At 42.8% G+C, this 141,548-nt stretch overlaps 10 protein-coding genes, 3 long non-coding RNA genes and 1 other non-coding gene across 22 annotated transcripts; 8 read left to right on the top strand and 6 right to left on the bottom strand.

Moving 5' to 3' along the window:
• The first annotated feature begins 7,337 nt into the window (after positions 1-7,337).
• On the top strand, positions 7,338-9,401 carry LOC107280061 (uncharacterized). The gene is made up of 2 exons (XR_001543105.3): positions 7,338-7,458; positions 8,694-9,401. It is a non-coding gene; the product is annotated as an uncharacterized lncRNA (long non-coding RNA).
• Positions 9,402-21,172: 11,771 nt separating this feature from the next.
• LOC9272269 (syntaxin-124) lies at positions 21,173-23,017 on the top strand. Its single transcript, XM_015768551.3, has 2 exons — positions 21,173-21,903; positions 22,374-23,017. Exons 1-2 carry the CDS (start codon positions 21,454-21,456, stop codon positions 22,857-22,859), a joined length of 936 nt encoding a protein of 311 aa, XP_015624037.1. The 5' UTR covers positions 21,173-21,453; the 3' UTR covers positions 22,860-23,017.
• Positions 23,018-25,364: 2,347 nt separating this feature from the next.
• Positions 25,365-25,435, top strand: TRNAG-GCC (transfer RNA glycine (anticodon GCC)). The gene has a single exon. It is a non-coding gene; the product is annotated as a tRNA-Gly (tRNA).
• A 5,642-nt stretch (positions 25,436-31,077) lies between these two features.
• LOC4328696 (uncharacterized) lies at positions 31,078-31,908 on the top strand. The gene has a single exon (XM_015768739.3). It carries the CDS (start codon positions 31,192-31,194, stop codon positions 31,732-31,734), a length of 543 nt encoding a protein of 180 aa, XP_015624225.1. The 5' UTR covers positions 31,078-31,191; the 3' UTR covers positions 31,735-31,908.
• A 7,362-nt stretch (positions 31,909-39,270) lies between these two features.
• LOC4328694 (coatomer subunit beta'-2-like) lies at positions 39,271-49,477 on the top strand. 4 transcript variants are annotated; one of them, NR_183775.1, is made up of 26 exons: positions 39,271-39,494; positions 39,782-39,802; positions 39,890-39,951; positions 40,064-40,118; positions 40,679-40,715; positions 40,791-41,116; positions 41,214-41,345; positions 41,415-41,563; positions 42,650-42,718; positions 43,046-43,196; positions 43,280-43,345; positions 43,687-43,875; positions 44,617-44,757; positions 44,847-44,921; positions 45,010-45,186; positions 45,282-45,373; positions 45,454-45,570; positions 45,646-45,760; positions 45,842-45,913; positions 46,919-47,115; positions 47,215-47,308; positions 47,785-47,891; positions 48,168-48,303; positions 48,540-48,708; positions 49,030-49,095; positions 49,176-49,477. NR_183775.1 is itself a non-coding variant. In NM_001416352.1 (26 exons), the coding sequence occupies exons 1-25, from the start codon at positions 39,492-39,494 to the stop codon at positions 49,047-49,049; spliced, it is 2,724 nt and encodes a 907-aa protein (NP_001403281.1). In that variant the 5' UTR covers positions 39,271-39,491; the 3' UTR covers positions 49,050-49,095; positions 49,176-49,477. The 4 variants fall into 4 exon arrangements, 2 of the variants coding, with proteins under 2 accessions (NP_001403281.1, XP_066163096.1); NM_001416352.1 differs by having other exon boundaries at positions 48,540-48,660; XR_003240814.2 differs by having other exon boundaries at positions 39,308-39,494; positions 49,158-49,405.
• Positions 49,478-52,002: 2,525 nt separating this feature from the next.
• Positions 52,003-62,175, top strand: LOC4328693 (putative coatomer subunit beta'-3). 5 transcript variants are annotated; one of them, NR_176912.1, is made up of 26 exons: positions 52,003-52,184; positions 52,477-52,497; positions 52,587-52,648; positions 52,760-52,814; positions 53,372-53,408; positions 53,481-53,806; positions 53,904-54,035; positions 54,105-54,253; positions 55,206-55,274; positions 55,600-55,750; positions 55,834-55,899; positions 56,289-56,477; positions 57,147-57,287; positions 57,378-57,452; positions 57,541-57,717; positions 57,811-57,902; positions 57,983-58,099; positions 58,175-58,289; positions 58,371-58,442; positions 59,609-59,805; positions 59,905-59,998; positions 60,321-60,427; positions 60,701-60,836; positions 61,078-61,246; positions 61,556-61,621; positions 61,702-62,175. NR_176912.1 is itself a non-coding variant. In NM_001409858.1 (26 exons), the coding sequence occupies exons 1-25, from the start codon at positions 52,182-52,184 to the stop codon at positions 61,573-61,575; spliced, it is 2,724 nt and encodes a 907-aa protein (NP_001396787.1). In that variant the 5' UTR covers positions 52,003-52,181; the 3' UTR covers positions 61,576-61,621; positions 61,702-62,175. The 5 variants fall into 5 exon arrangements, 3 of the variants coding, with proteins under 3 accessions (NP_001396787.1, XP_025879080.2, XP_025879079.2); NM_001409858.1 differs by having other exon boundaries at positions 61,078-61,198; XR_003240813.2 differs by lacking the exon at positions 52,003-52,184 and having other exon boundaries at positions 52,458-52,648; positions 61,702-62,110.
• Positions 62,176-62,503: 328 nt separating this feature from the next.
• Positions 62,504-71,087, bottom strand: LOC4328692 (uncharacterized). 2 transcript variants are annotated; one of them, XM_015771072.3, is made up of 14 exons: positions 70,938-71,087; positions 70,664-70,804; positions 68,316-68,377; positions 68,083-68,170; positions 67,938-67,999; positions 67,758-67,851; positions 67,087-67,641; positions 66,444-66,935; positions 66,177-66,347; positions 64,497-64,601; positions 64,262-64,411; positions 63,816-63,942; positions 63,666-63,729; positions 62,504-63,167 (listed from the first exon to the last, which is right to left on the bottom strand). In XM_015771072.3, exons 2-14 carry the CDS (start codon positions 70,760-70,762, stop codon positions 63,050-63,052), a joined length of 2,187 nt encoding a protein of 728 aa, XP_015626558.1. In that variant the 5' UTR covers positions 70,763-70,804; positions 70,938-71,087; the 3' UTR covers positions 62,504-63,049. The 2 variants fall into 2 exon arrangements, with proteins under 2 accessions (XP_015626558.1, XP_015626559.1); XM_015771073.3 differs by having other exon boundaries at positions 63,816-63,939.
• Positions 71,088-85,457: 14,370 nt separating this feature from the next.
• On the top strand, positions 85,458-86,877 carry LOC9267696 (F-box/kelch-repeat protein At1g80440). The gene has a single exon (XM_015768636.3). It carries the CDS (start codon positions 85,545-85,547, stop codon positions 86,688-86,690), a length of 1,146 nt encoding a protein of 381 aa, XP_015624122.1. The 5' UTR covers positions 85,458-85,544; the 3' UTR covers positions 86,691-86,877.
• Positions 86,878-91,676: 4,799 nt separating this feature from the next.
• Positions 91,677-98,112, bottom strand: LOC4328690 (uncharacterized). Its single transcript, XM_015770516.3, has 5 exons — positions 97,856-98,112; positions 94,774-96,960; positions 93,536-93,656; positions 93,068-93,127; positions 91,677-92,961 (listed from the first exon to the last, which is right to left on the bottom strand). The coding sequence occupies exons 2-5, from the start codon at positions 96,882-96,884 to the stop codon at positions 91,894-91,896; spliced, it is 3,360 nt and encodes a 1,119-aa protein (XP_015626002.1). The 5' UTR covers positions 96,885-96,960; positions 97,856-98,112; the 3' UTR covers positions 91,677-91,893.
• A 5,798-nt stretch (positions 98,113-103,910) lies between these two features.
• Positions 103,911-109,390, top strand: LOC9268335 (uncharacterized). The gene is made up of 4 exons (XR_001543587.3): positions 103,911-104,038; positions 105,585-106,541; positions 106,624-108,356; positions 108,488-109,390. It is a non-coding gene; the product is annotated as an uncharacterized lncRNA (long non-coding RNA).
• LOC4328687 (ABC transporter G family member 39-like) lies at positions 105,411-112,212 on the bottom strand. Its single transcript, NM_001416351.1, has 23 exons — positions 111,724-112,212; positions 111,398-111,518; positions 111,193-111,281; positions 111,024-111,108; positions 110,735-110,894; positions 110,572-110,648; positions 110,417-110,467; positions 110,246-110,336; positions 109,847-110,148; positions 109,485-109,766; positions 108,927-109,404; positions 108,755-108,858; positions 108,506-108,668; positions 108,298-108,420; positions 108,098-108,207; positions 107,679-108,011; positions 107,312-107,602; positions 107,144-107,227; positions 106,922-107,055; positions 106,610-106,837; positions 106,349-106,520; positions 105,999-106,253; positions 105,411-105,907 (listed from the first exon to the last, which is right to left on the bottom strand). Exons 1-23 carry the CDS (start codon positions 112,053-112,055, stop codon positions 105,647-105,649), a joined length of 4,326 nt encoding a protein of 1,441 aa, NP_001403280.1. The 5' UTR covers positions 112,056-112,212; the 3' UTR covers positions 105,411-105,646.
• A 2,295-nt stretch (positions 112,213-114,507) lies between these two features.
• On the bottom strand, positions 114,508-118,940 carry LOC4328686 (uncharacterized). The gene is made up of 9 exons (XM_015771706.3): positions 118,691-118,940; positions 117,749-117,847; positions 117,276-117,679; positions 116,037-116,097; positions 115,849-115,902; positions 115,461-115,529; positions 115,257-115,322; positions 115,085-115,153; positions 114,508-114,867 (listed from the first exon to the last, which is right to left on the bottom strand). The coding sequence occupies exons 1-9, from the start codon at positions 118,805-118,807 to the stop codon at positions 114,778-114,780; spliced, it is 1,029 nt and encodes a 342-aa protein (XP_015627192.1). The 5' UTR covers positions 118,808-118,940; the 3' UTR covers positions 114,508-114,777.
• A 2,022-nt stretch (positions 118,941-120,962) lies between these two features.
• On the bottom strand, positions 120,963-124,115 carry LOC4328685 (plastidic ATP/ADP-transporter). The gene is made up of 5 exons (XM_015771156.3): positions 123,291-124,115; positions 122,776-123,042; positions 122,550-122,693; positions 122,124-122,471; positions 120,963-121,602 (listed from the first exon to the last, which is right to left on the bottom strand). The coding sequence occupies exons 1-5, from the start codon at positions 124,032-124,034 to the stop codon at positions 121,213-121,215; spliced, it is 1,893 nt and encodes a 630-aa protein (XP_015626642.1). The 5' UTR covers positions 124,035-124,115; the 3' UTR covers positions 120,963-121,212.
• Positions 124,116-133,660: 9,545 nt separating this feature from the next.
• LOC136355453 (uncharacterized) lies at positions 133,661-134,449 on the bottom strand. The gene is made up of 4 exons (XR_010739706.1): positions 134,402-134,449; positions 134,246-134,311; positions 134,024-134,155; positions 133,661-133,960 (listed from the first exon to the last, which is right to left on the bottom strand). It is a non-coding gene; the product is annotated as an uncharacterized lncRNA (long non-coding RNA).
• Positions 134,450-141,548: the final 7,099 nt, after the last annotated feature.

The raw sequence follows: 141,548 nt of genomic DNA, 5'->3' as shown, positions 1-141,548 counted from the left end.
AAGGAGCACTGCATGCACCCCGTTGCCGGCACCGCGGTCGAGCTGGAGAAGAGCATGCCACTGCCGTGCCACGCCAGAGCCGAAGAAGAGCACGCGGCCGCTGCGCCATGCCTCACCGGAGCTAGAGACACTATTAGAAAAAGCATTTTTTATGTGAGGATCTTTTTTTCCGCAGGCAGACATAACCCTTGGAGCCAAATGACCGCCTACAAAAATATAAATCAAGGTGAAGTTCGCTGTCCACGCAGGCGGACCACTTAAGCGGTGCCTGCGAAAATCTATTTTCACAGGCGAACCTTATGTTGTCCGCCTGCAAAAATCGCACCTACCAAAAAAAATCTTAAGTCTACCCTTATATATTCTCCTCCCACCCCTCCCCACCACTCATTTCCTCTCAACTCTCTCTATCTCTCTCTCCCTCAACACTCAGTCTCCTCTCATGTCCTCTCCCTCAACACTGTGGCGGTGCGGTGGGGACGGCCACTGCGGCGGCGCGGACAGCGGCGGGGCGCGGCGTCGCGCGCGGGGCGGCCGGCAGCGTCTCCCCTCCCTCCCTCCCTCACAGATCTGGCCGGAGGAGGGAGGGGGAGGCCAGCGGGGGCGGCAGCGACGACGACGGCGCGGGGCGGCGGCGGCGGCGGCGGCTCCCCTCCCCCCTCCCTCCCAGATCTGGCCGGAGGAGGGAGGGGAGAGGCTGGAGGGGGTGGCGGCGACGACGACGCGCGGGACGGTGGCAGCGGCTCCCCTCCCCCCTCCCTTCCAGATCTGGCCGGAGGAGGGAGAGGGGAGGCCGGCGGCGGCGGCGAGGACATCGTGGGGTAGCGGCGATGACGGCGCGGGGCAACGGCGGCTCCTAGCGCGGCTCCTCTCCCCTCCCATCCCAGATCTGGCCAGGGAGGGCGGCGGCGGCGAGGCGCGTCCCGCGATTTTTTTTTGTTCGTTCATTGCATTTTCCCAGGCGGGCCATTGCCCCGACTGCGAAAATCGATTGTGCTGCAGGCGGTCCTCCCTCCCGTCTGGAAAAATTAGTTTTGCCTGCCTGCAAAAATATTTTTTTAGTAGTGAGAAGAGCACACGGCTGCCGCGTCGTGCCACGCCGCCGCTGCATCGTGCCGCTCCGTAGGCGCGGGAGCCACCGGCGGCGAGGGTGGAGACCTTGGCGTTGAGCAAGTCTGCCACCACCTCCACGTCTCCACGACACTACCTTCCTCCTCCCCGTGCGCTAATTTCTCTTCCTGAACTGAGTTCACTAGGCTCAAGCCAACGTGGTGGCACAAAGTCTTAAAACCCGGTCCAAACTTCAAAACAAGTTAATTATACCTTACAAATTTGCTATCAATCTGTCGACAGAATTTTAGTTAGATATTTGTCGATTTATAGACCGTATGATTTGCGTGAAGATTTGTGCTAATACGGTCGATAAAAAACACATGCGTGTGCATAGCGGGGGATCGGTTCGAGGATCACTGGTTGCCCTGTTAGCCGTATACCAAGTAGCAGTTAAGCTAAATTGGTTGAAGTTATGGTGTTAATAAACTAAAATATACGTTATAAATGTAAATACACTGTATTATCGGGAAGGCTAAATGGCTGTCGAATGTTTTTTTGATAGCTAAATCATTCATGTTTCAATATATTTAGAACTGTTGTATGATACGTTGTAGTAAAATGTTTCATGAGGTGATTTGATTGTGTTTCAGCTTTTTTAAAAGATTGAAATATTTTCAATCTACTTGATGAAACAGCGTTCGATTGGCTTCAAAATCTGTATGATGAAAGCCTAAAAAATCATGCGAATCCTATATAGACTTTTTCTCGATGTACTCGGATTTGTTTCATGTTTCAATATATTCAGAATCGTTGTTTTATAAGTTGTAGCAAAATATTTCATGGGGTGATTTGATTGTGTTTTAGTTTTTTTAAAAGATTGAAACATTTTCGATCTACTTGGTAAAACACTGCATGATGGAAGCCTAAAAATCATGCGAATCCCATATAGACAGCCCCAATAAACTATGCAATATATCTACTAGATATCACTATAAAATTACAGTCCTATATAACTAAAATTATATTTGTAAATTCAGTTGATATGATATGTGAGTGCACTGTAATTTTGATAGAAATATTACGTAAGTAAATATGTATTTTTAATTTTCTTTTATAGTTTATTGGATATAAATCTAATAGTAAAAAAAATCTCGCTGATTTTTTTTAGAAATCACCCAACAAATGTACCAGGGCAACAAGAGATCCTCGAATCCATCCCCCGCTATGCACAAGCATGTGTTTTTTATCCGCCGTATTAGTATAAATCTCCACGCAAATCATACTGTCTAAAAATCAACAAATATCTAACTTAAAGATATGTCGCTAGACTGATAGCAAATTCGAAGTGAAAAGGTAGAGTTAGGTTTGGTTCAGGGCGGAACTTTGGTCAATAAATCAGGTCCAAAGTGAAATTTCCTCTAAAACAAATAATCAACCGGTTGACTTCATCGTTGCCTTTAAATATGTGGGTAGGTTAGTTTTGGACTAATTAAGAATCAGGCAAGCAAGCACGTACGTTCGTACGCAGACAATTTAAGGTTCACCGGAAGCGGATTTAAGCAAGAAGTGTAACCGATCGACCGGCCGGCGGTAGATCGCCGTCGATCGACCATAGTCGGAGTTTCTCGATCTTCTTCTTCTCTGCGCGCGAGGCGGACAAGCAGCTTAGTTTGTGCAGGCTGCAGGCAGCCATGGAAGCTGCTCGTCGTGTTCGCTCCTCCGAGCTACGAGCGGCCATAGTCGTGGCGGTCCTCCTCCTCCTGCTGCTGCTGCTCCAGCTGCATGCTATTTCTGCCTCAGCCGCTACTAACACCAGTTCTTCAGGAGGATATGGTTCTGGTGGTGAGTATTTAAGCAGTGTACGATATCAATATATTGGCATTGCCTTTCGCCCATGATTAATTGCTCTGGTATGCTGTACTGTAGGAGTATTATATTGCACGGGCGTGTATATGATATATCTGCTACTGAGTAAATCAAAGGCAAATTAAATATATATTTTGCTAATATTTCAAACGATTTTATTTGTGAAAAATAAAGCATTTTAATTAATTGTGGTATAGTCGGTTAGATGTCATGTTTGTAGGGTTCATTCAGAATACATGATTGAAAATACGTAGAAATATAATTGTAAAACAGATAATTGAAAAAAAAAATGTGGGATAGTTGATTGGATGGAGTAAAGGAAAAAACATAAGAATAAAAAAATGGGTGCCCTGTAACAAATCATGACAGTACATGCTAGTGACGTGAATAACATTAATGAAATCAAAATTGTCCTTTGTGCCTTGATTAGTTGCTTGATAGCCTGATTTTGCCTCTCGTTCCCACGTGAAGAAAGAGAAAAAAGAGGTCAGCGTGCATGGATAGATTTTGTCCTATAGTATTTCCCTTGTATCGCTAATGTAGCAAAATTTTCCAGAGCTTTTCCCGTGACCCGATTCCTACTATCCGAATGAAGCTGTACAGTGACTCAATCCATAGGAATTAGAACCCTTCATTTTTCCCATGTTCTTACTCCATTTCAAATGAGCCCTTAGTAACTTGTTCATTTCTCTTCAGAACAAGACAAGCCAGGTAGACATGACGACGATCTTTCCCTATCATATACTCCTAGCTATACGCACCCATATTAACCCTAATTGTGTAACATAGATTTTTTTAAAAAATTATATTAATCTCTACTATTATAAAAATTGAAGATGTTTTTGCTAAAATTTTGATACGTCATTCATGTTTAAACCGTTTTTTTAAATTCATTGATCATATTTTGTATGGAATCGGACACGGACATTTTGTTGAACGGACGAGGACTTTTTGAAACTGTGAGACACCAATAATGGAAACCATGCAAGGCACCGGTGGGAAACCCAATCATACTCAAACTCATGCATGGCCTGGCAGCCACATCAGTGATCGATTTAGAACGAGTGAAGTTCGTAGTAGTAATTAAGGATATTAAAATAAAAATCAATGTAAAACTGAGCACATGCATGGTTAACTAAAATTTGCAATCTCCATTTCTATCTTTATCTTCTTTACTATTATAAAAATAAATTGAAGATATTTTCATCGATACTACATCGTCTATATTTGATCAGTTTTTAAGTTTATTCGCTTTTAAAAATACACAAAGAGTCGTATAAGAAATTCTTTTAAAAAACTCATATGCCAACTTGAGATGAGAGTCAGAGTCCTAATTGCTTTAGAATTCTTGCCACGTTATAAGAAAGTAACATGCATGATATAGCCATTAAGGATTTTAGATTAAATATGAATACTATCAAAATAAAAATCGCATATACTTTTTAGACAAAACAATCTAGCAATAATACGATTAAAATAGCCTTCACCCGTTGCAACGCACGGGCATTTTTCTAGTTAAGAAAAAATTAAAAAAAATCCTAACTATCAAATATATTTAGCTGGTAGTATATCCTACAAATAGAAATCAATCTCTTTAATCAGTGTATTATACAAAGGTCATTAATTAAGATGTTGAGTTACATTCAAATTCTACATGAAACTTTAGCAGTATACACTACGATATTTTTTTCCAAAGGATAAAACAAACAAACCACCATACAAACATATACATTTAGATATTGTTGCCCAAGTTTGTTACAGAAGCTATTGAAGAAAGCATGAGTACATGCTACTCTTCCATGCATGGTTGGAAAGTAATTTTATTATTACATACTGTATATGCCAAATCATTGATATAATAAACAGATTGAAATCCGAGTATCTTGACAGAATAAACATTCTAAGGAAAATCAAAATCCCAAGATACATATGCCGCCAAAGGTTATTGAAGTCGACGTAGTCTAAATAAAACATGTTACACGCACGAATGGATGGGTTAATTGATAACTAAGTTTGACATAATGATATGCATATGACATTATTTGGTGTTCATAGGACCTGTACTTATCTTACTAATGCTAATTGGTGGCTATTATTATATTCTATAAATTTCCTCGCGTTAATGTCTTACTCCTATTAGAGAGCTAAGAATTCTCATGTTAATTCAAAACTATTGAAATTTGTTATAAAAGAAAATACCTGTCAAGTTTATATAACTTTAATTTGTACGTGTAACTTGTAACTTTTTGCAGGTGGTGGGTGCGGACATCCTGTTCTAGTGTCTCCGATACCAAGATAGGCACAACAGCCTAGCTAGCTGCACACACCGGCTAGTTCAGTCAGTTGTAATAAAAAAAACAATACCTAAATAAGTGATGGAACTATGAACTACCGATCGATATGAATTATGTATGTGCGGATGAGAATAAGGAAAACTGCATAAGGCCGGCGTGCGCATTTCTGGATGATGTAGCACCCATGCATGTGTACTCGATCATGCTTTTAGGCCCCATTTGAATCGTAGGATGAAAAAACAGAGGAATATGAAAAACACAGGATTCTGGCAAGAATACAATTGTAAAACAGAGGATTACAAAACATAGGAAAAACAAAGAAATAACCATTTGATTGGACCACAGGAAAAACGCAGGAATCAGATGAGAGAGATAGACTCAGAGGAAATGTTCCAAGAGGTTTAGACCTCTTGCTAACTTTCCTCCAAAATGTACATAGGATTACCCATTCCATAGGAATTTTAAAGGATTGGATAGGATTCAATCCTTTGTTTCAAAGGCCCTCATAGGATTTTTTTTTCCATAGAATTAAAATCCTCTAAAATTCCTACATTTTTTTTCTACAAATCAAAATCAAAGGGGCCCTTAGTTAATGAAAAATCCTATGGTAGGGAGGGGGCCTTACCCTCCCGTCTATCTAAAAAATAAACATTGTGCATGACTCGAACAACATATATGGGTGTTTTTTTGAGCTGAATAGCTGAGTGGATGAATAAATTAATGATTTGAGATAATTATTTAAGGATACAAATGAACGAATTAACTATAAGGTTGAAAAATAGATTTCAAACAATGTTATAAGAAATTCAGGGTCTGTTTAGATACCACCCCAAAACTTTACACCCTATCACATCGAATGTTTACATTCATGATGTATTAAATATAGACTAAAAAAATAACTAATTGTACAAATTGTGACTACTTTGCAAGACGAATCTTTTAAGCCCAATTGCTCCATAATTTGACAATGTGGTGCTATAGTATATATTTGCTAATGATGGATTAATTAGGCTTAATAAATCTGTCTCGCAGTTTACGGACGGAAATTGTAATTAGTTTTTTATTAGTGCCTAAACACGGGGCTTCTAATGGGCGATTGGGTAGCGATCGATCCCCCTCCCTCCCTCCACCTGGTTTCTTTTTTTTGGCACCGTATTACTTTCCTATTTTAGTAAATTTATGCACCTAAAGTTTATACACCTCAAGTTTACACATCTAAAGTTTAGAGACCAAAAATTTATATGTCAAAAGTTTATATATCCGATTCAAATTTGAATTTGAATTCAAATATTTTTCATATATAGTATTTCTATACATCTAAAGTTTATACACCTAAAGTTTATAGAGCTAAAGTTTATAAGTCAAAAGTTTATATACCCGTTTCAAATTTGAATTTGAATTATATCTGATTCAAATTTGAGTTTGAATTCAAATATTTTCTATATATAGTATTTCTATACATCTAAAGTTTATACACCTAAAGTTTATAGACCTAAAGTTTATAAGTCAAAAGTTTACATACCCGTTTCAAATTTGAATTTGAATTATACCCGCCTGAACACCCTATGTGACAATCTATATAATACCCGGTGTGACATGCCAAAATTTTACACCCCTGAATCTAAACACACCCTCAGATACAGAAATTGTGTAATACCACCATGTTTGGTGGAGCTTCTTGAAAGTAACTGTATAGAAGCGGAATACTTTGTTTAAATTTGTGTTCAAGTGATACTGGTGCACTAAAAACAAAGTAAAGAAAAATCGGGCAATAATATCCTCATCCCCAAGTTATTACCGGTATAGAACAAAATAGGGAGCAGCAAGCCAGCAATGATGCTAAATAGAACTGTTCCGTAACATGCGGGGAGAGAATCCCCATCCGCTAGAAAATCGATTTGGATTGCATTTTGCGCTCGGATCTTACGGACAAAGAGTCCAAAATAAAACGAAGAGAGGGTAGCCCGCAGTCCGCACCACTTCGTCGGGTCTCTGGCTGACTGGGCTCTCTGCGGCGTCCGTGGACTGTGGGCCTTTTCCATTCCGCTTTAGAGCCCAGCTACTTTTGGCCGAGGCCCGATCCAGTCCAGCACGCGCGCCTCCTCGCCCTCGCGTTTCTTCTCGTTCGAGCGCTCGCCACAAGCGGCTCCACTTCTCCGCTGGTGCGGCGACGGCGACGGCGACGGCGACGGAGGCCCTTGCGCCGGAGAAGCCCATGCCGCATCTACGTCCGACAGCCTGCGACCAGGTTTGTTTCGTGCGTTGTTTCTCTGTACGCGTGTTTGCAATGGCGTCGGCGTCGGCGGTTTGGTTGTGGTGGGTGTTCGCCACGCGTGCGCGCGGTGTGTTCGTGGAAATGCCCATAAGAATGCCATGAGCCTGCACTTGCACATGCAATCGGAAAATCGCCGGTGTTAGTTTCAACGATTTAGCTAGGAGAATGATTATGACGCAATTAGCTGGAGCGCATCATCGGATTGCCATACTTTTTTGTGGATTATGGGGATCTGAACTTTGGGTTTTGTTCATGGTTCCATCATGCAAATAGGGGTGTATTATTCTACTACTCTTTGACATGGCATCTGTATGGTCAATTGCACAGGGGGAGTAGGAGTGGATTAGTTTTCATCGAATCATCCGTTGATCGGAAAACCTTGCTCAGCAATGTTTCTTATATATTTTATTTTTTTCTTTCGTTTGGGTTTTTAGGGTCTGGTTAAACAACAGATGCCATACAATATGTATAATATCGTTTAGACCAATAAAGTTTATCATGCATACAAAATTTTATGGAATCTCAATCTAATTAGGAATGATAGTTAAAAACATCAGCAAACAAGCTTAGATAGGAAATTTAATGGCAGGTTATGGCAAAAACAGAATAGTTGGATTTGGACAATTTAATACCAAACGTAATTCATTACAATTATAAAGCATATCCAGGGCTATACAACTCCGATCACCCAAACTTAAGACTTGTTTCTGATTATGACCATAGACTTTTTGATGCAGCCATGTTTCTAGGCGTCCATTAGGCATATATTGCAAGATGATTGCTTTGTATTCTAAACCTTTTGGATCCAAGGTGGAACATAAGGTGATGACTTTAATAAGATTGCGATGTCGGATGTTTTTCAAGGCTTCACACTCTGCAATAAAGCTTGTTGGTCCTCCGTGCCTATTGAGATTGAAGACCTTAATAGCTACTAGATCAACCTCAAACTCCAGGGTGCCCTTGTAAACATCTCCAAAGGATCCTGAACCAACCAAGTTTTCAGAAGAGAACCCTTTTGTTGCTTTGACAATATCTTTGTATGAAATTATCGTCATATCCATGTTATTGTCTGTCGATATTTGATTTCTTCTCTTCTTTTCAGCGGACAGTGAGCAAACATATCAGTGAAATTACTACAACAATTGCAGCAACTGGAACCACTATCATTGAATAATGAACTAATACTTTGTTCTTGTGTCTAAATGCAGGACAATGAGGAAGCCCTAACTCTGGGGTTGGGCCGTCCCTTGGTAGGGCCCCACCCTAACGGCCCAATGAGAGATACCCAAGCCCGCAGCAGCTGCAGCACCGTTCGCTCCGAGAGTGGCTGCGCGGGAGACGGCGCGCTACGAGCGTGAGAAAACGAAGGGTTGGTTTGGTTTGTGGTCTAAATAGGCCTTACCAAATTTTACCAATGCTAAATTTTGGCAAGTTTTAGCATGACTAATTTTGGTAAGGCAAAGTTGTGTTTGGATTGAAGCCAAAATAGCCTAAGTTCACTATTGAAATGGCCTATTTTCTTAGGCATGCCAAAATTTGGCTTCAAACCAAATAGACACACTATTGAAATTGCCAAATATTGATATCCCTAATTTAGGCCTAAGCCAAACCAGCCCGAAGAAGCCGGGCCCACTACTGCCCGAGGTTCGCACGCGGGAGGGAGTGGAGCGATGTGGACGCAAGGAGAATCGAGCACGTCGGCCCGAATTCGCCCGGAGCGCAGCAATTCGCCATCATCTTTAATTTACCCCGATGCTATAATATTATTATGAAGTATTCAAATTACTCCGGATCTTCACTAATAGTTGCATATAATGTTATAATTTATAATATAAACATGTAAGTGTAACTTACGTGCCCTTACCCTTATGATATGTTATTTCCGATGGTTTATTCAACTAATTTCATTTTTTTTATTTTATAGTGTCTCGGTAGAGTACCGATATCATTTTTGTTTCTAGCTCTAATGTTTCAATTGTTTCCGAGAAAAAGATCTACTTGGGAAACGATTTTTAGATCTGGTTTACAACCCCTTTAAATGATTCTTAGATCCGGCTTACAACCTCTTTACTACCGGTTGTAGCAACCCAGTTAGCAAGTGAAAAACATATGTGGGGTGTGAGAATCGAACTCAAGAACTCTCACCTTAGTCCTCACGCGTATAACCATCCCACCTACTACACACAATTGACTTGAATAGATATGCTTTCCTTTTGAACTAACCCTCGAGACATCTTTATTACCGGTTGGTAACACAAATCCGAACTAAAGCGATCTTTAGTCTGGGTTGGTGTTACCAACCGGTACTAAAGATGCATTGTTAGTACTGGTTGGTAATACCAACTGTGACTAAAGATGTTTATAGGGATTTAGATTTTTAGAACCGGTATTAAAGATACTTTAGTACCGGATTTTAATCTAACCGAGATATTTTTGATTTTGGGTATCACGTCGAAAGATCAATTCTCTGGTAGTGAATACGGTAAAAGAAATATAGTTTCAGGGTATGGTACGCCGAGAATTGGTGGTGTACATTGATGATATTGTTATTATCCCTCAGCCCGAGGAACAACATCTCCTGAATCTGAGGAAAGCGTTCGCAGTATAAGTTTCAAATGAATCCTTTGAAATGCGCTTTTGTTGTTTCGGCTGGTAACTTTCTCGTATTCCCGTCAGAAGGGGATCGAGAAAATTAAATATAAACTAATGGTTTGCGGCATATTTTTATGCGGGTCTTAGCAAAAAAAGGATTGAGTTATTTCGAGAAATATATTAAACCAACTCCAATCCTTTTACCAATTAACATATTAGAAGATTTCACAAAACCATTACGCTTAGTTTTCGACTTTTCGGGATGTGGAGAAGATTGGAGTAGAGAAGGCTTCCTTCTGGGCTTTTTGATTTGAGTGTCAGGGCTTTTCAACGACTAGAAAGCTCTCTATGACGGCGGCTAAGTCGAGGAGTAGGCAGGCAAGAGTGCTTTTTTTGGGCTCAACCTGTATAGGTACTGTGTAAGGTTAGCTCTATTGGGCGCCGCACTTACTTATTGTAAAGCATGCGCCAGAATGCCCAGACATAAACTATATATGATAATATGGTTTTTAACAAACTTGTCTCTCTTTATATTCTAAGAATTGTCCGTCCTTGTCATTTTACTTCTTACGTGGGATTTATAGACAAAAGTTAGCCCGGATTACTAAAGAGCTTTGTTGCGGGAAAAGGAGGGATTTGCTGAGTTCAAAAGCAAGAGTACGGGAGTATTTTTCTGGCCATTTTCGTCCCTAAAGACGCATTTGCGCATGGCGGCCGAAACAGCTGTGTATAGTACGTACTGCACACAGTTGCTGCCTCCGATCGAGGGGCCGACGACGTCGTCGTCGTCGATAGCTAGCGCAGCCTGTATTAGCCGCGGCCAATGGGAGGCCGGCCGGCGAGCATGGGGGAGAGAGGAAAGCTTGTATTCACCGCGTGCTCGTGCTACTGGCATCGAGGCGATAAGAACCTATCAGGAAGAAAGAGACAAATAAGGAAAACTACAGGATCGACGTACGACTGTGTCGATCGAGTCTCAGCTTTGCTTCTCTTTATGTACTGTATGTTCTTTTCTGCAAGATCGACTTGGAATGAAACACCTAGCGTCGTAATTACATTACATGAGTATACAGTGTGCCGTTCGTTCATTGGTAAAACATACAGCTCGATTCAAAAACCAGTGACTAAATAAGAAGCTGCAGGATTCGACAGTACAAGCTATAGCTAGAAGAAGCACCAAACTGTCTCATTTCCAATGTGATAGCCTGCATCCATGGTACGTGGTACTCCTTCAGTTATAAAATATAAGCATGTCTAGGATTAAAAATAACATAAACAATTTCTGAAACATTGATTCTGATACATAGAAATACATACATTTTAGAATCTAAGCAGTTCAAATTTCAAAATTTGATCACTATGGTAACTAGAAAGGAGATTCTGTCTCAACTTTAATATTTAATAAATAAACTAGGTAGAAATCTTATATTTTAAAATAGAGTAACCACCAACCGGTCATTTATTTTTTATATTACCACCACTACACAAAACATCAAATAGGTATCGGCACTATATATAGGCCTTTTCCTATTTCCGCGGGTTGAAATCGTAAAAAAAACAGCACCTTTAATCAATTATAAGTACCGGTTCTAAATCAATGAGCCGACCGGCAATCAGATGAGCCAACCGGCAGGCCCCACCACAACAAGGCGATGAGGAGATAAGGTTTGATCTCGCGTCTCTCTCGTCTCGCTCTCTTCTCTCCGTCTCCCTCCCTTCTCTCTCTCTCTATCTATCTATCTATCTATCTATCTCTCTCGCTGCTGGCGGCTGGCCGATGGAGGCGGCAGCGGCGACCATCCCCTCCGCCAGATCCGGCGGGAGGGGAAGCGACAGTGGGGTCGGCGGTAGGCGGGGCGGTGTCAGCGGTGGGCGGGGGCAGCAGGCTCATCGGGGGTAGGTGGCAGTAGGCGGAGGGCTCGCCAGCGGGAGGCGGTGATCTACCGCAGGGAGGAGCCCTCCCCTCCGCCAGATCTGGCGGGAAGGGTGGCGGCGGTCGGCGGGCTCGCCGACGGGAGACGGCGCGACGGGAGGTGGCGCGACAGCTCGAAGATGACCAACCATGCGACGGCGATGATGGTGGATCTAAAGAGGTGTGTGTCGACGTTTGATGTCTCGACTACGGTATTTGGACAGTACGAGGATCGTTGGTGCTAGGATATACGCGAGACTGAGATAAAAAAGATGGAGACAGGGATTTTTATACAGGTTCGGGCCCCTGAGTTGTCAGGTAATAACCCTACATCTTGTTGGCCGAAGCCGGTATTGCTCTTATTCACCATAATCACACCAGTACAATATGTGGGTAGCCTATCTAACTGTTGTCGACATGGCGGTCTGAAGGTCTGACTCGTAGTCGACAACAGGGTAGCCTTCCTCCTCGAATCCATGTCCAGCGAGATCAGAGATAGCGCTTTCGTATCTCCTGACGGTATCCGGAGACACCGTAGGGGAATAGCCATGCCTATCCCTGAAGTCGATATCCGGCGGCGTGTCTTGGCGTATGTAGACTTCTATGTTGTGGCTTCTATGTCGATTGTGTTGGGTGTTGATCCTGTCGATTGTCTCGTTGTGGGTGTCCCCCTGTCCTCCTAGGGGGGCTTGTATTTATACCCATAGGTGTCCCCTTATCAAAGTAGAACTAGGGAAACCAATATGGATACAATCCGAGTAGTCCTTGTCGTTTTCATGTAGAACTCTAGTTGTCTTTCCTTATCCGGAACTCCCTCCATATCTGAAGTCGATTTCCGTATAGGACATGGCATGTGGTGGGTCCTGCCGAGATGTAATCAACTACTATTAGGTATGTGGTATCCATAACCATGACAGTAGCCCCCGACTTCGATGCAAATGAACGAATTCCTATTCTCAACCGCGCACAGGCATTGGAGTAACTGTTATCAAGCTCATGTGACTGTTCTCGGTGAGTTTAGAGATAACGTTAGACTTCCTTTGTCAGCCCCGTGCAGGCACCGAAAGGGTTTGTCTAAGTCAATCTCTGATGTCAACCGAAAAAGTACAGAGCGTACGACTAAGTCTCCCGTCTTGCTGTAGTCGAGAATTTGGATTGAAGTCAAGAAATTTTATCTCGGCGGGTACACCATCTCTTCATTCCGTATTCCTTGTCGAGATCCAGCAACCGTTCCCGAGCGATCGAGAAGGCGTAGAGTCTGCGACGGAGCCTTGTCGACATTGGTCGTACTTGCCTTAGTCGATCTTGGTGTAGAACCATAGAGACATGGAGTCTTCATCAATGTCGAATAGGATTTTCCTGAAATCAATACTCAGAAAAGAATATCAAATAGAAATAGCCCCCGAGCGAATGCTCAAAGCGTGACATGTTATAATATGTATGGTAAATTGAAAATGAATTAAATTTACCGACCAATGTTTTGTGTAAGAGTGTCTTCTCAGTTCACGACTTTGGTCAGTCGTTTGAGTTGTACACTCTCTCTAGCCCCCAGCCTTGTCGTCGGAGAATCGTTCTCGGAGGAGAAGGCTCTTGGACCCTTGACCTGCCTTGGTTGAATAAGCATTGATCCTAGCCCCCAGCCGTGAAGTTGGAAAAGTCAATTTTCCGATTACACGGCTTGGTTAATACGCACGGCGAAAACTCTTACACAACCAGATCTTACATGGTCTTTCGTCTCTGAAGGATCCGACAAGGCCTTATCGGCTCTGGGCGTCCCCAGTCGAAGATCCCTTAGGTTCCTCGGAGGCCTTGTCAAGACGGCGTAAAGGGACAGCAGGATAGGTTTCAACGCTAGGTGTCGTCGTGGTAAGGGATCTCTGGGTAAAACACTTGGCGATATTGTGTACCTGCTACCAACTTTATTGAAGTAGAGGTAGTGGGAGAAATCGGTACATCGCTGGTCGAGGAACAGGCAGTAGCCGCAACTTGACCACTGAAAGTGGAAGTAGTCGGAGAAACGCTACATCGCTGGTCGAGGACCAGGCAATAGCCGTAACTCGACCACTGAAAGTGGAAGTAGTCGGAGAAACGCTACATCGCTGGTCGAGGACCAGGCAGTAGCCGTAACTCGACCACTGAAAGTGGAAGTAGTCGGAGGAGTAACCGTAACTCGACCACTGAAAGTGGAAGTAGTCGGAGGAACACTGCATCGCTGGTCGAGGACCAGGCAGTAGCCGTAACTCGACCACTTGAAGCAAATGTACGAGAGATCACTACGATCAACTGGTTGAGAACCGGTGAGTAGGTGTCCCTCGATCACTTGGAGTCGTGGTAAGAGGACCGCTACGCTGCTGTAGTCGTACCTTGACCATCTGAAGTAAAGGTGCGAGAGATTGCTACGTACTAGTGCGAGAACCAGTGAGCGAGCAGAATTATCTCTCGAACACCGATGGAAGGTGCGGTGCGAGAGATTGCTGCGTACTGGTGCGAGAACCAGTGAGCGAGCAGAATTATCTCTCGAACACCAATGGAAGTTGCGGTGTGAGAGATTGCTGCGTACTGGTGTGAGAACCAGTGAGGGAGCGGAATTATCTCTCGAACACCGATGGAAGTTGCAGTGTGAGAGATTGCTGCATACTGGAGCGAGAACCAGCGTGCGAGTAGAGTTATCTCTCGGACACCGATGGAAGTTCTATCTCAACCTTAATATTTAATAAATAAACTAGGTAGAAATCTTATATTTTAAAATAGAGTAATCATCAACCGGTCATTCATTTTTGATATTACCACCACTACACAAAACATCAAATAGGTATCGGCACTATATATAGGCCTTTTCCTATTTCCGCGGGTTGAAATCGAAAAAAAAACAGCACCTTTAATCAATTATAAGTACCGGTTCTAAATAATAACTGACACCTATTCTATAGGTGTTGGTTTGACACCCACAGAAATCGAGCCGAGCCGGCAATCAGATGAGCCGACCGGCGGGCCCCACCACAACAAGGCGATGAGGAGATAAGGTTTGATCTCGCGTCTCTCTCGTCTCGCTCTCTTCTCTCCGTCTCCCTCCCTTCTCTCTCTCTATCTATCTATCTATCTATCTATCTATCTATCTCTCTATCTCTCTCGCTGCTGGCGGCTGGCCGATGGAGGCGGCAGCGGCGACCGCGCCCTCCGATCCCCTCCGCCAGATCCGGCGGGAGGGGAAGCGGCAGTGGGGTCGGCGGTAGGCGGGGCGGTGTCAGCGGTGGGCGGGGGCAGCAGGCTCATCGGTGGTAGGTGGCAGTAGGCAGAGGGCTCGCCAGCGGGAGGCGGTGATCTACCGCAGGGAGGAGCCCTCCCCTCCGCCAGATCTGGCGGGAAGGGTGGCGGCAGTCAGCGGGCTCGCCGACGGGAGACGGCGCGACGGGAGGTGGCGCGACAGCTCAAAGATGACCAACCATGTGACGGCGATGATGGTGGATCTAAAGAGGTGTGTGTCGACGTTTGATGTCTCGACTACGGTATTTGGACAGTATTGGGATCGTTGGTGCTAGAATATACGCGAGACTGAGGTAAAAAAAGATGGAGACAGGGATTTTTATACAGGTTCGGGCCCCTGAGTTGTCAGGTAATAACCCTACATCTTGTTGGCCGAAGCCGGTATTGCTCTTATTCACCATAATCACACCAATACAATATGTGGGTAGCCTATCTAACTGTTGTCGACATGGCGGTCTGAAGGTCTGACTCGTAGTCGACAACAGGGTAGCCTTCCTCCTCGAATCCGTGTCCGGCGAGATCAGAGATAGCGCTTTCGTATCTCCTGACGGTATCCGGAGATACCGTAGGGGAATAGCCATGCCTATCCCTGAAATCGATATCCGGCGGCGTGTCTTGGCGTATGTAGACTTCTATGTTGTGGCTTCTATGTCGATTGTGTTGGGTGTTGATCCTGTTGATTGTCTCGTTGTGGATGTCCCCCTGTCCTCCTAGGGGGCCTTGTATTTATACCCATAGGTGTCCCCTTATCCAAGTAGAACTAGGGAAACCAATATGGATACAATCCGAGTAGTTCTTGTCGTTTCCATGTAGAACTCTAGTTGTCTTTCCTTATCCGGAACTCCCTCCATATCTGAAGTCGGTTTCCGTATAGGACATGGTATGTGGTGGGTCCTGCCGAGATTTAATCAACTACTATTAGGTATGTGGTATCCATAACCATGACAGTGTGATTCTTTTTTTATTGCATAAATTTGAGTGCCAAAATTTGTGTTGTGGGATGAATGGACAGTGATATGTGGATGAATCCATCTGTGGATGGATGATGATATTCTTTTTGTTTTGTTCATTCTTGTTCTTGTTGTGGTGTGGATGGATGCGGATGTGTGAGGAGGAACTGCTCGGCTCAATCGAGCCGACGCATCGAGCCGTTTTTTTTTTATTCGTCGAACCTAAAAGGTGTCGGACCGGCACCTATTTAATTTTCAAATCAGTACCGTCTCTCTTGTGCCGGTTGAGAAAACTGGCACCTAAAAGGGTTTTCTAACCGGCACCAATTTATGTTTTTTAAGTAGTGCACTCGCCGGCGAGCTAGCTAGCCTGGCAAGTGGTGTACCAGCTGAAGCTCTCCGGCCAAAGCGCAACCTCGCCGTAATCCGAATCTACAGCTTAATTAATTTGCTTGTCTCTATGTTCCACATTATAAGTTATTTTGAATTTAAATAAATTCATATATAGATTCATATATGTGTTTATATATTATCCAAATTCATATGTATGTTAGCGAATCTAGATAAGTACTAGAGAAACCAAAATGTCTTATAACATAGAAATGAGAGAGACCTATATACTATCTCTAGTTTCTAAGCTAGCTGGCCAGCTACCTAATCTCTTCATATCAAAATATTATTTTCTAGTATTTAAAATTTATTATAAAATATAGTAAATTTTGTACATGCATTCTCTTTTTAACTAATCATAACAGTCCTCACATAATTTTTTAGTTTTTTTTGTCTTTTCAACTAATCATATTTTATTATTTTATTATTTCTATTTTTTAATAAACGTGTCTAATTTTAAAAGGTTTTATATTTTAGGATGGAAGCTCTAGCTGCCTACGAGGCTACGACGACTGAACTGACTTCATCGCTGGTTTTAAATACGGCCAAAGTTTTGGACATGATCAAGCCACGGCCAAGCTCTCACCGATCACCAGATCGATCGATTCAGTTCTCACCTTCTCAGAAGAGAGAGGAGCTAGCACGAGGCCTGGTCGATCGACCATGGCTGCTGCTGCTGCTCGTTGGCCTCGCTTCTTCGTGCTACGACCTGCTGTAGCGCTCCTGCTGTTGCTGCTTCTTCTGCCGCTGCATGCTACCGCTGCTTCCCCCACCACTGAAAGCAGCGCCGGCAACGACACTGTTGCTCGACCTGATCCTTGTGAGTAGTAACGATCGATATAATTTATTTTCTTATACTTCTATATATATAAAAGATTCGCGAGTACAAGATAGATTTTCATCCCTCAAGGAACATCTACTTGTTTAATTTCTTGTATTTCACCTAAATAATTACCAAAAGATTGAAAATAAAATGACAAGGTCGATAGATTACTCCATGATTAAACATGTAGATTAAGTTCTTTTTTGAATTGTGAAAAAAAATCAAACTGAAACTTTTTTTGAAAAGCACAAACTGAAACTATTATGTGTACTTTTACAGGTATATTTTTTTATGAATATTCAATTTATAGAAGTCAAATTTAAACTTATATGTTTTGTGAAGCGATATATCTAATATAAAACTATCTTATTAATATTTTTAAAAGATAATAAAGAAACGAAGGGATTTCCTGTCGAGAGATGAACAAATTTCTCCCCACAAATACGCACCTACACCACCAGCAGACAACACGCATAGCATTTACACACATGCAAATACATGCATAATTTAATGAACATATAGATATCTCAACTATGTATTCGTAGACCTCACTAAATTCCTAATAAAATTATACACATTTACCTATAGAAACATTGTCAATATTTATCGATGAATATGTCTACTAATTGAGACATGCAAGAAATTAATAGTTTGTGTTTTTCTAATGTTGTAACTATGTACAAGGGAAAGCCTGAAAGTTTTCTTGATAATCACCCCCAACAAAAAAAAACAACACTTCCAACTTATGAAAACTTCAAGAAATATAACAAACCGACAATAATACATGTTACCTTGTATTCTAATAAACCACCAAGCTAGGGGATTCTCAAGGAAATAAATTTTTCTTGGCTGCTACAACCGCCAAGGAAAATCTTCGAAAAACTTGATATATATTAATCCGTACATGGTCTTTGTTTTAATTTTTTATTTAAAAATAATCAATGGATGCACCTCTGCTCAGTGCTCACCCTGTATCGTGGACGTAGGTTGTCCTGACGGCGAAAGACGACGTGCACCAAGATTTGACGGAACTCATCCTACTCCTCCCCCCTCCCCGTTGCCACACATGCCAAGTAATAAGCTCCTTACTGATCTTAATTATATATCTTGACTGTCAGATTATACAGATGACCACATTATCTTGAATTTTTAGGAGCTGCAGCATGTACTGTACATGGAACTAAATTTGTTTAACTTTTGTTGCTTCATAGGACCTGGAGTACGTGGACGCCAATATTGGAGCAGACCCAAGAACCTGACAAGAGGGAGCCGGCTATAGTTACTTCGATCGGTTTTACTTAACAATAAAATGGAAAACGTACCTGCAGCCCTGCAGGAGCATGGAGTATTTCCATACCACGAAGCAGATCTATACGTGTCATAATGGGTGTTGCAAAAATCTTTTTCTTCAGTTTGTATGTGTGTGTATCTTACGAGGAATTAATGGATTCTAATCTTTAAGGATGTTCACTCATGCATTTTTTTAAAAAATCCACTACAAATAGTCCTGAAAAATTATGATAATGTAAAATATAGTGACATCTATCGGTACAAAAGAAGTCAATTTTAAATTCGATCTATACATTGAGAAGAAAAAAAAAAGATAAATTCAGATGTGAACAATACGCTAATATTCAATCATACATTGAATTTGTCTTTATATATATGTATATATATATCTTCACATGTAGTTTGGACCTAAGATTTTGTGAAAGTGGTATATTTATATATGTTGTATGACTGTTATCCAGTTTTTCAAGAATTTTTGTAACTGTCTAGATGGGTTTTAAACAAACGATGGGACATCCTTTGAGATATCAAAATAATGTCCCCACCCTGCACCCTTGCTCACTCCTTTCTCAATTGTAGCACCTAAGCTTGTTTTCTCTTCTTTTACTTCACATATATCACTACTGAAAAATAGGGGAAAAACAACACTATATGAGTCGCCAAGTCCACAACCGATACCTATCGACGTTTGATATCACGACTACGGTATTTGGACAGTATGGAGATAGTCGGTACCATGGTATATGCGAGATTGAGGTAAAAGAGATGGAGACATGAATTTTTATACAGGTTCGGGCCCCTTATCTGACAGGTAATAGCCCTACATCATGTTGGCCGAAGCCGATATGCTCTTTATTAATCTGGACCACACAAGTACAATATTTGGGATAACCTATCTGACTGTCGTCGACTTGGCGGCATGGATAATCAGCTCATAGTCAATGACAGAGTAGTCTTCCTCCTCAAATATAAACCCGTCGAGATCAGAAATGGCGCTAGATTCCTCTTGCCAACCTTCACAGGCACCGGATGGGGTATATCTAGGCTAATCTCTAATATCGAGATCTGGCGGCGTGTGTTGGCTTGTGTATATGTTGTGTCTTGTTGATCTTGTGGCTTGTCCCCTCTCCTCCTAGGGGGGCTTGTATTTATACCCATAGGTGCCCCCTTGTCCAAGTAAAACTAGGGAGACCAATATGGATACAATCCGATTAGTCCTTATCTTTTCCATATAGAACTCTACTCATCATTCCTTATCTGGAACTCCTATACACGAGGTTTGTTTCCGTATAAGACATGGTATATGGTGGGCCCTGCCGAGTTTAGTCAACTACTATTAGGTATGTGGTATCCATAACCACGACAGATACATATAGTGTTTTTTTTTGTCCGAGCGCAATCTCACGGGACTAATATTTTGAGACAAGCGGCACCTATGTATTGTTATAGGTTCCAGTTGTGTAACCGGCACCGATGACCCTAGTCATTGGTACCATATATATTTCGTGGAGTGGATCATGCTCCTGCATGCATACATTAGTATTGTAGACTCCCCTTCACGTATAAAAGGATGATCCATTCCGTAGAGAGAAGGGTTCCGAAAAATTTATTCCAAGCTCTAGAAGTAGACTAGGTTAGATCTAGCCTTAAAAACTCGTTGAAGAAGTGTTCACCACCTTCCATTTCACCACATCATCCATTGAACAACTCGATCATCTTCCCATATAGTAAGAACATAGGATTATTGTATTACGCTTATCAACAGCCTGAACCTATATAAATCCCCTATTTTGTTCTTTTGTTTCGCACGCTATACTCATGGGCTCTGAACTCGCACCCTACCCGAACTCTCAAGAGAGGGTATCTTGCCTTCTCGCTAGAGGAGTTTTGTACTCCCACATGCACATATACATTTCTAATAGGATTTGAGTGAGAACATGAAATTGCCGTTGACCTTCGTCTTTTTAAGTATGCGTTAAAGGGCGCACGCGTTGGTATACGAGAATGGTGCGCGTACATAGCCGTGTGTGTTACTGTCTTTGATGTAGTCAGAAAAAAGATATATGAAAAAAAATGTGTACCTTAGCACCTTATATTGTTTTCCTCTCCAATGATCGTAAACTTCTTAATCATTCAGAGGATGTTCAGAAAAGATTAGTGCCTTTTAAACCATTGACAAAAAAATAATGTCTTTAAACCACTGATTGTCTCCCATGATGCATCCATGTAAAAGCATATGGCAAAGCCCAAAAATAGCGCGGGGGAGAGGGCCGTGCGTGCTGGCCACAACACACACATATATTCTGCATATCTATGTACACTAGTCAACCCCAACACACAAATGGAGACAGAGATCGAGAAGCACGAACCCCTTCAACCACTGCACGTCCATATTCCGTTCGTTGGATGCCAGCTTTTCTAATATGCCTCTTCTTCTTCTCGCCTTGCCAATTGGCACCCTTCCTCCCTCTCAATCTTCTTCCTAAGCCATTCTTCCCAACATCTGTCAAATCCCCGTAATCTATCTTAGTCGCTGCATTGATCGATCACAATCTCAACAAAAAAGAAATTATGATCTGCGATCAAAGCTAGCTAGCCACTTTCAGATCATCACCCGCCATTAAAATTGCTCCAAGCTCGCTCTCTCACCATCGCCGGCCAACCCAGCTGATCGATCAGACCATTGTCTAGTTCGTAATCGATCCTGCTCGGCATCATCCTGCTCGATCAAGGATTGGTTATCCAAGATGAACGACCTCTTCTCGTCGGGGTCGTTCAAGAAGTACGCCGACCTGAAGAACCAGGCGGCGCTCGACGACATGGAGTCCGGCGGCGGCGGCGGCGGCGGCGGCGAGGGCGCGAACCTGGAGCAGTTCTTCGAGGAGGTGGAGGGCGTGAAGGGGGAGATGCGGGGGCTGGAGGCGCTGCACGGGCGGCTGCAGGCGTCGCACGAGGGGAGCAAGACGGCGCACGACGCCCGCGCCGTGAGGTCGCTCCGCGCCCGCATGGACGCCGACGTCGAGCAGGTGCTCCGCCGCGCCAGGGCCGTGAAGGGGAGGCTCCAGGCGCTCGACCGCGCCAACGCCGCCAGCCGCAAGCTCCCCGGCCGCGGCCCTGGCTCCTCCACCGACCGCACCCGCTCCTCCATCGTCTCCGGCCTCGGCACCAAGCTCAAGGACCTCATGGACGACTTCCAGGTGAGGAAAAAAAACAGCAGCTAAAAATTATGGCTAAAACTTTTATATCTTTGAGTGTATTGTTAGTGGTTTAAAAGTTAATGCTGGAAAATAGACTACAATGTAAAAAACTAAAATCAACTTCAAATTTCAGTTTTAATATTGGTTTCGATCAGTTTTAATAGTGGCTGTTGCGATCAGGTTTCCACCATATTGGTTTGCACATTTCTTTTCACAAGGGGGACGATCGAAAAGATTTTAGAAATTGAGGAAATTTCGGAATCAAACAAGTTAAAGCTTTAACAAATTTATGTTGAACTTCAAAAATGCTTGATTAAAAAAATAAATATTTCAGAGATCATAATGTCCTATCGCGGACTATAGGACAATAATCTCTAAAATTATTGAAATTAATATCCGAAACATTAAACCTGACCGTGATAACTGATAAACCAATAAGAAAACGATGAAAAACAATGCAATACGTGCAGGGGCTGAGGAGTCGGATGGCGGAGGAGTACAAGGAGACGGTGGCGCGGCGATACTACACGGTGACGGGGGAGAAAGCCGAGGAGAGCACGGTGGAAGCCCTCATCTCGTCGGGGGAGAGCGAGACGTTCCTGCAGAAGGCGATCCAGGAACAAGGGCGCGGCCAGGTGCTCGACACCATCTCCGAGATCCAGGAGCGGCACGACGCCGTGAAGGAGATCGAGCGCGGCCTGCTCGACCTCCACCAGGTGTTCCTCGACATGGCGGCGCTCGTCGAGGCCCAGGGCCACCAGCTCAACGACATCGAGAGCCACGTCGCGCGCGCCAACTCCTTCGTCCGCCGCGGCGCCGTCGAGCTCGAGACGGCGCGGGAGTACCAGCGGAGCAGCCGCAAGTGGGCATGCATCGCCATCCTCGCCGGTGTTGTGCTCGTCGTCATCATCGTCCTTCCCATCATCGTCAACCTCCACCTCTTGACCATTAGATAGACTCCCTTTCTTTCAGGAAACTATTCTAATCCCTCTCGAGTGATGTCCTCTCATTACATCAAATAGTTGTAAAAGATTTGATGAAATAGATTAGTATGTGATATATTATCCACAAACATACACATTTAAATTTAATTTCTACAAGTTAAAAACATAATGACTGTATTTCTAGTAAGATATCATACATTGTCTGCTTGCCCCCGCATCGTCCTCCCTCACGGGCGACATGGGAGGCGGAAACCGCCGGCATCGCCGCTCCCCCCTTCCTCTCTCTGCCGCCTCGCCGCCGCTGGCAAAGCCGCGCGGCCACAAGAACGGCGGCGGCGGGGCTTCGTCGCCTTCGTCTGCCTCTCCCGTCGGCGGTGGGGGCCCGCGCGAGACAGCGAAGGCTACCCAGATCCGGGCTGCCGCGGCCGGATCTGGCGGGGAGGCCGCCGGCGGAGGGTCGGCCTGAGGTGGCGGCGGCAGTTGGTGGTGGTGGCGGCGGGGATTGAAGATGGCGGGCTGGCGACGGCAGTTGGTGGCGGCTGGTGGCGGGGGTGACGGCGTTGGGAATGGTGAGGGGGCGCCAGCGGCGGGGATGGAGGTGGCGGCGAGGCTGATGACGGCGGGTGGATCTGGCGGCGAGGCTAGCGACGGCGGCCGGATCCAGGCGTGCTGCAGGCCGATCTGCCCCCCCCCCCCCCCTCCCCGCATGGCGACGGCATCGGGGCGGCTGCGTTGGAGGTGGCGGCGGTTTTGCGACGGCGGCTGCTGACGTCGGTGGCTGGTGACAGCAGCAGCGGCGACGGCGGCCGGCTTGCGGCGGCCGTGACTGAGGAGGCGGCGGCGACGTTGGCAGTGGAGGCGGGGAAGGAGTCAGGTGTGAGGTGACGGCGGCGACGGTGAGGTGGTGGTGACCGTGACGGTGGTGGGAGGAGGCATGGCGGCCTCGGACGGCTTGCCGAGGACATGGCAGACGGCTACATCGGACCGGCGCAGCATCGTTTGGAGGAGGGGTCGGAGACCAGCTTGACGCAGAGTGGTGCAGCCGATGGCAGCAGAGGCCGGCTCGGCGCGAGAGGCGCGAGCGGCGGAGATGGAGTCCGGCTTGGCGTGAGAGGCGTGGCCGATGGAGGGAGGCCGGATTGGCGCGAGAGGCGCGTCCGGTAGAGGAGGCCGGCTTGGCGCGAGAGGCGCGGCCGGCGGTGGAAGAGGCGACCTCGGTGCGTGGTGGAGCTGCCGGTGGGTGTGGCGCGGTCTTCGGCGCACGAAGGTTGGCCGGCGGGGGGCGTCGGTGCAGGGGCCCCACATGTCGGCAGAGTTTGAGTGGTGGTGGAGCATCGGTACATCATCCGTGGATTCGCAGGTGGCGAGCGACGGGTGAAAACCTAGCCCGGCCTTGGCCAGACCGACAACGATGGTTATTTCCCCCTCCTGAGGGCGTTGTCGTGCTGTCTCACCCCTCAAGGGCAGTTGCCGGGCGAAAGTCCAGTCTTGGCTCCTTTGAGCTCTAACGGACGGTGGCGTCGCTTCTTGAAGACGTCGTTTTGGCACCCCCTTGCTGTAGGGCGATCTCGTCTGTGTTCCTTTGTTGGTCTAGCGGCGGCCGGTCACGCTTAGCGACGGCCGGTCCGGTGCTAACCTTCTCCTGTCATGTGTGTTGGCGCTGCTGGTGTGTGGGTGGTGGTATATTTTTTCTTTTTCCTGGTTATGACCCTCCAGGATTGTAATCTTGTAATTTTTTCCTACTCTGTCAATAGAACTCGTTCAAAAAAAAACATAATGACTGTGAATACATGCATACTAGCCATGTTTAATTTGTTTTTTTTTACAACTTGTACAAGTTAAAAACATAATTTCTATTTTTGTGAGGTGATATATCACATATTAATTTTATCTTCACGGTTTTTTATATATCTATTTAAATTATATGGAAAAAACGAAGTGACATCCATACGAGAGTTTAGTGATCATTCCCCTTTCTCTCCACGAAGAGTTTAGTGATCATTCCCCTTTCTCTCCACGTTCTTCGTGTATTGTTCAATTAGTGCGTTATAAATGCTTGGGAGTTTGTTAATATCTTTGTGTGGTGATGGGAGGGGTGTGGAATTGATTGACGAACTGTTTGCACGATCGCATCGCCTTGCTCAAGTTCAGGTCATGCTGGAGATTGCTGGTGAGCTGTCGCCTGCAATTTTCTGCAGGAATTGCATCATTAAACTGAACAGCGTTCAGACTTTTGTAAAACATTACAACCGCGCACGTCGCCTGCATAGATTACATGCAGAGATCATACCATTTTATGAATCGTGAGGAAGACTAGTGATGTTGAGTGATTAAGCATTTCGTGGCAGAATGTCACAAATTTCAGCCTGCGGGCACACCGGGCTATTCTGCAAGACTGCAACCAAGTTTATGGGCCTTATGTCCTGGACCCCGTGCTCGAGTACGAATGGTCTGTGTATTTAAAGGAAATATGAAAATACATATAATACATTATTTCCATTTATTTGCAACAATAAGGCACCAGTGGTCTAGTGGTAGAATAGTACCCTGCCACGGTACAGACCCGGGTTCGATTCCCGGCTGGTGCATTTTGTTCCTCCCTTCATTTTTATCACTGGCTTAATCGTTTTCTGAAGATGTTCACCTAGTCAGCCATATTTCTGTGCTCATTTCTGAAGATGATCACCTATTCACCTCTGTCCCGCTGTGACTATCTTTTTTTTTCTCTCACTGGCTTAATCGTTTTCTGAAGATGTTGAGATGTTCACCCTCTCAACCCTTTTTGTGCTCATTTATGTCCCTGTGACTATCCACTGCCAATCAAAAGTCAAGACAAAAAAGACTCGCCGAGGAACGCCTCAACTTAGTACCACTCCATAACACTATCATATCCTATGTTTTATGATAGAATACAGCCTCCAATATCAGACCTTCAAAACATGTAGAAGCAGGACCGTTTGAACTGATCAAAACAGGCAGCAATAAACAACCCAAATCAGAAATCACCCCCCTACTGTTCTTGCATCCGTTTAACTATAAATTCTGACGAGATTTCTTACACTGGTATCAGCAACAGCTTATAGCTCAGCTCGGTTCAGTTCAGTTCATTCTTGCAAAGTTACATAGAACAAGAAGAAATTGAGCAGCAAATATATATATCTTCTCTTCACCGTCCGTTCTTGGACAGATTGAGCTAGCTAGCCAGCCAGCCATGGCCATGGGTTCCATCAAGGTGCAGGCCGTGATCCTCACCTACGTCCTCCTCGCCGTCCTCCTCCACCCGCTGCTCTGCCAGGGCTCGCCGGCGGCGTCTCTCCTCGAGGCCCAGACCAGCGACGGTAACAAGAGAGCTAGCTATAGCCAGCTAGCTGCTCGATTTCTTCTTCTCCATTGTTTTTCTGAACTTGGTGAACCTGAATGTGCTCTGTTTTTTCTTTTTTGTTGTTGTTGTTGTTTTTTTCAGGTAAAACGATCGACCAGGGCATCGCGTACATTCTGATGATCGTGGCTCTCGTCGTCACCTACCTTGTCGGATGAGTGATTCAGTGGCCCGATGATGCAATGCTGCCTGCTGCTTTTTTTTTTGTTTCTTTTGTACACGTTTAATTGTAATGTTCTTTAAGTTGTACAAATTCATTTTGATCTGTCAATGAGACACGGCAAGACATGAGTAAGCATTAGTACTGAAAGTTTATGCGGTGATGACAAGTTCTTGATTTCGTGTCATACAACTGGAATGACAGAGGATGATCGATCGACTTACTTAACGGGCGATTAGTTGCGCAAAAGTTTTATTCGTGTCATACAATGGAAGGACAGAGCAAATGACGATAGGCTGCATGTCTTCGCCATCTCTTGAGGTTTCCTGCCACCACAACACACAAACACAAACGATCAAAAATCGTGAAATGGTTCTATGGTTGATCTTGAGGAGAATTCGAATGTTTTTGGTAAATTCAAATTTAGACCCATAAATTCGATTAAACTTTGTTGAAATTTCCCGGTTCTTGACATCTGATTGGACCCTGCGACGTCCTAATTATTTGGTTTTATTATCCCATTTTTTAAAATATAGCGATGTGAGCTTTTCGACATTAAGTTCGACGATTAGTCTTAACAAAAAAAGTATAAGTGAAATGAGGATATGGAAGAGGTTTATAGAAATTCAATAAATATGGATATAGATTCATATAGTATGGTGTGGATGTGGTATCCTAAAATCTAGCAGATGCGGATTATACAATATTTTCATCTGAATATCCGGTAGGTTATTTATCGGGTAATCTGAAATCGTCAACCCATGTAACCATTTTATTTGTTCCATATAACATGAGTTGACTCATTCAATGGCCTAATTCATGAGTTAACTCAGGCTCCTCAATCTGATATTCTCACCATCTCATCTCATGACCACTTGTAACCACCGCTACTATAGCCTTTGCTATGTATTGTTGTTTTATATTTGTAACTTATTAGTATATATGGACATCATATTTAGACGTGCTATGTGTCCTAGGATGTGTGTGCTATCCTGTGTTGATTGATTGGGTGCTTGTCTTGAACGTGTTAATGCCAGCTTTGACTTTCAAATCTTACTAATCTATTATGTATAAACATTATGGATTCATATTAAGTACTTAAGAAAATACTACCTCTATCCCAAAATATCAAATTTTTGGCTGTGTCTGGACAAACGTATATCCATATACATAACCAAAAAGTTGTCATATTTAGGACGGAATAAGTCTACATAACCCCCAACCTATTGTCAGGAGATTACTTAACCCCCTCACCTTACAAGCCAGGTATTTAACCCCCAATCTTACTAAAATCATTTAATTAACCCCTTATGGTGGTTTTGCTCCCTAGTTTTGCCTTGCTGGCATGCCACGTTAGACAGATGGATTGACAGGCATGCTGTGACTGTCACCTGATTTTCTCAGGCAAGGCCTTCTACTCTACCCGGTCCTCTATTTACATTGAAAATCTATACCATTTTTATGGTTCATAACATTGCCATTGAAGTCGGAATTGCATACATGTGCAAGAATTCAGTAGCACGAGCAAAACAAGAGTGCAAAACCACCGCAAGGTGTTAATTAAACGGTTTTAGTAAAGGTTAGGGAGTTAAATACCTGGTTTGTTAGGTGAGGGGGTTAAGTAATCACCTGGTAATAGGTCGGGGGTTATATAGACTTATTCATATTTAGGAGAGAGATAATAGTTGTTATGTTGGTCCGTTGATTGATTATTGTTTTTTGTCCATTGTATCGCTAACTTAATGTTGCATCGATTGTATATATACGCAATACCAGCAATTTTGATTCGTTTCTGAGTGGAGTCTGCTTTGACTCTGCAACATTACTGACATAAAAAAACAATCTGTTATGCATTCACATCCGCAACATCCACATTCGCTATGAATTAATGCTCTTAAAAAAATATGGTATATGATATGGTATCATCACTATCCGAATTTGCTTAACTTTCATCCTAAAAAAATTACAAGATTCATATTTTTTATTGTGACTTAATTTATCACTAAAGACAGTTTAAACATGACTTATATTTTTTTTAGTAAAATTTTAAATAAAACACTTTAAGAATATTCAAAAATAGCTCAAAACTTCGTATGTGAGGGTTAACACTTAATACCAAGGTTTCATGTTTAGGAAACTTACCGAACGGTTCCAAAGTAGGATAGTCTTTCGACATAATATATTAGAAATTATTTTATATAGCTGTAATTATAGAGATGGAGAAAAAAATTTGAGCTCTGCCCCCTTCCCGCTATTTGAAGTCATAGTAACCTAGTTTTTTTCCTTGTCTTTTGTTTTCCTCCTTTCTTGACATAACTCGGTATAACTGATTGTGTTGTGTAACAATATTCTTTTCTTTTAATATATTGACGTGTAATTCTTTTACGTGTTCGAGAAAAAAATTATACAGATTAAGCCGAAATTTGTTTGAGTTTCAGTTTCATTTTCTATCATTCCCCTTTTTATTTCCTTAATTAACACTCGACGAGAACCACCCTCAGTTCCATGATTGGACTCCTGAAACGGTTTTGCTATAAATAAATCTTGCGACAGATTTCTTGTTACATATCATTCGATTTTTGGACCGTTTGATTGCGTCAAGATTCGTGCTTACACGGGTGGGAAAATAAAATGTGCGTGTTAAACGTTTAAGCGAGGAGTCGACCGCACGATCTCCTGTTGCCGAACAAAGGACTTTTACCAACTGAGCAGGAACCAATATTGTTTTTGAGTCCAAAGAACAAACTTATATACTACTTACAAATTAATTACAGTGTAATTACTACATAATTACACTATAACTACTGAAATTACAATGTAATTATACTAAAATTACAGTGTAACTTTTTAATGCATATGTTGATGACATTTTTATTTTTTTATTAAACCTCCTTGGACTTATAACTGTTAGATTGAGTCCGTTGTTACGATTAAGCTAGCCCGTTTCCCTCTGCAACGTGACGCACATCCATATGTGGAAAAATCCGAGTGAGATGAATGAAAAAATCATTCGAATGATTGCTAGGCACTCCCATTAGGCCTGACGTTTCTTCTAGAAGAACAAAAGAGGCGTGCGACCCACAGAATCTGAACACGCAGCCAAACAAGTGCCCACTGCTTGACTGGCTGACGGGACATGACGCCCAACGCCGCGCCGCCAGCAAACACTGAAACACACTCCCACCTCTCTCTCTCTCTCTCTCTCCCTCTCTCTCTCTCTCTCCCTCTCGCACCATCTCCACGACCAAACCCACCGCCACGCCGATATAAGGACCCGTTTCGGGTACTTTAAATCAAAGGATTTATATAGAAATTTCATAGAATTTAAGTCCTATAGGAAAATTTTCTATTTGGCCCTTTGATTCAAAGGATTGAAGTTTTTCAAATCCTATAAAATTCCTATGGAATAGCATATTGCATGTGAATTTTGGAGGAAATTTAGCATGAGCTCCAACCTCATGGAAAATTTCCTTTAAGTCTATCTCTCTCATCCGATTTCTGCGTTTTTTTTGCGCTCCAATCAAACGACCATTCCTGTATTTTTCCTATGTTTTGCAATCATCTGTTTTACACTTCAATTCCTGTCAGAATCCTATATTTTTCCTATTCCTCCGTTTTTTCTACCCTGCGATTCAAAGGGGCCCTTAGTTTACAACTTTTTCCCAAAAACATCATATCAAATCTTTAGACACGGAGCATTAAATATAGATAAAAATAAAAACTAATTGCACAGTTAGGGGGAAATCGCGAGACGAATCTTTTGAGCCTAATTAGTCCATGATTAGGCATAAGTGCTACAGTAACCGACATGTGCTAATGACGGATTAATTAGGCTCAAAAGATTCGTCTCGTGGTTTCTAAGCGAGTTATGAAATTAATTTTTTTATTCGTGTCCGAAAACCCCTTCCGACATCTAGTCAAACTAAATAGGCCCTAAAAGGTGATCATAGGCTCATAGCCTTATAGGATACATAATATAAGAGATTTTATACGGATTGAACACTTTCTAGGACTAAGAATCGGGTAAAGAGTTTATTCAGAATCATAGTCTTGGGAAGTATCCCATCCATCCTTAATATCTTAGGTAGTACTCCCTCCGTTTTTTAATAGATTACGCCGTTAACTTTTTCTCACATGTTTGACCATTCGCCTTATTCAAAAATTTTATGCAAATGTATAAGATATAAATCACACTTAAAGTACTATGAGTAATAAAACAACTCATAACAAAATAAATTATAATTACATAATTTTTTTGAATAAGATGAATGGTCAAACATGTGAGAAAAAGTCAACGGCGTCATCTATTAAAAAACGGAGGTAGTATATTTTAGGACAGAGGAAGTATGTGAAAAGAAAAGAAAATAACTTATTTAATCAATTTATACTTCTATATACTACGACCTATTTATATTTTTCTCTAATTATATTTAATAAAATATTTAAAAATATAGTATAAATTGAGTCACCCATGTAAAAATCATACGCCCCCGCCTCTGAGTCTCTGACCTCCCGCACGGCCGCACCCCGCGCTTGACCCGTCGCGCGCCACGCCACGCCACGCCAGCCACCGCAGCAGCAGCAGCGCGAACGACTAAACCCCACCGGCGCCGTACGTACGTCAAACACCAACCATCCATCCCCGTCTCCTCCTCCATATAATCGCAAGCCGCCGCCACCAACGCGAGATCGAGTTAGCCCGGCCGGCTCCTCGTCTCCCTTCCCGTGTCGCCTCGCCGCGCGCCGCCGCCCGTGTGTACGTACGTTACGTTACTTCCTCGTGCCGTGCGTTGCTGAATACTAGTATGACGGTTCGCTCGGAGACGGGCGGCGCGGCCACCACCACCACCGTCGTCGTCGCCGCCGCCGTCGACGCGCCGCCCCCGTGGCGGCTGCGGAGGCAGCGCTCCGTCCCGGCCGCCGTCGTCGCCACCTTCGCCCCCTGCGTCGGCATCGGCGGTCACCACGCGCCAAGAAGAGTCCTTCGCTTGGGAGGGAATAAGGCGGCGGCGGCGGCGGCGGTGCACCACCGCCGCGGCGAGGCGGAGGAGGAGGGGGAGTACTTCGATTCCGGCGGCGGCGTGGGTGTCCTGCGTGCGCTGTGGAGGAGGATCGTGAGGGGGAGGAGGTGGAAGGTGATGAGCCGGAGCGGGTCGTCGACGGCGAGGAGGAGGGAGCAGTACGCGCAGGACGAGTACGAGCAGAACTTCGACGAGGGCGCCGCCGCGGCCGGCGGGGAGCCCGAGCCGGAGTACCTCTCGCGCTCCTTCTCCGCCCGCTACGCCGCCGCCGGCGGCGGCCGGCGATCCGCCGGGCTAGCGCGCTTTGGCGTTTCGCGCGCTAATTAATTATTAATCGATGTCGATGGTTTAAAACTGTCGATGGCGGGTAATTCGAACCTCGTTTTGCTTTGCTCTCGATATGTAAATTAAATTTGTGGAATGAATTATGCTGTCCTAATCCATCGATCGAAATGAAGATGAAGATGAACAGTATGGACACTGATGATACTTTTAATATTACTTTTCTGCTTGAATTATGTTTTGTTTTCTTTTTTGCCTCATTCTTTGATCAAATCTACTTCATCTGTTTGACTGTTTGCTCTGAGCAGCAGATAGTCGAAGATAGCAAGAATAATATCTCTCAATTCAAATATCCAGAAGAAAAAAAAAAGATCATCCATTGCAAGTTCTGTTCAGGCCTGATCATATACACTTTCAGATAACCCATGGCTATGATCAAGAGCCGTTTTTATTTTTCCAGTGCAACCTCTCAATTCAAGCAACGTGTTCAACAGTGAAAGGCATAGCGTAGACAGGTAGACTAATGCCATTTCTGCCTCGATTAATCTTATATTAGTCTCCACCACAACATCAAGAAAATCTGTGATATTAGTATTTTGGATGGACGAAAGTCGTATGTGCTTTTGACTGCTGACAAACAGCCTCATATTATTGGGTGTAGTTGTTCATTCAGCTGAATTTTCGTACGGTCATATCTGGAGTTGTCAAATGCTCGCCAGTACTACTTATCCATAGTTCCCAAAAGTTTTTTGCATTGTGGTGAATATATAATTAGTCCCGGATTTGGAAGAATAACCACCAGTGATTGTAAGATGCTTTGACGTCCTTGCCTTAATTACCTCAGAAGTTGAAAATTTTTTGTTTACCTCAGGGTTCAGGAACACGTGAATCATCCTTCAACCCAAAAAATTCTTGTCACGATAAACAGTACTATCATAGACTTGATTGGTTCTCTTATAGTATGAGTCTACTACCAGTCTACCACCATGTTTAAATCGTGAGACCGGTTTACAATTATTATCAAAATCTTGAGGAAATGAGAGTTTTCCGTTTACTACCCCTAACATGCTAAACCAGCCGTACGTTACCCTACCTGTTTTTTTTTTCGTGTTACACGAAACAGCTCCCATGAAGTCCATGATACAAACCTGAAAAACAAAGGTTCCATGAAGTAGGTAATTTACTTAAGAACACCCCTAAATAAATACTAAAAGAAGTGATCCAGAGAGATAGGAGACTGGGAAGAGAGAGAAACCAAGATTATGAATTACTCCATGCTCTAAAATAAATAAATCAAGTATGTGAGATGACCTGTCTATATCCATAGTAACAGAATATGTCACATGTCATACTAGGTTTGTTTATTTAGTATAGGGTGAGTAATTACAAGGAACAGTATAAAACAAAATCAGAGATCATGAAGAACATCAGCAGTGGCTTAGGAAGAACAGGAGGAACAAAAGGCCCCGGTTTCTGTTCAAGTGTTCAGTTGGATCCCTGGCCTCTGCTGCTGCAGCAGCCTAAAGACGGGAGCATCTATCCATTTATCAGGTGATTTTTAATAAAAAGTCGGGTGATTTTTTAGATTTATTTTACCCTTTATTTACATCCAACGGATTACAAAAGAAAATAACAAATACATATTAACTTACATACTATCTTTACCAAAATTACAATGCACTTGCATGTAATATCAACTGAATATACACATGTAAATTTAGTTATATAGGACCGTAATTTTATATTTTAAAAAAATAATAAATACATATTTACTTACACATTATTTTTGTCAAAATTACAGTGCACTTACATATTAAATCAACTAAATTTACAAATGTAATTTTAGTTATATAGGACTGTAATTTTATATTTTAAGTACATATTTACTTACACATTATTTTTATCAAAATTACAGTGCACTTACATATCAAATCAACTAAATTTACAAATATAATTTTAGTTATATATGACTGTAATTTTATATTTTATAGAAAATAATAAGTATATATTTACTTACACATTATTTTTATCAAAATTATAGTGCATTTACATATCAAATCAACTAAATTTATAAATGTAATTTTAGTTATATAGGACTATAATTTTATATTTCACGACGACGAGAGGGACGGTGTCGCTCACCGATCAGTGTTGGCCGTGCTGTCGACGGTTGGCTCACCGGTCAGAGGCCACTTGTCACCGTGCTTCTCCAATCTCTATCATCGTGCGCGCTTGGGCTAGCTGGACACAACGGCCGATGTGCTTGTGTCCGATGTGCCGGTCGGCAGATGAGCTGAATAAAAGGTGAAATGTTAGCAAAAAAAAAATCACGCGAGTGATCGATAGCAAAATGCTCCCAAAGACAATCCGTACACCACGGCGTGGGCCACCAAACAGCCCGGCCCATACATGGTGTCCGTTGGGCTGCCAGCCCATCTATGACAGCTGGGCCCGGCTGGCCGGCCAACGCGGCGTCACCCCCGGACGGGCCGGCTAGTGGTCAAAGCCGGCAACTAACCGCGCGTCTTCCTCGCATCAGCCGCGTCATTTCTCACGTTTTTCCCACGTCAACCGACCTCGCGTCCGCGTCGCACGCACGGACACGGGCTACGCAAGCTACAGTTTACACTAGTAGCTTTCGCCTCTCTAGAAGGAAAATGACCTCACAGAATTAAATTAACTTATTAACTAATGGCCTCTTCTTCTTCTTCTTCTTCTAGGTTCTCTGACCCCTCCGAATCAAACGTGGCGGCTGACGACCTTCCTTGTGCAAGTCTTCCTCCTCCTCTTCTTCTTTTTCCTTCTCATCGGTCCTTATATATACATCAGCACGAGCTCGCCATGGCATCATCAGCAATTCCCAGTTCATTCCTGCCTCCGTCTCCAGTAGCTTGCTTTGCTCGCAGATTGTTCCTTTTTTCTTTTTCTCCGGCGACTCGAGATCGTGGCTAGCTAGAGCCTAGATGGCCTCTTCCATGGCGGGCGCGGCGGGGGAGGAGAAGGCGGCGGCGGGGGCGGGGCGGCGGGGGATGATCGTGATCGACCGGCAGGCCGTCGACCGGGGGATCGCCTACGCGCTCATGGTCGTCGCGCTCGTCGCCACCTACGCGCTCCACTAGCTCGATCAATCGGCTCAGGGAGGAGGAGGAGGAGAAGAAGAAGTCGTTCCCCTTCCCCTACCAACCTGCACTTCGATCGATCGATGCCAAAAGTCTATAACTATAGAACCTGATTCTTTCTTATTCAATTCTTCTTTTTAGAGAAGGTTAATTAATTGTGTGTGTGTGTGTGTGAGAGAGAGAGAGAGAGAGAGAGATCGATGGATAATTTGGATATGTACACTATACCAAGTGGGTTAATTAACTGGATGTACTCTTCTGCATATTTTGGTGTTCATTGGTAACAGTTTGGCATTGGAATGTCTGGTAAATCGATGATTTACCCCTTTCGCCTCCAAATACAGATTTAAATATTATTTTGTACTAGAGAAGTAGAAATGTAGTGATATTTTCGGGAGCAGTTGATAATCTGAATGCTCTGCCACATCTTCACAGGTTGAACAATCAAATTACGTATTGGCTGGTTATACTTGTATCTTTTCTTGAGTCGTCGTCATTCGTCAACACGCTGAATATTCTTTGGAGTCCTCTATAGATAGTAGAGCCGTAGAGGGGCGATGAGAGATGGAAACTTTCTTTTGAACGGGCAAAAAGTCTGCCATTTCATTTATAGGAGAGAGAAAAACACGGACCGTTCTTACAAGAGGGCCAGAGTAAAAAGCGAAAACATGATACAATAATTATTAGGTAACCGATGGCAACAAGTATTTGCAAACGGTGGAGGATCATCTAATTACCCTCCCAAACTATCGCAGTCATCTGAATTACCCCATAAACCATTAAACCGGACATTCTTCACCCCTAATTATGCAAACCGGACGAATTACCCCCCTCGACCCAATCCACGGTAGTTTTGGTCTACGTGGCGTACACGTGGCAGTCCAGTCAGCGTTTTTTAAATTAAAAAATTATGAGACCCACATGCCATACACTTCTTACTCTCTCCCTATTCTCTCTCTCACTCTTTTCTCTCGCACAGCGAGGACGAGCGCGGGGATGGGCGGTCGGCGAGGTGAGGCGAGCACGGTGGCGTTGACGTCGGCGCGGAGGCAGAGGCGGCGCGGACGGCGGAGGAGCATGGCGGCGGAGCTGTGTGGCGGCGGAGGAGCGAAGGTGGAGGAGGAGCGTGGCGGCGGAGAAGCGGAGGCGGCGGAGGAGCGGAGGCAGCGGAGGAGGTGGAGGCGGAGTCAGTTGTGGCGGAGGCAGAGGCAAGGTTTGTGGTGAGAGCGTGCAGCGGCGTGGTTAGCGCTTTGGCACAGCAACAGGGAGGAAGGCGCGCGCAGGTGCATGCATGAGCAAGAAGAGGAGAGAAGGAGGTGGCGGAGGAAACAGCGGCTGCGACCCGCCGGTGATCGATGCGCTGTCCATGGACGGCGGCCTCCGCGAGGTGTCCCTCTCTGTCGTCTTCTCCGTCTGGTGCCTCCTCCTCCTCCTCCTCCTCCTTTGCTCCCAGTTCCTCCACAGCCAGACCGACCCTTCAGGTACCCACGAACGATCCACCTCCTCTCATGGATCGATCAATGTCATGTCACCCTGGCGTTTGATTGATCGCTTCTTTGTAGATTTCTATGATGACGTCGAGGACGGAATGCGTGAAAACTACTGCAAGGTAATGCCGCTGGAGGCCTACATTTTCCCAACTGAGTATAACGCCTCTGCGGCCGCGCCGACATGCCAGCCATCGTTGCACCCCCCGGAGCCACAGCAGGAAACCGACCACCGGAGCCTGGAGCCGTTCAACAACACAACCGGCGGCAAATCGTCCGCGGAGGCGGCGCTCGATTAGCTCGACGAGTTCCAGAACCGGATCCTGCAGGGCAAGGCCGAGAACGGCTGCGTCCCCGACGGCGCGGCGGCCCACCGGCTCGAGCCAAGCGGCGGGGAGTACAACTACGCGGCGGCGTCCAAGGGCTCCAAGGTGCTCGCCCACAACCGGGAGGCCAAGGGCGCCGCCAACATCCTCGGCGCCACGCTCCTCCGCTACCACACAGCTCCGCTGCCACGCTCCTCCACCACCTCCGCTCCTCGGCCGCCACACAGCTCCGCCACCACGCTCCTCTGCCGTCCGCGCCTCCTCCACCTCCGCGCCGACGTCTGTGCCGCCGCGCTCGCCTCACCTTGCCGACCGCCCGTCCCCGCGCTCGTCCTCGCCGTGCGAGAGAGAAAAGAGTGAGAGACATAATAGGGAGAGAGAGTAAGAAGTGTATGACATACGGTTTCTATAATTTTTTAATTAAAAAAACGCTGACTGGACTGCCACGTGTACGCCACGTAGACCAAAACCACCGTGGATTGGGTCGAGGGGGGTAATTCATCCGGTTTGTATAGTTAGGGGTGAAGAATGTCCGGTTTTGTGGTTCAGGGGGTAATTCAGACGATCAGGCGGTAATTCGCACTTTTTCCTTAAGATAAAGATAAAGATAAAGATTAAGTGTTTCACATAAAACGATGTGTTAATAATGTGTGATTAATTGAGTTTTAATTATTACAAACTTAAAAAATGGATTAATCTGATATTTTAGAACAACTTTCATATATAAAGTTTTCACACGAAACGCACCATTTAGCCGTTTAAAAAGCGTGCCATTTTAATCCAAAGTTTATCCTCCATTTTCATTAGAAACGAACGGGGCCACTGGACCTCCTCCCTGCCTTGCACATTGCCATGATGGAATGGAATCCGCCACCTGATTCGCCGTGCTGTATGCTCCATTGAAAATTTTATCAGTCCGCTGTAACCAAATGCCTCAGGTCGTGTATATGATTATTCCGTCGAAAATCTTTTTTTTTTTCTCCTTTGCCATCTCCTTTCGGCAAGTTCACAACCATGAAGGCTGGAAACATTTATCTGTCTCACATTTTCAAAACCATGAAGGATAATGGACATGAAGTCACTTGATGCATAAACTTAGACAATAATGTTCCTTCATTAGAAGAGTCTCACATTTTTACGCGGATAGATACAATGATGATCTTTAGGCAATGATGAATCCAGAAAATTGATTTGTTGGTGTTATAACGTGTTTATTGGTGTCATAGTATGTTAATTATGCTTAGATCATGGTGGTATAATATATGGATAAACAGTTTTCCTATAAATTTTGCAAAAAGTCATCGGTGCCGTTTGACACTGGTCATTACACTACACTGTAGATCCGCCCTTGTCTTTAGGCCACGTTTGTTTCCCATTAAGATACAAAGTTTGCATTAGTTTCCGTTAACACTTTCGGAATCTTGCTATTTAAGAGTATTAAACATAAATTACTGACAAAATCCATTTCATAACCCCTAGGCTATTTTGCGAGACGAATCTAACGAGATATATTAATCCATGATTTGCTACAGTGATGCTACAGTAATCAGCCGCTAATTATGGATTAATATACATCATTAGATTTATCTCGCAAAATAGCCTAGGGGTTATGGAATCGGTTTTGTCGGTAATCTACGTTTAATAATCCTAAATAGCAAGATTTCAGAGGGCGATTTAATAGCCCGGAGGATCAAACAAGGCCAATGTATTTTGTACAAAATTTTTTTTGTGTAGAAGTTGTTTTAAAATATATTAGATAAACCCACATTTTAGTTTAAAATAATTAAAATTTAATTACATGACTTCTTTCGCTTTACATGCCCGTATTTAATCCTCATCTTCATCACTACCAAAAGAAGCCTCTCCCTTCGTTCTCAAATACTGACACGCTGTTAACAACATATCTGTAACTTTGCGTTGTTTTTTCCAGATTATTTACTGGATTATCGGCACATGTTTATTTGCTCTATACTTTGAAAATATGCTTTTTGAAAAAAAAAACTTTCTTCTACTACATTTTTTAGATCAGCAGTTCTAAGATATTTAAAGTCTTTTCTTTAAAAAAATATTTGATTTAACCATCTAACTAATTAAGTAGATAACATGCAACGATAATTTATTTAATAATCTAAATCAAACATGGCCCTGAAATTTGTACGATTATACTATGACCCTACACATTTCCTTTAAAAAAAGAGCACCCATAATGACTAATCATAGACTAATTAGACTTGAAAGATTCGTCTCATGATTTTTATGCAAACCGCATAATTAGAGCAGGTACAATAGCAGGCTATAAGCCAGCTGCAAACTTATTTTAAGGAGATAAATAAGAAGAGAGAAGAGCAGCGGGCTACAGATTTGTAGCCAGCTGTAGCACGGACTCCAAGATGCAGTGTGTGTATGATAAGTGGTACTAGGTATTAATAATGTAGTATGTACTTATTGTATGAATGAGCTATTAGATTGGTTATAGATGAATTGTAGCTACTAGTTGGCTATACTATTAAACTTGTTGTTATTTTTTTTATCTATATTTAATATTCTATTCCAAAATTTTTCCGGAACCACAGGGCCGAAGTCAACAGACCCCCAAATCCCCAATCCACATGCCATCTTACATCCGGGACCCGTTAACCCGTTTGCCCACCACCGTCCTCCTCCTCCGACCCTTCTCCCCCATCTCGCGCCCTCCTCCTTCCCGGCGCCGCGTCCTACTCCCCCTCCCCGCAGGCGACACCGCGAGAGCCGAGAAAACGAGGCCTCGCGCCGCCGCCTCTCTCCACTCCGGCGCCCCTCCACCCACGACGGCCTCACAGCCCACCTCTACCGCCGCGTCCCCGCCGTAGCCGGCCGTCGCGGGCGCCACAATGGTACGTGCCCCCCCCCAACCCCCCCGCGGCTCTCTCTCGCTCTCGCCTTCCCCCAGGCTCGCGCTGTTTAGGTTTCGCCGCGAATGGGGGATCGGTGTGGCGAGGCGAACCGTTCGACGGCCGCGCCTCGCCGCGCCGTGCCGAGATCCGGTGGCTGGAGCGTCGAATTCCGCGTGGATCTGGGGTTTTTTGTTTGTTGCGTACTGACGTGATTGCATTCTCGCTCGTGTTCTCCTGTGATTTTTTTTCTCTGGCGGCGAACTGGCGATGGCTGTGAATGTTGGCAGCCGCTCAGGTTGGATATCAAGGTAACCACCGCGCGTCTCCCTCGGATCCGCTTAGCTTAGTTTGGTTTGTTTAGCTGATAGTGATCGTCTGTTTGATGGTTGGATCAGAGGAAGCTCGCGCAGAGGTCGGAGAGGGTCAAGTCCGTGGATCTGCATCCGACCGAGCCATGGTGAGTGGGCAAGTTTGTGTGGGTGACATGGTTTTGGGTTTTGGGGGTGCTAGGGATGTAATGATTGTGTTGTTCAAAGTCACATGAATAACTTCCTCCGGTGTAATGCCAGGATTTTGTCGAGTCTGTATTCAGGGAGCGTCTGCATCTGGAACTACCAGACGCAGGTACGTGACTGTTCACAGTAGCTTAATTCGTCATTTTCTGTCTAGTTTCATGAATTTTATGAGATGATGATTATCTACTACCAGCACGATGAGCTTTTGTACTGCAAAATGGATATTCCCATCCATATGTAAAATTCAAGTTACATTTGGATTTAGTGTGCTTGTAGTAGTGAACTTTGATGGTATGCAGTGATAGTAAGTTGTTCCGGAGAAAAAAGGGGGGGGGGGTAAGCATAGTGATGAATGAATGAATTCTTAAAACCTAGCGAGGAATTCTTCAATGCATTGTAGAAAGGATATGGTCAAAACAGAAGTAACAAGGAGTCAATGAACTTCTAGATGATTGTTTCAGATGTTCGAGTGTTAGCTACATAATTGTGACTTCTAAAAAGGTTTGCAAACTGTATAGAGTAATAAAACAGGAGGAGGAGGTAAAACATAAAAGTAAAATCTAGTATTTTCAGTATAGTGAAATCGATAGAAGGAAAAAGAAACATACATATTTTCAGTATAGTTACTCTTACTGTTAAACTGATTATAATATATTCATCTATCCCCAGACGATGGTGAAATCATTTGAAGTCACAGAGTTACCAGGTATGCTTTCCCACGTCATCGCTTACTTCTGTTCCTTGATATACCATCTTGCTAATATAATCATCCCCATTTCAGTTCGGTCATCTAAATTTATCGCACGGAAACAATGGATAGTTGCTGGTGCCGATGATATGTTCATACGTGTGTACAATTACAATACGATGGATAAGGTCAAGGTTTTTGAAGCTCATACGGATTACATCAGGTGTGTGGCTGTTCACCCAACCCAGCCTTTTGTGCTGTCATCATCTGATGACATGCTGATCAAGCTTTGGGATTGGGATAAGGGTTGGATGTGCACTCAAATCTTCGAGGGGCATTCTCACTATGTTATGCAAGTCACATTTAACCCGAAAGATACCAATACTTTTGCTAGTGCTTCCCTTGATCGCACAGTAAAGGTTTGTGATTTTGTTCCTTACATTTGCTTGGCATAGTTTTTGCATTTCTAACATTTCTTGGTCTGGATTTGAATGTGGTGCCCTTATTTAATTTCAGGTATGGAGTCTTGGTTCCCCTGATCCTAATTTCACATTAGATGGCCATTCAAAAGGTGTCAATTGTGTTGATTACTTTACTGGTGGTGATCGCCCATACTTAATTACAGGCTCTGATGATCAAACCGCGAAGGTATGCCATCTGCAGTGAATTATCGTGTGAGTATATTGGACATTGTTACGAGACACTTCGTTGAATCAGGTTTGGGACTATCAAACGAAGAGCTGTGTTCAAACGCTTGAAGGACATGCACATAATGTCTCTGCTGTTTGTTTCCATCCGGAGTTACCTATAACACTTACTGGCTCCGAGGATGGGACAGTTCGCTTGTGGCACTCTACTACCTACAGGTTCTCTTGCTCTCTCCCCCTATAATAGAACTCATAGGATACTTCATGCATAGTTTGAATTTTGAGATAAATTCATGTACTTGTTACTCTCATAGATGTGATGTTCTATTGATGGCAATAAAAACTCTGTTCGGTGGCATAAAATCTGGTTCTTAAATAATCATTGGTGTGTCATATCTATTGATGACCTTACAAGTGTAGTTTCTGGTCTCCATGTCCTTGTTTCTTTTGGAATTAGTTTGTGCATTTAGTAATTTATTATTTAGCCATGTAATTTTGATTGATGCAGCATTACAGTCTTTAATCTAGATATAAGCTTTTGAGTGAAAGTGTTACATTTACGCCTATAGCATAAGTTTGTATTACAACTCAGTCCTATTTTAGTAACAATATAGGTCAATTTACAGCTTGAAGTACGACTAACTAAGAGGAATATTTTCTATTAACCCTGTCCTGACTGGTATCAGACCTGGTAGTGATGGTTGGGGGTTAAACTAAGAGAATTTGGAGTTAATGGAAACATGAAAATATTCAACTATACTACTTCCTAACAATTGGTGATCTCTGAAGTGAAGCACTGTGTCCAGAGAATTTGAAGCTACCATTTTCCTGTGGTGTTGAGAACAAGGAGATTCTCTTGCCATATTATGAAACTACTTCGTCCGTTTCATAATGTAAGACTTTCTAGTATTGTCCACATTCATATACATGCTAATGAATCTATATATATTATAATGTCTAGATTCATTAGCATCTATATGAATATGTGCAATGCTAGAATGACTTACATTGTGAAACGGAGGGAGTAGCATTCTACACCAGGATATAGATAAACATTTTTTGAGGGGTGCGACCAGGATGCACATCACGCCCATGCCACAAACGTTCACTTTCGCGTCGCAGTTTACTATATATGCTTATGCTTAGTTGGCACCTGGCAAGATATTCTTATCTCTGTGCATTGGTTTGTTCTTTTCTTTTTCTTTTTTGGAAGACTGCTTTGGATTGTTCCATTTTTGTCAATCATTGTTTTAGGCCTTTTATTCTTACTGTAGACAGGAATAACACGTTGCTTGTTTCTTACAGGCTTGAGAACACTCTTAACTATGGCCTTGAGCGAGTGTGGGCTTTAGGATACATGAAGGGTTCAAGAAGGTAATGGAAATACTACACTCTTACTATTCGGATGCTATGGACTTACGGTTAATATCAAGTGCCGTGATACTAAATATCACCTATTCATGTGGTATTGAAGTTCCCCACACCCAAAATGAATCAAAGTATAAAGATTTGATTAGTTTAGCGTATATGTTCTCTGCTCCATAGTTCTCTCCCAATGTAGCAATAACATTTATTCCTTGTCTGCTAAACAGTTTATTCCATAGTTTGCTCTTGACAGAAACCCTTTTCTTTTCATGTTTTCATTAACTTATTCCTTCTCAAGTTAATTTAGTGATACGGGAAAAAACTTGACCTTTGCAGGGTTGTGATCGGATATGATGAAGGGACAATAATGATAAAAATTGGTCGTGAAGTTCCTGTTGCTAGCATGGACAGCAGTGGAAAAATCATATGGTCAAAACATAATGAAATCCAAACTGTTAATATCAAGACTATTGGTGCAGACAATGAGGTTTTCTGTTCACCATGCTAATATGTTGAAAACTTGTAATACTTTCTTATACGTCATGTTTCCTAACCTGTTCTATTTTTCAGATTGCAGATGGTGAGCGCTTACCCTTAGCTGTGAAGGAGTTGGGAACCTGTGATCTTTATCCACAAGTATGTTCATATTTTCTATTTAAATGAATGCATCATTCGCATAGTGATCAAGTGATGTTTTCCACCAGAACCAACTTGATGCTTGCAAATGAGTCCCAAATTTCTGCTTGAGTTTCTTTTTCCTATTCATTACATGAGTCACATGTATACACCATTTGACCATGCATGTTGAAATATTTTTAATATGTTAATTTATTTGACATTTGCACTGGTGAGTTGTTTTATTTAAACACACCTTGGAGATTCTGTTGTTGTAGTAAAATTAAATTAATCTCAAATCTAGTATAGTGTAATTATAGTGTATGTTAGTAATTATAGTAATTATAGTGTATTCATTTCAGAGCTTAAGGCACAATCCGAATGGGAGATTTGTTGTTGTATGTGGAGATGGAGAATACATAATCTACACTGCATTAGCATGGAGAAATAGATCATTCGGGTCTGCACTTGAATTTGTTTGGTCAGTTGATGGAGAATATGCTGTCAGAGAAAGCACGTCGAGGATAAAGATATACAGTAAAAATTTCCAGGTTTGTACTACCACTGTCCCTTCTTTTAATTATCTTTGTACATCAGAGTAGGGGTCCTTCAATGCAATGTGTGGGCTAGAAAAATTTATTGGGTGTGCACATTTCATGGACAACCTGGAGTACTGTGCACATTCCAATAGAAATTAGTATAAAATTGCCAAAAAAAATTGCAAATAGTTCAAAAAAATATAGCCTGAATAGGAAACCACAAATTATATAACGAAAAAATGAATATCTCATGAACATTTATAAATCACCACCATCAATCTTCAAAGAACATATCCATTGTTTCAAATCGTTTTTCACATTTGGCTAATCCCAATTAGAAAATCCATTAAAAATCATCTACAATTTATTAATATAACTGAAGGTTTCATAATATAAAGTTAGTTTGTTTCTTGTTTTTCTTTAGAATATATAAAATCAGTAAATGACCAACTCCTTCTGGATAGGGATATGGGAGTGAGCAATATTGCCTATAGTAGTTTGGGTAGACTGATCAATACTCAATATGATCTCCTATATTCCTCTCGTGCCAACATATCATATTTCAAATGGTAATATCCTTTGCACTGTAAAATGTGATTTGAGTAAGGGGCATTATGAACCACTTTATTCTTCTACTGTTTCAGGGTCAACTTGTTACTTATATTTATTAGCCAGCTGCCAAGCTTATCACAACAATCTCCTTTACTGTGGTTTCTGAAAACATAGTATGATGATAAAACCTATCTATTTCAGGAGAGAAAGAGTATAAGACCACCATTTTCTGCAGAACGTATATTTGGTGGAGTATTGCTGGCTATGTGTACAAATGATTTTATTTGCTTCCATGACTGGGCAGAGGGCAGGATGATACGCAGAATTGATGTCAATGTGAAAGTGAGTAATTTTGTTCATGGATTCAAATTTATTTTGCGTGTCATTTGGAATATTATGATGCTAAATAGGATCCGCTTTCTTATTTGTAGAATCTCTATTGGGCCGATAGTGGTGATTTAGTGACAATTGCAAGTGACACCTCATTCTACATTTTGAAGTACAATGTAAGTTTTTCTGCATTTTGTTGGCTCTGTAGTTCAATGATGTAACATCTACTTGATGTAACTATAACACAACAATTATACCTTCCAGAGGGATGTAGTTTCTTCTCATTTGGATGGAGGGGGTTCAGTTGGCGAGGAAGGTGTGGAAGATGCCTTTGAACTACTTCATGAGATCAATGAACGCATCCGAACTGGCCTATGGGTTGGTGATTGTTTTATCTACAACAATTCTTCGTCACGGCTTAATTACTGTGTAGGAGGAGAGGTAAGTATTTTCATTATATCAAAAATACATTGTCACATATGATTTGGTTAGACCCTTAATTTTCAGGGGTAGTATAACTATTCGATGTATTACAGGTCACAACCTTATTTCACTTGGATCGGCAAATGTATTTACTGGGATATCTTGCTAACCAAAGCCGTGTCTATCTTATTGACAAGCAATTTAAGTGAGTCTTGGTTGTCTGGTATTGTATCATATTCTGAAGCCACAATGAACTTCTGAGGTTAACTTGTTTTCTTACTGCAGTGTTGTGGGGTATACTTTACTCCTTACCATGATTGAGTATAAAACACTTGTAATGCGTGGAGACTTCGATCGTGCAAACGCTCTTTTACCATCTATACCAAAAGAACAACATGACAGGTGCCCCCTGTTCTGCTAATTATTGTACTCTGCAACTCAGGCCTCAGAATCTGAAGATAACCCTTTTATTTTCAGTGTGGCACGTTTCTTGGAATCACAGGGCATGTTGGAAGAAGCCCTTGAGATAGCAACAGACTCTAATTACAGATTTGACTTGGCCGTGCAGCTTGGTCGGCTTGAAGTTGCAAAGGCACAGATGATTAATTTATTTATCACATTTCCAAGAATGTTTTTGTCTTTGTTCAAATGTTGTTAACTATTTGCTTTTCAGGCAATTGCCATTGAGGCACAAAGTGAGTCCAAGTGGAGGCAGTTAGGAGAGTTAGCTATGTCAACCGGAAAGGTACAGCTGTTGGATGTATTAGTTACTATCTTCTATGAGTAGTCAATATATATTGTGCTAATGAAGTGGGACTGTTCTGCCATGGCATTTTAGTTTCTTGATTATTAGTACCAGTATACCGTGTAACTTAATAATTATGAGCACACAAATAAATCCCTCCGTCCAACAATATAAGCACTTGAAGCATTTGAATTTTGTCCATGAATATAAGCATTTCTACAATACATATGTAAAATCAATCGCCTCATTTAAATTTCTTCCCATCTTAGGCCCAACCAGCCTTCAACCCCAACCTTCTCATTAAATGAGGGCACTAAAGTACTGTCTCCTCAACTTTAATCTTTGCTAAACAACCTAGAAATGATTATATTCTTGGACGGAAGAAGTATATAATTCAACAATGGCATTTGTGAAGAGATAATATTGCAGTTTTGATGGGAAGGCGCTTTGGTCGTTGCTATGATGCTAGAATTATAGAACCTAAGAAGTTATTTTGCCTTCGCTTTTGCTCTTTCCATCTTTTGTACTACCTCTATTTCATATTATAAGTCATTTTGACTATTTTCTAAGTTAAACTTCTTTAGGTTTGATCAAATCTATACAAAAATATAGCAATATTTCGAACACATAACAAAGAAACTATCCAAATATATTCAATGTTAGATGTAATGAAACTAATTTGGTGCTATAAGTGTTGCTATATTTTTTCTATAAACTTGGTTGAACTTTCAAGAAGTTTGATTTAAAAAAAAAGTCAAAACCACTTATAATATGAAATGGAAGGAGTAGTAGTTTTTCAAAGTAGAATTATGCGTGCATAACAATAATTTTGCTTGATGGCAGAGTTCTGCGTGTAAAAAAATAACTTATCATCTTAGTGTTAAGTAGAATTCCTGCAATTTAATAACTTTGCCATGCTATGTTTCCACGCCTTGGCCTAGATACAAAACTGGCTAAAAGAGTGCACCATATTCTAACCTGTCAAGTGTAAATTACTTTCTGCAGCTTGATATGGCAGAGGAGTGTCTTCTACATGCTATGGACCTCAGTGGTTTATTACTTCTGTATTCATCCCTTGGTGATGCTGAAGGGCTAACAAAATTAACATCTATGGCTAAAGAACAAGGGAAGAACAATGTTGCTTTCCTTTGTTTCTTCATGCTAGGAAAACTTGAAGAATGCCTTCAGTTGTTAATCGAAAGGTATTGCCATTTGCCAAGACTATCCTATTTAATAGTACAATGCTTATTCAGAAAATATATTTTTTATTTTATGGTGATCACGTTATATTCTCTATACAGTAATCGTATACCAGAAGCAGCATTGATGTCGAGATCTTATCTTCCGAGCAAAGTCCCTGAGATTGTAACATTATGGAAAAAGGATCTCCAAAAGGTACCATCTGCCCTATCCCCTATAATATTTCTTTGTTTTTTTCTACCTATTCTCATGCTTAATCTTTTGCACACCTGTATTAGATCGTGCTCAGTTGCTCACATTTTAGCGTGACTTGTCTCTTCAACCTAAGTTACATATTCAAGCATGAAATTTCTGTTCGGCATTACTGATGATTTTTAGTGATGTTTAGTGATGTTTCAGTCCTTTCTGGTGGTAATACTGATGGTTTTTAGTGATGTTTCAGTCCTAACAGGCAGAATGCCCCATCTAATTTTTGTGTACCTGATAAATCAAGGGCATTTTGTCTATTATCTAAGCTAGCATGAAAAAACCAACCAAAAGACATGCTTGTTATCTTGTGCTAGAGTATTGTTCTTATTTTCAGACTTACGCGACACTGTTTAATTTGTAGGAGCTATGTGTTTTATTATCTCACCATGCCTTTTTTCCTTCTCATGCCATTATCTTTATAGGTAAACCCCAAAGCAGCAGAATCATTGGCAGATCCTGACGAGTACCCAAACTTGTTTGAAGACTGGCAAATTGCTCTCAATGTAGAAGCTAATGTCGCGCCCAAAAGGTATGTTCGTAAAAGTAAAAACTATGTTCTTTTGTGAAAGTTTTACCAGTTCTCTCTTCCATGCATGGGACAAGTCGTCAAGGTTTGCTTTCCTCTTCTCTTTAATTGAAAGCATCTGATGAAATAAGAATGATGTCCTCTACCATGTACAGGATGTGGGGTTGGAATATCATATTTAGCTTCAATTGAACACATATAGTGAAATAAATAGAAGTAATGTCGGTGCTCATTTGTATTGTTTTTCTTTATTGTTCTGATGAAATCCTGTTTGAATAGGGGTATTTATCCACCAGCTGAGGAGTACATTATCCATGCTGAGAGGCCCAATGAGACTCTGGTGGAAGCTTTCAAAAGTATGCATATACATCTAGAGGAGGTGCTGCCAGATGAAAATGGAGATGACACTCACGAGGTATCACTCCTACGGAAAGAGTTGTAAAAAATATTGTTAAATAGTGGGTAGCTATTTGAAGATGTTAAATTACTTCTACTAAACTGATCTCTTTTTTTGCATGCGAGGTCCTATATTTATCACCAATCTTTAAAAGTGATCATTATTTCAATAAAATCGCATCTTTTGCTCTTCATTATATTTTCTTTTCTTCATGCTTTAAGTTGTAATATAGTAATATCAATCTGTTCCATCAGGCTATTGAGGAAAATGGAGTAGAAGAGAGCCAAGAAGATGCTGTTGAGGTTGATGTTGAAGCTGATGGTTCGACTGATGGTGCTGTCCTTGTGAACGGAAATGATACCGAGGAACAGTGGGGTACGAACAACGAAGAATCATCAGCATAAAAGCTGTAGTTGAGCAAGTGTACAGTCCTAAAACCCTTTTTTTGGTCCTCGTTTATCCTCCCAGTGCACCAATGATCACAATGAAAACTTGATGCTGGTGTCCTCAAAAAGAAAGAAAGAAAGAAAGAAAGAAAACCTGCTTCTGGATACAAGTGTTTATTCTGGACTATATCCTTTAGTTTAATCTGTTGGGATAATTTCAGTTATAATTTCATTTTGGTATTCGAGTTAATCTGTTGGTCTGACCAGTTTTCTTAGACAGTTTGAACATGAGAGCAAAATTTGTGCTTGCTATACATGAGTTGTTGATGTTTTCTAACGACTATCTTGCCTTTTGCAGTATTGACTCCTGACCAATAGTGAATCAGCGGGACAGCAACCTGATACACTGATTCAGCTTGTAAAGGTGAAGTGTTTTTCCATCTATACAATTAGCGACAGTTGTTAACAACTATTCATTTATTATAGCTAATTATTTTTTGACAGGTTGCTGACTCCTACTGAAACTATGTGAAGGCCGTTTTCCTCCACTTGTATAATCATTGGGCGTGCTTTAAGATCGGCATATCCGACGATAAAACCCACAGAAATTAGTCATCGCTTTGTCCTTGTTTGAGATAGAAAATTTTGTACCTTTTTACACACATAGGTCCTTACTGTGGGTTCTCAGGATGCTTTATATATACGAGGGATGTTCCCTTCTTGTTGAGGTTGAATTTGATTAGCTAAACCGGATCCATATTTTACACAAAGTACATAGGGTAAAATGTTAAACCAGCCGAACATTACCTTTTTTTTTTTCTGTTTCATGTTACACGAACCAGCTCCCATGAAGCCATGATACAGGTAATTCACTAAAGAGCACCCCTAAACAAAAAAAATAGTATACCAGAAAAATGGGGGACTAGGAAGAGAGAGACCGCGAGTAGGAATTAATTACAAGAAACAGTATAAAACAAAAATAGAGATCATGATTCATGAAGAACAGCGACAGTGGCTAGGAGGAAAGAATAGGAGGAACAAGCCCATGCAACTTCATCTGTTAAGTTGGATCCCTGCCTTTGCTGCTACCGCCGCTGCTGCAGCCTGCAGACCAGTGTGTACATAGGAGATGCGACAAGCTCAGGGAACTAGGGAAAAATGAGAGGGAGGTGCGGGGAGCGTTTTTATAGGCTCGGGAGGGTGAAAGGGAGCTGGGGCGAGGCGGATTTGGGCGGCGACGACATGGGCGAAGTGGAGCTCGATTAGGCGCCAGAATTTGGGGAAATGTGGAGAAGAGGTGTAGTAGTGTGCGACGACCGGGCCCGCATGAGAGAGGGCGCGAGGAGGCGCGGAAGAAGCGGCAGCGTGGGGCGGGTGCAGTGACCATGGCGGTTTCGGCCCGAGGAGACCGGAGGTAGGAGGAGGAGCTGACAGGTGGCGTCACCGGTCCCACCTGTCGGCGAGGGAGGGAGAGAGGAGACCGAGAGAGGAACGTGAAATGGACAGCCCAAAGAGGAAGGAGGAGAGGAGGGCGGCCCGATAGGGAAAAGAGGAAGGAGGGGCGGGCGGGCCAAGGGAGGAGATGAAGCCTTTGGGCCGGAAGCGGCCCAAAGTGCAGGAAGAGATTTTAAATGGTTTTCTATTTAATTTAATTGATTAATTGATGTTTGTACTATTATAATTACTTTTTGAGCTCTGAAAATTCACGGGAAATTTCAGAGAGTAAATTAGAACATAGAGAATTTTACAAAAATATTTTCGGCCATGATTTTTAAAGAAAATTTTTAATTCCCTCAATAATTCACTTGATTAAATTGCTTTAACTTTTAATATAATTTCTAGAAATGATTTATTTAATGATTTTTAATCCCGAACGAAAATCAGGGCGCGACACGACAGCTTATCATCGTCTAGAGAAGTTGTTTGCTTGGACTGGGCTTAAAACTGATGTTAACTTTATTAAGCAGTGTCAAGTATGTCAGCATGCCAAGAGTGAACATTGCAAGTTGCCAGGCTTGCTGGTACCTCTTCATGTTCCCAAAGAGGCTTGGATGGATATCTCAATGGACTTTGTGGAGGGTTTGCCTAAATCTGATGGCTATTCAGTAATTCTGGTAGTTGTGAATCGGTTCACTAAATATGCTTATTTCATTCCTTTGAGGTATCCTTTTACAGCCTCTCAAGTGGCTACAACTATGGATCGTTCTGTGTTTAAAACATATGGTATTCCTCACTTGATTGTCTCTGATCGGGATATGATATTTACAAGCAAATTCTGGGGAGATTTGTTCAAAGTTTGGAACACACAGTTGCAAATGAGTACTGCGTATCATCCACAAACCGATGGGCAAACCGAGCGTGTGAATCAATGTTTGGAGATATATCTTCGTTGTGTATGACTCAGGCTTCTCCTCACAAGTGGCATCATTGGCTCCATCTTGCCGAATATTGATATAACACTTCTTCTCACACCTCCATGGGCTGTTCACCATATAAAGCATTCTTTGGTACTAATCCCCACTCCAATCAGATTCCTGTTCTTTGTCTTCAACTCATCATGCTGTGGATGGATTTAGTATTTGAATGTGATCAGCTCTCAGCTTTTCTTCAGGAGCAATTGCAAAGAGCTCAGTTACGTATGAAACACAAAGCTGACAAGGGTCGTTCTGAACGTGCTTTTTCAGTTGGGGAATCTGTCTTTCTGAAACTCTAGCCGTATGTTCAGTCATCGATGGTCAATCGTCCATATCCCAAATTGGCGTTCAAGTTCTTTGGGCCTTCCAAGATTCTAGAGAAGGTTGGCACTGCTGCTTATCGTCTTGGTTTGCCTGATCACAGTTTGGTGCATCCGGTTTTCCATGTGTCTCAGTTGAAGCCCCATGTGCCGGCTCACACACCTGTTTTCGGTAGTCTGCCTACTCTTGTGGTTCTGGATGCAGTTGAAGTTGTACCTGCAGAGATCCTTAATCGTCGGCTTGTTAAGAAGGGGAATGCTGCTCGAATGCTGCTCATGTGCAAGTGTTGATCAAGTGGACCTCGCTGCCAGCCGATCATGCAACTTGGGAAGACTATGACGTACTCCCTATTTGTCAAGATTAATAGCCAAAAGTTGTTATATTTTGGGGTGGAGATAGTACTGAAGAATCCCTTCCCTTGTGCGCCAGCTTGGGGACAAGCTGATACTTTGGCGGGTGGTACTGTTACTGTTACGAGTGTATGAGATATAGACTTTCATGTGTGAGTGGGCCTGCGAGCCCAGGAGGATTTAGGCCTGTGCGCCAACAACTAGTATATAAGCAAACAGAAATGAGAAATACATCTCTCCTCCCCCGACAACTCTGTTCTAACTTCTTCTTCCTCAGTTCCTCTGCTTCTCGATCTTGAGCGATTTCGAAGATACTACTCTCTTCCTCAACTCCGATCAGATCTAGCCTGATTCCGGCGGTGAACGGCGGCGGAGGTTGTGTAACAGCCGCGTCCCCGCCGTAGCCGGCCGTCGCGGGCGTCACAATGGTACGTGACTCCCCTCTCTCTCTCGCTCTCGCCTTCCCCCAGGCTCGCGCTGCTTAGGTTTCGCCGCGAGTGGGGATCGGTACGGCGAGGGCGAACCGTTTGACGGCCGCGCCGCGCCGCGCGGTGCCGTGCCGTGCCGTGCCGAGATCCGGTGGCTGGAGCGTCGAATTCCGCGTGGATCTGGGGTTTTTTTTTGTTTGTTGCGTACTGACGTGATTGCCTTCTCGTTCGTGCTTTCGTGTGATTTTTTTTTTCTCTGGCGGCGAAATGGCGATGGCTGTGATGTTGGCAGCCGCTCAGGTTGGATATCAAGGTAACCACTGCGCCTCTCCCTCGGATCTGCTTAGCTTAGTTTGGTTTGTTTTGGTGTGTTTAGCTGAATGTGTTTGGTGGTTGGATCAGAGGAAGCTCGCGCAGAGGTCGGAGAGGGCCAAGTCCGTGGATCTGCATCCGACCGAGCCATGGTGAGTGGGCAAGTTTGTGTGTGTGACATGATTTTTGGGTTTTGGGGTGCTAGTGATGTAATGATTATGTTGTTCAAAGTCACATGAATAACTTCCTCCGGTGTAATGCAGGATTTTGTCGAGTCTGTATTCAGGGAGCGTTTGCATCTGGAACTACCAGACGCAGGTACATGACTGTTCACAGTAGCTTAATTCGTCATTTTCTGCTGGTTTCATGGATTTTATGAAATGATGATTATCTACTACCAGCACGCTGAGCTTTTGTACTGCAAAATGGATATTCCCATCCATATGTAAAATTCAAGATACATTGGATTTAGTGTGCTTGTAGTAGTAAACTTTGACGATATGCGCTCATAGTAAGTTGTACCAGAGCCCGGAAAGAAAACAAAGAAAAAGAGGGGGGGGGGGGTCAAACATAGCGATGAATGATGAATTCTTAAAACCTAGCGAGGAAGTCTTCGATGCATTGTAGAAAGGAATATGGTCAAAATAGAAGTAACAAGGAGTCAATGAACTTCTAGATGGTTGTTTCAGATGTGTGAGTGTTAGCTACATAATTGGGACTTCTTAATAGGTTTGCAAACTATTTAGAGCAAAACAGGAGGAGGTAAAACATAAAAGTAAAATCTAGAAATCGATGGACGGAAAAAGAAACATACATATTTTCAGCATAGTTACTCTTAAAGTTAAACTGATTATAATATATTCATCTATCCTCAGACGATGGTGAAATCATTTGAAGTCACAGAGTTACCAGGTATGCTTTCCCACCTCATCGCTTACTTCTGTTTGATATACCATCTTGCTAATATAATCATCCCCATTTCAGTTCGGTCATCTAAATTTATCACACGGAAACAATGGGTAGTTGCTGGTGCCGACGATATGTTCATACGTGTGTACAATTACAATACGATGGATAAGGTCAAGGTTTTTGAAGCTCATACGGATTACATCAGGTGTGTGGCTGTTCACCCAACCCAGCCTTTTGTGCTGTCATCATCTGATGACATGCTGATCAAGCTTTGGGATTGGGATAAGGGTTGGATGTGCACTCAAATCTTCGAGGGGCATTCTCACTATGTTATGCAAGTCACATTTAACCCGAAAGATACCAATACTTTTGCTAGTGCTTCACTTGATCGCACAGTAAAGGTTTGCGATTTTGTTCCTTACATTTGCTTGGCATAGTTTTTGCATTTCTAACATTTCTTGGTCTGGATTTGAATGTGGTGCCCTTATTTAATTTCAGGTATGGAGTCTTGGTTCCCCTGATCCTAATTTCACATTAGATGGCCATTCAAAAGGTGTCAATTGTGTTGATTACTTTACTGGTGGTGATCGCCCATACTTAATTACAGGCTCTGATGATCAGACCGCGAAGGTATGCCATCTGCAGTGAATTATCTTGTGAGTATATTGGACATTGTTACGAGACACTTCGTTGAATCAGGTTTGGGACTATCAAACGAAGAGCTGTGTTCAAACGCTTGAAGGACATGCACATAATGTCTCTGCTGTTTGTTTCCATCCGGAGTTACCTATAATACTTACTGGCTCTGAGGATGGGACAGTTCGCTTGTGGCACTCTACTACCTACAGGTTCTCTCGCTCTCTCCCCCTATGATACAACTCATAGGATACTTCATGCATAGTTTGAATTTTGAGATAAATTCATGTACTCGTTACTCTCGTGGGTGTGTTGTTCTATTGATGGCAATAAAAACTCTGTTCGGTGGCATAAAATCTGGTTCTTAAATAATCATTGGTGTGTCATATCTATTGATGACCTTACAAGCATAGTTTCTGGTCTTCATGTCCTTGTTTCTTTACGAATTAGTTTGTGCATTTAGTAATTTATTATTTAGCCATGTAATTTTGATTGATGCAGCATTACATTCTTTAATCTAAATATAAATTTTTGAGTGAAAGTGTTACATTTACTCCTATAGCATAAGTTTGTATTACAACTCAGTCCTATTTTAGTAACAATATAGAGCAATTTATAGCTTGAAGTACGACTAGCTAAGAGGAATATTTTCTATTAAACCTGTCCTGATTGGCATCAGAGCTGGTAGTGATGGTTAGGGTCAAACTAAGAGAAATATGCAACTATACCACTTCCTAACAATTGGTGACCTCTGAAGTGAAGCACTGTGTCCAGAGAATTTGAAGCTACCATTTTCCTGTGGTGTTGAAAATAAGGAGATTCTCTTGCCATATTTTGAAACTAGCATTCTACACCAGGATATAGATAAACAATTTTGGGGGGTGCGACCAGGATGCACATCACGCCCATGCCACAAACATTCACTTACGCGTAGCTACTATGCTTGTTAGTTACATGAATTACACTGTCTTCAATAAGTATTATAGGTTACTATATATGCATATGCTTAGTTGGCACCTGGCAAGATGTTCTTATCTCTGTGCATTGGTTTGTTCTTCTCTTTTTTTTGAAGACTGCTTTGGTTGTTCCATTTTTGTCAATCATTGTTTTGGATCCTTTTAATCTTACTGTAGACTGGAATAACACGTTGCTTGTTTCTTACAGGCTTGAGAACACTCTTAACTATGGCCTTGAGCGAGTGTGGGCTTTAGGATACATGAAGGGTTCAAGAAGGTATTGGAAATATTACACTCTTACTATTCGGATGCTATGGACTTACGGTTAATGTCAAGTACCATGATACTAAATATCACCTATTCATGTGCTATTGAAGTTTCCCACACCCAAAATGAATCACAGTATAAAGATTTGATTAGTTTAGCGTATATGTTCTCTGCTCCATAGTTCTCTCCAATGTAGCTATAAACTTTTTCGTTGTCTGCTAAACAGTTTATTCCACAATTTGCTCTTCACAGAAACCCTTTTCTTTTCATGTTTTCATTAACTTCTTCCTTTTCAAGTTAATTTAGTGATACGGGAAAAAACTTGACTTGTGCAGGGTTGTGATCGGATATGATGAAGGGACAATAATGATAAAAATTGGCCGTGAAGTTCCTGTTGCTAGCATGGACAGCAGTGGAAAAATCATATGGTCAAAACATAATGAAATCCAAACTGTTAATATCAAGACTATTGGTGCAGACAATGAGGTTTTCTTGTTCACCATGCTAATATGTTGAAAACTTGTATACTTTCTTATACGTCTTGTTTACTAACCTGTTCCATTTTTCAGATTGCAGATGGTGAGCGCTTACCCTTGGTTGTGAAGGAGTTGGGAACCTGTGATCTTTATCCACAAGTAAGTTCATATTTGCTATTTAAACGAATGCATCATTCGCATATTGATGTTTTCCAATAGAACCAACTTGATGCTTGCAAATGAGTCCCAAGTTTCTTTTTCCTATTCATTACACGAGTCACATGTATACACCATTTGACCATGCATGTTGAAATATTTTAATATGTTAGTTTATTTGACATTTGCACTGGTGAGTTGTTTTATTTAAACACACCATGGAGATTCTGTTGTTATAGTAAAATTAAATTAATATCAAATCTAGTATAGTGTAATTATGGAGTTGGAGTGCCGGTTTTGAAATTGTACTTGTCGGGTTAAATAAATGTGATGAACTTTTCTACGTTCTGGTTTATGTTTGCATGTTATTAATAATAGTGTATTCATTTCAGAGTTTAAGGCACAATCCAAATGGAAGATTTGTTGTTGTATGTGGAGATGGAGAATACATAATCTACACCGCATTGGCATGGAGAAATAGATCATTCGGGTCTGCACTTGAATTTGTTTGGTCACTTGATGGAGAATACGCTGTCAGAGAAAGCACCTCGAGGATAAAGATATACAGTAAAAATTTCCAGGTTTGTACTGCCCACTGCCCCTTCTTTTAATTATCGTTGTACATCAGAGTAGGGGTCCTTCAATGCAATGTGTGGGGCTAGAAAAATTTAGTAGGTGTGCACATTTCATGGACAAGCTGGAGTACTGTGCACATTCCAATATAAATAAAATTGCCAAAAAAAAATTGCAAGTAGTTCAAAAAAAATATAGCATGAATAGAATACCACAAATTATATAATAAAAAAATGAATATCTCATGAAACATTTATAAATCACCACCGTCGATCTTCAAATAACATATCCATTGTTTCAAATCGTTTTTCACATTTGGCTAATCACAATTAGAAAATCCATTAAAAATCATCTACAATTTATTAATATCACTGAAGGTTTCATAATATAAAGTTAGTTTTATTCTTGTTTTTCTTTAGAATATAAAAAATCAGTAAATGACCAACTCCTTCTGGATAGGGATATGGGAGTGAGCAATATTGCCTATAGTAGTTGGGGTAGACTGATCAATACTAAAATGTGACTTGAGTAAGGGGCATTATGAATCATTTATTCTTCTACTGTGTCAGGGTCAACTTGTTACTTATATTTATTAGGCAGCTGCCAAGCTTATCACAACAATCTCCTTTACTGTGGTTTCTGAAACATAGTATGATGATAAAACCTATCTATTTCAGGAGAGAAAGAGTATAAGACCACCATTTTCTGCAGAGCGTATATTTGGTGGAGTATTGCTGGCTATGTGTACAAATGATTTTATTTGCTTCCATGACTGGGCAGAGGGCAGGATGATACGCAGAATTGATGTCAATGTGAAAGTGAGTAATTTTGTTCCTGGATTTAAATTTTTTTTTGCGTGTCATTTGGAATATTATGATGCTAAATAGGATCTGCTTTCTTATTTGTAGAATCTCTATTGGGCCGATAGTGGTGATTTAGTGACAATTGCAAGTGACACCTCATTCTACATTTTGAAGTACAATGTAAGTTTTTCTGCATTTTGTTGGCTCTGTAGTTCAATGATGTAACATCTACTTGATGTAACTATAACACAACAATTATACCTTCCAGAGGGATGTAGTTTCTTCTCATTTGGATGGAGGGGGTTCAGTTGGCGAGGAAGGTGTGGAAGATGCCTTTGAACTACTTCATGAGATCAATGAACGCATCCGAACTGGCCTATGGGTTGGCGATTGTTTTATCTACAACAATTCTTCGTCACGACTTAATTACTGTGTAGGAGGAGAGGTAAGTATTTTCATTATATCAAAAATGCATTCACATATGATTTGGTTAGACTGTTAATTTTCAGAGGTAGTATAACTATTCGATGTATTACAGGTCACAACCTTATTTCACTTGGATCGGCAAATGTATTTACTGGGATATCTTGCTAACCAAAGCCGTGTCTACCTTATTGACAAGCAATTTAAGTGAGTCTTGGTTGTCTGGTATCGTATCATATTCGGAAGCCACAATGAACTTCTGAGGTTAACTTGTTTTCTTACTGCAGTGTTGTGGGGTATACTTTACTCCTTACTATGATTGAGTATAAAACACTTGTAATGCGTGGAGACTTCGATCGTGCAAACGCTCTTTTACCATCTATACCAAAAGAACAACATGACAGGTGCCCCCTGTTCTGCTAATTATTGTACTCTGCAACTCAGGCCTCAGAATCTGAAGATAACCCTTTTATTTGCAGTGTGGCACGTTTCTTGGAATCACGGGGCATGTTGGAAGAAGCCCTTGAGATAGCAACAGACTCTAATTACAGATTTGACTTGGCCGTGCAGCTTGGTCGGCTTGAAGTTGCAAAGGCACAGATGATTAATTTATTTATCACATTTCCAAGAATGTTTTTGTCTTTGTTCAAATGTTGTTAACTATTTGCTTTTCAGGCAATTGCCATTGAGGCACAAAGTGAGTCCAAGTGGAGGCAGTTAGGAGAGTTAGCTATGTCAACCGGAAAGGTACAGCTGTTGGATGTATTAGTTACTACTCCCTCTGTTTCATATTATAAGACTTTCTAGCATTGCCCACATTCATATAGATGTTAATGAATCTAGACACACACACACACACACACATATATATATATAGATTTATTAACATATATATTAATTTGAGCAATGCTAGAAAGTCTTATAATATGAAACGGAGGAAGTATCTTCTATGAGTGGTCAATATATATATTGTGCTAATTAAGTGGGACTGTTCTGCCATGGCATTTTAGTTTCTTGATTATTAGTACCAGTATACCGTGTAACTTAATAATTATGAGCGCACAGAAATAAATCCCTCCTCCCAACAATATAAGCAAGCATTTGAATTTTGTTCATGAATATAAGCATTTCTACAATGCATATGTAAAATCAATCACCTCATTTAAATTTCTTCCCATCTTACGCCCAACTACTCTTCAACCCCAACCTTCTCATTAAATGAGGGCACTAAAGTACTTTCTCCTCAACTTTAATCTTTGCTCAACAGTCTAGAAATGTTTATATTGTTGGACAGAAGAAGTATATAATTTAACAAAGGCATTTGTGAAGAGATAATATTGCAGTTTTGATGGGAAGTAGCTTTGATTGTTGCTATGATGCTTGAATTAGAACCTAAGAAGTTCTTGTGCCTTTGCTTTTGCTCTGTCCATCTTTTGTACTACCTCCATTTCATTTTATAAGTCGTTTTGACTTTTTTCTAAGTCAGACTTCTTTAGCTTTGACGAAATCTATAGAAAAATATAGCAATATTTTTAACACAAAAGAAAAAAACTATTCAAATATATTCAATGTTAGATGTAATGAAACCAACTTGGTGCTATAAGTGTTGCTATATTTTTTCTATAAACTTGGTTAAACATTCAAGAAGTTTGATTTTTTTAAAGAAAGTCAAAACGACTTATTATATGAAACGGAAGGAGTAGTTGTTTTTAAAAGTAGAATTATGCGTGCAAAACAATAGTTTTGCCTGATGGCAGAGTTCTGTGTGTAAAAAAATAACTTACCATCTTAGTTTTAAGTAGAATTCTTGCAATTTAATAACTTTGCCATGTTATGTTTCAGCACCTTGCCAGATACAAAACTGGCTAAAAGAGTGCACTCATATTCTAACATGTCAAGTGTCAATTCTGCAGCTTGATATGGCAGAGGAGTGTCTTCTACATGCTATGGATCTCAGTGGTTTATTACTTCTGTATTCATCCCTTGGTGATGCTGAAGGGCTAACAAAATTAACATCTATGGCTAAAGAACAAGGGAAGAACAATGTTGCTTTCCTTTGTTTCTTCATGCTTGGAAAACTGGAAGAATGTCTTCAATTGTTAATCGAAAGGTATTGCCATTTGCCAAGACTATCCTATTTAATAGTACAATGCTTATTCAGAAAATGTATTTTTTATTTTATGGTGATCACGTTATATTCTCTATACAGTAATCGTATACCAGAAGCAGCATTGATGTCGAGATCTTATCTTCCGAGCAAAGTCCCTGAGATTGTAACATTATGGAAAAAGGATCTCCAAAAGGTACCATCTGTCTCTTTTTTCCCCCTCCAAAAGGTACCCAGTTTCTGGTGTTAATACTGATGATTTTTAGTGATGTTTCCATCCTAACAGGCAGAATGCCCAATCTATATTTTGTGTACCTGATAAATCATGGGCATTCAAGGGCATTTTGTCTATTATCTGAGCTAGCATGCAAAACTAACCAAAAGACAATCAATCTTGTGCTAGAGTATTGTTCTTATTTTCAGACTTGCGCTACGCGACACTGTTTAATTTGTAGGAGATATGTGTTTTATTATCTTACCATGCCTTTTTTTTCATTCTCGTGCCATTTTCTTTATAGGTAAACCCCAAAGCGGCAGAATCATTGGCAGATCCCAACGAGTACCCAAACTTGTTTGAAGACTGGCAAATTGCTCTCAATGTAGAAGCTAATGTTGCGCCCAAAAGGTCTGTTTGTAAAAGTAAAAACTATGTTCTTTTGTGAAAGTTTTACCTGTTCTCTCTTCCACACATGGGACAAGCCGTCATGGTTTGCTTTCCTCTTCTCTTTAATTGAAAGCATCTGATGAAGTAAGAATGATGCCCTCTACCATGTATGGGATGCTGGTTTGGAATATCACATTTAGCTTCAGTTGAGCACATATAGTGAAATAAATAGAAGTAATGTCAGTGCTCATTTGTACTTTTTCTTTATTGTAATATGAAATCCTATTTGTATAGGGGTATTTATGCACCAGCTAAGGAGTACATTATCCATGCTGAGAGGCCTAACGAGACTCTGGTGGAAGCTTTCAAAAATATGCGTATACATCAAGAGGAGGTGCTGCCAGATGAAAATGGAGATGACACTCACGAGGTATCACTCTTACAGAAAGAGTTGTAAAAAAATATTGTTAAATAGTGGGTAGCTATTTGAAGATGTTAAATTACTTCTACTAAACTGATCTCTTTTTTTTTTGGCATGCGATGTCCTATATTTATCACCAATCTTTTAAAGTGATCATTATTTCAATAAAATCACATTTTTTGCTATTCATTATATTTTCTTTTCTCCTTGCTTTAAGTTGTAATATAGTAATATCAATCTGGTCCACCAGGCTATCGAGGAAAATGGAGTAGAAGAGAGCCAAGAAGATGCTGTTGAGGTTGATGTTGAAGCTGATGGTTCGACTGACGGTACTGTCCTTGTGAACGGAAATGATACCGAGGAACAGTGGGGTACGAACAATGAAGAATCATTAGCATAAAAGCTGTAGTTGAGCAAGTGTACAGTCCTAAAACCTTTTTTTCGTCCTAGTTTCTCCTCCCAGGGCACCAATGATCATAGTGAAAACTTGCTGCTGGTGTCCTCAAAAAGAAAAGAAAGAAAGAAAGAAAACCTACCTGCTTCTGGATACAAGTGTTTATTCTGGGCTATATCCTTTAGTTTAATCTGCCGGGATAATTTAATTTTGGTATTCGAGTTAATCTGTTGGTCTGACCAGTTTTCTTAGACAGTTTGAACATAGGAGCAAATTTTGTGCTTGCTATACATTAGTTGTTGATGTTTTCTAACTACTGTCTTGCCTTTTGCAGTATTGACTCCTGACCAATAGTGAATCAGCGGGACAGCAACCTGATACACTGATTCAGCTTGTAAAGGTGAAGTGTTTTTCCATCTATACAATTAGCGACAGTTGTTAACAACTATTCATTTATTATAGCTAATTATTTTTTGACAGGTTGCTGACTCCTACTGAAACTATGTGAAGGCCGTTTTCCTCCACTTGTATAATCATTGGGCGTGCTTTAAGATCGGCATATCCGACGATAAAACCCACAGAAATTAGTCATCGCTTTGTCCTTGTTTGAGATAGAAAATTTTGTACCTTTTTACACACATAGGTCCTTACTGTGGATTCTCAGGGGGATGTTCCCTTCTCGTTGAGGTTGAATTTGATTAGCTAAAGAGGATCCATATTTTACACAAGAGTACATAGGGTAAAAGTATGCTTGCTGGATCCAGAATGTTTCTTTGATGCAATCTGCAAGACAACACTTTGTGCGAGCTATGTATCATTTCATTTGTGCTATTCCTTGCGAGCGTTATTAGTGAATAATAAAAGTTTAGATACAAGAGTGATTCTTTTATATTGATATAAACGTCATAGCCTTGTAAAATTTCAGCTCTTCTTGTTGGGCCTATCATGAATCATCTTGATAACCAAAGGGAAAGTCTACTTGTGAACGTACTCAACAAAAATTGTTTCGACACTAGTATGGCATGAACAGACTGAAATTCTGCTTTAAAAGAACTTATTTGCCATTCTGCTTGCCGCCATCTTTAGCACCTGACACGCACTGATCACATACCATGCTTGTTTACGTCACTTGCCGTGGAGTAATTTTATCATCATTAAGGTATAAGAAATCATAGTGTAAAATTTGATATCTTCTCGAGGTACTAAAATTTTTAATTTTAAAAAATTTTCTCGAGGACCCAAAAATTTGAGAAAGCACAAGAATCTTCAGGTACATACAATATGGTGAAAACAACTTAGAAGTTTCGTTTTGTCCTGAGTATCATACAACATTCCAAAAATGGACCTTACACAATTATACATATCAACCATAATCCGGTATTACCATCCACATAAATTTTAATAGCCAACTGCACTGGGGGTAAATAAACAACCTGGGCCAATAAGAATACATGATTTGCACATGGTCCATGGAGAATCCGAAAAGAAAGTCAAAAAACCATTCGAGGCCCCGAGGCCTCATCCTTCCCAAATATACATGTTGCAACCGCATCAAACACAAATATACAAACACTATTGGAATGCGCATCAAGAACTCCGAAGGGTGGAGCTTATGCTCAGACGCAGTTACGCTCGACCATTGTCCTTGTGGAAACGAGTTGTACAACCAACTACAGCGGATAAATACACAACCAGTAGTATGAATTAACAAATTCTCTCGAGGGCTAGTATGGTTCCTGATCCCGCTGGGCACTGCAAACCCTTTGTCCGATGATGCACAAGAACTCCAAAAGAGCAGATAATATCGCACGTCGATTGTATAATGACCTTACCCAAAAGGATTTCCCCCAACAGAGCCATAGGAAGGTGGGGTGCTTGGCTGGGGGTACCTGGGAGCAGCTTGTTGATCAAAGCCCATGTTGAGGGAACCCAAACCTCCTTGTTGCCTGTAATGCCACAACTTGGACATAAGCGTCGAAACAACAAAAAATTGCACAATGGAACCAACACCTTGGAAGTATTTTAGGACGGAAATACGTCTTGTAGGAACTAAAACTTAAAATGAAAGAATGATATAACACAACGGAACCAACGCAAAGGCTGGTGCCTTTGGTTGCAGTACCAGATTTTAATGACACAAACAATGGGCATGCCACTAGAAGGTGGATGCTATTGTTTATAGTAGAGCAAAGGTGAGATAATTCTGAAAGCTACGGGTTTCAGTGGTTGATGTCAACCATCCAATCTGGTCGAATGGACTCATTAATAATTAGTCTCTATTTTAAGGTTGCATGCTACTTCCTACTCCTACATCCCAAAAGATACAACAAAAATGGCAGAAAAAAAAAATCAACACGAGCAAAAAGTATCTTTAAAAAAATGCTAAAAAGTTCTTCACTACACTTTCAACTTAGGAGATACACTAAATACAGCAGTCAACTCACATTGGAAGCATGGTATTAGGTAACTGCTCAGACATGTTTGGAACTTGCTGCATCATGTAATGATCTGAAGTTGAACCACAAATTAGCACACAGATAAGAAATACTAATAAAGAGCACAATTTCAGAGATTATGCTGAGATATGGAAATACTTGGAGGTGCAGGTGACTGGTACAGCTGCTGAGGTTGCTGTGGAAGGACTCCAAAACTCGAGGTACCAAGTAAACCTGGGGGAGTCATGCCAGCAGATGCTCCCAGTGGTCCAGGTAGGGGCTGCTGCTGCTCAAGGACACAAAGATTAACCATGTTAATGGAGCAAACAAAGATGGTGAGTCATACCAGCTGATCCAGGTCGGGATTGCTCAAGGGTACAAACAATATGGTCGCACTATCGTAGTGCATCATCAAGTATAAAACTAATGCACTTGACAGTTTTTTAGAGGAAGAGGACCAACATTTACACGAATATCACAATGTTAATGAAACAATCAGGCATAATTAATAGACAAGATACCTCAAGATTTACAAGAATAGTAAGTGAAACGATCTTAGTTTGAGATATTTTGTAAAAGAGGTATTTCATTCTCTTCATTCATACCGTGTGAGCTTGAACTGGAGCTGGCTCATTCCCAAGATCAAAAGGATTTGATGCTTTCGCAGGTTGGGGGTATGCATGTTGCTGTTGCGGATATACAGGTTGTTGATATGCAGGTTGAGCAAATGCCATCTGAGGATATGCTTGCATTCCCTAAAATTGGTAAATAATTTATCTAGTTAGGAAAAACATCAACATCAGATACACAATAAATCGCTAATATGAGAATGATAGATACCATTGCAGTCTGATATGGCATGGCATATCCCATTCCAAATTGGGGTGTTCTCTGCCAACCCCCTATTGTTTGAGGTCCTGGTGGATATAACGAAGTAAAGATATCCTGCAAAAAAATGATCTAAGGGTCAACTATGCTGACACAATGATTTTATGGAGCATATTAGTGGCCCCACCAGGTTTTTTTTTCTTCTCTAATATGACCATTTTTCACAGAAAAGGAAAAGGATCGCACAGTTGTCCTCAATTCAAAGTTAGTTTAAACGATCTTGCAAGTGAAATAGGGGTACAACGAAAAGACAAATGAACTGAGAAGCATTGTTGGTCACAACCAGCATGAATGGGCGACTCAGATCACTACTTATTACTTACTGGAAGTATAGACTCAAACCAATAGCTATATATTTTTTTTCTTTTTTTCCTTTTTTTGCATAATGATGACCTGAATGCCTGTTTAGCTTTTTCACTCGATAACCTGATTTATTTCCATGTATCTGGTTAGTCAACCCAGATATCACATTCAAATGCACCAACAATTATTAACACCATTATTCAACTCTTGCCCTACCATACCATGCATTGTTTTACATGCATATATTATCATCTCTCAATAAAAAAAAGTTAATAACCATGTAACCCCCATTAAAATGCAATTTAATATGTAAACAATCAACAAATCTCACCTAGTTTTAAACCAACATAACTGATCGCATAGGAAATGATATATCCTACCAACGTATTAACAGTTAGCTAATGCTTGCTAAACAGAAATACCACCTCTGACAGATCAAAAGATCATCATTTAACCTTGGGCCACCACACCTTACATTATTTGACAAGATTTCAAGGAAATACTAGCCATAGAAAAACTGTAAGTGTCAGTCTCTTAGCAGTTTTGAGCTCTATACCTTTTATCATGTACTCCTGTTCTTTTTTTATCTGACACTTTTTAACTCCATAAAATTTCAGCACGACACTGCAAATAACTTTTGTAACTTTATGTAAATTATTAAAGGCACCTGAATATCTAGGGACACATCTATAATCCAATACATGTATATGCTCAACAAGAATTTTGGAGCTTGGGTATGAAATGTACCCCATATGCATATGGTAAGTGAAATCCGAACTAAGAACTCATATTGACTAGTACTCAATTTAGTTGGACTGCAGTGATTATATGTCATGAAATTAGTTCATGGGAGGATAACCATATCATAAGTCCTGAACCTCAAAGCATATTGCTGTCCTATATATTATAGGTAATACACCAACAGGTATCGACTTGGAAGCCTAGGCAACAACAAAGTGCCTCATACTGCTATCCTATATATTATAGGTATAAAATAATGCAGTTCCTCTGCAACTTACAACATGGATTCTAAAGCGTCAAAGAGAAAACGGTTGTGCTACTAATCTGGTAAGTAGTTGGTTCTATGCCCTGTCCACAAATTTGGTAATTTCAGCTTTATGATTCACAAAATATGGTTACAATAAGTTTAGAAAATGGCATCGCATATTGCACAAGCTATACTGTAGAACATACAAATTAACGGATTACATATCTAAATGAAGCCAATGAAGCAAAGGGGTGGGGAAGATGAAACAAGTCAGTAGTGCAGGGACTAGAAAATGCTGCAATGCTAGATGTTCAATTCTCTACAAGCAGTTAATCACATACCGCTGGAAGTTCTTTCCGGCCAATGGATCTACTGTCAGTATTAGGTGCTGCTTCTTGAATGCCACTAGTTGCTCGGGAATTCGCAGAGACCTGGAACGGAAGTCCAGCTGCCGGAGCAGCTAGACCAGTTTGTTGAACTGAAGATCCATGGATAGACATTCCTGTTGAGGCCTAAGAAAAGTATCAAGTGAAAACCTATTTCAAGGCAAAAAAAGAAATGGAAGGTACACAGATCGACTTCTGATATTCCTCTGCAAACGGAAGTACCTGGTGACCTGAGACTCCAGGGGGTGCACCAAAAAATGAAGAATGTGACTGCCCCATCATGGATGACCCTCCATCATTTGGAACTGAAGTGGGCATGACCGAAGCTGGAAAAGCTGATGAATTGGGTGCAGAGGGTGTTTCAGAAAATGATAGTTGAGCAAGTGCAGACTCAAGGGGATCTACACTATTGCCAGTTTGTGGTGTTTGTTGCTGGCCGAAAGAATCAAACGATGCCCAGTCACCACCACCACTGCTCACTGATGACACATTTTTCCCTTGTTCCACAGCAGGCTGTTGTGCTGGTGCATTAACAGGTTGCACTGGCTGTGCACTAGCAGGCTGCTGTTGTGATGTAGGTGTAGATTGTGGAGGTGGCACAGATGCAGAAGGCTCAGGATCAGCACTGAAATCAATTAAACTTATCGTACTTGCCACTTTTATCTGTTCGGAGGTCCCCTCTGAAGAACCAATACTGCTGGCAGTTGATGTCCTCTACAATTATGAAGTATGTATTGTAAGCTAATGAATTGAACCTACTGATAAAATTATCAGCTTAACGTGGAAATGGAGACAAGAACATGGTGATATTTCTAAAAGCAATGTCTGCAAAAAAAAAAAGGAAACATCAGAGGAAAATAATAACCTGCATCTGTGGTGGAGGTTCGATGGTTCTGGTTCCATTTGGTCTTGGAGGATCAATTGGCCTTGGAGGATCAATCGGTCTTGGAGGATCAATCGGTCTTGGAGGATCGATTGGTCTCGGAGGATCAATCGTTCTCGCTACATTTGGCTTAGGAGGCTCACCAACCCGTAGTTGAGGTGCATTATCACCCAGTATATCCCTCACTGGCCGTACAACAGGGCTAGATCCATCGGTTTCCTTCTGGTAATTTGGAGACCCATTATCTGGCCTCTGTGGTTCAGAAGGCCTGCGGTCCTCAAACCGTTGAACTGGAGTTGTTTTTCCAGATCTATCCTCACGATTTCTATCATCAACTTCAAAGTAGCGGGGGCTTTTCTTATAATCATTATGTTCATAGCCAGGACTTCGTTCTCCATAGGAATATCTGGAATTTCTGTCATCGCTCCTTCCACTATAACTGCGACGATCAGAATAGCTTTCATTGTATGGCGGACTTCTTGAACCACCCCAATTTCCATCAGATCTCCTGTTTTCACTATACTCATCCTTATCATCCTAGAAGATACAAAGAAATAAGGAAATAACGAATTTAGGATAGTATAATAGCAATTTCCAACAAGCAATGGCAACTGCAAAAAAACAAGGATAGTTATAATTAGCCAACATATCACCTTTCCCCTCGGTGGCCGATCTGCACTTCTTTCTCCTGTGTATCTCCGTTCCACATAAACATGCTTAATAAAGTTCCTCAATTTATCCGCATTACTGAGACCAAAAGAAACAGGTCAGAATTCCAAGATAAAGGAAACAAGTTGTAATCTAAATATGGTATGGCTAAACAGAAAGGTAACCTGCTGTCAGGGAAAGAATTGCGGTGAGCATCCCATTCCTTGAAGAATATTTCTCTAGCACGCTACAGGTTATGCAAAACACATGTCAAATTAGAAAGGCCTAAAATGGTAGAAAACATGAAAAAGAAAAGAGAGGACAAGTCACCTCATTTCCTCCTTCTTGAAGGGCACTAACTTCCTGTGCAGTAAATTTAGCCATAGAAACTGACTTCGCTCGATGCGTGAACTCTCGGCTAGAAGCAAAACAAATTTTGTCATCAATAAAATTAGGATCACTGACTTCACTAAAATGCATCTAATTTGACCAAAGGGACAGTGAAGCTAGAGAGGTTCGACATATTACAAGTGTAACAAAACAGAACTGAATAAGAATCTTACTGTGCTCCACTGCAATTGGTACAAATGAAGGTCCAGAAATTTGTACAGACATATTGTGGTCCCTGTTAATATCAATATATGTGATTCAGTAATATACAAAAAAAATTAGGAAACAAAGTAATGCACATCAGTATTACACAAATACCCACTAATTAAGTCTACTTTCCCAACAAAAACATGTGTGGAGCACCTAAGCAAGGAGTACTCTGCTGAAGCAAAATATGGGCATAAATATAAGCTTGAACTATCTTAGAGTCCACCTAATTGCAAGAGTGGAGTGCAATCCTCCATAATCTTGACATGACATTATTAGGCAAACCTAGCTGCTTCTACTGCCGATTCCCTCCAGTACACATATTGCAAAACTCTTCAAGTTCCAAATGATAGATTTTGACATTATTTTGGGTGCACCATAGAATTAGAAAGCATAATACTCCCTCCGTCCCAAAATATAGCAACTTTTAGCTATGAATCTAGACATTTACTTGTCCGGATTCATAGCTGAAAGTTACTATATTTTGGAATGGAGGGAGTAATTTATTCTACTTGTGGTAGAGAAAATTAGGCAAGGCTCGCTGTGATGACTAGTTGGAGATTTCCAAATAACCTCATTGCGCTGTAGATCGAGTAATAAACGAACTACCAAAAAAGGCTTATGTAGTGAAAATGTCATGTGGACTGCAGATGATTCATGCTTTTCCAACAGTAGAAAACATTTGCAACAACTGATGGCATCTAATTATATAGGACCCCACTGTTGCAATAGCAGTTTAAGAAAAAAAATCATTTATTTTGCATAATAATAGAAGCAATCACTAATTGGCATACTCTAAAAGAGTAAAAAAGGTGAAGTCAACTGCCAGAACAATAGACATCCAAATGGGCCATGATAATATAGTTTCCTTATTGATAGCTGTGGTAAATTATTAATGCCCAAAACAACTAGCAGATCAGTCAAGTCAAGAATGCTATTTGCCTTAAATAGCAGATACTATGCTAGCAGAAAAAGAAAAGGAAAAAATCAAGCTTAAAGAAATGCATAGAGCCTAAAGTGCAGCGTGCAAATGTGCATGTATTAGCACGACAGAGTTTAGGGCATAAACAGAAGGGAAAAAATATTAAACATCCATGAACGCAAGGTCAACTAAGCTATTCAGGTGGTTGAAACAACACGTGAATTTTTAGACATCATCTGGAGAGTTAACAATCTTGGTATATAGTAGAATATTACTCCCTCCTTCCCAAAATGATCATCATATATGTTTATGCACCAAGACCAAGGATAATTTAAATCACATCAATCAAGACACCATGCACGCATTCTCCCACAATGCATGCATCGATCAAAACACCATGCCAATTACACCTTAGCATGCACACATTCTCCCATGCTGCATTAATTGTATTATGATGAAATCCGTGTCCATGCGGTTATATGATGATCAATTTGAGAAATTTTGAATTCCATTACATGATGATCAATTTGGGAAGGAGGGAGTAGCATGTACTGCCTTGCAAGTGCCAGAATGTCACAAAATACACGTTTTGGTCCAAGACGACCATAGTGGTTTCTAATTTTTTTTGCTTATGATCTTCAATTCTTCATCAACTATAATAGCAAAGAGTATATGTCAAAGCTGTTTTTCGACTAGGGATTTATTAAAATTCCACATGTTGTAATTCAATTATAAAGAGGTGTTCTTTTTATTTTATTTTCTGCTTGTGCTGCTTTTTGAAGGGCTGCTTTGTTTTGTCACACCACAGACAATGTAAGCAAGTGTGACATTCACCATTGACTTTGACTGCAAAGATATGAACATGATAACTTTGAGACGCTCATAATCCGTTTTTCCGCAAAGATAAGAATACTTTAGCAGCTCATAAGCGCCATTACTTTCTTGATACTTGTATCTTAGGTACCTCTTGGCCATTGTTCTAGTCCTAAGTCGTAACGCGTGATGTATATCTGGCAGAAAGTAGCAACATTTGTCGTCTACATAATTAATTACATGAAAAAGAATATGCTGTGTGATTACAGGGCATGGCATTACATCCAGCAATAGCTCCACGCATTACTCTCCGTCCCAATTTACTGAATTGTGATCCAGTATCAACCAGCCTAATAAAATACCGCTATCCGATCGGAAACCTACCTATCCAGCCAGCCAATGAGATCTCCTAGTATGCCGCAAACATTCGCGGGTAGCTCTAAAACCCTCGCCATTACTAGCAACGCTGAAGTATAAAGCCAAGCGAGCTCAAAAACCACTTCCCCTAGATCCTAGCCAACCCCGCCGAAATCCTACCACATTTAGCAAGCGAACAGTAGAAAGCCAGCGGGAACTCACCAAATTGTTGCAGTTGATGCACCTCTTGTTGGCGGGCAGCTTGAGCAGCCCGCGTATGATCCGCTCGTTCCTCTCGTCCTCCTTGAGCCTGCTCGCCATCGCCGCCCGGATCCCCGGCCGCCGCTGCCGCCGCCACAAACCCTAAAACCCCACCGCCGCAAAAAAAAAAATCAAACAAAAATATCCCCCACCGAAATGGCTCGAGATCCGACCAACCCAGCCAGATCCGCCCACAATTAGAGCAAAGCCACCGCCAAAATCGGCGAGCACTCACCTGCCGACGCGCCTCCTCCTCCGATGGCGGCGCTCGCGCGAGATCTCGCAGCGGAAGACGAGGTGGCGGCGAGCGGCGACGCGAAGGCTTCGCCTCTTTCGTTCGCTGGCTGCTTCGCTGCGCGTGTAAGTAAGTAATAATAATAAAACTGAAAAAAAAAACTTTTAATTAAACCTTTTTTTCTCTCTTCCCTTTCTCGTGGGGGGTTTGGGAGAAGAAGGCGAAGGTTAGGCAGCCGGTCAACCGAGAGAGCGGTGACCGGCGGCAGCCGGTGGGTTGGTGGGGCCTGGGGTGTGTGGGGCCCACATGGCAGTGGCGGTTGGGTCGGTTGTGGGTGCGTGTGTGAGCTGGACGTGGGCTGTTCCTTCACCGGCGTTTCTGGTCTGGTCTTGGTTTGTTTTTGGGTTTTCGCTGAGTCGCTGACTAATGATGATTCCTGTCTCCGCGCTGTCTCACCGACAGGTGGGGCCTAACAGAAAGAAGGTATTTTTTTTTTATTTTGGGGGGAAGGGAAGATGATGGTTCTAGAACCTTTGTGGTTGAGTTGGTGGCATGTAGTGATAGATGAATTCATCTTTGTTTTTGTTCTCTTTGGATGCATGAGAGGGTAATGAAGGTTTTGAATCAGTTGTTTGATTAGATGTTTTGAGGTTTACTGTGTTTTATTAAGTTATTACTAGGTGATATCCCGCACTTTGCTGCGAGATTTATAGATATATATTAAATATTATCGAAATGATAAAAGTTGAAATGTTAAAAAAATAATGTTAGGAAGATTATTTGACATATACTTGTTGATCTCTATAATATAATATTGTAGATATAATATAATATTGTAGATAATATGTTATGCTTGCATGGGATTTAAAATAGGCTAGAATAGTAATCGCTAGTGAGTGAAGATGTGGTATACTTGCATGGGATTTTAAATAGGCTAGAATAGTAATTGCCAGTCGGTGATGATGTTGCATGCTTGCATATTGAACTTTAGCTTCTATCAATTGTTAGTGGGTACTAATTATATAATTATATAGAAAGTATAGATTAGTATGTGCCTGATTACTATTTGGAAGCATGTTAAGGGAAAATTGGGTCTCCTGTTCGGAGAACATGCTTTACGGTGGTCTTTTTCACCCCAGGCTATAATGTTGACGAAATGAAAACTGAAACTATGACGATGTCCACATCTTCTAATAATCTAAAAGCTAGCTCTTTTGCTAGCTTTCGATTGGTGCATGTGGCGCCTTTTACTTTGAAGAAAAAACATAAGTTTATACTAGAGAAAAAAAAACACCTAACAATCATATGTGAGGAAAAATCTAGAGAAAAATATAATTCCAGAGGCTTCCAAAACTATCTTCTCTTTCCAATCACACAGAATTCTACTTATTTGCCTCCTATAAATATAACACGCCTACTCGATACCGCTCCGGTAACTCTAGAATATATAGTAAACCTAAAAATATTAAGCAAAAAAACATATCTAAAACAACAAATTTACACTCATTTTCTTTCTTTAAATATACTAATCATACTCGGTACTATTAGCTTGCGCTTTTGTTAGCTTTCGATTGATCCACGTGGCGCCTCTTACTTTGAAGAAAAATTATAAATTTATACTAGGGAAAAAACACCTAACAATCATATGTTATGATAAAAATATCACATATGGATTCCAGAGGATTCCAAAACTATCTTCTATTTACAATCACATGTAATTCTACTCCTTTGCCTCCTATAAATATACCACGTCTACTCGGTACTACTCATATAACTCTAGAATTATAGTGTAAAACAAAAATTATTAAGAAAAAACAAATCTGAAACAATGAATTTATATTTATTTTCCCTCTTTTAAATATACTACGCATATTCGGTACTACCCATATAACTCTAGTCTAGAATATATAGTGAACAAATAAATCATTTATATATAAATCCATAAAATGTTTCTTTAATATCATATATGTCCATTTGTCAAAACTAAAATAATGGTTCATAATTTTATTTCTAAAATATTTTATGAAAACTTTAAAATTTCAAATAAGAATGTCACAGTAATTATCCAGCATGTCACAGTAAATCTTCCCAACACTCTGGTTTAAAGTAGAAACTCGTTTATCACCCCCACCATTTGTGTTCATTGTCTTCTCCAGCGCATTGTTCTTCATCTTCGCCAAATGGGTGTTCATTGTCTTCTACAGTGTTTGTTGTTCATCTTCTTCTCTAGCAAGAAGATACGACTTATATAGGTCATCGCTCTCTTCTGCTAGCTGCCAATTATATAATATAAATTATCAACCTTGTCAGTGTTTAAATAAATAAACAAAAATAAAAAGAGTGAAAGTATTGAGCATCAGGTATTTAGGTCAGGTGTAAGTATTTGTTGCTACTGTCGGTTTTCGTAGTAACATGTACTACTCTGAATTTCTCTTTTAAACCACTTATGTGATAAGCATTAATGTTCATCCATACCTCGCTAGAATGAGGCTTCGACCGTGCTGATATCAACACCAACTGGTTCATCCGAGTGAATTCTACTACTTATGTGATAGCACTAATGTTCATCCATACCTCGCTAGAAGGAGGATTCGACCGTGCTGATATCAACACCAACGGGTGAATTCTACTGTGATTACAAGGCAAAAACGAAAACATCAAAAATACTACACCGTAATAATAATTACTTACTTGAAAACATCAAAAGGAGGTCTAAATTATGTTAGTTCTTAAAGCGTCATGATAATCATGGCACATGGCACATGTCAATGCTACTTGAGCACTTCATATCTCGCATTATGTCTGTTTTGAGTTACCAATTGTGGTCATATCTTTGGATTGCTCGTTCGACTATGATAGCGCTTATGAAACAGAGCTGTAATGAAATTATTTTACATCTCATCCTCTGTTGTGAGGCACACATGCAGTCAATAAAGTTATTAACAAAAGAGGATTAAAAAAACAGGGTGAGACACCTAAATCAATAAAAAAATGATTTAAATGGTACTTCGAAACAAGGTTGCAGTTAGTTGCTCCGGTTATATATATATAGTGTAGAAAATCGGTGTGCCGTTGGCATGTTTGCTAGTCAACCTATATAAATTTATCATAAAAAAATAGTAAATGATAAAATTGATGTGCTCACTAATTTGTCGTCACTACAAAGTGGAAAGCCAAACTAAATATGAAAGGTTTGCCGTGGAAATAAGTGCAAGCTGAGGTAAATGAGTTGGAGAGGCGAAAGGTGATGTTGCTGGCCTCATGCAAGGCTAGCGAGAAAGAGTTGAATCTTCGATGAATCAAATCCTTGAGCTACAGCACAGCCTCTACAGCACCCACCTCTTCTTGAAAGACACCCGGTCCAGTTTGATTCGAGAGCAGAATTTAAGAGACAAAAGTTGGAGGAAAAGAAGATCATTAGGAAGGAAAGAAGAAGGGAAGAAAGGATGGCATTGAAAGAAGATAAATCTGATAGGGAAAGGTCATCAACTAAGAAAAAAAAGGAGAGAGGGGCAGTCTGAGAGTGAAAGGAACATGCCATCAGAGAATACAAGAAATGGGAGGTGAAGTCTCAGATATCTTCTGAGAAGAAGAAGTCATATGAGAGCTCCAAGGCTGAGGATCATAAGGGAAAGGGTTATGAGAAGTCCAACACGGAGAAGAAGGGGAAAGGCAAGGAGAACAAGAGTTCTGAGAAGGGGAAGGGGAAGACAATTGACGGTAGAAAGAAATGACGAGGAAGGTTAGAAGAAATTGTTTCAGCCACTAGGACAACTAAATGCCAAGTATGAAATGCGACTAGGAGAGTAATTAAGGAACGATCCCTCCAGATAAAAGAAAACTTGTTGAGTTTTTAAGTCCTATTTCTCTGCAAGTACTTTTTTTCATGAAATAAAGACCATGCACTTATGCTTCTTATGCATTTCTCTCAGATCCATCATCCTTATTAGTATGTGCCTGATTTCTACTTGGATACATGTTAAGGGGAAATTGGGTTTATGTTCGGAGAACATGTTTTACTATGGTCTTTTTCATCCCAGGCCATAATGCTGACCAAATGAAAACCAAAACTAGAAGATGTCTAGATCCATGTATATAACTGGAGCAACTATCTGCAACCTTGTTTTGAAGTACCATTTAAATCATTTTTTTCATTGATTTAGGTGTCTCACTCTGTTTTTTAATCCCTTTTGACTGTGTGCGCGCTTCATAACAGAGGATGGAGATGTAAAATAATTTCATTACAGCTCTATTTCATGAGCGCTACCGCTGGTGATCACAAGTAAACCAAGATATGAACACAATTGGTAGCTCAAGGCAGACCTGATGCGAGATATTAAGTACTCAAGTAACATTGGCATGTGCCATGCGACATGATTAGCTAACAAGAACTAACATAATTTAGACCTTCTCTAGAACACAAATTTGACTGGTTTTCATACAAACTAGTTCTAATTCCGTGAAAAAAATGCCCTATTTCTCCCTTCACAAATAAGGCATTTGATACACAAGACCCAGACGGTGAGCTCTTTGATAGCTAAATAGCAATTTGACAATATACTTTACCTTCGTTTAAAACTCTTTTTTTGTTAAGTATAATATTGTACTCCCTCCGTTTCAGGTTATAAGACGTTTTGACTTTGGTCAAAGTCAAACTACTCTAAGCTTGACTAATTTTGTAGAAAAAAGTAGTAATATTTTTAACCCAAGGCTAGTAGTATTATAAAAAATTATTAAATTATAGATTTAATGAAACTATGTTGGTGTTGTAAATATTACTACCTTTTTCTATAGAGTTAGTTCAACTTAGAGTAGTTTGACTTTGACCAAAGTCAAAATATCTTATAACCTAAAACAAAGAGAGTAGATAACTATTTTGAATCAAAGTAAACAAAGTGAATCCAATTTTATGGATAACATGTTACTACCTATTTTGATAGGTCACACACGTACCGAGTCTGAGTCAGCGTCCGAGCGGCTTTGGCTAGGAGTCCGGATCAGAATTCGAATCCGAATCCGAAATAGAATGAGCGCCCCGCACTATAAATATATCAACCGGCGATCGTATAAGGAATTTGGCATCGTTGAATAGCCTCATCACCGTCGCAGACCACCCATCGCCTGATCTGCGCCTGCTGCTACCCATCTGCTTGCTAGCCGGGGCCGATCGATCGAGAGGCCCAATCAGTGATCAGCTTGCGAGCATGGCGACGGACATGGAGGTGGACGAGATGCGCCGGTGCCGGCGATCGTCGGGAGGAAGAGGTGCGCGGCGGAGGACCGGAGGATGGAGTCGGATTTGCGGCAGGAGGCGGAGCTCCGTGCGAAGGCGCTCAAGGACAACACGTGGGGGGAGATGGTGGCCTGCGACGACCCCTGGCTGAAGGAGATCTTGCGGAGGAGGTGCGTGAACGCAATGCGGACGAGGGCCCTCCACGCCCAGATCACCAGGCTCATCGACGACATGGATCGCCGCCATCGCAAGTTCTTCCTCACGGGGAACGAACAGGTGCTCTGGCCGCCCTCCCATGTGTACTAGTATCATGGATGCATCTCTTCTGTGCAATTGTTCATGGTTGAATCCTTTGTTCCTCTGTTCCAGATTATCCAATAATTCTATGTGTAATCAAGTAGGTAATTATTATTACGGTGTAGTAGCAAACTTTTCAAGGTTTTTTTTGGCCTTAGAATCATAATAGAATTTACTCAGATGAAGCTGTTGGTGTTGAGATCGGCAACTGCTAATACGGCCGAATCATCATTCTAGCAAGTCAAGAGAGATTTAGAGGCATGGATGAACATTACTAATAGTGCTATCACATAAGTGGTTTAAAGAGAAATTCAGAGTAGTACATCACTACATCTCACTATAAAAACCAACCGTAGCAATAGCTACTTACACCTGACCTAAATGAGAGCTCCTAGCGCGGGATTAAGTGACGCACGCGGGATTAACGCTAGCACGTCATGGAAAAAAAAAGGGGCTGCTAGCACGCACGCACGGCAGCCGCTTTCCTTTTTCTCTCTGATCTCCTATTTTGGTGCTTTTTGGATTTTTTTTAAATCTCTTTCTTTTTTTTCTCCACACGCGCGCATAATTTTTTTTCAATATTTTACAAATTCAATCTTTCACCTTTAATATCAGTCGAGAGTTTTAAATTTGAGTTGAATGTTTATTAAATTTAAGTTGAATGTTTTAAATTTTGAGATGGAAGTTTTCAAATTTAAGTCGAAGGTGAAAGTTTTTAAATTTGAGTTAAAAGTTTTCAAATCTTGACTTGATTTTTTAAATTTGAGTTAAAAGTTTTCGAATCCGAGTTGAAAGTTTTCAAGTCTGAATAGAAAGTTTTCAAGTTCGAGTTGAAAGTTTCAAATCAGAGTTGAAAGTTTTCAAGTCTGAATTGAAAGTTTTCAAATCCGAGTTGAAAGTTTTTAAATCTTTAATTGAAAGTTTTCAAATCTGAGTTGAAAAATTCAAAAAATCTTAAGTTGAAAGTTTTAATCTTGACTCCTATACATGTGCGGTAGTCAAAGGCGAAAAAAGAAAAAAAAACGTGACAACGCCATATAGTCCATGGGAAAAAAAAGAAAAAAAGGAATAAAAAAACGTCACAACGCCAATAAAAAAAAAGAAAAAAGAAACATCGCGTCTACACGGGCCTCCGTTTGGCGGCGTCGTAGGCGCGTATGCGCTAGATAGCTTTTCCGGACATGAATACCTACCTGAAGCTCAATCCTCTCACTCTTTTTTTTTCTTTTTTGCTTATTCATCTAAATACTAACAAGTTGAATAAACTAGATATCATGACCATCCAAATGTGAAATGATATTACAATTAGGCAAAAATCAACGACCTCTTCCATTCTTCAATCAAGAAAAAAGAACTGAATTTCATTCTGCCACAAAAATATTGCATTACTGAACTACAGGCCCAATACTGAATGTTGGTGATATGGGCCTGGGGGTATCATGTTTAGAGTGCCCCCCAAGGCCACGTGGCCCTCCCCCGAGGGGAGTGAGGCCAGAGGTGGGGCGGCGGCCACTCCTTCCCAAAGACTAGTCAGAGGAGGCTGCCCCCCAAGGCCACGTGGCCCTCCCACGAGGGGAGTGAGGCCCGAGGTGGGGCGGCGGCTACTCCTTCCCAAAGACTAGTTAGAGGAAGCTGCCCCCCAATGCCACGTGGCTCTCCCCCGAGGGGAGTCAGGCCCGAGGTGGGGTGGCGGCCACTCCTACATAGACTAGTCGAAGGAGGCTGCCCCCCAATGCCACGCGGCCCTCCCCCGAGGGGAGTAGGCCCGAGGTGGGGTGGCGGCCACTCCCTCCCAGAGATTGGACGGAGGAGGCTGCCCCCCAATGCCACGTGGCCCTCCCCCGAGGGGGATCGGGCCTGAGGTAGGGTGGCGGCCACTCCCTGGCCGAGACTAGAGGGAGAAGGCTGCCCCAGGCGCCACGTGGCCCTCCCTCGAGGGGAGATCGGGCCCGAGGTCGGGCGGCGACCGCCCCCTCCCGTGACTAGGGGTCGGACTCCCCCGACCCCCTCTCTAGGTCACCACGTACGGTGGGTTAGGTGTCCGCCTCCAGGTGCCCACCTACCAGCATTAACGGCGACCCGAGCGGTCGCGCCACGCCGCATTTAATGCGGTGTGCAGTGCACTCAACCGGTCTGTGACCGGTCGAATGACTGATGGGACCCAGGATGTCATGCGCACCATCGCGTGTGTCAGGCGACGTGCAGCCCGACATATCCCATCAAATAATGATGGTGAGAGGTTCTCATCCTCTTATCCCAGCCGGAGTCGGTCCTCCCATTCTGGTCAAAGCAAGGCTCCCGTTTCCCGGTGTAATAGGAGCCCAGAAGTCTTCACCCATTAAATGGTGACTGACAGGGGCACCCCCCGTGTCAGGCGGCAAGATTTGATAGGCCCCATCATCAAGACGACGTGCGCATGGCTTCCCAAGCCAAGAGACAAGACATGCATTTAATGCAAAGATTATAATACTTCTCCACCGGAGCTAGCTTAGGTTGTTAGGCTCATGTGGTAACCCCTTGAGGTATAAAAAGAGGTCCAGGCCTAGTGGTGGGGGGGAGGGGACTTCCGAGCGAACTGGCGCTTGAGTCTCGCAACCCCAGGCACTTGTGTTCTACACTTGACCATAATCCCAAACACAGGAGTTGGCCCGAACCTGTATAAACCCCTTTTGTCTCATCGTCTTTGGGGGATTGAACCCCCTCAAGATCACACAGCTTCGCTCACCGAATCCTTGAATCTCACCCGCTGCCCCCAGCCGAACTCACAAAGGGGGGCCTCACAGTTCCCTGGTGGAGGAGTTCATTCTCCGACATCTGGCGCGCCAGGTAGGGTGTGTGTTCGTGATTTTTGAGGTTCTTTCGAGCGCCGGCGCGACGAGCGTCACACCGCCGATGCGGGGGAAGGCGCAGCCTCCTCGGGAGAGCCGCGCCACCCTAGGCAGGGGGCTAGGCCTCCCACTTCCTCACCGGAAAAGGCTAGCGGCCAGGCCTTTGTGGCGAGTCTTCGGAATGTCCGATGGCCCCTAAAGTTCCGACCCAGCCTCACCGAGAAGTACGACGGCGGCGTCAACCCCTCCGAGTCCCTCCAGATCTGCACGACGATCATAGAGGCGGCGGGGGGTGATGACCAGATCATGGGGAGCTTCTTCCCCATGACCCTCAGGGGCCAAGCGCGGGGTTGGCTCATGAACCTGCTGCCTGCCTCGGTCTACTCTTGGGAGGACTCTTGCAGTTGAGCTCCGGGTGCCGTCGAAGCCCGGGACCCCCTGTGCTGGTTCTTCCGTAGCGGCTAGCTTTGGTCCCGCCGGCTGGCTATGGTGCCCGGCCCGGCTCAACTAATCGTCCTTTCAACCTTCAAGTATTTTCAATTTTTCAATTCATCAGCTTAATACAGCTTGAAGTCTTATATTTCTTTTCCCCCATTCTTTTCTCATGGCCCTGTGACGCTCGTGTATTGCGCATTCGTTTGCTTCCTCGGTGGTAAGAGCCCAACCTCTTTCTCATCTACATGAACGTTTCCTCGCCAAGTGTGGGGGCTAAGTTTTCTAGCCCTATTCCAGCCTTAAGTTGAGCTCCGGGTGCCGTCGAAGCCAGGGACCCCCTGTGCTGGCTCTTCCGTAGCGGCTAGCTTTGGCCCCGCCGGCTGGCTATGGCGCTCGGCCCGGCTCAACTGCAGACAGGGATCGCTGGCTCTAGAGTTTTTCGGCTCTCACACTCGTGCAAAAGTAGTCGTCCGTGTAGAAGGGAGAGATATTGGAAGGAGGCCACCGAAAGGAAAGAGCAAACAGAATGTGTAGCGTGGGGACACAGGCTCGTGGGAACTTGACCTCGTTTGCTAAGTGATCACAGGCTTCCCAAGATGGTTCGGAACCCATGGTGGGGGGCTCTCTTCGAGCTAAAGGTTTGAAAGGTCGTGACATGCAAGCAAGGTTTGTGTTTGCTTCATTCATACAAGCAATTCTTTGCTATAAGTCTGGGGCTACGATTCCTAGCTCTATCCTAGCCCTGCGTCGAGCTTTGGGCGCCGTCGACGCCTGGGCCCCCCTGTGCTGGCTCTTCTGTAGCGGCTGGCTTTGGCCCTGACGGCTCGCTACAGCGCCCAACTTGGCTTGATCATGGGTGAAGATTGTTGGCTATGGAAAATTTAGTCCTCGCACTCGCGCGAAGATAATCGTTTGCATAGAATTATTATTGCTTATATTTATCTGTCGCCCATCTCTTCCTCGTAGTCCCGCGGTACCCATGTGTCGCGCGCTGGCTTGCCTCCCTTGATAACAAAAAGTTTGTATTCGCTTCATCTATTCAAATGATTCTTTGCTAAAAGTGTGGGGGCTACGATTCCTAGCTCTATTCTAGCCCTGCGTCGAGCTTTGGTCGCCGTCGACGCCCGGGGCCCCCTGTGCTGGCTCTTCCGTAGCAGCTAGCTTTGGCCCCACCGGCTGGCTACGGCGCCCAGCCTGGCTTGATCACGGGTAAAGATTGCTGGCTATGGGAAGTTCAGTCCTCACACTCATGCGAAAATAATCGTTTGAATAGATAAAGTAGAACACCAACAGAGGTTAACAAAAGGCAGGGGCAAGCGAGGTACGCGGCGTAAGGTCACGGGCCCGAGAGAATCTAAAACCGTTTGCTGAGTATATACATGAAATAAGTTCACGACCTAAGGTACGTGCTAAACTCCCGAGCCCACAGCGCTTCGGAAACCGGGAGGAAAGTGAGAAGTTAAGGCAACGTATGAACGTGACTAAACTCCCACCGCCCAACTCCCAGAATGATAGGATAGAAGATCGGGCCCACATGTCAACTGACTAGAAGATTGGCGTCAACCCTGACCACCTGGGAAAGGGTTTGGTCAGGGCTAACGCCGGGGGCTACTGTCGGTGATATGGGCCCGGGGTATCATGTTTAGAGTGCCCCCCACTAGTCTTTGGGAAGGAGTGGCCGCCGCCCCACCTCCGGCCTCACTCCCCTCGGGGGAGGGCCACGTGGCCTTGAGGGGCAGCCTCCTCCGACTAGTCTTTGGGAAGGAGTGGCCGCCGCCCACCTCGGGCCTCACTCCCCTCGGGGGAGGGCCACGTGGCCTTGGGGGCAGCCTCCTCCGACTAGTCTTTGGGAAGGAGTGGCCGCCTCCCCACCTCGGGCCTCACTCCCCTCGGGGGAGGGCCACGTGGCCTTGGGGGGCAGCCTCCTCCGACTAGTCTTTGGGAAGGAGTGGCCGCCACCCCACCTCGGGCCTCACTCCCCTCGGGGGAGGGCCACGTGGCCTTGGGGGGCAGCCTAATGCCACGTGGCTCTCCCCCGAGGGGAGTCAGGCCCGAGGTGGGGTGGCGGCCACTCCTACATAGACTAGTCGAAGGAGGCTGTCCCCCAATGCCACGCGGCCCTCCCCCAAGGGGAGTTAGGCTCGAGGTGGGGTGGCGGCCACTCCCTCCCAGAGATTGGACGGAGGAGGCTGCCCCCCAATGCCACGTGGCCCTCCCCCGAGGGGGATCGGGCCCGAGGTAGGGTGGCGGCCATTCCCTGGCCGAGACTAGAGGGAGAAGGCTGCCCCAGGCGCCACGTGGCCCTCCCCCGAGGGGAGATCGGGCCCGAGGTCGGGCGGCGACCGCCCCCTCCCGTGACTAGGTGTCGGACTCCCCCGACCCCCTATCTAGGTCACCACGTACGGTGGGTTAGGTGTCCGCCTCCAGGTGCCCACCTACCCGCATTAATGGCGACCCAAGCGGTCGCGCCACGCCGCATTTAATGCGGTATGCAGTGCACTCAACCGGTCTGTGACCGGTCGAATGACTGATGGGACCCAGGATGTCATGCGCACCATCGCTTGTGTCAGGCGACGTGCAGCCCGACATATCCCATCAAATAATGATGGTGAGAGGTTCTCATCCTCTTATCCCAGCCGGAGTCGGTCCTCCCGCTTTGGTCAAAGCAAGGCTCCCGTTTCCCGGTGTAATAGGAGCCCAGAAGTCTTCACCCATTAAATGGTGACTGACAGGGGCACCCCCCGTGTCAGGCGGCAAGATTTGACAGGCCCCATCATCAAGACGACGTGCGCATGGCTTCCCAAGCCAAGAGACAAGACATGCATTTAATGCAAAGATTATAATACTTCTCCACCGGAGCTAGGTTAGGTTGTTGGGCCCATGTGGTAACCCCTTGAGGTATAAAAGGAGGTCCAGGCCTAGTGGTGGGGGGGGACTTCCGAGCGAACTGGCGCTTGAGTCTCGCAACCCCAGGCACTTGTGTTCTACACTTGACCATAATCCCAAACACAGGAGTAGGCCCGAACCTGTATAAACCCCTTTTGTCTCATCGTCTTTGGGGATTGAACCCCCTCAAGATCACACAGCTTCGCTCACCGAATCCTTGAATCTCACCCGCTGCCCTCGGCCGAACTCACAAAGGGGGGCCTCACGGTTCCCTGGTGGAGGAGTTCATTCTCCGACACTGAAATTCTTATCGTCATCATGCGACGGCCCATTACTGGCGAGTAAATAAACCAGATATCATGACCATCCAAATGTGAAATGATATTACAATTAGGCGAAAATCAACGACCTCTTCCATTCTTCAATCAAGAAAAAAGAACTGAATCTTATTCTGCCACAAAAATATTGCATTACTGAACTACAGGCCCAATACTGAAATTCTTATCGCCGTCATGCGACGGCACATTACTGGCGAGTAAATACGACGGAGAGATCTCCCTTTTTTATTTCTTTCTCCGGTCAGTCTCACGAATAAATAACAACAACGTTGCGCTTGGACACACGAGCCAGCCATCATCGATCCAAACCTGATAAAGAACTTGATCTTGCCGTCTTGGCCATCTTGCTGTCCCTGTAAAATTTGTCAATTATGTGTGTGATGAAGTGTGAACAGCGCGTTACATTCGACTGATCCTGAAAATAATCCCCCAAATTAATATCTGAGCTAGTAGCTAGCTGCAATCGATCCTGCAAGCTACACCAGCGGCCAAAAAACGAGCCGGATTAAAGCCGGTGCAATTGCATTGATGCTCCCAACGCCCAATCTGATCGACAATTTGCACTGCACGATCGGCTCAAATCAGCTCGTCAGTCACACTCGATGCGTAACAGTGACAGTGACATGTCACTCCTGTGTCTGTGACTCTGTGTGGCTCTCTGTAAAAACGGGATCGAGAGCGCGCGTGCGAGCATGTGCTCGTCGACGGCGGCGGCGTCGCGAACGAGTGGATAGGGCGGTGCGCCGACGATCTGATCGATCCGCGGCTCCGACCGCGACGGACGTCGATTTGGGAGGAAATGGGTTAATGGAATGGATGCACTTGCAGTTACAGTTAAGTTAACCAGAGCTTTGCTTTATTTGCTCTGCTCTGTTTTGTCTGTTCGGTCACTCCGCTGGTCCACTAAATATCACCCTTTATCCTGATCGATTAGTTGGATGGGCACGAGGAATAACTGGTATGCTTAAAAGGTACCGGTATTTTTTTATTGACCGGTAAACAGAATCAACTCTGTACTCTTCCCATCAAAATAAAGGAATTAACTTCTTACTATAAATTTAAACATAGAAAGAAAATACTAGCACCGTTATAAAAAAAGCTATCTACTACTCCCTCCGCCCTAAAATATAAGTGTTTTTAATTAGATGAGACACATTCTACTATGTGGATAGATTATCATACAAAACATAAGGCAGCAAGATCATTTGAACCAAGGGACTAGGGTAGTACATAGAGAGGAACGGATCATGAAGTTAACCAAGCCATAACAACTTTGTCACACATAAATCGACGTATACATTCAAGACTTCGGGTTGGCCATAGCTTCGTTGAAACAAAAGTAGAAATAACCTAAGTGAGCAATAGTTTAACTGATTAGGTTTCTTGTGATAGAATTTCCCTCTGAATTTCTAAATGTTTAAATTTATAGCTGATTATTTTTTTTATTGCTAGGCAATGTAATTGTTGACAATGAGATGTCCGTGTTGATTTCATCAATATTAAGATATACCAATCCAATCTTTTAATATGGTGTGCATATGTGTATTTATAGAAGTGAGTATATGAACGTTTACGTTTGTACTGTGTTCTAAAAAATCGAAATAAATTTTACTACAGTATTAAAAAAAACTTGTGGTTGTACGCACATATAGCCTAGTCATACCAGCCGGCAGTGGCTCGTCGGCAAAAACTCCATCAAATTTTAATATTGATGTGTAAATTGATGGTGAAATTTATAGAGTAAATACTATGAATCCAGTTACTCTGCAGTAATGTTGAGCAACATTGGTGATGTGAGGAGAACAGTGAACGAATGCATTGAGCATCAGCGCTCTACTGTAGCTACAGTATAGTAGATGTTGCTTTACAGCAGAATTTACTGTAGCAGATCATCCGAACCATCAATCACACAACCAACGATACACAGTATCCCTAATGCCATATATTGTACCTCTCTGCCGTATTACATTTACATGCTACTCCTATAATATATTAATATATTATAGTAACATAATATCGGATGAGACATTTCATATTATAATGTAGACACCCTCTTATCTAGTATATTCGTTGTACTATGAAATATCTCATCCGATACTAGTTTATTATATTATGGGAGAGAGAGAGAGTACTGTAATAGAGGATCCCAATCCAAATACGAAGTTATATTGAAATCTATTCGGGTTAAAAGAAAATCTTAAGCGACGGGCGCCTTCGTGACTCCTCATTTGCATCCAATTTTCCCCCTGACCCAACCGTGTGCCCGCGCCGCCGAATACAATAGAAACACACGCAAATTAAAACACACCTCCAAAACCACGCGACGCGACGCGACCCCCGGTTCCCCTCAAACCAAACGGTTCGCCGCAATTCCCACCCCCCCCCCCCCCCTCCCCCAAAACACTGCCGCACCACGCCTCGTTCCCGCGGACTCCGACCTCTCCCGAATCCCTTTCTCTCCTTTGCCCGCCTATTTAAACCTCTCCCTCTATTCCCAAACCCCAACATCTCCACTTGACTAATCCACAGTTCCACTCTCTGATTCTCAATTTTCAATTTCTTAATAGAGAAGAAGCGATCGGATTAAGCGATGAGTGATGACGAGCTGATTCCGGGGCTACCGGAGGAAGTGGCCCGGGAATGCCTGCTGCGCGTGGGATTCGACCAGCTGCCGTCGGCGAGGAGCACGTCGCGGCGGTGGAAGGCGGAGGTCGAGTCGCCGTTCTACCACCGCCTCCGCAGGGCCCGCGGCATGGCGCGCCCGCTCCTCGCCCTCGCCCAGGCCGAGCCGCCGCTCGCCGCCGCCGGCCCGGCTAACAAGTACGCCGGCCTGTCCACCTCCTACCGCCTCGTCCTCCACGACCCCGTCGCCGGCGGCTGGGCCGCGCTGCCGCCGCTCCCCGGCGCCGGTGGGCTGCCGCTCTTCTGCCAGCTCGCCGCGGTGGCGGCGTGCGGCGGGGAGAGGAGGCGGCTGGTGGTGGTCGGCGGGTGGGATCCCGAGACGTGGGCGCCGACGGACGCGGTGCACGTGTACGACTTCCTGTCCGGGTCGTGGCGGCGCGGCGCGGCGATGCCTGGACCGAGGCGGTCGTTCTTCGCGTGCGCCGCGGTGGGGAGGTGGGTGTTCGTCGCCGGCGGGCACGACGAGGAGAAGAACGCGCTGCGGTCGGCGGTCGCGTACGACGCCGAGGCCGACGCGTGGGTGCCGCTCCCGGACATGGCGGCGGAGCGGGACGAGGCCAGGGGCGTCTGCGTCGGCGGCAGGTTCGTCGCCGTCGGCGGGTACCCGACGGAGGCGCAGGGCCGGTTCGCCGGCTCCGCCGAGGCGTTCGACCCGGCCGCGTGGGCGTGGGGCCCCGTGCAGGAGCGTGTCCTCGACGAGGGGACGTGCCCGAGGACGTGCTGCGCCGCGCCGGCGCCCGCGGCGGGCGCGACGATGTACATGCTCCGCGACGGCCACCTCGCGGCGCGCGACGCCACGAACAACGGCGGCGCCGCGTGGCGGGCGGTGGCGAGCCTGCCCGAGGACGGCCGCGCGGTGACGGCCCTCGCCGCCATCGGGGACGGCCGCGTGGTCGCCATCGGCGCGGGGAGCCACGGCGGCGAGCAGGCGGTGTACCTGCTCACCACCGGGGAGGGCGGCGACAAGAACGGCGCGGCGCAGTCGTGGGCGCGCGCCGCGGCGCCGCCGGAGTTCGCGGGGTACGTGCAGGCCGCGTGCTGCGTCGAAGTATAACGATACGTGCAAGTAATGTACGTACAGAAACGTACACTGTACGTACGTACATATGCGCGCGCGCGCGCGCGATTGTGTATACGTTTTTGTGCGCAATTTTTATAGTGTATATGTTTGTGTTGTACACTTAAAGCTCAGCGTTTCGTATATACGATGATCCGAGATGGAGATGATCAGTTTTGCATAAGCTCTGTTTTGTTTGTTTACTTCACATAAGCAGATAAGCTCATTGGAGTCTTCCGTGCATCCACAAATTGAACGCTATTTTTTTCTTTTCAAATATGCAAACAGCATCAAGCGTGTGTACACTGCACGGAAGAAGCTTCTTTTGATATAGGACGCTGACATGTAGGCCCGTGATATGTAGGCTAATGAACTGTGGGACTATCAGGCATTCAAAATCAGAGAGCAGGAGAGTAAGGGGGTTAGAACATGTTTAAAGAGACAAAAGATTATAATAAATTCATATTCTTGCTGAAATCCTTTTAAAGTGTTGTATATATATACTTCCTCTGCTCTATAAAAAAACTATTTTTAACGGTGAATCTGAACATGTGCATATACATGTTTGGGTTATAACACGTTCTGTAGAAAAATCCCGCATATTACTGCTAAACTTATTTTTTGATAAAAAATATGGCGCCATAAATATAGCTACACCCAAAGAAAAATACCACCACCCCTACCATATGTCACTGATTAAATTTACAAATCCCAAAAATAGAATAATGATGTCAGTAATATCCGAGACAATTGACAGAGCCAGCTTTCGGATGATATTTTGGCAATCATCTGTGACATTTCCCTCTTGAAGACACGGACAGGACAAACCAAAAAAAACCATGAGCCAAATGGATTCAAAGTGGACCCTGTAGACACATCACACATATCCCTGCAGCGGCAAGTGACGATGTGTAAACCAGAAGACGACGAACGGCGACGATCTGATCCGAAAACCCGCCGCCGGTAAATGGCGCGCGAGAGCAACCGCCCGCCGCAGGATACCTTTTTTTTGGGGCGCCCAACGGATAACCGTTGCCGGCACGAGGTCCCACGGAAGGCGACCATGTCGTGTGCCGTTTGACGGCGACGTCCTCCAATCCAACCCGGGCAGCTGCTGAATCCGCCAGCTGAAACTGGCAAGCTGATGAGGATGTTTTTCAGTCAGCGCCATCGGTTACTCCTCAACTCAGTAGCCCCCAGCTCAAATTTAAAATTGAGTAAATTTCATCATGGACTACATTTTTTTTACCAGTGTTTCATATTGGGCTAGGGCTAAGTCAAGATTTTCACTTTACACCATGTTTCTTTGCCAATTGCCAAGAGTTGCACTTTGGGGCAGGGTATGTTCACAACTTGGGCATGTGTGACTGACCTCGCCGTAGATATTATGATTGGATTGTGATGACACTCAATTCAAACAACTTCTTGATGCGCGGTGTGGCACGGTTCAGGTAGAGATGGCTAAACCCACTCATGACATGACGAAAGAACGAGATGTGTGCTATCGTTTCATGCGTGCAGAACTTCCTTCGCATATCTAGGTGTTGTCACATTGCAATAATCTCTATTACAAGCTTGCCGACGTCCACAATCCAATCATCTCCATCACAAGCTTGCCGGCGTCCTCTCTTATCTCCTGATCTACTGACATGTGAGAGCATCCAGTCCAAAGTGAAAGCTTTTGGTAAAAGAAACTGGCCCAAAGTGAAAACTTTGTCTTTAGGATTGTCCATGTTGAAACTTAGGTAAAAATACCTAGACCAATGTGCAATTTACTCTTTAAAATTTAAAAGTTATTTTAAAAATTGATCTTGATTTTTTTTATCATACTTTATTTCAGAATTTATATTAAAAGTTAATTTTATAGTTGATTTTGATTTTTTTTAATCGTACCATTGAATTTTAAGTCGTCCAAAATACATATAAAAAAGTTTTTCATATGAACAACCTTCTCTATCTCATATTATAAAAAAGTCAAACGACTTATAATACGAAACAAAGGGAATATTTTTTAACCGCTAACAAAAGCTACAGCTTGTAATAGCTGTAGGCGAAACGACGGTTTCTAGTGAATGGATACTGCCACAGTGGATGGGAAGAAAGGGCTGCAGGTTTCGATTCCAACGAGAGGCAAAAATGCCTTTTTGGAACGCCGACAAAAAAGCGAAGAAATTTCTTTAAGGACTCCTCTTGAAAAAGAGGGAGGTGAATCAAACTAAAAACTTTAAGAATTGAGATACCTTGGCTGCGTACTCTTTGTTCATGAGCTTCAGAGTCACCGTGCTGCCAATTCTTAAAGCTGACTTAAGAAAGAGCCAACTCTGTCAACGCCAGAAAGTTCACCAGCTTGTATCTGAAGCAAAGATCATTTCTGGCTGCTTCGTGATGAAGTGCCCAAATCTTTCTTTCCTCTGCTTTGCACCTGGTTATTGACTGCATACGGCAAAGCATAATTTAAGGTCAATTCTTGGTGCAAATCCAACTCCAGGCACTTCTACTTCATAATAACTGCGGAGAACAAAGCCACAAAAAATGTCCGGCACATGCAGAATACTAACTATTTTTTTTTTGCGAGGAATCTGACCTAAAAATTGGCAGCATGTTCTGACTATAGGCTAAGACAGAAAATGGATGTTCCCAAGCCAATATCCACCTGATAAGCTGGACCATTGGTAAAGTTGACATCAACAAATATATCCAGAAGTCAAGCCGTTGGCACCGATGAAACCTGAGTTTACTGAGTACGATTTCTGCATGCTGATGACACAATTGCCATTCACTAAATCTCCAATGTTGATCACATAAGGGCAGCATATCTTACCAGATATGGTGGATATATTCATGAGAAGTGCGTTCAGCAATCTAAACCAAACAGACCAAGTAGAACAAATGAGCCCGGTGCTCATTCTGAACTCTGAACTTGGTGATGGAAGCAGTCTATCTATCGACAGGCTGTTGGTTTTCTCTTTCTTCTTTGCACCAGCAAGCTTTGCACTCCTAGCAGCATCCTCCATTTTGCAGCATGCTTTGCAGCCCCATCCACCTCTGCCGGACTTCTTTTTGGCTGAAGCTATCTTCTTCATCTTCTCCTTCATATACACAGCTGTGATTTCCTCTTCAGATTTGTATCCGCCACCTCTCCATGGTCCTTGCTGGAATCCATTTCATTGGGCTGCTCTTTAGAATCCTTGATTGATTTGTCTTCTTTGATTTCTTCTTCCTTGAAGTCTTGCTCTCTGAAGGTACAGGAGCACCATTCTTATCACCACCATTCTGCTTATCTGGCTTTCTTTCAGCTGTAAATTTGGGAAAAATCAAAATACTTGCTTGTTTATTAAAATATATCATATGATCAATAAACAATAGTTAATGAATACTCCCTCCGTCCCTAATATAAGGGATTTTGATATTTTGTTTCCACTGTTTGACCACTCATTTTATTCAAAAAATTTATGCAAATATAAAAAACGAAAAGTTGTGCTTAAAATACTTTGGATAATGAAGTAAGTCACAAATAAAATAAATAATAATTCTTTTTTTTAAATAAGACGTATGGTCAAACAGTGCAAGTAAAATGTTAAAATCCCTTATATTAGAGGACGGAGGGAGTATGAAATAGTGAAGATGTTCTTAATTTGGTACAAGTCACACCATGAGTAAGTTCTATACATTTACTAATTGCATCAAGCTGGGTACCATGTCCAGAAATCCCCAGCTCAGCCAGCACAGTATCTAGTTCTGCAAGCTCTTTCTTCTTCCATTCCTTCTTCGAAAGCTGCCTTTCTGTCTCTTTAGATTGTGCAGGTATTAGACCAGAATTCTTAACCTCAAGCTCAGATGGTACATCACCTATACCAACATCAAGGTCATCATCTTCACTCCCCGATTCCTAGAGAGCAAACGTACAAGTAATTAATTAAACCAGAGTGAGTTGGAGGAAAAATAATTAGGACACATACATCTTAAGGGTGGACAGCTGGACACATGAGCCACATACCAATTTACATACCTAAGATAAAGAGCAGAATTTATTTTATGCCTAATTAGTCTCTGAATCAGAGAAAATCTTGTTCATGCTGTCCCTCATAGAATCGTGCAGGAGAAATAAATTAGAAGAATATAAAGCTTAAATAAACATTTCCCCCTTTCTGTTCTGTTTAGTTAACACTTTCATATACACAAGAAAAACATGTATCGTTCATCTTTGCTTTCAGCAGTGTTCGCTAGGGGATTCCCACAAGCACAAATTTATGTTTATAATGAGTTCAAAATTTTCTTTATTGCGAAATGATCTATCAGACTATCTGGTATGGTGTGGTATCGCAGAATGTTGTGAGCATAGATACTGGCATAGTCTTTAGAGAATACTTTAGCAAATATTGGTACTAAAATATATTTAAAAGTTCTGATAAAATTGAATATAATAAAAATATGCTTGAGATAAATTTGCACGCTTGATATTTATGCGTTCAATCCAAATATTTAACAATGTTGACATTTTTAAAAGTAATTTTTGATTAAATCTCTAACATGATATAATTAAAAATATATATGTAGAGTTTCTAAGTAGAGGAATGAATTTTCTTTTTTTTCTCTTTTTTTTGGTAACACACGAACATTATGGTACTTCAATAAAACAAGAGAATCTCCCCTCAAAGAAAAAAAAGAAAAGAAAAGAATCTACCACTTAATAGGATGGGGAAAAACCAAAGCATTGCCATAGATGGGAAGGTCCAGAAATGGTAGCGCACTGTACTACCGCATGCATTGTCCCAACATCAACATCATTCATGATACGAAAAAGGTGAGACCACAAATTCTTCTGGCAAGTCAATAGTCGCTTTGCAATTTCCACTAGTGCACCGAATGCCACCTGACAATTTGACAATTTAAACCAAGCAGATTCTGCTTTGCATTACATTATTATCGTTTAATCAATTATTCGAAGTGTCTACGAACAGATTGGTTCGAAGAGAGGAGCTATTGTTCGAAACGAAGATTTAAAATTTCTTTTCCTACGATTATGAATACAACCCACAACTATCTCTAGTTTATCCAGATTACATCCCCTGTACGGGTGTACACGACTGACTCATGCTTACATTGAATCGCTGAACTAAAAGAGAGAAAGAGAGAAGCCACCCTACAACGGACGCTCGCAGGTTGTAAAACCAGCATAAATTTCAAGGTTTTACAGGTTCTATCTCGGTCTCCATGCCATTCCACCCACACTCCCAGAACCATAGCTTTGCGCGCTGTTATTACTGTTGGGTATCACACCATACTGCGACTGCTGCACCATGCTCGCCGGCGCAGCGGCGGCGGCGGCGCCGCCCTGCGCCGGCCACCAAGCATTGGTCTGCTGCCAGGCTTGCGCTGGCTGAAGCTGCTGCTGCATCAGAGGAAGTTGCTGCAATGGTTGCTGGGTTCGGAGGTAAGCCTGGGGGATAGAGTTGCTGGGTATCTGAGGTTGCAATGCATTTTGGTGGTGGTAAAGCTGCTGCTGCTGCTGCTGCTGATGCTGGTAGGGATGATGCAATTGCTGAAGCGAGGGCGGTGGTGGTGGTGGAGGCAGCGGTTGCTGTGGTGTGGGTGGAACTGGGAGCTGCCTTGTTGGCTGTTGTTGGGTGACAAGCTGGTTGGGGTTCCATTCTGGTATATCATCGTCGTCATCATCATCCCAAGGACGAGCCTGAACAGATGATCTTTTACCATACTTCTGAACCAGTTCCCTCATTTGCTCTACCGGGCGAGCAGAGGTAAGGGGTACATGCTGCCGGCCCTTGTAGGCCTGGGTGGTTGTTACATTAGCAGCAGGATTGGACGAGTTAACAAAATTAAATTCAGGAAGATCGTCTTCATCCCTAGCAACACCAGGGCCAAAGCCCGGAGGGACATCATCAGTTACATCTTCCTCGTGGCGGTGACGCTGAACTGGAAAACCCGGCGGCGCGCCGTGCGAGCTCATAGGCAGGGAGGGCCTAGGGCCTGGAGTAGAACCAGTAACCTGCGGTTTCTTTAAAATCGACGGCCTCCGGGAACCATCATGCCTAGGGTGTGCCGGCATCCTGGGAACGTTGGGCCTCCGCCAGACGATGACCCCGATGATGGAGGATGCTGACACAGCAAGACTCTCCAAATGCTCCTTTGGCAGGTGCCGAGAGAGAATCTCCACAGTTTTCCCTTGAGAAGGGCACAGGTACAGCTCTATTCCATCTGCAGGTTCAGCTAACCCTACTCTTTCATCTGAAATATACGAGTCAATTGTCTGCAGAAGAATAGACAAATTTAATGATCAAATCCACAAACATTCATTAAGCTAGCTCCTGAAGGAAGGTCTTTCTCTGAAAGAAAAAGGGCTACGATAGAAAAACCTGCAAGAGATGTTGGCGACCACTCTCATGAGAACCTTCCTTCCAACACAACTCAGTTACCTATGAACAAAGTTGGACATATTCAATTACTATCCTATCAACACCAGCATGAACCATAATCTGTGATGACAAAAGCGCACTAACTATAGTTTGAGGCATTTAGTTAAATAAAGGATAGATCGAGTAACAACTCCCAAACAGAGTGATACTTCTAGATGCTAAGCATACAATCATAAGAAGCATTTCAAAAGTTAAGACTTAAAATACATGCAAGAGATCATGTCAAGAGTTGTTTTTTTTGTCTGTAACAATTGTTTTCTTTTCTGGCTGACACATGCTCCAATTCATAGCTTTTTGTTTTCTTGGCAAATTTAGCATATAAGTACCAACATTTTTCAAACATCCTGACCCAGACCTCAGACATTTAAACATATTAGTTAGTTTTCAACAGGAAAAATGCAAGATTACCATTATAGCACGGCTCCTAGATTTGGGAAGCTGTTCAACAAACTCTTGAAAGGCACTAAGTTTGACTCTCCCCTTGATTTCAACAAAGCTCCGCCATTCTTTTACTGGTGGCTTTTCACCACTGCAAAGTGAAATTTTAATACATGTCATCACAAATACAAAAATAAAATACAGAATAAACACATATCAACACTATCTTTCAGGTAGAGTGGATCATGTGTACTTGGACAGTAGCAGGGCATTCTGGGCCACAACAATGAAGAACCAGTTGTAAATTGTTATCAACATTAATTAAATCAGCAAACTTTGCAAAAGGGATGATTTAGATCAGTATTAACTAACAAGACATAAATCGAACAAATACACAAGTATACAAGTTCCCATCAGAAAGAGGTGAAGTAGCCAAGCTGGACCCTCAATGACATACACCTACTTAATGCACTCTCTGCGGAATCAAGAGAAGTACACTGAAGCATGTCACATTTGGCAGTGCTTGCTAATTATAAATTATTACTCTTAGCAGTTCTCACATGAAGATATATTTATATACTTGCATGCCATGAGCTATCAGTTTTTACTTATTACTTAATTTGATGCTAGATGTCTAGCTTCTAAACCTAAAGTAATTTAGGTAGAGCAAGACCTTGAGCCTCTTGAGAAACCAATAGAAACAAGGAATCAAACAACAGCAGCTAGCTTCACCAGATGAGGAAGAAAGACTTCCATAACTCACTTGCCTGAGGCGCGAAAGAACTGAGATCTTCAACGAAAGCCCCCCAATTTCATTGACCCTTACTTAATGACCAGTGATGGCGATTTATGCTTTTATTGCCTCCCAAACTTATCATTCTTACTCAAGCTTAAGACCAGGACAGAATAGTTGGAGTATAAATAAATAAAGTTATCATACGAGTCTTGGACATATGCAAGTTGTGTGTGTGTTTTGCCAAGGAGTGCATATGCCATATAGTTCAACAAGTATCTTTCTGAAGGAACAGACAATCAATTTCCAAAATACGACCAAGCGAATACAATGTAGAAGATGAAATTGCAGAATACAGTTCAGTAAAAGCTTTGTGCAAAAGAAGATGTACGTGTTCTGTAAAGCACTAATCTGCTTTTAATAAATTAAAACTAAGACAAAGGCATCGAAGAGAATGTGTCAAATCATCATGGTATGCTAACAGAAACGATTGTATATTGGTAATTCAAAGGAAAAGGCTGCAGATGAAACAAACCTTTTGAAGATGGCAACGACATTTGTGAGCGAAGACATGGTAAGTTGAATTGCACCCTCCCATATACTTTCACGTATCATAGGAAGAGTAGTTGCCATATTATGCACAGTAGAGTCACGATTCAGCACATTTTCAGTAGTTGTTTGTTTGACTTCAACACTATCTGGGGAGGATTTTATCAGCTTTCCTTCACGCTGCTCAACAGGGCCCAAATTTGAACCCACCTCATCTTTGGGTGACTCTAACTTGGACTCAGATTTATCCTGCGAAGATGGCAGGTCAGCTTCAGATACAATCTTCTCTGCTGCAGAAACTTTAACTTCTTCCTCAGGAAGTTCCGCAGATTCTGCAGTAGTGTCAGCTTCGTCTCGATCATCTGAATCTTCTTCTGGCGTCCCAGCTGAGAGATTTTCAAAAGGTGGTTCAGAATCTAAACCTTGCATGAATTCATCTAGTGAAGGGATCGGTGGAAGGTTTTCAGTGTCTTTCAAGTCATCCACCATAAGTTCTTGCATAAGGTCACTTTTCTCATTATCAACATATTCTAAATCATCTTGTGGATCGTTCTTGCCTGCCCCATTATCTTCATCTTGTGAAGTCCCATCAGGTGCCTTGTCATTGTCTTGTATGCCTGTTTTATCATCTGTACTTTCTTTATCGTCTGATTTGGTCTGATCTTCAGGGGCTTTTGATGGAACTTGAGTAAGAAGATTACCTCCAAGCTCAACCTCCACTGAGATACCATCTGTTTCTTCTACTTCAACTTGAAATTCTCCTTTGTGTGTTTTCCTAACCAAACGTCTAACATCAACCTCGGTACTAGGAAGGACAACCATTTGTGCTAGTTCTTCAGCTTTAGCTAACCGCCACTCCGATAGCTCCTTGGAAGCAAGTTCCTCCGCAGTCATTGAACAGAGGCGATCAGGTGTAATATCTCCAGACAATACCCTCTCTCTTAACTCAGGATTACTTTTATCTTTTAGATTAAATAGAAGAGATCTACCTTTCTCCTTATACTTCTTATTAACTCCACCAAATAGTTTGAACAGCTCCTCTTCAACCCTAACTGCTAAATCATCTGCCTTCTGAATAATGCTATCCTTATCTATCGCTTCCTCATCATTGGCAGACTTCATTCTTTTGGACTCAGATTCTGAGAGAGTGTCTGCAACAACAGGGTCAATGTCAGAAGCCCTGGACCTTTTTAAATTAGGTTGTGTGGCAGGTTCAGGAACCCCAGCATCAAAGTCAGAAACCCAACAAAGTCCATGACCTTGCAAGAGTTCATCAGCAACAACTGTATATTGTCCCAACATTTCATCTTGTAAAGAAGCATTCTCTGGTTGTTGCTGGATGTCCGCGTTTAATGGTGTGGCTATGTTCGAAACTAAATCACTGTTTAACTTCTCATCTTCAGCACGCCTCTCAGCACCAACACTTGTCAATACTTCCGACTTGGCTGCACTCATGCCTTGGGATGTGGTGGCCACTTGATCTGCATCTACATCCATCTCTTTCTTTTGGTCTGCAGACCCATCAGGCTGCACATCAGAAGATTGATTCTTACTCTGATCAGAATCTGTTCTCAGAGCAGCAGAAAGTGACTCCCTGAACTTTGATCTCACAGATTCCAATTGCTGAGTTTGAACCTTTGATGGTGTCTCCTTCTGTGCAGAACGTTTGTTCGATGACTGTGACTGTGTAGATTTCAGTATTTGAACCTTTGGAGAAGCAATTGTCGGTTGCAGTTTCTTGCCAGCAGGAGAGTGTTGTGATCCAACCATTGTTGGCAAAGATGTTCGAATACTTAGCACTTGCTGGGGTGGCCTCAATGATACTCTGCTTAGAGAATGTGCCCCTGAAGAACGCGGAGTCTCTGGCCTAGAAGCACCAATTTGGACCGATTGTTGACTCATAGGAACAATAAAATACGAACTAATTGGAACAGAAGCTCCCATAGAAAACATTGGCTGTGCACCCCAGTCAGCAGGCAAAGATGGATAAAACATAGACGGATACTCAGCCTGATTAGGTTGAATATTTGAAGAAGGCAATGGTTGAGAACCCATGTTAGTTGACATGGGTGTCTGCCCTTGATTTGACAACTCCATTATGCAACTATTTCAAAAACTCCCAAGATCCTTGACGAGAAATAGTTGTGTTGCTTAGAACAGTTAATACATATATCTGAAATAGATATGAAGCAATGGAGGTCTTAGAACCGTAAACGGGAAAGGAGTAAATACAAACTGTGGAGGACATCAAAATAGATGCTCCCTGGGCCAGTATACATAGATTTAAGAATTAAAAAAAATATTGAATTAGAATTTCGTAAAAAAGCAATCCCTATGTAAAAATGATACATCCCACATGAGTATGAATATTATTATGGTGGAAAATTGAATTTATTAGAAAAGTACGCACACAGATTCCATTCATGATAAGTATTCTGAAGAGGTGTCCGCATTAATCAGTTCTAGATTAACACAACAATAGTCTAACAGTAAAAAGAAAAACAATCCAGAATACAATCGTGATACAACAAAATGCCAACATGGCTGTTCATACGCATACAGTAAAACATAATCCTCCACAGCGCATTGACCTAGAGTGAAGAAATGAATTAACGTTTGATTAGCAATTGCTAGGAAATGCACCAGGCGGTGATAGCAGTGAAAATAGGAGGCATGTGAATGAAGTAACACTAACAGATCTCAATACAGCTTAACAAAGCAAACCCTAGAGCTATAACATTCGTCTACATCGAACCAATATCAAGGAACACCCAACCATCATCATCAAATCTAAAAGGGCACAACGCCCAGAGAAGGGACGATAACCTCGCTCCGTAGACGAATCCCCCCCGGCAGCGCAGACCCAACCCAACCAAACCCTAAACGTCTCCCTCCACGTATCCGACGATCCCAATCACTCAAACCCAACGAACAAATCCCTCGCTCACACCGAGCCGCGGCAATCACGAAGCAAACACGCCGACAAAAAAAAAAAAGAACTACACGCATCGATCGCACGAATCATCTGGAGCTCAGAAGCGCCCGGCGGAAGAGGGATCCACTTTTACCTAGGCGCCGGGCGGCGACGGCGACGGCGGCGAGAGGGAAGGGGGGGGGGGGGTTGGGAGATTTGCGGGGAAGGTGGGGGATTCGATTTGGGGGTTTAGGGTTAGCTATGGGCAGGGGCAGAGGTCACGGATTGTGCGCTTCGGGTTTCCATTTGGTTCGTCTCGTCTCGTCGCCGCGCGAGGTGGTGAGGTGAACGGCTGCTGCGTGGTGGATGGATGGATGAGGTGGGTGATGACTGGGTGAGTGGGGTGAGGCCGCCACCAACGTCGCAAGTCGCGACTCATCTCCCGTCATCCGTCTCCTTCCTACCCACGTCGCGTGCGGTGCGGGTGCGGGTGTTTCTCGTGTTGGGCCGTGTCTACATTGGGGCCTTTTGTGGGAACAAGTCTATTGTTGACTCCGTTTCTCTAGCTCCAAATCGAATTGTCTCCCCCCCCCCCCCCACACCGTAAAACTGAGTATAACTATGACATCTCTCCCATCAACGGAAATCGGTATAAATCGACTCCTTTAACGGTACGAGAACTGACGCCTGGAGAAAGAGAGATGGGGGAGGGGAGAGGTGATGGTGATGAGATGAGGATGACATGTGGGTCCCGCTACTTACTCGGTGAATCAACCTCGATCAACGTACCATGTCAGCAGAAACCACTTTGCAAACCGTTGAAGGAGTTGATTTTCACCGGTTTTTCAAGATGGAGGATGTGTTATATCCAGTTTAGCAGTTGCCGGTTAAGGGAGGCGATTTAATCAGGAGCAAGACATGAGAGAGGCACAATAGACTTATTTCCGCTTTATCATGTGTTCGATGGGACGTGATTTTGTGGTTTGGGCCTCTTGTTGTGGTTTGTGGTTTGTGGCTGTGCCCTGAACCTTTGGCACAATAGTAAAGGTCCATTTGATAGGACACTGGCTCTCAGATCCTCTCTGGTGGAGTTGGAGCCTATAGATCTTTACTTTTACAAATTAAAGTGAAGGATTCACCCCACAAAGTACATACTAGGAGGGGTGAAACCACTTTCCTAGCTTCATATAGCTCTACCAAATAGGCCTGTAGTAGCAAATTTGGTAGGATAGAATCTTAGGGGTGCAAGCGGACCGATCCGTGAGTTTAAATAAATAATAATTTATGGTTTTTCGCGTCGCGGTCCGGCTTGCCGCATTTAAATATACAAGTGGATCGATCTATAAACCAATTTATAAGTCAAATTCATAGTTAACCCGCTAGTCAAACCGGCGGGTTACGCACTATTTTTGCCTATAAGTGGTTTCGCGGGTAAACCCACTTACACCCCTAGAATAGATGCTTTTAGAAAGAAGCAAATCTTCATATTGTAGGGGGAAAAAATGGCACCATCCAAACCAGCGCTTAGTCTAATCACTGCTTCCTCTCTAACGCATGATATTTACAAGATCTAGACACTCCTTGGAAGAAACAAATTTTATAGTATTTTCAAGGGTGTTGAATTGATTCACATGAAAAATCCTGTAAAATTTATATGTTCCAGCCCCCATAAAATCATCTTAGGATTTTCGGAGCCCACGGATCATCCAAAAATCCGCCCATACAATGGATCTCCTTTTCTATGTTGGACATGCAATCCTAACAAATTATTTTCTCTCTCCATGTGCTCATAAAAATATATATCTTGTGTTTGTTCTGTTGTTAGATTTTAGGAATCATACTGTTGAAACATCTCTGTATTATAGTTCCAAGAGTAATTTTACGGTCCTTAAGGAGGTACCATGAAGTACCGTTTTTTCTATTGTAAATTTGGTACCTCATGGTACCTAGGTACTGCGAGGTATCATGAGGTACCAAAATTTAAGTGTAAATTTTGATACCTCATGATACCTCCTCAAGGACAGTAGAATTGCTCTAGTTCCAAATTGTGTCCTGCAAACTATTTCCAGGCATCATCACTGTGTAGAAGGATAAGAATACACTGGCCCAATGTAGTAGCTGTTCCTGGTAAGGCCTCCTCTCCACCAATCAACTCCAGAATCCATCCAAACTTACTACATACTGTTAAGTAGCTCAATTGTCTCTCCAAATCAATCAGCTTGGATGATGAGCTTCAAAAGGACAGGACAGGGACACTTGGAATTCTGTTCCCTGATCACCTGATACCCTGATATCCAAAGATGCTAATCTATACATTAGGTTTCCAACCATGGCTGTGCTGTTTAACTCTGTTTATGCTTTCCTGATCAAAAGCTTGACAGTAGAATTCATGTTTGTAACTTGTAAAAAATAACTGGTGTTTACAAAACCACTAACTCTCTAAAAAAAAGAAATTTATATTTAGAATTATCTGCTTAAATCATGTAGTTCAGGAATTCGGTAAGACGATTTCAAGTATTTGCAAGAACAGCTTGATGGGAGTTGCTTAATGCTTTTGTATGGGATGATGCAATTCCTATGAAAATCTTGTAGAAAACTTCCAAGGAAAGACTTAGCTACTATTGCCAGTTCAACGTACTCTGACAAAAAAAATAGTAATATAAAGATAATCTGCAATCAAATATTCTCAGTTGGCGAACGCCTGAACGGGATATGCTGATGCAAAAGATATATATTCTCCGAACTCAGATCATCTTATGGAAAAAAAGAACTGATTTGCCATATGATTGGTTGCTTCAAACCTCTAATTGTGTGACACATTGCCCCATAGTGCTTGATGTGCCATTGAGATGATGTTTACATCCAATATATGGATTATTGGATGCTGGGGCATAAACAATGAGTCACTGAAAACAACATCTTCTGAAAATGTCAAAATAATATTTACAATCGGTATGTAAATTCAACTTCAATTGAGCTATTCTATCTCTAACTTTGAATCATGCACGCCTGGTTTAAAGAGATTAATTGAACTGTGGTTCATTTTGCTTGGATATGATACCAATGAGCTATCACTAATTCGGTGGCAGGTCACCTTAATGAATATTAACCATGGATTGTGATTGATGAATTATTAGAAGTTTAGAACAGTCTAACTAATCTAAAATCTGCACCTGAATGGATCAATGGAAGGATAAGGGCTAGCCACTTTTATGGTCTGAAATTGATATGTTTTCGCACTAACTGCAGATATATATTAGCCTGCATCTTTACATTCCCATAAACCATATATTATTATATTTTGGAGTCAGTATGAATGCAAAATCTGTGATATGATATAGGAGTATATATACTTTTTTCAAAAGTAGTTTTTCTACCTCTGCACATCTTCTTACACATTAATCTTCAGAAGCTGAATCTTAAGCCTGTAAAATATTTGACTACAATTACTACTTTTTTTTACTGTTAAATATTTGATACACCAAACTGAAGCACTACAGTTACTATCTAAGGGCCTATTCGGTTTGGAGGATTTACGCGAGAATTTTGGAGGAATTGAACTGTCCTGTGAAAATTCTGTAAAATTCCTACATTCCGAAGATGGCTAGGTTCCTTGTGGTGGAACCAGTCCACCTGGGTTCAAATCCTAGATTTGACACGGGTGCTCGCATTTACGGTTAATTATTCTTTTAGTAATAGACCATGTACCTATCAACAGCGATGCGTCTGTGGTAACTTTGTTAATCTCAAGATACGTTGACTTAGTCTTCCGGAGGTGCTCATATGGATAGGGTGTGTGTGCGTTTATAGGGATGAGTGTGCGCACGTTATGGGCACCTACATTCATACTATGTTTCTAAAAAGAAGTTGATGGAGAAAAAAAATGGTGCACTGAATGCGGTCGTATTGGCTTTGTATTTTGGTGTTGAGTCCCTTCCATACAAGAACTAATGGACACTTCTTTTGCAGTTTCAAACCAATGTTGCATTGTTCAACATACACTGTTTTAGTCCCATCTGTTGCAAGAACCAATGCAGATCACTGCTGCAGCAACTGAAGCATCCGAAGGGGTTAGCCATATCCATCAAACCATCAGCATCACTATCACAGTAACAGTTCAGAGCATCTTCAGAGGCATCTCCTAATCCTAGCTATATATGCTCCTTTTCTAGCTGAAAATTGGTGGGGAACACGATGACCACGACGCGATCGTATTAGTACACAAATCAAAAGAGAAATAATTAAACAATGGTGCACTATCAGTAGCTGTTAACTGAAACAGTCTGCTCTGAATTCTGAAGATTGCAAGGGGTTAGGTAGAGCTCTAGGCCTCTAGCCTAGCCAGCCTTTCTCTTCCCTTCTCCTTATATACCACACTAGAACACAGGAGCAAGAACAAGCCACACCATTGCTCATCACCTCTCCATCTTTAGTTTGAAGTATCTCAGTTTTGCGATTCTCCTCGCTGTTCACCGCGAATAATCAAGCATCGATTGACGACGACGATGGACGAACCATCGCAGGGCGGTGACCAGAAGCTGTCGGCCATGGAGCATGTCAAGAAACGCCATGAAGAGAAGGGCTTCCTCTATGCCTGGTTTGTACAGAAACACAACACTCTGCATCTGCATGCATGATCATACTGCAAGTTCTTGCTGCATGCAGTAGCTTCAGTTCAGTACCAGTGCTTTAGCTCTGAACTCTGAACTTCTGAATGCATCTCAGCATGTGAACTCTGTATCAGACTGCATCTGCAACGATGTGGCACTGCAAGAACAATCACACATGCATACATGATGATTAATTGGTTGCCGTTAATTTGGGTGTCGGATTTATTTTTTTTTTCCTTTTTTGCAGCTTGTTCATGCTGTGCTGCTGCTTCTGCTGCTACGAAACCTGCGAGCACTGCCTCGAGTGCTTCTGCTGCTGCTGCAAGAAGGACAACTGATAGAGATCAAGATCGATTTCCTGGATTTGTTAGCGAATTGTTCGTCGAAATAATAAAAGGCTAGCTTGGTGTGATTCTTCTCGGTTTTAATTTGTGTGTTAACTATGCGTTAACCGTGGTGAGCTAGCTAATAGTTATGTACTCCATGCTGTGACTATGAGTGAGCGAGTGAATTGCAGGTGGATTGTGGTTGTAAGTTTGTAAGCTGGATTTCTGATTTTTCATGTCAGTTCATTGTTGTAGTACAAATTCTTGTGTAAACATAAGTGTAGGTGATTCATGTTGCAGTTATCCAGTTATTTCTTCTGCTTGCATAAACTGATACACAGAAGTTCAGATTAGACGGGAAGATATGCAGAACTAAATAACTGTAGAGTTCAGTGGATCATGAAGGCATCTTGTTTGTGATGAATTATTTTTGCCTTTCTTTTCTTTCTCCCTATCTTCAGTTTTGCATTGCGAGAATAGAAAGCAAAGGAGAAAATGAAAAAAAATGTTCAAATGTTATAAAAAAAATTCTCCAATTCAAATTTGGAAAAAGCTCTAAAATTTGAAACAAATTTTCAGCAGGTTATTGCAACGATTTACTTTATTGTACAGATAAATTTTAAAAATAGCTTAAAACAATTGGTATAAACAAAAGATTATTTTTTTGGGTGAAATGTATTTTGAGAGATGTGAAACAATTAATCCATCATAGGATAATCGATGGATGTGTAAAGAAATGGACAAGAGCAAAAAGCTCTTATGCTAAGTTGGGGTCGGGGAGACTGGGGAGCTTCTCGTTGTTATAGCTTCTCTCAGAATTAGAAGCTCCCCTATACAGTTTAGTTTTTGGTCCACATTATGAGAAGCCGTAGTTGTATAATCTAGAAAGTGAACTAGAAGTCAGAAGTTGAAAAACCCATCTTTTTCATATTCTCAGAAACTGGCTGCCAACCAGTTGTTTCTCAAAATCTTAAACTCCCCAAACAGGCCTGAGAGTGATCCCACGCCTATTTCTTATCCAACGGTGGTTAGATCATTAAAGATATTTTTTTTTGTCAGAAAGGGGAAAATTGAAAAGTTTATATGTACTCAATTTTGTCTGTTATACTAAAATTCTATCTGTCACACTATGAGTCCAGCTATATTTTTTTATAATTTTATCTAATTAAATTAAACTTTTTTTATACATGCCACACTATATTTTTTTTTTATAATTTTCTCTAATTAAATTAAACTATGAGTACTTAAAAGCCCTGAAATCTGAACCCAACCCAGGCGCGAAATCCGAGGTGCCCCGCGACCGCGCTGACCGGCGGCGATGCCGATCCGGCGGCCGGCCCACGGGCGGATCGTGGCCGCCGCCGCCCGCGTTACTCCGGCGCTTGGTCGGCGTGGCTCTGGGTAACGATCCTGTAACCCTACTTCTCCTCAGAGTCAGATCCATCCCGCGCCTAATCTTCCTGCGGGTGTATGTTGCCATCGCGAATTACCAGTCTATAGTTGCTGTATGAATGTGGGAGGCGATCTTGTTGATCTGTACTTCCATCGATTGTTTAGTGCTGGGTAGTTGGATGATCCCCTGCAAAATGTGCCTGTTTCTGTACCTGAGCTAGTGCGGCTGGAGGGGAATTGTTTGGGGATTTCTGAGTTGCGCTGAATTTGGTGGTGCGATTGCTGTTTATCACCATTTCCACTTGTGCTTTTGTTGTGGAACACTTTGGCAATTTTGACAAAATCTTCCGAGGATTACCAAGAGTCCAATGTCAATTTTGGAGGATTACATTGTTTCGTGAAAACAACGACTAATCTAAATCAACAATTTATTTCTCACAGTCAGTTAACCATCGATATTGCTGCAAAAAAAAAAGTTGACTATCGATTCTATGGATCTGTTTTCGACTTATTGTTAGTTAACAATGCCATACTTTTGTATAGAGAAGTCCCCCCTCCCCCGGTTTTTAAGCAACTAGGCCATGTTGTTTTTTTGCCTAAGAGAAACTATCACATGTTGAAATGTGCAATATAGTTGTTGAACAGTCATCTTTCTTTCCCTTGGTTGGGCCAAATTGATTGACAGACAAAGGCCGCTCAATAAATGGCACAAGTTATTTTGTGAATATGACTGCAATAATCCCTGATGCAGTCCATGCTCTGTACATTCTTGTAAACCAGAGGTTTGCTGGATGTCTGTTCAAAAGTTTGTGTCGAAGTATAGTTGCTTTTGGAATGTTATTTTTATATGACAATCTGGCCTGTCCTTGCTGGATGTCTGTTTAAAACTTTGTCTCAAAGTATAGTTTGCTTTTGGAATGTTATTTTCATATGACAATCAGTCTTGACTATAAAATTCGTTTCTTATGCAAAATTGCAAACCTTTATCGATATTCTTTAAGCCTCCCAAATTATCCAATAGTTAAATATATGGCACACCTTAGAAGCTTCAATAGTTGGATATCTGAATTTGTCTTTGGTTGTCAATACTTTTGCTGTCCTGCTGTCTAGAAATGTGAGTCACGTCTCATTTAAAATTCGCATCAAGGTTATTTTTAATCCAAATGGTAATATGTTATCACAATAATCGTAAATTATTAATTATATGCTGAACACACAACATCATCAGCAATCTTGAATTATTGATTATATCAGTTCCTAATGCTAGTGTTTGTAGTAGATTTCTAAAGTTTCTACTGTTTTCAGCATTATATAGCAGTGCCATCTTTTTTTTTTCACATTAATGTTTCATTTGCTGCTTTTTGAAGGCAGTGAGATTCAATTGAACAAATACTTGACAATATTATGGAAAAAATTACATCATGGAACTATTGCATATTTTTACAGTTTACATACATGCCTCTTATCTGTTTGATAAATGCCAAACTGAACAGATAGAGATGTCAATTGCCTACGAATGAAACAAATACTGAATACATTCTCTCCTCATTTACAGTGCTGTGTGCCAGTACTCAACAGCAAACTTATCCAAACTTGAATCAAGATGAGATGGTGCTCTTATCTTCTTTGGAAATTGAAGACTTTGATGGAGAAGGCAAAGACGAACGCGAAGAGAGCAGCAAACCCAACAACGGCAGTTGCTACATAACCTAAGTAGTCATGCCTAAACCCAAAGTATCGTCTGATGTAATCTTGCACCACTTCCCCGTCCTCCAGTGTAGAGTTTGTGATATCACCATATTGTGAGGCAACAAGTCCGTACAGTGTCCATGCCACTGGGCATGCCCAGGAATACCACCTCCACCATATTGGTATCCTCTGCAAACCAGCCATGTATATTTCAGCATCAACAGTATAGAAAAAAGACTTAAAGGTTGGTATGGACAATGAATGAATATCAGATACTTACTGGTCGGGGGATTAGGAAGCCGGCAAAGATATTCCATATGCAATAGAATGCAGTAGAGACTATGGCAGCAATGTCGCTGTTTGGTGTCATGGCGACTGCCATCATCCCATAGAATGTGAAGTACATGAAGGTGAAGAACATGAAGAACATGTACCAGAAGAATTTTTCAACTGTCCAGTCAAAGCCAATCAGGCTGTAGACGATCAGACCATACACGACAGTCTGGAGGAAGATGTGTGGTATCTCAATAAGAACCTGTTGAAAGGATAAATTGTTAGATTTTTTTCCGTATAATAAAGGAAGCACACTGCAATTGTTTTTTGTTTAAATATGCAGCTATGACCATTTACCTGCGCAAATGCATATGGTAGAGCGGAGTACATTCCAGCGGCCTTTTCTCGGTAGAACACTGTTCGCTCAACGTCTACAATTGGTTGGACAGTCTGGCCGTTTTGAATTCCAATGAAAAGGACTGCTGCATACATGGATCCCAAAGAGTTGAACAGATCCAATCTCTTGTTTCTGTAGGCAAGATAAGCACAGGTAAGTTTCTTTCTCACAACATGCCAACATAGATCAAGTTAATTGGGTTTGTTAGCAAAGATACTTACATTTTCTTCCCTAGGTTCAAGAATATAGTGCCGAAAATGAGGGCTATAACTGTTGTGAAGAAGATTCTAGTTGCTGTATACGACGGATTTCTCCAGTATGATTTGTGCTGCTTCCACAGGCAAGCCATGCATTGTGTGAAGAAGGGCTGTGAAAATTGAGTTGGGAAGTGTAGGTCCGTTGATCCAGGTGGAGGTGTGCTTAATTCACTTATCAATGTTTTATTCCTCCTGCAATGGTGCAATTGAATCAGTGATATAACACAGAAAAAGCAGAAAAAGAACATTTTGGGGGGCTTTTGTCATGAAACATACTGGTATAGATCAGAATTCCTGTATACTTCAGCAAAGTTGATGCCAAGGATATCTTCTTGGGCTAGGGTGGTAACCTCCAACATCCATGTTGCAGGATTGTAACCATCCTTGATTTTCCTCACTCCTTGTATACCCTAAATTTGGAGCAGCGAGCAAGGTTACCATGCATGTCTTAAGTTGGAAATTTGGTGTTCACTTCAGTATTTAAGTATCGAGGCTCACCTCAAAGTAATTGATGAGATGGCATGAGTTGTGTCCCAGGGGGCCCACATATATTTCTTCACCTCCTCGTTTCATCAGAAACAGCTGCAGAAGTTCAAGAATAGCCTGTTAGTGTTCGTATGAGAGGCATCCAAGAATTGTGCAATTTTGGCCCTTGCTTCAACTTACCTCATCAAAAGCTTCAAATATGTCAATGCTGGGCTGGTGAATTGTGCAGACAACAGTTCTTCCTGTGTCTACTGTGTTTCTAACTGTTCTCATCACAATTGCAGCTGCCCTTGCATCTAGTCCTGAAGTTGGTTCATCCATGAATATGATGGATGGGTTGGCAACAAGCTCAACGGCAATAGTGAGCCTCTTCCTCTGTTCGGTGGATAAACCATTCACTCCTGGCAGTCCCACCAGTGCTCCCCTCAGTGATGTCAGCTCAACAAGTTCCATGACTTCTTCCACAAACATCTGCATCCGTGAAGTGAGTCAGCATCACAATGCAAAATGTGTAATGAGCTAGCAGAGTAAAGGCTGTTTGACTAACCTTTCTTGCTTCTGAGTCTACTTCAGAGGGTAACCGGAGCCATGCTGAGTACAGAAGGGACTCGTAAACAGTGACATGTGGAGAGTGGATATCATTTTGCTCACAGTAACCAGCAATCCGAGCAAAGGTCTCTTGCTTCTTTGGGTATCCAGAGATGGAGATGTCTCCTTCAATGTAACCGCCTGTTTTCCTTCCCGCCAGCACATCCATTAGAGTTGTTTTACCAGCTCCGCTAACACCCATCAGTGCTGTAAGGACTCCTGGCCTGAAAGCTCCGCTTACACCTTTCAGCAGCAGTAGCCGATCTTCAGTAACACCTTTATCTTTCATTTCCTGTCAAAAATTGTGCATCGGGATTAGCATAATAGCATTTGGTGGTATATTTGTTACACACAGGGAGGCTTCCAATGCTTGCTTACCTGAGGCATATCCACAGAGTATCTGATATTGTCGAAGGTGATCGACAGAGGAGTAAATGGAAGTACCATTCCTCTCTTCCTGGTGTCAGCTCCTGTAATCTCTCCTCTTCCTGCATTTGCTATACTTGTTAAAAGGACACAACAAAATGGCATATCTTGTTCAATGCCATAATACAGAGGAATGTACTAAAAAGACTGACCATCAGAAGGTGAATTCTGGGAATCTGTTCCAAGAGTCAGCAGCTCAACATTTTCTCCGGTACGGTTTACATGTTTTTCCCTCAATTCCTCTTCAGAAACAACAGCCTGACCTTTTCCAAGTGCTGCAGTCATAATATGGTGTCAATGCCAAATAAATGATGTTTGAATATGCTAATCTATGTGTTTCAGAGCTGAGATGATACTCACGGTCAAGCCATTCAAGGAACAGAATGAAGAGGATGTTGAAGAGCATGATGTATCCAAGTAATGCGCCAACGCCAATCCAGTACCAGTTTGCATCGACAAATATGCCACGTACCTTAAGGACTTGGACACCAAGCGTGTCGTTGCTTTGTGTCGGATCAACAACCTGCGCAAAGATTAGGTTGCTTCTGAGTTATCTAAATCCAAACTTAGATTGTCAGGTTTGAGTTGGTGCAGGAGACACTGCATTACCTTGTTCCAGCTGTGGCCAAGGAACTCATTAACTGCTATGGCATTCTGTGCATACATCAGAGGAGAGGACCAGTAGCCCCAAATCCACCATTTCTTGATGTTTTCTGCAAAAGGAGAACTCAGTACAATGCTCTTGTTACTACTGGAACAATATATGAGTTACTTGGCATACCTCTAGATATCAAGAAACCACCGAGAACCAGAAGAATAAGCTGAGCAAATGACCCAAACGTGTCTGCAACAACCATCTCTCTTCCTAGTGCAGCGAGAAGCCGGAAGAGACCGGACGCCATCTGGCTGATCAGTACCAGCAGCACATAATGGCGGAAGAATCTCTCTATGTTTGGATCGAAGCCCATGACATAGTATGTCATGCAAATCCACACAGCACATTCTAAGAATGATATTGGGATTTTGAGCACCCATGTAGGTAATGCATACGCCCATGATGGATAGAAAAGCAGGTCCCTCTGCTTATAGAATATCGGCAGCTTTGCAATGCTCATGGCGAGCTCCGCAAATCCATTGAACAAATGTGTGACTAATCCAAGGAACATAGCACCCAGGAAGATCGCACCATCTTCTACACTGCGTCGATGCATCTTTGTACGCAGGAAGACCGTCATTCCGATGCTTCCAAGGATTATGAGCTGGTACAGATGTACCTTTCGTCAGATTTTATTTATGGTCCCGAAGTAGAGAGAAAAAATTCAAGATGCGAGATACATACCTGGAGAATTTTGAAGATGTAAACAAATGAATTCCTCTTCATCAGCAGCCACTCCCTCGAGAAGCATGCCTTGGTAAGCTCCATCTTGCTGATGCCATACCTGGAAGTTGTGAGAGCAGCAGGATGGTTCCTGGTTCGGTCAAAGGGCACCCTGAGCTCTGAGCCCAGATTACGCCCAACATGGAATTCCTTGAAGGCCTCCGAAAAGTCGTTCACCGAGATGTACCGGTATGGTTCATCTCTGCGGCACCAGTACTGATGCTGATCCTTCCTCGATGTAACCTGTGCATTCAGAATGAACACTGTCAAATTTGAGTTCCTAGTCCAACATGCAGGGAAGATTACTCTGCTGGATCACTCACTTCTTGCAAGAAGTCTGCAACACCTTTCCTCTCCGGACATTTGAAGCCCATTGCCTCAAAGAACTCGAGGATGTTTTCTCGAGGTCCCTGGTATACGATTTGGCCCTCGGAGAGGAGAACAATGTCATCAAAGAGGTCATACGTCTCAGGTGCAGGCTGAAGCAACGCGATGAGCGCGGTTCCTCCTAAGATGTGGACAGATTGCCTGAGGGAGTTGACGATCTGGTATGTTGTGGAGCTGTCCAAACCGGTGGAGATCTCATCCATGAACAGAGCCTTTGCTGGACCGACAAGCATCTCACCTACGTAAATTCAGTGGATTGAGAGGTCAGATTTTTTTCACTATGATCGAAGAACACTGTCATGCCTAGTTCTTTGTTGACTGCAGATTGCACATACCAGTTGTGACACGTTTCTTTTGTCCTCCTGAGATACCTCTGATCATAGCGTCTCCAACCATTGTATCAGCGCAGATTTCCAGACCCAGAATCTGCAATAGCAACTTAATTAGTTCTAGTCATGTATATTTCTTCTTTTTTTCTCTATTTTCCTGTAGTGTGTTGTACTCACTTTGAGAATGTAATCTGTGACCACGCTTTCCTGACCTTCCACGGAGATGGCCTGTTTGCACAAGGGAACAACAATTTGAGCACTTCTTGTATACTTTTCCAAAAAAAAAAAGAAAAAAAAGGAAGGCTTGTGCTTTGAATAAACTAGCATTTTACCTTCATGTAAACATCAATATCAGGATCTGGTTTAATGCTGGCTTCTTTCTCCCTTCTTGACAGTTCAGTAAGCATGTCTGCGTGATAACAAAACCACCATAAGAATAACTTCACCAAAAGCGAAACAAATTGCTCTGCACTTTCAGTGCAGCATGCTGCGTACCGTAACGAGTTCCAACTCCTTGACATCTTGCAGAGAAGGCCAGTGTCTCCCTCACAGTCATCTCGCCGATGTGAAGATCATGCTGCCCGATGTAAGCCGATGTCCTCTGAGGGACAAATTCGTCCATGTCATGCCCATTGTAAGTCACTCTTCCTGATACCTGAGCATTTCAAAATTCAAATTCAGCCATGTTACAACTTTTGCGACTAATCTTTCCCATGTGATAATTTTTGTCCGAAAACACGGGAATACTCGGAAATTAACAAGAAACATGTGAAGATGTGGTTACCTTCAGTGTTGAGTCCAGTTTCCCTGCCAGAGCTAGGAGCAGGCTGGTTTTCCCAGAACCAGGAGGGCCAAGCAACAGAGACATCCTGAACAAATTTCACATTATTAAGCTCCAACCTTTCATCAAAATATGATAATCCGACACATGAACAGTTCTTGATTTTCCTCACCTGCCGGGTCTGATGATTCCACTGATGTCATGAAGGATGGAGATAGGCCTCTTCCCGCTCGAAACGATCCGCATCGCGCTCAGCACATCCTGATGATCCAAACAGTTCAACAAGAATCAGAAGCTGCAGGACGAGCTTAACAACATCTGAACTTGGAAACTCTTTCAGCTCCTCCATGATGATCATGGATGATCCAAATGCGTACCATGATTTTGTTGGAGAAGAAGTTGGTGAACGTTGGGATTCCCCGGTTGCCGACGTATGCCTCCGCGTCGATGCTAAGGTTCTCAAACCTCACTTCAATCGTCGGGTTGTCAATCCCAACTCTGCAAATCAAATCATCACAAGTTCAAATTTCAAAACCACCCAGAATTAACTCTCAAAAACAAAGACAAACAAAGAAGGAAAAGAAGCCATGACTGATCACTTTTCCCCCACTATCTTTCAGTTGCTACTGATGATGAACACCTTTTGTGTCTGAAATTTGAATTTGATCGAGAAGAAGAGGAAGTGAATGGAATTGAGCCTCACCGCTCCATCCGGTCGCGGAGCTTGAGGAGGAAGCGCTCGTTGTCCTCCTCGGCGGTGCGGACGAGGCGCTCGATGAGGTTCCTCCTCTCCTGCAGCCCGAGCCCCCCGATGTCCACCTCCTCCACGCCGCCGGCGGTGAGGATGCCCTTCCGCATCCGGTCGTACGTCGGGAGCTTCTCGATCGCCGCCCACTTGAGCGCCTCCTCGTCGTCCTCCTCCCTCACCGACCTCCCGAACGCGTCGCTCCTCCCCGACGTCCCCCTCCACGACGACGCCGTCCGCCGCACGCTCCCGCCGCCGCTCGCCACGCTCCCCATCCTCACTATATCCATCTTCTCCGATCACCTCCTCTCAACTCCGATCACCTCCTCTCAACTCCGATCTCTCCTTCGATCGATCCGCCCTTGCTTGCAGCTGCAGCTTTTTGCTGCTGCTCGAGTGGAGAAGATGACGAGAAAGAAGCGAGGGTTTGTGTTGGTTGGAGGAGACGGTGATGGGGGTGGTATATATACCTCGCCACCCACGCGCGCCTCTTAATTACATATTAATCGGAGATTAGCGAGGTGATTGATGATTAGTATAGCTAATTACTAGATTTAGTCGAAATGGCGGGCTCGCTGGTCATGACGCAGCCGCTTGTTTCGAATTTTTTTTAATTTTTTTAATGCGGTCTCGAGCGTGGATAGTTTGACCGGCCGGTCGGTTCGCGCCGAAACGTCTTGACCGGTTCGGGGTCAGGTCCGCCTCGTCTGACCCGGGCACTAGGGGGCATCGGGGTCATCGTGGCCGTTGGTGGGAGGATCTGCGGGTGGGATTGTTCCACGTGTCGCCGGGATTCGCGGTGTTGGGGTACCTCCCGCGTACGGCAAGGGGGTGCGTTTAGTATTAGTGGTGCGAGTGAAGTCAGCTATGCAGGTAAACGTCAATTAGTGGCTGCATGCTGTAGTGTTTATTACTACTAGCTTGGTATGTAGATTATCACGTCCATGAACAGCGACAATGTTGCCAGATATCGTGATGATCAAAACAAAAGGAAAAAGTGTGGGCCTGAGAACTACAGCATGCAATTTGGATGTGTTGGAATTAATACTCTTATGTGCCGAATGGTTGAATGGATGAATAGTTGAATAATTTTTAGCAATTATTCGAGAGTACAAATAAATGAAATAAATTAACAATGGATTTAATATGTTTCTTGGAAATTTATATATAGGAAAATTCATGCATGTTTCTTGCGAAGCGTGCACATCTCTCCTATCATTTCATTAAGTACAAAAGAATACGCAGGTTACAAATCTCAGCATCTATATTTGGAGGGGGTTCATTGATTTTTATTAAATAGAAAAAAGAGAACTGTACATGGCGAAAAGAAAGAGAAAAGGTACAGGCTAAGGACCCTTGGTCCAAGCTAACTAAGGGTGTGTTTAGTTCCACGCCAAAATTGAAAGTTTGATTAAAATTGAAAATTCGAAGAAAAAAGTTGAATGTTTATATGTGTAGAAAAGTTTTAATGTGATGAAAAAGTTGAAAGTTTGAAGGAAAAGTTGGAAACTAAACAAGGGCTAATGTGTAAGCCGGCGAACTGATTTTTCACTCTCTTGTACTCTCCCCTAGCTGCTGTTCCTGCTAGCGAACACCTGTGATCAAAAGGCAAACTGAACACCAAAATAACTGATCGGCGATCGGTTTGTACGGCAAAAACAAAAGGAGAAACAGGGTAGACCATCTACGAAGGGGGAGTAGACAGTAGACTACTTCATCTGCAGGCAACAAGAAATCAACGGCGGCGTGCGCGAGGTCTGGTCAGTCGCCACCCCAGATCGGACGGCCACGGTTCGTCTTCTAGACGACCAGCTGTATGACATAGCCGATCTTCAAGCCTTCGTTGAAAAGGATAACGTTTCTTATATTTAATTTCTTAACGATTCCGTTAATAATACTATATCGCTTGCCAAAGTTAACAAAGTCAGAATCCAGTGGCAATCGAGAGCATCACGAACTCTGGACTCTGAAGTCTGAACCAGTCAGCAGTGGCTTGCGGCCAGTTAATAATAACAACACTTTTCCTCGCAAACAAAATATAATGATAATAATGCTAATCCTTTCTGTCTGGTCAGGTCAGGTCAAAGATGGCCAGCTCTTGCGTTGTACTCGACCATTGTTTTTTCAAGGATTTGTGGGAGAATTTCTCTGGAGAAAACAATGTGATAGTAGTAGCTTTAGATGAGATTTAACTGTTTTGGTCGTGGAAGTCGTGCTTCGACGGGGACGGTGACGGACGGCCACGGGATTCACGGGCGGCCGGCGAGCCGCCGCCGTTCGTTCGTTCGCACTGCCGGCCTCTTAATTCGCTTCCATTAGTTTCTGGTCGCCGAACCGGTGTCGTGCACGTTGCACCAACATTGCGAAGTCTGCTTCCAGCTGCATTGGAGATTCGGAGTCGTCTTCCAAAATAGTTTTCATCACGATAGGAGCATACGGTTTTAGCTTTTGCTGATGTAGTTTTGCTTGGAGAAAACATAGTACAAGAACTGTGCTGCTCCTAGAAACGTGAAAAGGGAATAGCACTACGGCACACATTCGTGGACGTGCAATAGTTGAAAAATATGTGTTGGTGTACTAGCCCAGTTGAACTATGCAGGGAGCTAGTGGCACACAGACTGTTCAAGTGGTTCACAACATTATTCTTAAGAAAAAAAAGAGAGCTTTAGACCGCACGTGATGATACGAAACCCATTCCAAAACCAGTGGCCTATGCAGAGACACCTCTAGAAAACAAAGAGGTTCTGGACAAATTTCAAAGTCAGATAACTGCTCGAGTTGGCATGGTACGGACAGCATACACATTATCACTTGTCAAAGTCAGGCAAGAATTCCTCGGGCTAATAATCTACACCGACAAAAGTTCACACTAAACAATCTGCAGACTAATACATGGTTTCCTAGCCTTCACTTACATGAATCACTTGTTACAGTTCTTCATGGTATATTGTACTTCTAGGAAAGTTAGCACCATGATAAACTAATAATACCGGTTTTGTGATGTGCAGATTTTCATGCTACGCCATTCTCATACATTGAACCATCTTTGGTTGTGGCTTCTTCACCAATGTCAACCTCACCCATTGCATCGTCAATAAGAGACTGTAATACAGAAAGAGACAGCAGTTCAATTATATAGCAGGTCAAACAACTCCCAAGAAATACAAACTAAGCTAACGCATTACTTCATGAAATCATGAGTATCTCCACAGACTCTGGGCACGACTACAAGAGCATGCAGGTACTGCACCCAGGATTACTGAAATTCAATAAAGGGTACTCTAGGGAATCAAAAGAAATCATATGTTGAGCAAATAACCTGGAGCTCCTTTTCAGACATCTTCACCCTGTCATTGTAGTCTTGAAGTTGCAGAAAACATTTGTACAGCTGCATTTAATATTTTCAAAGTACAGAATGTGATTTGTCTTGGTTATCCGTTGCTTATTTTCATAAAGCAGCAGCTAGCATGTGAGCAAAATACCACATGTACCTTTGTAACAACCAATTGTCGTTCTGAAGAAACTTTCCGTGCAGCAGACAATTCATCCTCTAACTTCTGTATTTTTGTATTTAAAAATAGTTTGTCAGAAAAAAATAAACCCGAGTATTGGACAAGGATAAGCACTTGCAAATTTAAAAAATAACAGTGCGAAAGATGCTAAAAAGGATTCCAGTATCAGGATACACAGATCACCTGGGATCTCTTTTGCAAATCTGCAATGTGTTGTTCCTTTGCTGCAACTTTATCTTTGATCTGACTAACCTGTAATAGGACAGCGTTCAAACTATTTTTTCATAATATGAGAAGCAAACAGAACAAAGAACACTATATAACAATTGTAAATGCTAAAGTTAGTAGCCAGATAAATATGTGGTCTAATGCACTAGCACCATGAGTAGTGACAAAATCCTAGCATGCTCCTAGTTGACTATCTGTTGGTGTTCAAGCAATTTAGGCATGTTGCATCAAATGTATCTTATGAGACAATGTTAGCTTTGCTGACTCAGATTTTATGAACTAGCTTTGATTATCCAAATAATGACTAATAAAATAGAGCATAGCTGAAAAAGAAAAAGAGTACCTCATTTTCAAGGTCCTCGCGCATTTGAATTGCTTTGTTCAACTGTCGTTTTGCCTGATAAATGCATGAAAAGAAAGAAAGGAGAAATGAGAAACCCAACAAAAATTAGAAGCAATAGAATAAATGGTTAGAAAAGCTCATAGACAAATTTCCATTTGAAGTAACAGAACAAAGAGAGATGTATTTACATCACTGTGAAGATCATCACTGGAAACTGATAGATCCCTGCTATCATGATCTTTTGGACGGCTGTACAGAAGAAGTCAGGAAAGTAAAGAGATGACTCAATCCTAACTTCTCTACTACTTGGTAGCAAGCAAAAATATTAATCATATACAAATTTTGTTTCAAAGCAGACACAGCAGAAGGTAATAGACTGTAGACATTACATGAAGACTCGAAACTCACCAGTGCTCTTTGTAAATTTTGCACCAGCCAACATAAGTACATAACAGATGTCATACCAGTAAATGAGATTTGGCTGGCAAATTTCAAGTATGACATACGAAAGTACACTCTATTTTATTGCGCAGATAACAGAAAGACAACCCTGGATCCAGGCTCGCTATTTATGGTTTCATATCTCAGTTCAGATCCAGCAGAACACTTGTTTAAAGTGCTAATCACGGCGACAAGGCACATACGATAATTTCAGTTTTAAATCCTCAGCATACTCAATATGTGAAACCCATTCAGTTGGTATGTGTGCTGTTAGTCTTGATCACTGTGGGGTAAACTTAATTGCAATGTGCCAATGTCTATCCCCATCACCCCCTAGGAGATAGCAAAGGTGTCAACCCAATTTAATCTACAATCAGCCACTTGCAGTTGAAATCAAGACTGACAGATGACATATGCAGGTAAAAGCAACTTACAAGACTCAATATATCTGCAAGTCACTACTCACTACAAAGGTGCATTCAGCATTTCAGCTGCACAAATTCTAACAAATTTGGACAAGACTGACCATCAACTTTAAATTCAGGGAGTAGTCAATTAGTAAATTAACAATTGCAAATTTACATTATTGATAAAAATGAATATACAGTATAAATTATTGGGTAAGTTGGCAAAATAATAATAATAATAAGAAGAAGAAGAATAGAACAATTGGTTTTCGTGGTTGAAACTTTACTAAGGACACCAGGATCCTATCCAGATTTATCAAAAAATATGCCACATCAATAGTCCTAAAAACTAAATAACACCACTAAAGAAATTACAACCTTCTGACACAATTACATGCATCAACCAGAAATATATTTTTTGTGGAAATTCAACTCAGATGCCTTGCAACTTCAATTAAGCTTCATGCCTTCATCACAATACAAATATCTTCCCTAGAATATATATATACATGATCTATTTCCACCCAAGTGCATGATTAGCAATATTAACAGAGCTAAAATACAATGAGAAGATAATACCTGAACCTTTTTCTTGATCGCTGCTCCTTTTCTTTCTCTCTTTCACTATCATAGTCTTTAGAGTTTTCTTTTTCTCTGTCATTATCCGAATCAACATTATGCATTTCTGCTGCACGGTCGTAGTCTCTACGCCTTTCATCCCCATGATCTTGATCCATGGGATAGTCAATTTCTTGATCAAAGCCTCTAGGTTCGTAAAATCTGTCTCTATCACGGTCACGAGATCTATCACTATCCCTGTCATGGTAGGGATCTCTGTCACGGTCATAGCTCCTTTCTCTATCCCTTCTGTCCCAATAAGCATCCCTTGCGCTTCCAGGTTCTCGCCGAAAACCTTCACGCCCGAATTCTCGGGCACCTCTAGTACGCACTTCATTCACTCTAACAACACGTCTATTTATTCTCTGTTGCAAACAAAAATGTAATTAATACAAGAGATAATAAAAGGTGTTAAGTTCCAGATAGGAGCATACCTTGCCGTCCATGCCTGAGATAGCATGCTGTGCAGCATCAGCATGAGTGAAAGTAACAAAACCGTAACACTTGCCTCTGACTCTCTGATCATTTATCACCTGCAAAGGTCAGAAAGAGATTCCTCTGTACTCTCACATAATTTGAATCTTATCTGACAGGTAACTACTTTAAGAGGGAAAAAATAGTGCATTGACTGCTTCAAAGCAAAAATCCTTTTCTGTTATTGTATCGGCAAACTCGGGAACTAAAACTTTAAACCCATCTTTGGCATTGCAGTAATGCCATGCCTCCTCCACTTGAACCAGAAACAATATAACCACATCTATCACTTGCATTATTGAACCTCTCATTCTACTAGGTATTAAATCAAGTACCAATAACACAAAAAAAGGAACGCATCCAAACTAATATCCAAAGGGAACCCTGAATCCTTCTAGTGTAAATTTACCCTAAAAACTAATTTGAAATATGAGCTACTTGCCTCCCTATTCATCTTAGCAGCAAAATAAGTGACTGTGTGACTGAACCAAGTAGCATGTCACTACATATTCACCTTCATTTCCCCCCTCCCGCTTTAGATAATACAACTATCTCCCCACCAAATCCCGAGCCCTCACTCCAGAGTCCCAATTACCCAGCCACTCCATGTCTCGCATTAGGACGTAGATCCAAATAAAAACCCTAAAACAAACAACGCCCTTGTTGAACCCAGCTATCTCGACCACCAAAACGAGTCTCGCGACATCTCGCGTGCTTTTACATCACAGCGGGCAGCAGCAAAACAAACCCTAGAAAAAAAAATAAACAAGCCGATTGACCTCGGAGCTCGGACCAAACAACCGTCAACAGCTAAAACTCCTCAACGCCGCAAACCCCTGCGACGGGAGAGCGGGACGGGATAGCGGTGGGGGGCGCGCGGCGTGGGAAGTAGGGAAGGGAACCTTGACGGAGACGATGGTGCCGAATCGGCCGAAGGCGTCGCGGAGCATGTCCTCGTTGGCCTCGTACGGCAGGCCGCCGACGTAGACCGAGGTCTCCTCGTTCACCGCCGCCGACATCTCGCCGCCGGCGACGACGACGACGACGACGCGGGCTAGGGTTTTGGGTTTACCTCCGCTCCCTCCCCTCTCTCTCTTTCTCTCTCTCGCGGAGACGAGGAGTCGACGAGCGAGCGGAATGGGTGGGGAGGCTGTCGGATCTGACGCCGCGCGTGGTGATGGTGGTGGTGGGCTGGCGGCATCCACAATCCAGATCCGTGTGTCCCCTCGTGACCAATCCCCGTCGTCCCCGTTCCGATCGTGGGTTTTTTCTACGTGGGCCGGATCAAAGATCAGGCCCATCTCGTTTGGAAGGATCGCGGCTTTCAATACAGGTTGGAGTAGGTCTATTTTCCATACTTCAACTATTGCCCCTTAGTTGAATCACATTACTCTACCACAAAACCGGGTACATCACATACTACAACTACCAAAACTGAATCCCTCAGCGGTTTGGCCGATGGTTTTCTCCTACATGATGCCAAATAATTAATAAAAAACTTAATGAGACCCACATGTCAATCAGATAAAAGTTAGTAAACGCATAGTGGGCCCACATGTAAGTATTCTCTCCCTTTACCCCTCCATCTTCATCTCTCATATTTTCCACGCCGGTGCCAAGAGTGACGACGTCCTTGATCTCGACCCCAGAACCAGCGCGGGTCGCCGTCGATGAGTCCCGCCGAGCTGGCATGCCTATCCACCATCATCCCCGATGAGCCCCTCTGAGACAGCACACCATCCCCTTTCCTGAATTGTTGTCTCCTTAAGCTGCGCAACACTTAGTGGCACCTTGGCTACCAGGGTTCGCAGCAATGGAGGTGAAGGCAGAGCTCATTGGAAGGAGGCACCAACAAACCTTGGTGGCGAGAATAGAAGCTTGGAAAGGCCACGTCAGCGGCACTCCAGCTTCATCTATGTGCTTAGTGACGAGGGGTGGCCGCAGATGCCCAAACCTAGCCCAAGCTCCTCTACTTCGTTGGCCACGCCCAAACTTCCACGTCTCTCTATCGCTATCCGACGTCCTCTTCCTAAGATGCTCAATGCGGCCGATGGCCCGTGCTTCCTCTGCCTCTTCCTCGACTTTTGCACTCCGCCACCAGCCCACCGACCGCCGCTAACATGCACTGCCTGCCATGTCATTGGGCGCCTCGTGCGTCCTTGCTCTCGTGAAGAGATAAGGGGTGAGAAGAAGTGATGAGAGATAGAGAGAATGACACGTGGGTCTTAATGGGTCTTTTTTTACATTTTTTCAAGAGCGATTTACTTGTGGGCCCTTTTTTTTATTTTGGGTTGACTGTGATGCTATTTAAACGCCGTATAGACGTCACGCCAGATAAAGACCAGTTTAACATGCCATGTAATCGCCACATCATCCAAAACCACCTTGCAAACCACCAAAGTAGTTAATTTACACCGGTTTTAAATAGTTGAGGTAGACTTTATACCCGGTTGTGTGGTTGAGGGATGCCATTTGAAGGAGAACGATAGTCCAAGGAGACTTTATTCCATACTAGCTTGACTCATGTGCGGGCCATCTAAATTGGGCTCGAGAACGGGATCGCAGCTTTCGTGCGGGCCCATATTAGTTGGACTGGAATGGAACTTCGGCTCACGTTTGGCCCATGCTGTTTGGGCCAGAACGGGATCGGATCTGACGTGAGGCCGTAACGGAACTGTCGCTAACGAATGTACGGGCCCAAATGAGAGGCATATCATGCGGTTGTGGGACGACGGCGGCCGACGGCAGGGGAGCGAGCGCCGGCGACGGCGTCGACCGAGAGGTGGAACCGCCGGTGACCATTGGACTGCGCTGACCTCACCGGCTCCGGCAGTTCTTCGCTGGCTGGCAGCCCGAGTCTTCTGAAGTTCTGATACCAACACTTTGTCTTGTAGTAAACATCAGCATAGATGTCACAACTCTAGTATAGCTAAATTTAAAGGTTGCAAGGCCGGAAAAAAAACATGGATAGCTACTATTGTAAAGATTCAAAAACTTCTCCAACGTTTACTTCCAGATCAGACAACGTCCTAGTCTGGAAAATCCGACGAAAAGTTTTGGTCCTTTCCTGAAGGTTGCAGGTTGCAGCACGAAATAAACATTTGCAAATTGCAAGCATCGGCCACTAGTAGATGCAAAATGAGTTGAGGAACCGGAATTTCCACAAAATTGTAATTACCAAAAAGGCAGTTTCATATCTATGGGATGGAACAACAGACAGCTACAGATATTCTCAAGCAAAGAACTAAAGACAATTCTCAAGGTGAAGTCAAAATATACATGCTACAACAACACAAAAAAAATGGCCTGCTTATTTTTCTTACCACTCTGCTGCTTTCCTCAGCAACAACCCAGGGCAGGCCAAACTAAGCAGCTTTTGATTCCACGGAAGACTTATACTAACTAAATTTGCAAGGCAAAGAACTTATTGAGATTGTTGACCAGACTTCTCCGAGGTCGTACTCTCAGGTTCCTGAGACACTTTGATGGCCGAACCATTCGCAGAGTTCTCACTGGCTAGAGTTTCTTGGAGAGAACCATTTCCTGACCCAACAACTTGAGCAGTTGTTTCGACCGTCTTTGCTTTCAGCATTTTCTCCTTCTCAAGCTCTTGCTTTGCCAGTGGGGAGAACTGTGAGTCAAGGGACCTTACAGCACCCAACCAGGCAAGAACAATTACCAATAGAATTCCTCCCAGGTAGGGTGTAGAATTTGCGAGAGATCCAAATGATAAGATCATGAACTGCTGGATCAAGGCGCCTCCAGACTTCCCCAATGGGTTGCAGACCACATCAATTGCTGCCTTACCTTTGACCTGAAATCATGAATAGAAGGCACACATGAGAAGAAAATTTCAGAACCGCGTGAAAATTTTGAATCTTATATCAGCCTTAAAATTTGACAGGCCATACGTTCTTAATGGTGAGATAATGTGTGAATAATATTGGACTGCAACTATAGTGGATTTGTACATCACAAATGTTACGGTTAGCACTTAGAAAAAAAAAGCACAATAAATTTGATAGACAAATGCATTCCAGTCACAATCAACAAATTAATCAGATTATTGTAGAACTAGCAATTTTGATATGTATGCATTCTACTATCAGCCTATCAGGTGTCAGGGACTATCCTCATAGTAACCCAACCCATCTTGTAATAGCAAGTGCATCAACCATCTGGTGAGGTACTATCAAACATGCCTAGCACAGTTTTCTGAATTCCAACAGAACTAGTGGGTAGCAGGGTTTATCTGTTTAATACTACCATATGTTTTCTGACATTAGAGCAACTGGCCTGATTAATTATATCAAGATAGGAATTTTGGAGACTAACCTTCATGTCCTCGTCCAAAGGAATGTATGCCATTTCCTTACAAGGGTCAAACAAACTGTACTTCGCACTCTTACTGAAAATGTTCTGCATTGCCCCAACATAGACCGCAGCAAGCAAAGGTGTCATTCCAAGTGTGGCCATAAGAGGAGTCAATGGCTCACCGAATAAAATCAGTGAGAAGAATCCAACTCCAGTGAGAAGCAACACTGCAGGGGTGATTGTAGCTGCGACTCCCCACCCAAACTTCCTAAGAATTACTCTCCCTAACAACATCATTGTAAATGTGGCTATGCCAGTAGCAGTCGAGAAATCCCCCATGAATGAAGAATATTCATTAGGGCTTGGGTACTGCAACAGAAAATAGAGTTAATAACCACTCATATTATCACCAAACAATTGCACATCTGGCAATGTGGATGAACTTACTTGTGCCTTCAGTTTTGACTTCCATGTCACCTCCACAAGGTTAATGCTTATACCATAAGCAACGACCAGGGTGGCAAGATCCCTCACATACCGAGATGACACAAGCACCTTCAAACTCTCTCCCATACTCAGCTTTGGCTTATCCTGCAGGGTCATGTTTGAAGCACCATAAATGAAAGCTCAATAAACAGAAGTTGCAAACCATAGAACCCATAAGAAAACCGACCTTCTTCTTCCGCTCGACGACTGGCGCAGCTGATTTATCAATTACAAACTTGTTTACTCCCCAGTAGATGCCGGCAATCACAAGGCCCAGCAAAACCACTATGCTCATCATGCCCCTCAATGAAATCGCCCATCCGTCCACCCCTGGACCCAAATTCTGCCTCATGTTTGAGAAGTATTTCACTGTGCGACCCGAGAAGATGAGTGCCACATTGGCCCCAAGCCCGAACAGTGGGTAAAACTCTTTGGCCTCTTCAACCGTAGTAATCTGCAATCGTTAAATGCACTGAGAATTTGTGTACGTAGCCAATTGTTTTGAAGTGAGAATCTACACAAATTTAAACATGACCCGTTCAGCTATTCACAAATGTTTAGAACAACAATGTCCTACAACCAACTGACAATTTTGTAATTTCGTAGACCAACATCACTGTCAGTTATTGCCGATATTTCAGGAGAATAGTTTGCAAACTTCAATTGCTGCTACTAAATCCGAGAGGAAAGATTTGATTGTACCTGATTGGCGAATCCCCAGAAGAGCACGGAGATGACGACGCTGCCCCAGAGCTCGGCCATGACATAGAAGAGGCAGAAGCTCCAGACGCGGAGGATGGCGACGGGGCCCAGGAAGCTGGGCCCCAGCGCGGCGAGGAGGCGGTCGGCGAGCGCGGTGGGGTGGATGGCGTCGCGCATGGGGTAGAGCAGGTAGCCGAAGGCGCCGAAGAAGGCGATGAAGGGGAAGATGACGGTGTAGAAGAGGGCCTCCTTGGAGAGCACGTCGGCGAGCTTGGTGTAGAGCAGCATGAACCCGATGGCCATGGGGAGGTTGACCCACGTCTTGAGGAACGGGATGATCTCCGCGCTGCTGCCCTTGGCGGTGACGACGAGCACGTCCTTGGTGTCCCGCAGGATGGTGTAGTTGAAGAGGATGCAGAAGAACATGAGCCCCAGCGGCACGATCTTCTTCAGCGTCTTCGTCTCCACGCCCAGGAACTTGGGCGAGGCCGACCCCACCGGCTCCGGTGCCGCCGCCGACGCGGCGGCGGCGCGGAGAGGCGGGAGGGAAGGGCGGAGCGGGAGCGCGGCGGGGAGGCGGAGCGGGGTCGGCGTGGGGAGGTGGAGCCCGAGCCGGAGTGGGGTGGCGGCGACGCTGCCCCGCCGCTGGCGGAGGAGGTGCGGCGGCGCGGCCGGGTGGTGGCGGTGGTGGGCGGCGGCGAAGGGGACGCGGAGGCGGTGGCTTGCGACGAGGCCGGACTCCATGGCGGCGGCGGCGGCGGAGGTGGGGAAATATCTTGGAGGTGGTGGGGGGAAAGGAGATAAGGTCGGGGCGCTCGGCAAAGCGGGGGTTTGGGGAAGGGGAGGGGTGTGTCTTATACTACTACTCCGGTGAGATTAGGAGGTGGGGAGGAAGACGACAGCAGTGGGGAGAGTGGGAGGGGCCGTGTGGCTGGCTTAGTGCTGAGATTAGCCTAACGAACCTTCTTCGCTAATCTGAGGAGGGGAGACGCGGACTTGGGAGTGTATATTCAGTGTACTGAATTTTTTTTCCTCTAGAAAAGTTATACTACCAGGCTGTAGTAAAAAGACAACCAATTTATTTTAGAAAAAAACGAAACTGATTTGAATTCTAGTAGAATTTAATTTTAGTTGTTTATTTAAGGCCCAGTATTGGGTGCTTAAGATTCTAAAAATCTGCTGGTCGGTATCCAGCTTATGAGAATATGGAAAAGCTGGGTTTTCTTGCTTCTGGGTTGTAGTTTATTTTTTGGATTTTATAACTACAGATTCTCAGAATCTGGGTGATAATCTGGACTGTTTGAGAGAACTGGAGATTCTGGTAAAATCTGCAACAACTAGAAAATCCCCTCAAACAGGCGCTTAGCCGTTTCTGTTTAAGCTCTCTTCTCATCATGGTTAAGAAAACAAATAAAATAATTTTTTTTGTAAAACTACAGATAGTTTAGTAAAATTATTATGAGACTATAGATAGATTTATTAATTTATAGTATCACAAAACTAAATGAACAAATTTATTAGAAAGCTATAAATTTAAGCAATTGTATATAGAAACTATATATTCAGTGTCATTTTTTTCCTCGCAACACGGAGCATCGATTTTCTCGGAGAATTACACATTTTAAAATTTTACTATGTTAATAGGTATAGGGATAGCACATCTAAAATTTATTGTTTTATGAAGATAATACTAAATGTATGCTTTCGAGTAACAATAGTTTTATGTTACCATGGTTTAAATATGTTGTTTTATGATAATTTTGTTAAAGTATATGTAGTTTTTGAAAATTATTTTAAAACATATGTTTAAATTATCCCTAAAAATATATGAGGGTTTGTACTATGTATTTCACAAAATATTCTTAAAAACCAAAATTTTTAAATTCAAGTCAAAATGATGCTGATCAATATCTTAAAGCAAAGCGTAATAAACGCAACACACAATATACAGGTATCACATAATTTACTGGGTGTGGTTGTTGAATCACGCTTGGCCTTATTGTAAGTAGAATGATGCATAGAAACAACAGTTGACACGACAATGATCTCCAGTAAACTCCACGTTGATTATGAACAACACTTGAAAAACAAATAAAATAACGGTTTCGTATGATCGGGATATTAATTTGAGTTACATTCGGACTAAAGAGAGATTCAGCCATATAAAAAGATAAATATAATTCCTCATTTGGATTACCATAATAAATATAATGGATGCACTCAATATGATTAGGGATGTTGAGGGTAGATGGTTTTTCTATAATAAAAAAAAGATGAATCTAGAGAAATTGGATGTATTAGTTAATTGTATACATGCATGTCTTTTTATTATGAAAAAAAAGATGGTTACATCCTATATTTTGAAGTAAAGAAAGTAATAGATTGTTATATTTTAGGACAAAATAAGTATTTTTTTAAAAAGAAAAGGGCGAATAAAAAATATCAGTAAAGTAAAATGGCCTCCTGAGGTAGATACTACAAGTCTTGACAAGAGGTTAATTGGTACTACTACTACTTGCTACAGTAGGGGCCAGTAGCAGTGGATCATTTTGCATGATTTGCTACAGCCTACAGGATGAGTAGCAGTAGTAGTAGTACGTTCCATGCCAAACCGATCGATCCGTGCGTGCCTACACCCCAGAAGGGTCTGAGGAGAGTGAGAGGACGGGAAACGCATGGGAATGGGATGCGCCCGCCCCGCCCCCGGTCCCTGGTCGCAGGCGATCAACGTTCCATCCTCACGTCGCGACGAGCGAGCAGCACACTGTACACACACTGATACTGATACAAAACGCTCCGATGCTCGCACCTGCAGGATCGAAAAGTTTGTTGGGCGCCACCACCGCTGTCGCGTGACCCTCCCTCCGCTCCGATTGACGGCCAGGAAATGCCCGGCGCGACGCGATGCCCCCTTTGCTCTCGTCTCGTCCGCCACCGCGACGTCGTCGTGTCCGTCCTTCCCACGTGACTCCGCCCCCGCCCGGTGGCCCCTCGCCTCCTCACGGCCGTCCATTCGCTCGCAGCGCCCTCGTGCTAGCTGCCGGGGGGCCTTGGACAAATACTGGGACGGAGTACGGGAAAACGCACTGATTCTGCCGTCGAATCGCGTGCGTATCTGCATCTGCATATATCGGGCCGCTCTTTCTGGGACTGGGTGATTAATCTCGTGTCGTGTCAGCTTAACTAGTGGCCTGGTCTAGTGCATGGGATGATGATAATTCCGAGGTACGCCCTGTTTAGTTCTAATTTTTTTTTCAAACTTTCAACTTTTCATTACATCAAACCTTTCATATACATATAACTTTTTTACCACATCATATCAATTTCAATCAAACTTTTAAATTTTAGTGTGAACTAAACATAAACATAGTCGTAGATGGCGTGTGGGGTGGGGTTTATTAGTGATAAAAACCCCTTTTGGCTTTACGCGCGTGAGTGCCACGGGACTCTCGGGCTCGGCTCGTGTAAGCTGTACGTAGCGTGCAAAATATCTCTCTCCCTCTCTCGATCGATCGCCTCGTGTCATTTTCAGTTTGCTCCCTTTTTCCGGCGACGCACGCACACGCTCCTCATTTCGTACGGGGAAAGCTCGTGGCTTATAGCTATTTTGCATGCACTGGCCGGTTGCTGGCACAGTGGCGCTCCACACGTATCCGAAGTTCTAAACCAACTAGAAAGGTAGCCCGCGCACATGCGTGGGCACCTTCTCGTATAATATGAGTAAAATTTTATTATGAATATTTATATGTAGGTGGCTTTTTATTAAAATATCTTGTATTATATTCTAAACTAAAATTAAATTTATTTTGTGTGCTTTGAAAAGCTTTTTATATTTTTATAATTATCCTTGCAACATATAAATTCTAAAATAAAATTACTTGAAATCATGTGGTTTTGAATTGATGAGAAACTATTGTGTCGAAACAATGGAGGTGGTTCCTATGATAAAATTTAGGGTATTTTAACTCGCCAAAAGGATAGTTTACAACCTCAAAACAAATTCAATAATATCATTTTTTTGTTTGATTGTATTTTAAAATTATATATATATATATATATATATATATATATATATTCATTCTAACCGTCCTTGTAAAATGTTTCAATTTTTCTATCAAGTATTGGTTTTAAATCCAGCAACATTTGTTCAATTTTCAATTTATTTCATGCCTATTTTTATTTTTTTTCTTTTGGATAGTTTCATTCTATGAATCATCCTTGAAATGATTTGATCTTTGCAATTTGGGACGAAAATATAAGAACACATAACCTAGTATGGGGTAAAGGTATACGTTCTAAATTTTCTCTCCTGAAATATCAAAGTAATGGTCATAATGTATTTAGTGAATCATCACTAAAGTGTATTGTCTTATAAAAAAAGGAACTGACTTGATTTATTGCTAAAGCCACTGCAAGGTTGTTCCATAGTTAAAATCCTTAGATACAACCTACATGCTTATCGATATGATGTTCAACCAACCACACCTTTATTTTCACCCTATTGTCTATATTGCTAGATGAATACCTGCTATGATTAGTGACTTCGTAGATCATATGTGTAATTCGAACGCTATGATCATCTTTCTTAAAAATATTTATCTATGTACTAAAAACTTTATTTTGAAAGTACCAAGGTCAATTTGTATAGGCATGTCAAGAGAAATTAATTAAGTTGGCAGAAAGTCTTTAGATGCCTAACATGATATAAGTAATAAATGGAGGTCCATTTGTAATTTTTTCCCATATAGATAATTTTAATTTTAATTATCAAGGAGATAAAAAATAGAGAGAAGAATGGCGCACGCTGTACATGGGCAGGAAGGGAGGGAGGTTTGGGATGTTTTTCTAAATGATTAATCTAACAGACTAAAATAATGTGTCAGATGTTTATGTCGAAACCGATGGTCGGATGTTTTGTTTTCTTGTCAGAATTTTATTAGGATTTTCTTTGATTTAAGAGAATAACATAATATCTTAAGAGCATTTATAAGATGTGTAATCGACTTTTAACACCGTATGCCGCAAAGGAGGGAGGGAAGAAGGTTTAGGGTGTTCTTTTTTTTTAAAAAAAAATAGATCTAATGACCTAATATAATGTGTCAATTAATCCATTGAAAAAATGTGTCCATCGATTTATGTCATATCTAATGGTTGGGGTTTTTTTTCCCAAAATTTCTAAGATTTTTCTCTAATTTAAGAATGCCATATAGCAGCTTAGAGGCATTAATAATATATTTAATGGATTTTAACACCGCACGGGGATGGGGAGGGAGGCAGGAAGAGAGGTTTGGGTTTTTTCTTATTAAAAACCTAACAAATCGATAGCCAAATGTTTTGTTGTTTTTTTAATATTTTCTAGTATTTTATTTAATTTAATAGCACCACGTGGCATTTTAGAGGCATTTGTAGGATATTTAGAGTCACAGAGCGAGAGCTGCTAGACCTAATAGGTGGAGGTCTCTTTGTGATTTTTTTAATGTAAAAATAATTTTGATTATAATTTCTTATGAACATAGCTCGTTGGTAAGTACGTGACGGGAGGTTCGGAATGCGTGCTTTTTTTTAAAAAAAATCTAACCTTCTAAGATAAAAATAATAGATCACCGATTTAAATAAAAATCGATGGTTGGATTAGAGTGCCACTTGGCGACCTAGGAGCGTTCGTAAGGTACCACTTGGCGAATTAAAAGTATTTTTAAGATATTTAATGAACTTTTATATATAATTATCTTTTTTTTGAAAATTCTAAGGAGTATGTGATATAGTAGCTTAGAGGTGTTTATAAAATGTTTAATGGATTTTAACACCGCATAGGGGTGGGGAGGGAGGGAGAGAGGTTTGGGGTTTTTTTCTTATTAAAAAACTAACAAATCAATAGCCAAATGTTTTGTTCTTTTTTTAAGATTTTCTAGCATTTTATTTAATTTAATAGCACCACGTAGCAGTTTAGAGGCATTTGTAGAATATTTAGAGTCAAAGAGCGAGAGGTGCTAGACCTAATAGGTGGAGGTCTCTTTGTGATTTTTTAATGTAAAAATAATTTTGATTATGATTTCTCATGAACATAGCTCGTTGGTACGTACGTGACGGGAGGTTCGGAATGTGTGCTTTTTTTTTAAAAAAAAATCTAACCTTCTAATATAAAAATAATGGATCACCGATTTAAATAAAAATCGATGGTTGGATTAGAGTGCACTTGACGATCTAGGAGCATTTGTAAGATACCACTTGGCGAATTAAAAGTATTTGTAAGATGTTTAATGAAATTTTATTATATAATTGTCTTTTTTTTTGAAATTTAAGATTTTATTTTATTTAAGTATGTGATATAGTAGCTTAGAGGTGTTTACAAAATGTTTAATGGATTTTAACACTGCACAGGGGTGGGGAGGGAGGGACAGAGGTTTGGGATTTTTTTATTAAAAAATCTAACAACTTAAATCCATCAATTTAAGTAGAAATCGATGGTCCGTCGCTTTGTATTTTTTAAGATTTTTTAATACTTTCTCTAATTTAATAGTACCACGTAGCGATTTAGAAATAGGGAGAGCTGCTAGTCCTATTAGTTGGTCTATTTATGTTTTTTTACCTGTAAAAGTATTTTTGTTTTTATTTTCTCATTAAGTAGAAAATAACACATGAATGAAAATATGGAAAGACAACAGGGAAGTACGTACAGTACATACGCACGTACGTTCGGCATTACGTACGTTGGTTCCGTATATGATGTTCCGGATGTTCTTTTTTCTTTATAAAATAGATCTAACTAAATCCAACCATTCAAAATAATGGGTCCACCAACATAAGTAAAAATAGATGGTCAGATTTTTCTTATTTATTATGGTGCCACTTGGCGATTTGAGAGTGTTTATAGGGTGCCACTTGGCGGTTTGAGAGTGTTTATAGGAAAATATAAATATTGGCACCATCCGGCCTAACTGCCTAACGACCTAGGAGCGTTTAATGGACTTTTAGTATATAATAGATAGATAGATAAATATTGGCACCATCCGGCCTAACTGCCTAAACAAGTGCGAACTTGTCTAACTGTCATGACCACGGGCTTTAATACTTCGTTTAGGTGCTAAAATAAACCAATATTAATGAAATTATAAAATTGTAAAATTTACATAGGTTATACGCAGATTTGCCTATGGGTGCTGGTGTCAGCGTAGCAGTTGTATGGCTACCTTATACTTCCTACCTCCCATATTAAGTTCATTGTTAGCCATCTCTATTTGTCCCTAAATAAATTCGTTTTTAGAGTAATCATATCATTACATCAGAACTTGTGAAAGTGGGGAATACTCCCTCTAGAGTAATTATATTGAGGCTGATCGGTTGCAGCTGCGGCAGCTCCAAGCTGCTGCCACTGGCAGCTATTTTCAATGGCCACAGCCATAGCCGCTAGGACAGCCAGCACAAGCGAACAGCCTCATTAGGAGTAGATAAAGTGATGAATAGTTGCATTGAGATTTGATAAAGTAGATGTATTATAGTATTTTTGCTTTTGTATTGGTATGTGTGTGATGAATGAAAAATAAACTTATTTTGGGACGGAGGTAGTAGTGGCTACGATGGTACACTCAATACATACAAGTCCTATACGTGCAAAGTATACATGAAAATGATTTCATTCTTATTGAATGATAGAAATAGTCCCTATTCAACGTGCGTGCATATAGATGTCTAATTGGCTACTTGGCATGGTCCGCCTCGGGCACAACCAAGACACGACCTAAGATCAGTTGGGTTGGCACACCCCGACTGACACACCGTGCCCACCCACGGGCTGTATCTACGGCGTAGGCACGACCTAGTAAGACTCGAGCTATGCCGTATCGGCCCGAAGACACGACTAGTTCACCATACTCGTCCTTAGAATAAGTCTATTTTCCTCCCTCGTCTCTTTAGGCTACACGTTATTGTCTGTTATAAGACTATTTGGGCTCCCTCATCGTTTTGGACTGTGTCTTATATGACTGGAGTAAATCTATTTTGCCTCCCTTTTCTCTTTGGACCGGCTGTTGACAAGCTATGACCTGCGGAAGCGTTGGCCGTGCCATATCGAGGAAGAGGCTCAGGCACAACCCAACAGTCGGTCGGACCGGCATGGGCCCAATAATAGTTGAGCCGTGCCTGGATCGGACCAAAACTCCGTGTCCTGAGCTAGACCGTAAGGCCATGGGCCTTTTGACCAACTATAGTTGCACGTCCTAGGTTACGTTTGTCGACCCATCACTCGAGATTGCTATTTAGCGATCAGTCGCGCGCCCCCTTCCCCGCGCGGCTGGACACGTGTCGCGCGCGGAGAGGGGGCGGCGGACGCGTCGCGAGGGAGGACCGGAGGAGCGAGTTTTCCTTTTTTCCCCTTTTTTTTCCGTTTATGTTCGGTTGTTTTTTCTTTCTCCGGTTTTTTCGTTCTATTCGGCCTGGTTTTTTTTGGTGTATCTTTTGTTTGGTTCTTTTTTTGTTTATTTAAAGATGTATAAATATAAAGTTTATATTCGTATGTATACCAAGTACGTATTCGTACATATAGAAAGTTTATATACGTGTTTGTATACGCGTATATAAACTTTCTATATGCATATGTAGAGTTTCTATATGCGATACAAAGTTTCTATACACGTATACAAACTTTGTATATGTGTATATATTTTTATGCATTAAAATATATTCATAAAAATTATATATATACACGTATGTATATACTATATAGTATAGTATACATACGTATATACATACGATGTATATAGTACTTACATACGAGAGAGACTAGGCGAGCGAGTGATCGCGCGCGCGTGGAGGCGCGCGGCTGATCGCGTATCAGCGCCGCCCGGTCACTCTATCACGTGTACATCCGAAAGCGAATTTTTTTTATTTTTAATTTTTTTATTAAAAGTTTTACAAAAATAATTTTTCATTTTGAAAATTGACAGAAGTGGTCGCCTACCGCCCTCTGGGAGGGCGATTTTTAAAAATCGCCATCCCAGAGGGCGGCGAAAGTGACGTGGCAGACGGCCGTTCGCTCTCGGGCGACGGCCGTCAACGAAATTTGCAGGCGGCCCCCTTGCCGCCCTCCGCTAGGGCGATTTTGTACTGTGCGGGGGGCCGCCTGCAAATGGGCGGCGGGGGGCCTGGAATTTTGCAGGCGGCCCCCTTGCCGCCCTGGGGGAGGGCGATTTTATACTGTGCTTTATATTTTTTATAAATATCAATAGTTATCAAAATTTTTTATATTGAAAACTATATAAGATTAAAATCTCCAAGACTGGTAAAATACAATTTTATTATTTTTTAGGGCCTATTTGGAATGTTACCGTACAAATATTTTGTTAGTGCCAAAATATAAGCAAGTTTTGGCACTACCAAATATTTGGTAAGGTAAAATTGCATTTGATCATATTTGGTTTGCTGCCAAAATGTAAAATTGTAGTGAAGAATGTTCTACATAATCTCAAATCTAGATTACGTATTACCAATGAATAGGCTTCAATCGAAATCAAACACAAGTACTATTCAAATTACCAAAATATTGGTAGGGCATGTTTTTGGTAGCAATCCAAATAGGCCCTTAGTCTTATGCATACAAAAAATCACCACCATAATTAAACATTGTAATGATAAGATAGATAAGAAGTGCCATCGATACACGGTACAAATTTGTCGATCCCGACGAATCAAGCATGCGGTAACCTATCGGCCCCTTCTAGGTCGGTCAGAATGCATTGCATTCTCGTGGTCCTTCAATCGTTGATACTCTACTTGTGTTTCTGACTCTGTTATCTTCTGGCCATGATATGATGGAGTGACATTGTCGATCCATCGAGTAAATCCACCCATCCTTGGATTGCCATGTAAAAATAGTAATGTTATTCAGTTTGGGTAGTAATTTTGTGCAAATCATAGCGGATTTTGTAAATGGTTAGACATACAACGAAATCGTTGTCTACATTGGGGCAGACAAAATATCTCCTTCGAAATGTTTGTTCAGCAAAGGATGTAGCCACCTGCCAGCGATCTCTGCACCCACACTTTGGACGCTCGGACCATTTATGTAACCCTAATGGATTGTTCCTCCAGTCTAAGCTTGCAATTTCCACCCGACGTTCGTACTCCATCCAAGCATGAATGAACTGTATGGTCGGTTCAGGTTGCATTATCGGCCCGCCACTTGAAGTAACTCTGACTGTGTCAATCCATTGTACGAAAGTGTGTTGTCGTGAGCATAAGTTGTTCTAGCACCATATGAATGAAAAGAACTATGTAGAGGAGACAAACACAAGTAGTACTGCAGTAGTAATAGCAAAAGTAGTACTGCTTTACAAGTTTATAAGCCAAAAGAAACGGTCACATAAGGACTGAAGAGGTAGAACACTACTGACGAGGCCTCTTACCCCTGTCCCTCCTACCCTGCGCCCTAATGTGCCCCTGGGAGTACGTGAGTCGGTCCGGGGGTACGGCACGGCCAACCCGTCCTGCCTGTACAGGTGTGACCTCTGGCTGCTCCTGAGTGTGCGCCTCTGGAGCTCCTCCAAGCTGAGAGGAGCCTAGTACGTCGTGGTGGTGTGCACCGTGCAAGTCGTCGTCGTAGAACTGGCTAGTAGGACCAGTCCTACCGGCGTGAGACGAAGAGGCCCCAGTACCGAAGATCCCGGCTGCAAATCCTGCTGGACAAGGACCATCAGTTTCATACATGTATTTAATAGTATTAATAAAAAGTAAAGTACCGTGTGGGCGAGGGATCGACGCTCCGTGAGAGGAAGAGCTGGCGAACGCGCCCGAAGAGGTGGCGAACGCCCCTGCGGAGCTCGCGGAAGCGCCGGTCGTGCCTGCGAACGCGCTCGAAGGCAGACGAGGTCCTGCGATGAGGAAACGTGCAGTTAAAACATGGTGACATATTCGTGCAAAAGCTGAAACAAAAATGAACTAATCTCTGGGCTGAACTGTACCGTGCGAAACCGGTGCTGTAGGTCGCACTGCTCCGAAGCTAGGGGCGCTCGAAGGCAAACGAGGTCCTGTGAGGATGGAACATCAAGTTACGACGGGGTGATGTTTTCGTACAAAAACATAAACAAAACTTAAGAAACCTCTGGGCTGAGCAGTACCGTGCGAAACAGGTGCCGTAGGTCGAGGTCCTGCTCCGACGGTAGGCGCGTGAGGCCGTGGTTGTACCGGACCAGCTGGAGGTACGACGTCCACGGCGCTGCGACAGGAGAAGACGCGCATGACCGCACGCATCTTCTCCTGCATCCGGTCGAAGGTCACCCTCTGCTCAACGTCAGTCAAGTGCAAACCTCTGTTCAACCTCACTTGGACTGCGGTGATATCGGCACTGATATCCCGTGCGGCATCAGCCTATGCAAGATGGAAATAAAAAATTCAGTAGTTGTCCTATATTATGCAAGATAAATGAAATAATTGTAAGAACTAATACAAATTCGACGTACCCCCACGAAGTAGTCTCGGTCATGGTGCGTGGGATACGCGTCCGTGACAGCGGCAACGTGCGGCTCTGGGGCGTCTGGAGTGAAGGTCACACGCGCACGAGTGCGAGGAAGGTACCAGCGAAGGTAGTCACGGTAGTTCTCCTCCGTGTGTGGGAAGAGCTCGTTGATCACCTCCTCTGTAGCTAACACCCAGTCGTCAACGTACTGCTGTACACGTGGAGCCCAAAGTGCGCCTGCTAGATGTCCCCGTCGAGTCAACCTGTGAAGAGAGGTAAATTATATGGCTCAATGAAGTAAGTATCATAAAAATTTAGAAATGAACAATCCGAACTCACGAGTGGTCGGCAGGGAGGACGGTCGGCTGCACGTTGCCCGGAAACACCTGCCTAAGTCCGAACTGTCTCATCACACGCTGCGGGCAGTGAGGCTCAACGAAAATGTCGAACACCATCAGCAGGATGGTGAGCCAGTAAGCCTGGTCGCGTGTGCACAAGGACGAAAGTCCTAGCGGTGCTCTCGCAGCGACGGCCTCTTCTGTGTACGGCTCCCAGATGACGTCGCTCGGCTGGAGACGGTCAAACTCGAACACGAAGTCCGGGTAACCTCGTCTCACCTGGACGTGAGCGTAACGACGCTGCAATAAACATGATCGGAATTAGACATGTTATGTGAAGAAAAAAAAGAAGACGACTGATAAACTTATAACGCAGCGAAGTTGCACTAACCCCACGTCGACACCAGTAAGTCCCCATCGTGGGACCGTCCTCTGGCCACTGCGCGCTGCGACCAACCCCGTAGGGTGCGCTGTCCACCACTGGTCGACCTATGGCAAACCTCTCGGCTGCCCAAAGCTCAAGCAACATAGGGCAGCCAGCGATAATCGCTCCCGCGTCAGTCTTCGTGCACGCCTCACAGAGGGCACGGTACGTGGCTGCTAGCACGGCAGAACCCCAGCTCCACTGCGGCACGTCCTGTGGCTGAGCATCCGCGATGGACCGTGCGTAGTGGACCAGCCGGAAGTCCACAGCGTGCCCGTGGGTGCTAGTGAACATCACCCACCCGAACAACCACAACAGGTACGCCTCAAGGGAGCGTCGGACCGAGTAATCATCAGCGTCAGGGTGCAGAAGGTCCGCTTACAATTAAAAATGAAATGTTAGTACAAAACACTCTGTTGATCGCAAATAAGCATGTCTGATAATAACAACTTATTTACTTACAGTGAACTGGAGCAACCAAGCCTTGCTAGGCCCGACTGTAGAGTACGGAGGAAGGGTGTTGGCCGGTCCTAGGTGTGGAAGGCGCATCACCTGCTCGAAGCGCGCAGTGATATCCTCCTTCCACCCAACAACACCGTCCACGGGACCAACTCGTGCTCCCGCCAGCGGTAGCCCGAGCAGGTACGACACGTCCTGCAGTGTCGGAGCCATCTCCCCACAGGGAAGGTGGAACGTGTGCGTCTCAGGTCTCCAGCGGTCTACCAGAGCGACAAGGAGTGACCGGTCTGCATCCCACCGCTTCGCTGGGTCACGGTCGTCCGCCGCCGCCTCAACAAGCCTACAAAGTGGTAGAAGGCCTGCCGCACGCAACCTGTATAGAGCAAACTTCAAACATAAGTACAACACAAAGCAAAGTTGAGTTGAAATGTGAACATACGCGTACCAAGGAATGTGACGGGGGTCGACACGCAACCACTCGCGCGACGTGCGTGGACGGAAGGTGCCGAGCTGTGCACCCTCGACTGCTGACAGGAACGAGCGGTGGTTCCTGTCAATCCCACGGTTCAACAGCGCCGGTGTGTCGTACACCATACCTGCATCAAATAGATTGGTCAGAAACATATAAATAATTAGTCAACATAAGTAATAAATGTTCATAAGCGAATTACTAACACATATTAAACAAGAGTACAAACAAACAAAAGTGTCACCATACGGAATATTTCTGATTACAACAATAGCTGCAGTTACACGATATGAGTACTTAGTCCGAACACTCATCACGATAACATTATGATACAACACCGAATAGTTCGCAATACTACTAGTACAACAATAGTCGGAGGTACTCATTACAACAACATTCAATTGAAATTACACGATAGAAGTATTTAGTCCGAACACACATCACATCACAACAGCGTTTTATTTCCTAAATCGATAGCATTGTTACACCATGGAATCGCCTGCTGCGCGACGACGCCTTGGCCTTGCGCGCCTGCTTGTTGTTCCTTCACCATGTGGTCGCCTACCATCACTTGCCTGTCCAGATAGACTAGCATCTGCGCCGCTTGGAACTTCTGCATTCTTCGGGCATTTCTTGTAAGTATGGCCGCGCAGATCACACTTGCTGCAGCGTAAAGTCCTCCCACCTGCTTCTGACTCATCCATATCATTTCTGATGCGTCTAGTTTGGCGTCGACCCTTTTTCACCCTTAACTTAGATGGATCTGGAATATAAAAAACTTGGGCACTCAGCGTTGTGTAAGATCCTAAGATCCCGAACCCATATATCTCCTCACTCCATGTATGAAAGATTGCTTCTTTCCTGAAATAATTTGAGACGTACACATTGGGAGATATGCCACAATCACCGGCAGCAGCAAGAACGTGTGAGCAAGGAAGGTGATGAAGCTTCGGCTTCATACAACTGCAGGTACATCCACCATCCGCCTTCAAGACACATTCCTGCACGGCTTGCTTGCGATAGATACCACGCCTGCTCCTATCAACACACATTATTTCATACCGATGCACTTGTGTGCCTTGAGCAACAACTCTATGTCTCCGTGCCTTTTTGATTTTATCTTCCATGTACTTTGTCACTACGTTGCCAAACACTATGTTGTTATCGGCCATGGACGGACCAATTTTCTTGTACGCTTGCGTGCCGTGAAGGATGAATTCAACAATAGCAACCAATGGAAGTACCCGAACTCCTCGCATTACCCAGTTGTACACCTCTGCCAAATTGGTTGTCATTATGCCATACCGAGATCCATCGGTGTCGAACAATAGAGACAACTTCTCCTTAGGCTCATTCTCAATCCACTGAGTGAAATTTCTGATGGCCGACCCTGACCTCCTTCTCATTGTTGGTGGGTCATCATGTAATGCACCAAGAGGTATGGGAGGCTCGTCACCTTCAACTTGTGGTCTGCAAGATTGCTCCTCTGTTTGCTTCGTTGTCAACTCATCCAACTTGTCCCACAACTCATTAAATTTCTTCTCTTGGTTCTGTGCACAGAGCCTCTTAAAGAGCTCCATAAGATGCTTGTTCTTGAATTGCTTGTAGAAATTTGCACCCATGTGACGCATGCACCACCGACTCCGAACATCAGGCCACTTAGCTGGAAGTCCCTTCTCATCCCAACCGTTCTGCAAGTAGTCAATAGCCCGCAACATACCCGTATGACGATCATGTATAAGGCAAACGTTGGGCCTCATACGCACCACTGCAATGTGCACTCTCTCTAGGAACCAGTACCAGCTTTCAGTGTTCTCACTCTCTACAAATGCAAAAGCCATAGGTAGAACCTGGTTGTTCCCATCACACCCAATTGCTGTCAATATCTGACCTCGGTATTTACCTGTCATAAAAGTTCCATCTATGCATAGAACAGGTCGACAATGCACAAAAGCATTGATGCAAGCACCCAATGAGAAAAAGGCTCTTTGCAGCACACTCTTTGTTCGATCATCAACCGATGTAAATGTATGTAGGTCATAGTAAGTATTATTATTCCTCTGGGCAATGGTGGCTAACAAACGAGGCAAATTATCATAAGAAGCTTCAAATGTGCCATACCTCATCTCAATAATCTTTTGTTTGGCTCTCCAGGCCTTTGCATAGCTTATGGTGTACTTGAATTTGTTCTCGATGTGCCTAATAATTGATTTTGGTTCAAAGCCAATGTTACCAACAACACTGCTGTACATCTCACTTGCCACAAAAGCTGAAGTGATGTTTCGGTGATACTTCTCCACCCCTTGTAAGTAGCACTTGTGCTCGGTCACAATGCTAACTTTCCAATAATCATTCCATTTACCCTTATATGCATGGACACGCCACGGACAATCTTCCTTCATGCACCTCACTTCATACACATAATTTGTTGACTTGACCACCCTAAACTCTCTCTGCAAGGAAACTGCCCAATGCTTCACCGCCTCCTTCATCTCATCCTTATGAGCATACCTTGCACCCTCAATTACCTCGTTCTCCTTATACTCCCAGGGTACATGATCACCCTCTGATATAACAAGTCCAGAGAAGTCCTCATTTGCCCAATCAGTGGCCATTACATCACCTTCCTCATCGGATGATGCGTCGTCGTCCGCTTCCTCATTATCCGAATCTTCCCTCTCCATTTCATCAACAATTATACCGACTCTCTCCCCCTCATCCGCCATGCCCATGGCCTGCTCCTCCCTTGGTTGATTTTCCTCATTTTGCATCGATGGTCCAACAACATCCCTTGCATTGATAGGACCCTCTACATCTTCGGTTTGCATTGAAACATTTATATCTTTCTCTTGTACCGACACAAATATAACGAGGGGCCATGACCGTTCAAAAGCCATTTCCACATACCGTCTCCAAGCAGCAGTGCTGTCCATCGGCATTAGTTCCCAAAAATAACCTTCTGTTGCACGACTCACTACAACTGATACTGACATTGTGTAGACTTCTTGGTCTATTCTAAATCCTCTCAACAACCAACTATAAATTGACTGAAATGTTTTCTCCGCAGGCCTATCGATACCCTTAGATGTCATTACAAAATCTGACAGATCAACACCATCTGGACCAAATCTAATATTTCCTTCACCGTGAACTATCTGAAATGTGACCTTATTTGACATTGTGCCTGATGAAAACAATAACTGCGTTAACCTCGCATTTCTGTACTACGCCCTAAGTTACATTCTCTACAATATTGTTCTCCAAAATTCTAAAAGTAGGTTACATTCTCCAGATCAAACTAAACTATATCTTACAATTAACACTACTGTCTATGTCTCAATTCATACTATTATATTCTATGCTCTGGATCTACACATATGTGCTGTGTACTACAGATATGCTAAAATATATGGAACTAAAACTAAAACGCAACATATATACTCAAACATAACATATTAGTACAAATGCAAAAGATGTATGGGAGCAAACCTGTGATGAAGTGAGCGAACCAGCAGGGCTTCGCCGCTCCCCTTCTGCTGCCCTCTCCTCTCTCTCTTTCGTTTTTTTTGGATTTTTAGTGAATATAATGAAATTTCAGAGAGGGGGGACTGGGCTTTATAGGGGGGAGGCAAAAATCGCCCTCCCCCAGGGCGGCAAGGGGGCCGCCTGCAAAATTCCATGCCCCCTCGCCGCCCATTTGCAGGCGGCCCCCCGCACAGTACAAAATCGCCCTAGCGGAGGGCGGCAAGGGGGCCGCCTGCAAAATTCCATGCCCCCTCGCCGCCCATTTGCAGGCGGCCCCCCGCACAGTACAATATCGCCCTAGCGGAGGGCGGCAAGGGGGCCGCCTGCAAATTTCGTTGACGGCCGTCGCCCGAGAGCGAACGGCTGTCTGCCACGTCATTTTCGCCGCCCTCTGGGATGGCGATTTTTAAAAATCGCCCTCCCAGAGGGCGGAAGGCGACTACTTCCGTCAATTTTCAAAATGGAAAATTATTTTTTGTAAAACTTTTAATAAAAAAAATTAAAAATAAAAAAAATTCATCCGAAAGCTGTGCACGTAACTGACGGCCCCATCTGACACGAGATGGGCCGGCACAGTGCACGGGGCTACAGCTCACTTTGCAGGAAACTTAGTTAGTGGGTTATGCGGTGGCCCATGTAGGATAAGAAGATGGTCTACTCATGCAACGGTCCCAATGAGGCCCAATATTCGCAAAAAAAAAACAAAATATTGGACCTGGCCCCACCAACCACCACGCCTGCGACACCTTATCCAGGGTCCCACTCGTCATAATCTCTGTTTGGCCATAATTGGAAACCGAAACTGCGCACAGCAGTACTCCATCCCATTTTAATCCTTTGCACAGAGTTCTTATCTCAGTTTTCCTAACTCACCTATCTTGTTTTCCGCGTGTACGTTTTTTAAACTGCTAAATGGTGTGTTTTTTTAAAAAAATTCTATACGAAAGTTGTTTTAAAAAATCATATTAATCTATTTTTTTAAAAAATAGCTAATATTTAATTAATTGTGCAATAATACGTACCCAACCCCTCCTTCTGACCACACTCTTAAGAGATCTTTTCAAATTGATCATCATCTAACCTGTCTATTTGTTTATTTATGCAGAAGTAAATGCAATAGTTGCATGTCTATTTATCCATGTGTGTAGGAGTAAATGCTGTAGTTACATGTCTGTTTGATCGTGCATGTGGACATCGTTGCATATCCACATGTATGCTTAACACAACACTTTGATTGATGAGGTTTAATTAAGAGATAATTAAAAAATGCCATTGACGAACGTTTAAATCTAAGAAATACCATCAACGTGTGGGTTTTAAAAAAATACCATCGAACAAACGATTTTATCCTAAAAATACCATCACCGTTAAAATTCCGTCTATTCTACGCTGTTAAATACATTGTTCGTCCTATTACACTTAACATAGCGGAATGAAAGGAATCATAATGACGATGACATTTTTGATAAAATTGTTTGTACAATGGTATTTTTTAGAACTCACACTTATCGATGATATTTTTTTGTATTTGGACGCTTGTCAATGACATTTTTTTTAGGTTATCTCATTTAAAAAAGGAAGGATGTTTTATTGT

The sequence above is a fragment of the Oryza sativa genome, chromosome 2, assembly GCF_034140825.1.
Source record: "Oryza sativa Japonica Group chromosome 2, ASM3414082v1".
Classification (NCBI taxonomy): Eukaryota; Viridiplantae; Streptophyta; class Magnoliopsida; order Poales; family Poaceae; genus Oryza; species Oryza sativa.
The sequence above is the reverse complement of the archived record's forward strand: the minus strand, read 5'-3'. Positions and strand labels throughout refer to the sequence as shown.

Coding starts and splice junctions, on each gene's coding strand:
- LOC9272269 (XM_015768551.3), top strand. CDS start 21,454: ATGAACGACCTCTTCTCGTCGGGGTCGTTCAAGAAGTACGCCGACCTG. Junction 21,904..22,373: donor ACCTCATGGACGACTTCCAG/GTGAGGAAAAAA, acceptor CAATACGTGCAG/GGGCTGAGGAGTCGGATGGC.
- LOC4328696 (XM_015768739.3), top strand. CDS start 31,192: ATGACGGTTCGCTCGGAGACGGGCGGCGCGGCCACCACCACCACCGTC.
- LOC4328694 (NM_001416352.1), top strand. Junction 41,564..42,649: donor TGGCACTCTACTACCTACAG/GTTCTCTTGCTC, acceptor TGTTTCTTACAG/GCTTGAGAACACTCTTAACT. Junction 43,346..43,686: donor CCTGTGATCTTTATCCACAA/GTATGTTCATAT, acceptor TATTCATTTCAG/AGCTTAAGGCACAATCCGAA.
- LOC4328693 (XM_026023294.2), top strand. CDS start 52,458: ATGGCTGTGATGTTGGCAGCCGCTCAGGTTGGATATCAAGGTAACCAC. Junction 57,903..57,982: donor CTTATTGACAAGCAATTTAA/GTGAGTCTTGGT, acceptor TTCTTACTGCAG/TGTTGTGGGGTATACTTTAC. Junction 58,100..58,174: donor CCAAAAGAACAACATGACAG/GTGCCCCCTGTT, acceptor TTTTATTTGCAG/TGTGGCACGTTTCTTGGAAT.
- LOC4328692 (XM_015771072.3), bottom strand. CDS start 70,762: ATGGCGAGCAGGCTCAAGGAGGACGAGAGGAACGAGCGGATCATACGC. Junction 66,936..67,086: donor AACCTCCACCACAGATGCAG/GTTATTATTTTC, acceptor TCATAATTGTAG/AGGACATCAACTGCCAGCAG. Junction 66,348..66,443: donor CTGGAGTCTCAGGTCACCAG/GTACTTCCGTTT, acceptor TACTTTTCTTAG/GCCTCAACAGGAATGTCTAT.
- LOC9267696 (XM_015768636.3), top strand. CDS start 85,545: ATGAGTGATGACGAGCTGATTCCGGGGCTACCGGAGGAAGTGGCCCGG.
- LOC4328690 (XM_015770516.3), bottom strand. CDS start 96,884: ATGGAGTTGTCAAATCAAGGGCAGACACCCATGTCAACTAACATGGGT. Junction 93,657..94,773: donor GTCGTTGCCATCTTCAAAAG/GTTTGTTTCATC, acceptor TTCACTTTGCAG/TGGTGAAAAGCCACCAGTAA. Junction 92,962..93,067: donor GTCGCCAACATCTCTTGCAG/GTTTTTCTATCG, acceptor ATTCTTCTGCAG/ACAATTGACTCGTATATTTC.
- LOC4328687 (NM_001416351.1), bottom strand. CDS start 112,055: ATGGATATAGTGAGGATGGGGAGCGTGGCGAGCGGCGGCGGGAGCGTG. Junction 110,649..110,734: donor AGGAGTTGGAACTCGTTACG/GTACGCAGCATG, acceptor GTTATCACGCAG/ACATGCTTACTGAACTGTCA. Junction 110,337..110,416: donor TCACAGATTACATTCTCAAA/GTGAGTACAACA, acceptor TTGCTATTGCAG/ATTCTGGGTCTGGAAATCTG.
- LOC4328686 (XM_015771706.3), bottom strand. CDS start 118,807: ATGTCGGCGGCGGTGAACGAGGAGACCTCGGTCTACGTCGGCGGCCTG. Junction 115,530..115,848: donor GCGAGGACCTTGAAAATGAG/GTACTCTTTTTC, acceptor GTCCTATTACAG/GTTAGTCAGATCAAAGATAA. Junction 114,868..115,084: donor TGTCTGAAAAGGAGCTCCAG/GTTATTTGCTCA, acceptor TCTGTATTACAG/TCTCTTATTGACGATGCAAT.
- LOC4328685 (XM_015771156.3), bottom strand. CDS start 124,034: ATGGAGTCCGGCCTCGTCGCAAGCCACCGCCTCCGCGTCCCCTTCGCC. Junction 122,472..122,549: donor AGTCAAAACTGAAGGCACAA/GTAAGTTCATCC, acceptor TTTCTGTTGCAG/TACCCAAGCCCTAATGAATA. Junction 121,603..122,123: donor CTTTGGACGAGGACATGAAG/GTTAGTCTCCAA, acceptor TCATGATTTCAG/GTCAAAGGTAAGGCAGCAAT.